This window comes from Silene latifolia, chromosome X (genome assembly GCF_048544455.1).
Source record: "Silene latifolia isolate original U9 population chromosome X, ASM4854445v1, whole genome shotgun sequence".
Lineage (NCBI taxonomy): Eukaryota > Viridiplantae > Streptophyta > Magnoliopsida > Caryophyllales > Caryophyllaceae > Silene > Silene latifolia.
In genome coordinates, this window is record NC_133537.1 from 79,548,091 (window position 1) to 79,692,269 (window position 144,179).

Below are 144,179 nucleotides of genomic sequence, written 5' to 3' on the forward strand. Positions count from 1 at the left end.
GAGGAACAATTGATGTATCTCAAAGGGGATGACATTTATAGGGAGAGCAATCGCAAATATCAGGCTGTGAGTTCCAAGTTGCCAACCAACTTCAACATGACGGATATCCCGAAATTTAAGGGGCACGAAAACCCTTTGAACCATATCCGTGCCTTTAAGGATTACATGTCTATCAAAGGCATTAAACCCGAGATGTTCTTAAGGATATTTCCTTCATCTCTTGACACCATCCCAAAACAATGGTTCTATTCACTAGAGCACAAGAAAATCGCTACTTGGGACGATGCCGCAATCGAGTTTGCTAAACAATATGCGGATAATGCTGAAATCCAAGTCAACATGCGCACTTTAGAGGTTCTTACCCAAAATGACAAAGAAGGTTTCACCGATTTCCTAAGTCGGTGGAGGAAGACTAGTACTCAACTTGTTGAACGCCCGGATGAAGCCACCCTCGTGGAGAAATTCGTGGACAACCTAAAGCCCATCTATGCAAATCATTTGAGGTATAAAAACATCAAAACTTTCAAAGACTTGACCGTACTAGGGACAAGGATCGAAGATGACATTCGTAAAGGGCTCTTGTCCAAAACGATAGGTCGTGGATATCAAGGCTCAATAAGTCGTTCTTACGGCTCTACTAGCAAGACTGATGAAGTTAACCTCCTCGAGCCATCTAAGAAGAATACCCCTCCAAGGAAATTCACAAATCTAGGGGACACATATTCCAACGCTCTGAAAAGGTTGATGAAGCTAGGCAAACTTCAACCCATAGGCCCTACACCCGAACTAGAAAATAAATCCAAATTCTGGGACGAGAATTCGTACTGCGAATACCATAGAGGTAAGGGACATGATACAGAAAAATGCTACAAACTGAAAAATGTACTTCAAGATATGATTGAAGACGGTCGCCTACCAATACCACCTGGAGGTAAGCCTAATAACACTCAGAATCCTCTTGGAGTTCTGATGATCACAAGTGAAGAATCTACCATAGATTGTTCACACCTTATTTCTCCAGTCAAAGATGAAATTCATACAATAGAAAGTGAAGGGAACTACTCTACCATTTCTCCAACCATCGCTGATTTCATTACATGGGCAAAGAGTGTGGATAGGCAAGTCGTGGAGCTAGAGAGTGCAGTGACAACCTTATGTGGCCCCAACGTCACACCTAAAGAACGTGCACCACTAGTCTTCTCTCAAAACACTACAATGCAAGAAGTAATAGCTATGGTTGATGAACTAGTCAACCAAATCATCCATTTAGAGGCTGAAATCAAGAGAATGAGAGAGCTTGCTACTGTCAATGGAATATGGGCCGATTATGATGAAGACGAGTATCTTACTGAACACTACTTAGTCGAAGTCAGTGAGGAGATAGTCCAAAATTGTGAAGATCAAGATGTAGATCACCTCACTCGTTCAGGGCGCCCATACCAAAACACCTCTCAAAATGGTCCCATAGAAAACGGTCCAACCAATGTAGTCGTACCAAATGATAACGAAGAAAGTTCTACCGACCATTTGCTAAAGCAATTGCAGAAGACAAAGGCTGATCTTTCAGTCTTGCAACTAGTGTCAAGCTCATTCCCACATCGCCAAGCTTTACTGTAAGCTTTGGCCAAACTAATTGTGGCACATAACTCCACACCCGACGACGTGGTCAACTTGGTCTTCCAAGAATCACCAAAGCTAAGTAATCCTATTACTTTCTCGGTTGAGGATTTGCCACCTTTCGGTGCTAGTCATAACTTGGCTCTTTATATCACTGTCATTTGCTTAAAGAAGAATGTGCCAATGACTTTGGTAGATGATGGCTACGCAGTCAATGTCATACCCTTGAAAACGGCATACAAGTTGGGCATGAAGGAATAAGATTGGACCCCTACCAACCAAGGTGTTCGCGCATATGATGGTACACGTCGAAAGGTGGTAGGACTTGTTAACCTAACCATAGCCACAGGGCCGATTGAGCAAAAGGTCAACTTTCAAATAGTGGACATTGAGGCATACTTTAACATACTTCTGGGAAGACCCTGGATTCACGCTTCCAAAGCGGTAACATCCACACTTCACCAGAAAATCAAAATCCCACTAAATGGTAAGGTGGTGACGATCACTTCGTCTCCCATCAAGGCAATAATCGAAAAGAAGTCAAGCAATCAAGTCTTTACAGATCCAGTACATGAACTTGGGGGCTTCCATATCATAAATGTCATAGAGAATGAGTTGGCACCATTATACTTCAATCGCTACTCCAACCTAGTGGTCAACCACATACTCAAAACCCAGAGATATTTCCCGGGAGTGCCATTGAATCCTATCCGAAGGAACACCATTGCACCCTACAAAGAGGGCAATTCACAAAGAATAACCCTTGGACTAGGATACAAACCCACTAAAGAGGAAGTCTTCGAAATGCTCACTCAATTTCAAAACCGTAAGAATGTGGGAATCCAAATACGACCTTATCTCCCTACCTTAAATGGATATTTCGTTAGGGAAGGAAGTCAAGAACTCTTTCACGGATTTCCCGAGCCTTGACACTATCTCGAAAGGAAGCTAGCCGGAATCGAGATCTTTCACGATTGCTACTTCATTCCTCCAGAAACGGTTCCTACCGTCAAGACTCGTCAAACACCTTGCCTAGACGAACAAGCCGTGAGTCTACTCTTTGGAGAAGATCGATTTGTTAAAGTCGCGCAGGATGAGATCATTACCATGATACTTCAAGATGATCACTTCAACCCTACCGCGTTAATCACAGAAACCAACACCAATCAGCAGAAAGGATGGAGAAAATCAATCAAGTGGACAAACAATCAAGGAAGACTCTTCAAGCTCACTACTGGAGAAGGAGAGATGTTCAAAGGAGAACCAGAAGACGATGAATTCGAGTCAGAGTCAGAGTCAGAGTCAGAGTCGGAGTCAGAGTCGGAGTCCAGAGAAGTTCCGAGAGAGACTCCTCCTATCGTCATTCCCACTCCCCTCGTTTCTCCTAGCCTAGTGTCTAATAGCAACAGTAGTTCGGGAAATGTCCCAACCGCTGTCCCTTTACCGCCACTGACCACAGATCAGATGGCTTCTTTATTTCAACTTTTCTCAAATCTTAATATGAATAAATCAGGTTGCTTACTCTTCGTGTTATCTTGAATGCACTCACATTTACGATGATAATGAGAATGACCTGCACTCGACTCAATCGAAATACCTCCCTACATAGCCAAAGAAATACTACAAGAGGGGGAAGGGGGACCGGTGATAGAAAATACTAAACCCATCAACGTAGGAACTGAACTAGAACCCCAAGAACTTAGGATAAGGAAAACCTTGAGCCCCACCGAAAGGGCCAATTTCATAGATCTCCTACACGAGTTCAAAGACGTTTTTGCTTGGTACTACAAAGATATGCCCGGGATCGACAGGGACATTGCAGAGCATAGAATCCCAATCAAACCAGGTTTCAAACCGTGAAACAGAAGTTTCGTCGAATGAGGACAGAATGGGCTCTCAAGATCAAAGAAGAGGTCGATAAACAATTCAAAGCCGGGTTCATCAAAGTTTTTGAGTACTCAGACTGGGTAGCTAACATAGTACCCGTACCCAAAAAGTATGAGAGAATCCGTGTTTGTGTTGATTTTAGAGACTTAAACAAAGCAAGTCCTAAAGACGACTTTCCTCTACCACATATCGACATATTAGTAGATAATACGGCAGATCACGCGTTGCTATCCTTCATGGACGGATACGCAGGATATAACCAGATCAAGATGGCCTTAGAAGACATGCATAAGACCGCCTTCGTCACCAATGGGGAACCTATTGCTACACGGTCATGCCGTTTGGGTTAATCAACGCTGAAGCTACATACCAACGCACCACGACTACACTCTTACATGACATGATGCATAAAGAAGTTGAGGTATACGTAGACGATATGATTGTCAAGTCTAAGGAAAGAGAGGGACATATTGCGAACCTTCGCAAATTCTTCTCAAGGCTACAGAATTACAACATGAGGCTCAATCCTCAGAAATGCGCATTCAGAGTAACATCTGGCAAACTCCTGGGATACGTCGTTAGCCAACGAGGTATAGAAATAGACCCTTCAAAGATCAAAGATTTAATTGAAATGCCGCAACCTCATACGGAGAAAGAAGTTAGGGGATTCCTAGGCAAGGTACAATACATAAGTCGATTCATAGCGAAACTCACCATGATCTGCGAACCTATATTCAAGAAGTTTAAGAAAACAGATCACACCGTGTGAGATGATGATTGTCAGAAGGCTTTCAACCGAATCAAGGAAATACTAGCCAAACCGCCAGTGCTCATGCCACCCCAACGAGATAAACCTCTTGGTTTATATGTCACGGTAACTGAAACGGCCATGGGCGCCATGCTAGCTCAAAATGTAGGAAAAGAAGAAAGAGCCATCTACTACCTTAGTAAGAAGTTCTTGGAGTACGAGTGCAAATACACGCCACTCGAGAAGACATGCCTCGCTCTTGTGTGGGCAACAAAGAAGCTACGCCATTACATGCTTAGCTACTCCGTCAAGATATTCCCCAAAATGGATCTTGTCAAATACCTCTTCGAGAAACCCGTTCTCAATGGACGTCTAGCGAGATGGACCTTGATGCTCTCAGAGTTCGATCTCAAGTATGTACCTTTGAAAGTCATAAAAGGGCGCGCCGTTGCCGAATTCTTCGCAAAAAATCCCATCAATGATACACAAACGATAGACACCTGCTCGTTTCCGGATGAGGATATACTCCAAATGGATGTAGACTCCTGGGACCTCTATTTTGATGGAGCATCAAACTTAAGAGGATTTGGAATAGGAGTGTTACTCATTTCTCCTGAAGGCGAGCATACACCGATCTCTGTCAAACTTGACTTCGAGGTGACAAATAACGCTGCAGAATACGAAGCCTGTCTCATTGGATTGCAAGCGGCAGTAAGTTTAGGCATAAAGAATCTTTGAGTACATGGGGATTCCTCTTTGATCATCAATCAAATTACGGGATCTTGGAAAATCCGAAGTGAAAGCTTGGCACCTTATCAAGCCAGAATAGACCAAGTCACCTAATTCTTCAATCAAGTAACCTACAAAAATCTACCTCGAGAAGAAAATCAATTTGCGGATGCTCTTGCAAAACTCGCATCTTTGATTAATATGCCGGATATCATGGTAGAAATGTCTTTATGCATCGAACGACGGTTAGAGCCAGCTTACGTGCACCTAATCACCGATGAAGAGGAAATTACAGAGGAGCCTTGGTTCCAGGCAATCCTAAACTTCAAACTCCATGGCACCTATCCACCAGAAATGGACAAAAAGGGACAACGCGCCATCCGTTTGCTAGCTTCCCAATACGTCCTCATGCAAGGAGAGTTATACAAAAGAACACCTCTTGGTGTAATTCTACGTTGTCTTGATCATTCACAGGCACGAAAAGTGATGGAAGAAGTCCATGATGGAGAATGTGGCCCTCACATGAGTGGACCCATGATGGCAAAGATAATCACACGTTTAGGATATTATTGGACCACGATGGAATCTGATTGCATCAAATATGTGAGACATCAACATGTTCCTCCTTCATTGCTTTACACCATGACATCTCCCTGGCCATTTTCTGCTTGGGGAATTGACATCATCGGTAAAATCACTCCAGTCGGAACAGGAGGTCATTGTTTCATCCTAGTAGCAATCGATTATTTCACCAAATGGGTAGAAGCGGCTTCCTACACCAGTCTTACAGCCAAGAACGTGGCAAAGTTCATACAAACTAATATCATCTGTCAATATGGTTGCCCACATGAGATCATCAGTGACAATAGATCGCATTTCCAAGCTGAGACTGAACAATTGCTAGCCAAGTACAAAATTAAGCATCACAACTCCTCGCCATATAGACCACAAACCAATGGCGCGGTAGAAGCAGCAAAGAAAAATGTTGTCACAATTCTCAAGAAAATGATTGACAACTATAGAGATTGGCCAAACAAGATACCCTTTGCTTTATGGGGATACAGTACATCCGTTAGGATGCCCACTGGGACTACTCCTTTCTATTTGACCTACGGCATGGAAGCCGTACAACCAGTCGAGCTAGAAATACCATCCTTGCGTATTCTACTCGAAAGTCAAATCCCAGAAGCCGAGTGGAAGAGGGATAGATATGAAGAACTCATCCTCCTGGATGAACGAAGGTTACTTGCATTACATAATGTGCAAACATACCAGGCGCGTATCAAACGAGCCTTCAACAAAAGGGTTAAGCCAAGGAACATCAAGGAAGGAGACTTGGTCCTCAAATCCATTAGGGCTCTTTTACCTATCGATCCACGAGGAAAATTCAAACCTAATTGGGCCGGACCATTCCTAGTCAAGTCCATACTTCCAGGGGGTACGGTTAGGATCACAGACCTAGACGGGAATGAATTTGCCAACCCAACAAACCTTGACCAACTGAAACGTTACTACGCCTAGAATAGGAGCAAAAACGTGCCTCGCGTGACCTCACGTGTCGCTCTTGTGGCACGAAATAAACGACCCCTGGCCAAGCTGAACCAAGCTAATGTCATCTTGCTCTTGCACTTTGACAATTTGTCATTCTCATATCATCAAATAAACTAAATTGCATTTTAGGAGTAAGTAAAGCTCATGCTTATTTTCTAAAGTTCATTACAAGCTCTTGCTTAGAACAGTTATTCTTTTACATTTACTCGAACTACGCGCAAGGGTTTGATTTCATTTTTTTAAATAAATACGTAGGCAATCCTTCACGGGATACAACCCATTTCATTATTTTAAATGTAAATAGAAGGACATTTGCGAATGCACTTGAAATTCGACAAGAATAATGAAAAGAACATCACAACGGTTTCATAACCATTTAACCTTTTTTATTTCATTAATAATAATAGTACGTTACATAATAAAATTATAATAAAGATAAATAGGCTAGGATTCTAAAAACCCCACCTTCTTACTGCAATAAATAATAATAATAAAGACTTAGGCTACTCTTCCATTTTCCCTTTGCCTTTGTCATTTTTATCATACTTCTTGTCGCGACCTCGAGCCGGACGCTCTTGCGTCACTTCTGACCTAATCACCAATGGTCTCTCTCCTGGTCTCGCTTTGTCATTCTTGTCGACCACCATCTCGATGGCAGGAGAAGTCTTCGGTTTCTTCGAAGGATGAACAACTCGAAACCCGGCTTCTTCCTCTCCTTCAGTCAGATGCTTCTCCTTCTCCTTTTCCACCTCGTGAACCTTGTAGTCGATAGGTTCACGCTTTCTCAATCTCTCACGCTCCTCCGGAGTAGCAGCTTTCCTCCACCGCAGATAGGAATCTGACACCCATAGAGCACTGACAGAAGAATTCAGAACCAAATGTTCCTTTGAGCCCATTTGATGGCCCATTCTCTTCGACTCTCAATAGTAAGCGCCACGACAGTCTACGGGACAGTGTCTAGCTTCGGAATCACCTGCTTCAATCCAACCTGCCTCATCAGCCTCTCCGGGAAAATGCATACCACAAACTCCAAGCCGGGAATGCGAACGGATCGGGTAGGATCCAGAGAAGATACTCCAGTGACAGATTTAAGATGCCACCATGGTACGATCCATCTGATTAAGGGGCCATCTTCGCTCTTCAGTTTATTCTCCCAGTAATTGCAAACTCGAGTGAAGTCCACCATGTAAAGCCTGGTCCTCATTGTAATTGAGCGAGCATGATAAGCAGGAATATAAACTGGGGGATCGATCAATCGAAGACGTTCCATAAGCCAGACCTACCAAAAGCAGGTATTACGAAAAGAAAAAAAACGAAGAAAAAAAAAAGAATGAAAAAAAACGAAAAAGAAAAAAAACGAACGAAAAAGGAAAAAAAAAAGAAGAGAGTTCTTTTTACCTGCAAAATAATGGGATTTCGCAGATAAGGTAGGTCGCGATTAGCTTTCCTGTTATCCAAGCCCGATAGGATCTCTCCTAAACACAGACAAGCTGGGCTCCTGCGCAGCTCCATTTGCTCAATCAAGCTCAAGAGACGAGGGTCGCCTCTCATATCCTCATCAACATGCCCTTGAAGGACATACACATGTAATAGGCAAAACCCGAATGCCCTTCGCCTCGCAACATAAGAGACAGTGGGATCAACCCTATTGATAAAGCGATCGATGAAATCCAACATTCGCACTCCTTTAGAAGTCACAAGACGGTCAACATCAACTATGGCCAATCCAAGCAAGTCTCTAAACTTATTCTTATACCCTTGAGAAGTGGAGGGAATAGCAGGCAAATGTTCCGGATCCCATCCACCAATCGTAACAATCTCCTCGGGAAATGGGCAAATGTCGCCTCCAGGGAAGGCAAATACATGATAATTCAGGTCCCAATAGTCAAGGCAAGCATCTAGGAACGGTTTGACTACCTTGATCAATTTCAAGCTCAAAAGTGCTCCAAAATTATAAGCACCCATGTCGTGTTTCATCACATTGGAGAACTCATTTGTCCATTCTTTTAGACGAATCTCAAGAGTATTCATGATGTATGCTTATTTTGGGAAATTTGTGTAATAAGACGAAGAAAGACGGAAAAATTATGTGAATAAAACCTCCCTCGACGTCTCTATTTATACTAAAAGTTGTTTCCTAAAATCCGTCAGAACGGACGACCGGGAACAAAGCGCGGTGGTGTCTGCGCCTCTTCGAAGGGACGCAGCTCTTGCTGCTCCTCTTCCTCAGCACCCTTTCTGTGATATTCCGCGTTGGATCTTTCCTAAATTCCTGAACGAATAATTTCCTATTCATGCGGGTTATTATTTTGGTAAAGGCGTCAGGTTGCCATATTTCGTGTTTCCTAATTTCGCGGATGCGCATCTCGAGACGATATCGACATTTTCGTCATTTTAGCACACTTGTACATTTCTTTTAATTTTCTTTTTGGGGGAATCATTTCACCAATTTAATCAAATTTATACATTTTTCCAACTTATACATTTCTTTTTACTTTTTCTTTTTGGGGAATCATTTCACTCCCCACTTCAAACTTACATGTTTTTCTTTTTTTCTTTTTTAGGGGGTAACCCTCCCTACCGTCCGGTCATTTCCGACCAAATTTTTACAATTCCGGACCAAACTTTTGCATTTTCATTTCTGGTCATTTTTTTTTGCCTTTTCGAGTCATTGTTTGGCGCTAATTTAGGCCATATGTACAAATGTATGTTCTATGTGATTTCTGTGTAAATTTCGGCAGCATGACGGCGTAAACCGCCATCTACCAAACCTGTCCAAAGCTAACCTGCAGGTACAAACAAAGCAACCCAGCAGCAAAGACACTCAGGCCATCATATATACGATCAAAAAGGGATATGTACACTTAACTGGGGGCTCGAGCCCCAAAACAAGATCCAAATGTCAAAAAGTGGGTCCTAAAATGTATAAATGTACAGAAATACAATCAAAAAAACAAGAAGCAACACGAAAAGCTACTGATGGTCGCCGTCTAGCTCAACAACTCTCGCCTCGAGAGCAGCAACCACAGCGTCGCGGACCTCGAGCTCCCTCAGCAGGCGAGCCGTCTCCTCCCGAGACTGGGCAAGCTCTCGCTCTAGCTCACGCTCCCTCTGCAAACAACAAAACTGGCTCATCACTCCAAACATAAGGAAGGTTAGAAAATTCAAAAATAAAGTAAACGGAAGGTTCATACCTGACGTCCTCGACCACCAGCAAGTGCCTCGATGGCAGTAGCCCGTAGCCGGTTGGCTACCCTCCACAAAGCCACGAACCGGGATGACGCAACCTACATTTCAAAAGAAAGATTCTTAGCGATTGGAGAAACTTGAGCAAATGCGTTCTTACGCAAAAATTACACGAGTTAGAAGACTCACCCTCCGAATAAGATGCTGCCACTCGTCCAGGCCAGCATCTCTCACCGCCACGTCAAAGTCACGTAGCTCGGAGATCGTCGTCATCCCCGTTGTGTCGGTGTACTCAAGGGTCTCGGGGTACTCTGGGGGCTCGATGCCCGCCGCCTCGACCTCTTGCAAGGTCAAATGACTTCCGTTAACCGATGATCTTTCATCACATGCTCAAACAATCAAAAAATGAAAGAGGATAAGGCACTTACCACAACCGGCCAGTACGCCAACCTCCCGTAGAGGAACGCCGAATAGTCCTCACCAGGAAGAAGGAGGGCGTCGCCACCGACGCCAGCCAAGTCAGCCTCCCTCTCAGCCTCAGAAGGCTCCCTAAACATCGTCCAAGGAGGATCGATGGGAACCGTCAAGACGTCCCGAGAGCACTGACGAGCCAAGCGCTCACCCAAGTACCACACATGACCCATCGACGTCCTCAGCAGCAGCCGGCTCGAGCTCCTAGGCCGAAGGACCTCAGCCACGAAAGGAGGAGCGCCAGCGTACTCGTCCCAAGGCCTGGGCACCCACTAGAAAAAGCAAACGAAGGGTCATTCTTATGATCAGTTCTAAAAGTAAAGAAAGGGAAACAGATGAATGCAAGGTGAAATACTCACGCCGTCCAGCTGAAGAGCGTTCACCTCCCGTCGACAAACGTCGTGAAAGGAACGCCGACTCCTCGTGCGGCACATCACCCAATCCCTCACAACGGGATAGGCCTTCTCCACCGGCTCCGTCCTCTTGGGCGCGAGGCCCGAAAAGTAGGAGTACACCAACGCCTGTAAACAAGATAGTCAATAACGATCTTTCGTGATTCGATAAGAAAAGGAAATGATCTTTCATGAGAAGAAATGAAGGTTCATACCTCCAACAGCAGTCCAGGGCCAACAGCAGCAAGAGAAGTCCCCTTCTCCTTCAACTCCGGACGAACCATGGCCCTCATGAAGCGGATGAGGACCGCAAAACCAGTAGTGACCCAGTCCCAATGGCCTAGGTCGCTCAAGTCAGAAAGAAAGGGAAGAAGCTTCGTCGAAAGCCTCTCCTCCTTGTCTTCGAGGTAAATCGAAGACAAGAACCACCAGAGCCACAAGTGGACTCTCTGCTCCGCAGTGCAGGGAGGAGGAGTCGTCTCCCTCCCCTCGATCACCACCGACGCCGGGGTCTTCCCCGCGATGTAGTCCCGCACGTAATAACTAGGCACCAAGCCTGGTACCGCAGCCGCCTTCGGCGCCAAGTTCCAGCCGATCAGCCTCATAGCCTCCGTCGAGTCAACCCTCATGGTTGTCTCTGGCCACTCCACCATCTCAGTCCCACACGGCAGACCAGAAATCATGCCGTAGTCCTCCAACGTGACCCCCACCTTACCAAAAGGTATGTGAAACGTGGAGGTCGTGTCCCAAAACCGGTCCAAGAAAGCTCGGACGAGACTGAGGTTAGCCCGAAGCTTCCTCCTCGCAACATCCCTCCAAGCCTGCACCAAGGTGTCGAATGCTCTCCGCTCGATCATGGCTCGCTCCTCAGCCGACAGCCTCTCATAGCACCCCATCGCCGTCGTGTAGCCCGAGAACGACTTGATGTTCCCGACCTCCTATGTTGATTTGAAACAAAAGCTATCTTTAGCTCAATTGAAGAAGAAAAGGAATGACAAACAGAAATGAAAGAAGATGAATGAAGAGTTATGAATCCTATTTACCAAGCTCTTCACCGTCCTGTAGGACAGGTGACCCTCCGCAGCCCAAAGCAGGTGCCTATTGTCCCAGGTCTCAGCCCACCCAGGTACTCCCCTCAGATGGCGGCCGCCCCGTCCAACGTTGGCCCATCTCGGGACCTCCTCCTCCTCAGCAGCCTCCTCCTCCCGGACCTCGTCCTCAGCAGCCATCACCGCAGTGGTGAAAGCCTCCTCCAATGCCTCCTCAAGCACCTGAGAAGGGTCGACAGCAGTGTCCACGTCCATGGGAGCTCTCCCAGATGTAGAAGCCTCATCACCTGCAAAATTAAAGTGAATTTAGGCTGCATCAAGTGACGACAAGCCTTGATTAGGGGATTTTCGAGTTTTCGGAGCCCTGAAATCGCTCTTTTCTTGCCATCTTTGGCAATTTTCCCACAAACCCATCCGCTCCTGTGGTAATTTGGGTCAAGCCAAGCCTAAGTTGAAGCCTAGTCATGGGTTCGAGTCGGAATTTCGGCAGCATTTCGTTATAACGACGATTATGCCCTAGAAAGTGTCCTGAAAAAGCCGTCACAAACCAAAATTCCGAGATGGTAGGAATTTTACCCATCACACAAGGATTCCAAATGTCGAGTTTCGTCGCAAATGGGCAATCCTAAGGCTATTTTCGAAGCAATTTACAGTTTAGCTGTGAAACCATCTCAATTTCACTCAAATGCTCATAACTTAACGAAAATTCGAAACAAATACATGGTTATGATCCTTACACTACCAATTGGCCATTTACAAAGTCAATTTCTCAAGGCAAAGTCGTTTGGGGGAAAAGCCCCAAATTTTCGACTAATTAGGGTCGAAAACCCTAATTTTGTCAATCCCATTTGATCAAATACAGAAGATAAATGCAAGATTGATACACATACCTCGATTAGTCTTGGCAAATGCGAGCTTTTGGATTAAATTTCGATGGAAATGGTTGGAATTTGAGAGAGAAATTGAGGAATTATGTTTCGAATAAATGAGATGAACCCTCTGTTTCATCGGGTTTTACGCAGAATTGCCACATCCAGGAATAGACGCAGCAGGTGCCGCGCCTCTTCCAGGGGACGCAGCTCTTGCTGTACCTCTTCCTCAGCTTCCCCTCATACGAATTTTCAAAATTCGTTATGAGTTCGTTATTTTGTGGGCCCATCTTTGGTGCGCCTCTTCCTTGATGCTACATCGCATATTTGGTCCGTTTGACGTATATTCTTCGCCCGGATCCACCTCTTCCAAGCCAACACCAAATTATCGCTTTATTTTTATCCAAGACCTAGCTTGTCACAATGAGCATTCCTTCTTTGACAGGTGTCTCGACACGCCTTTATTCTGTTCCCCCAGCGAGAGTACACGGATAGACATTCCCTCTCGAGACATGGAGATCAGTTCCCGATTATGTTCCCCCAGCGAGAGTACACGGATAGACATTCCCTCTTGAGACATGGAGATCAGTTCCCGATTATGTTCCCCCAGCGAGAGTTCACGACCGACAGTCATTCTCTCTCGAGACATGGAGATCAACATCGACCCCAAATCCTTCCGAATTTTGTTTGAAGTCGAACACAAGTGATTTCTCCAGCCAGTTCAGGTCGTGTCTTCTTTGTCTTCTCCCAATATCGCATTTTGTTTTCCTCTGGAGTTTCAAGGAATTTCAGGTATGGTCTCTTCTTATAACTCGCGAGCCTTCTCACGTAGTCTAATGGACTTTAAACAACCCTACCCGATAGTCGACAGACTCAAAAATGTTTCCGACGACAGGTCCTTAGCTCAGACCCCTTGAGCCGCCTCGCGTCGCCATAGTCGTCAGGTTGTAATCTTCGATTGACCTGATGGCTATACTTTGACTTTTGCCTTGTCCAAGCCTCAGTCAAAGTGGGGGCTCTGTAGATACCTCATTTCTGCACCTCCCGCAAACCACCCAGTGATGATTGGGCCGCATGTTTGGTACGCGGAACGATTTGTGACAGCTCGTAAGTTTATCGTCAAGTGATCACTCAAACATTTATGTCTACCTCTTAATTGTCATCTACGTGCCGATACGGTCGTTTTGGCAGTAATTAGAGTACATTTGGAGTCCGGGCCTAAAACCGTCTTCATTTTATGATAACCGTTAAAATGCCGAGTCAGAATGTTCTGGAATAATCCGGATATTTCTATTCCATATTTTATAAATCTTTTAATCTTTGACAAACAATTTCCCGTAATATTCACACAAAATATTAAGGAAAACCAAATTATTCCGTTATTCCATAAACTAAACACGGAAATCTTTCTTCCGCAGGGGGAAACCACTTGGGAAAGGACGCAGCAAGTGCTGCTCCTCTTCCAAGAGACGCAGTGTCTGCTGCGCCTCTTCCTAAGTCCCTTTCTGCGTATTTTTCGTATCTTTTCGAGATTCACTTCCAAAGTTTCTCCGAAAACCCTACTTCCTCCACGTGATTAGTATAAATAGAGACCTTTGGTCTCACATATTTCTCTCGCGAGTGTCCGCCCTTCTCTTCTCCCTTTGCATTCTAGACCACGTTCTTACTTTTTGGCGTCTACGTGCTTGAACATTCGACCACGTAAGCTCGGATCTTTCTGAGTATCAGCCTCATTTTGCATGACCGACCAATTTGACCAACTCCACCATTAATCAACTTAATCAATCTTAGTTTTTTTTCCTCTTACGAGGGCACTTTCGTCTACATTGGAGTCGAGCATCACTAATCGTAAACTTAGTTCATCTCGTTTCGTCAAACATGTAAGTCTGAGGGTGTAAATCTCTCTTTTATTTATTGTTCTTTATTGTTGTAATCATATTGTAAGATTTATGTCGAGAATACAATTAAAACCGATTTCTAAAACCCTTTTTACGGATTAACAGGAGACAGATGTCGAGAAGGGACGCAGCAACTGCTGCGCCTCTTGGAAGGGACGCAGCACTTGCTGCGCCTCTTCCTGAGGTTGCCGCCGTTTTTGCTTCTCTTCTTCTTCCTTCGTCTTCTTTTGGTTTCGTCCTTTTGTTTTCTTTCGTCTTTGTTTGTTCTTGTTTCATTCACATGATAATATAACATATTGTTCATCATCATTAACATATAATTTATAATTAGATCCCCACTCAAATCCCAAATAACCAATATTTGCGGGTTTTCATCATTAAAGTCAAACCGGGTTATAGAAATTCGATTCATTCATATTGAGTTTCTGGAATTCGACCTTTGATATATTCTTACCTGTTTATCATCACGTCCATCATTATTCCATCATTAATAACCTAATTAATTAGTTTGTTCATATCATTAATTAACCCTTTTTAATCATGTAATTAATTCGTTCTAATCAGTTTTCATCCATGTTTATTGCTTTCACGACCATTAATCACATGTAAATAACCTGCTAATCACTTTCACCCGAGTCAAATAGCATAATCATGCCTTAAAATCGCCAATTAACATTAACGATTTGCAATTAAAACTCACGGCCGAACCGAAAAGGAATGACGCGAAAGAATCGCCTGCGCCTCTTCCAGAGGCGCAGTTACTGCTGCTTTGCCTTTGTTCTGGTTGATTTGTCTACGAACTCCCGTCTTGCTCTGACCTAGTTTTAGCTTACGTATTAATTAACTACTATTCCTATTATCACCCTTAATTCCTGTTCGTTAATTTGTTTATTTATTTCGTTTTCAAATTATCCGTTTTAGAAGTATTTTCGACGTAAATCATTTAATCCAATGTAATTATTGTAATTTTCTATTGTTGTATTTATTTTTATTGTCTTGTCTTGTATTGTATGTTTTCACATGTAATCGATCCTAAATCTCAACTTTGACCCAATTGTATATTAAATTATGTGTTAACCGACTTAGTCTAATTCTTCACATGCTATGATTAAAACGTTGGATGTTGCATTGCAAGCATATAATCGTCAATATATCGAGTATAGATAACTTCCCTAATCATTAGTAGAGGCCGCTATCGAGGCGGGCGGGATTAGGTGTTCGATCAAAAGAGCTTCCTAATACGTACCCTCACCCCTTACTCCAGATCTCTGTGAACATCCGTATTCATTGGCATCCACGAGAGTCATTCTAGACATAGAATGCTAAGGATAATGAGTTCTTAGTGTTCATGTCACTACTTTGTGTCTTGACATGACACGAGGTATTCGAACGGTTTCCAATTTTCCACAATAAATTGGTGGCGACTCCACAAATGTAAACGCTTGTTCTCCCCTAAGCGCCCCCGTGGGCCCATTGTCCACAGTCCCCGAAAAGTATGATAAGTACCTAAAAAAAAGACTGGGGAAGCCCTCATTTCTTGGAAGTTAAAGATTGCCGAGAAGCACTTGTTCAACAAGGACCATTGGGATAGCTATATTTCTTATAGGCAGTCTGACAAGTTTAAGGTAACTTAATAATAATAAGTAAAGAAGTATACTTAGTTGAGTGTTTGGTCATGCTTACGTTTCTTGATACATTTATTTGATGAAGGCTATGAGTGAGAGGAACAAGGCGAATATTTCAAAGAAAAAGACCGTTTTTTACGGCTCCCAAGGTGGTTATAGATTGATTAAGAAAAACTTGTAAGCACATAATTCTTATAGTATTAGACTATTAGGTGTTTTAGTCGGATGTTATATATGTTCATAATAATCATACATATTTTGAGAGGATATCAATGTGATGAATCAATTGTAGGCAAAGCTTGGAAAATTCAGTCGTCACGACGCTTGGGTAGAAGGTCACACTCCTAATAATGGAAAGACGGAAACTGAATATGATAAGGACATCAAAGAGAAAATTGTAAGTTTGAATAAATATGTCACCCCTACCGCGGGTGGTCGGAGTTATATAATTGTGAGTTGCTTAATGGTTTTATGTGTATGTAGAGGATCTGTGAGAAGGAGATACAGGAAGGAAAATGGAAGCCTGATGGACGTGATGACATTCTTGCTAGGGCAATCGGCAAAGCAGAGCATCCAGGTCGTGTGAGAGGGGTATCGACGAATGTTGGTATCACTAAGTATTTTGGGAAAATTACTCGAAGTGGTGATGATTCCAAGAAGGTAATCTATAAATACTGCATTTAACCAACGTAATTTATAACTATATATGCTGACATTAATTTCTACTACACAACTACAGAAAATAGCCAGGTTGATGGTGAAAATGTTGGAAACTGGGGAAAAGCTGTAACACCCCCTCATACCAAGGTGCCTTACCAGGACCACCCTACCATAAAAGTGTGTTACCATCTCGGTTGCCCGAGGTTAGTATATATCAAAAGCGTCTGAACTGAGCACATTTATTAAAAGTACCATAAAGTATAAATGTTTACATCAAACCAAATTCAAAACCAAACCAATGAAGCAAATCCAAAGTCTGACAACTACAAAATCATAACTAAGACTCAAGACTGTGATGCTAGAACTGGTGAAGACGACTCCCCCATGACCTCCCAAGCTCACCAAAAGCAATACCTGTCAAACCTGCTCACCATCCCCGAATGGATCACAACAGATACCACAAACAACAACAACGGGGTCAGTACCATTCAATCAATACAAGACAAAAAAACAATGTAACCGGATGATCATCCTCCGTAGTAACCGACTACACACCGAAGTGTGTAGCCCTGCCAGATTACCCATCTCAACAGGTAATCCACTCCGCCAGTGGGTGACCGCAGCCCATCCCCACCTAGTCCAGCTCATCAACGAGCGACTAACAATCCCTGTCTCTTAATGTGCACATCCCCTCCCGTGACGGGTTCCACGGACGGTGAACTAGGGTGTGAAGCCACTCCCGCAAGTGACTCCACCACAATCACACACACCACAGCATCACAACTATCACAACACCACAACCGTCACAACACAACCACATCACCACCATCACCACAACACCCATACTCCGATGATCAGCAGATAACAACAATTACAAAACAAACACAGTCTTAATCAATCAATAGTAACTGAGTAAGGAAAACCCTACCTTTTTGCAACTGCAAGAAAGACAAGCAATCGATTTAGAACGGCTCCTCTACGAAGTCTCCGCCTAATCAATAATCACATAACAACAATCACTATATGCAAAACCCCATTATCCCAAATTCATAATTAAAGACAAACCCTAAATATAAACCAATGAATCATAGAAATAAGGACTTACCGACGATGAAACAAAGGATGAATGCACTTGTTATGATCACACACACACACAAAGGGAGATTTGGAGAGGATTTGAGCGATTAGGTTTTATGAAATGTAGTTGGAAACTGTTTTGCGTTTATAAATAACTCTAATCCTTTCTAAATCAACCGCGGAAAATATTACCCGTCAGACCGGATACTCGGTCGAGTATAGAGTATACTCGGCCGAGTACCCTCTACTCGGTCGAGTATTCAGCATACTCGGTTGAGTGTTCCTGGGCAGTAGCCAAATAGGCTACACGACTTACTCTACTCGACCGAGTGGGCCATACTCGGTCGAGTACCAGCCTATAAAATCCGTAGTATTACAGTCTTCCGCCCTTAAAATGAACTTCGTCCCCGAAGTTCCAATCCAACCTGCCTATAAAACCTGGACACCTAACACTAACTCCACCAACCACGCTTACTAGATAACATATCCTCTCGATGTTGACTCCATAGTATTATCGAATAACCACAATATAATGTCGCCAACCTTGTCTCACTTCCATAACACTCACTAGCAACTCAATACCAAGACAATCCACAAAATAAGATCAACCATCAAAACAGAATGTTACATTCTATCATCCTTAAAACGAACTTCGTGCTCGAAGTTTACTCAGACACATAAACATCCTCACACAATCCGTTACTCACACTCAAACAACATACTACTACGAGCACTGCCATTACCTATAACAAAATCGACCATCACCCAAACCCATCCTTATTCTATACCAACACTCAAACTTTCAATTGCAACCTGTATGACCATCAAACTCTCTAGTCGCATCCTACCACTCTTAAGATAAATGTTACGTCCTCGTAACTCACTAATACTAGGTCATTTGCTATACCTCCCATAATCCTCATTACTACCGCATGACAACGATAACCCACTATAACCTCAACACCTACAACCATTCCTATAACCAGGACTCTTTCTTTAATAGTTCTCATGTCTCCAATTATTCTGTACTCTCATAATATATATCATAAAATCCTCAGTATAACCACTACTCCATCTCTTCTTCATTACCACCACAAGACATACTTCTATATACTTATACACTCATCTCCACGATCTTAGCTCATAATCCACAATTGTTACACATACCCACTTAAGCTTCTCAAGTTAATCTCTTTTATTATCACTAAACTCACTCTTAACTTAACATGATACAAAGTCCCAAAACTCCGTACTCACTGTCCTAAGAAAAGGTGTGAAACCACTTGTAGTTTCCAGATCATACCACACATGTTCCACAATTCTCTTGCCACAACTATATCCACCAATGCCTCATCTAAAACAAGATCAAAAGTACTCCAACCACCTCTCACAACTGTGTCTCATTAACAGAATATTACTTTACCATGACAACAACAAAACCATACCCAACTCTCTTTCATATCATCCTCTATACAAACCAATAGGAACATACCCATACCAACACTGGAAAGAAATATCGGGAACCAACACAACGGCCTATATACCCCGACCGACACAGATAAGAAATAGCAGTAAACAAACAACGATCTATGACAACATGAACATACTCGTATCACCACACGAATTATCGTGCATAGTGCACAAAACCACATCGATAGCCATCACAACTTTTACAATTTCATAACACTAACTCAGTACAACTTCCATGACCACAAGACTTTCATAAAACTGCTCTACCAGATCACGACGCAGCATATTAGACGGGATCATAAATAGAAACCTTATGAATATTATCCATACCATGATTCTTGTGGCTGGAACCTCACACCATTACTTACAGACATCATACATACACATATAAGTATAACATATGACGCAGAACACACATATAACGACTCGTAACTATCACGCCACACCATTACTCGTGAGGCCAGCACCTCACACAAAGTTTTACACACCTCATGGACCCATAATCGAATTTAAGTAACCAATCCTGATCACGTAAGTTACCACTTGACAATGAATACCTCTCATCCAGACTTAACTCAGGTGCCCTTCATAACATATCCTCTTATACACACAATTATCACCACCTGGCGAACGTAACATGTCATCAATACCCAACTATGAGCAAACACCTCATATATCCACGTCTTATACTCTGTCACACCTATACATACTAATCAGGTTTCCTCAAAAACAACCTTTTTAGAACGACTAACTTTCCTATTTAACCTCATCCTTAACCACTAGACAATATTATGACACCACCATCTCCCATGCAACTACTCTCTTACTATCACTTCTTTATATAACAATCCGTTTCCTCTCTTTGGTTATAATCCCAAATAACGAACATCCAATCCGTCAACAAAACATACCTCAACATCATTCCCAATTCTATCCTTTATCATATCGTTACATAACTCTCCACCAGAATCTCAAATCGTGCAAACCCTCTACAAGCTTCTTATTCCCTTAATACCTCGAAACTCACGGCTAACATGTCGACCTGCTCTCCTATATAACCATTAACTCATACCCTCTAGTGAAGATGTCGTACATTTCCATAAGTTCCTACCTCCATGCTCATTAGCTTCGGTCAACGTTCTTTCAACTTACTTCCATCCCTCTTTCCCCCTTTTTACTCAATAATACCAGTTAATAAATCATCTCCTTTCTCTTTCTACTATCTCTTTAGTAATTTGTTTATTTTCCCATAGCTCCACAACTCTAATTCCATTAATTCATATCAATATCTTATCATTCTTCTTATCATTTATCATCTCTCATCTTGCTTCTCACTCACCCTTGTCACCATCAAGTCCACGCACTAACAGTTACTCTTCAATTAGTCGTATCTCCCTTTCGTATCTCTAAAAAAAACCAAAACTTTACCTTATACCGTTAATTTCCCAAAGAATTACACACTAGGCTCACCCCTTGATATTCCAAATTCCCAAACTCAGTCACTATCTACAAATCCATGTCGCGACATAACTCCATCTACGTTCACTATATACCCCTCTACTTCATCCCTCTAAAGCAACCTTTTATTACATATATCCTTAAGCAACACAATCCTAACCGTCTCCCTTCATAAATCCTTACACATCCCAAGTTGCCACTATTCGCATCCTTCATCTCGATCTTTCATCCTCACATTTCTTTACACTTATATCACTCTTGCCCATAAACACTGACTTTTATATTACTCAACACACGACTATATCACTCACCATATCTCACCAACATGTTCCTTACCTTGATTAGCTCATCATTCCTCCGTTTCCTTTTTCCACTATCCCTCAGAACCATATTAACACATGTATTCCTTACCCAACACATGTCCTTCACAAGCCGGAATGCTCCTTGTCATAACATCCGGTAACTTACGTATCAAGACCGTCACATATATAAAAGAATGCGTTAAGACTCAAAACATATGTGTACATACCCTACGAATAAAAAAAAATATAAGAACATAACCACCGACTCAAACTGAAGGTAAGAGCATAGCCACTGACTCAAAATTAAGGTAAAAACATAGCCACTGACTCAAAATGGCCACCCACCGAGGTACTCAGTCGAGTACGTGGCATACTAGGCCGAGTACAGAGTACTCGGTCGAGTATGAGACTAGTCGGTCGAGTTCACGACTCCATAAGCTAAACAGGATTATCACAGAGAGATTACTCGGCCGAATATGGAATACTCGGTCGAGTATGAAAGATACTCGGCCGAGTAGGGACTACTCGGTCGAGTATCGACACCGTTCTCAGCACCGTCCAATTTTCGTAAAACAGTCATATCTCACTCATTACTTGGTCATTTTGGGCGTGTGACCTATCGTTAGAATCGTAAAAAGACAAGATATAACCTAAACTTAGAATTACAGAAATATCGATTTATAACTCAACTTATGACAGTTTTAAGACAACCCTTCCGTAATCGTTCTTTATACAAATCAAGTTTCCTAAGCCAAAACAACTTGAACATACATAAGGCAACAATAACAATTCAATACCTCTAAAAACCAGTACATAGTTGAACATTTATCATACTCACATTAAAATTAAACATGACATTCACATATATAGACGCAAGACCTTAATCACATGCTTCTACCAACAATCAAGCACTAAAATCATCATGTTCATATGCACATGTACCACTACCATACTTCATGCTCAACATTGTATTAAACAGGTACCATGATCACAATCTTCATGCTCAATATCAATCAGATACGAATTTACAATTCACCCTTCATATTTTACCATGTTTCAGCACTTAACATGCCAACATATTCCATGCTCAAAGTTTAACATCAACAACTCCTCGATACATCTTTCAACAACTATCACATTCCACTTCTTTCATCATTTCATCCAACCATGCACAAGATTCAAACTATAGGTATCAAACACACATGACTCAAACATACAACAGTTTCCCCCCCATGTGACCGGCTAGAGATCGTAAGGGCCTTAGTGAGACTCCGGGACGTCTCCCAAGTCTTTGCGGTAGCTCCAAACAACTCTCTCCGGGTTCATTTTATTTAGACTCCCTAAGTTCATTGGGTTCATTAGTTTTAGGTGCCAGAATCTTCGGCTCTGATACCACTTTGTAACACCCCCTCATACCAAGGTGCCTTACCAGGACCACCCTACCATGAAAGTGTGTTACCATCTCGGTTGCCCGAGGTTAGTATATATCAAAAGCGTCTGAACTGAGCACATTTATTAAAAGTACCATAAAGTATAAATGTTGACATCAAACCAAATCCAAAATCAAACCAATAAAGTAAATCCAAAGTCTGACAACTACAAAATCATAACTAAGACTCAAGACTGTGATGCTAGAACTGGTGAAGACGACTCCCCCATGACCGCCCAAGCTCACCAAAAGCAATACCTGCCAAACCTGCTCACCATCCCCGAATGGATCACAGCAGACACCACAAACAACAACAACGGGGTCAGTACCATTCAATCAATACAAGACAAAAAAACAATGTAACCGGCTGATCATCCTCCGTAGTAACCGACTACACACCGAAGTGTGTAGCCCTACCAGATTACCCATCGCAACAGGTAATCCACTCTGCCTTTGGGTGACCGCAGCCCATCCCCACCTAGTCCAGCTCATCAACGAGCGACTAACAATCCATGTCCCTTAATGTGCACATCCCCTCCCATGACGGTTCTACGGAGGGCGAACTAGGGTGTGAAGCTACTCCCGCAAGTGACTCCACCACAATCACACACACCACAGCATCACAACTATCACAACACCACAACCATCACAACACAACCACATCAACACCGTCACCACAACACCCATACTCCGATGATCAGCAGATAAGAACAATTACAAAACAAACACAGTCTTAATCAATCAACAGTAACTGAGTAAGGAAAACCCTACCTTTTCGCAACTGCAAGAAAGACAAGCAATCGATCTAGAACGGCTCCTCTACGAAGTCTCCGCCTAATCAATAATCACATAACAACAATCACTATATGCAAAACCCCATTGTCCCAAATTCATAATTAAAGACAAACCCTAAATATAAACCAATGAATCATAGAAATAAGGATTTACCGACGATGAAACAAAGGATGAATGCACTTGTTATGATCACACACACACACAAGGGGAGATTTGGAGAGGATTTGAGCGTCGTTTGAGTGATTAGGTTTTATGAAATGTAATTGGAAACTGTTTTGCATTTATAAATAACTCTAATCCCTTCCTAAATCAACCGCGAAAAATATTACCCGTCAGACCGGATACTCGGTCGAGTATAGAGTATACTCGGCCGAGTACCCTCTACTCGGTCGAGTATTCAGCATACTCGGCCGAGTGTTCCTGGGCAGTAGCCAAACATGCTACACGACACACTCTACTCGACCGAGTGGGCCATACTCGGTCAAGTACCAGCCTATAAAATCCGTACTATTACAAAAGCCATCAGAAAAAGAGCTGGATATGGTTCAAGAAGTCATAAAGGAAGTAGAGGACGAGGAGGAGGAGGAGGAAGAGGAGGAAAAAGAGGCAATAATATTTATGTCTTATATATATAATGTGTTGTATGATTTGGAAAATCAGTACGTGTTATATGGATAAGTGTTAATGTACAGAAGGAAGCCGAGGAGGACATGACAAGGGAGAAGGAAATGGCAAAGGAGACTGAGGTGGGAGCCGAGGATCGATATCGGGCAGTTGAAGAGGAAGAGGAAGCCAGGAAGGCCGTGACACAGGATGAGATTAAGGTAGTTGATGATCAGACGTTCTTCTCTACACCAAAAAAGGTAATAGCTGCTAGTTTATAATTATTCATCTCAGTAAACGTTTTTTATTTATGAAATTTATTAAAAGTAGTGAATGTATGTGTACTAATTGAATAAAGCTGTCGTGAAGGGCGATTACAAGGTGGCTTGTCGTCTGTTCTATTTACAGGGGAAACATAAAGTTGTTGTTGCCAGGGGATACGTTTTCGCTTACGACCGGTTTCAACAAGATAAGGTTCATGGTATACCCCTTCGTCACAATTGCAGGAAAGTAGAAGTGTCCCAATTATATAAAGACGAGTATGGGGAAGTAAAAGTACCATTTCCTAATGAGGAGATCACTTATTTGAAAGAAGCCCTGAGCTCTTATTTGCAATGGCCTAACAAGCTCATCAATGTTGTCATCCCCGAGGTACCTATACGCATACGTTAATTATTATTTGTTCTTTAAATATATTAGGGTACGAATATTAACACATCGTAAGTACTTTAATCTTTACATTTGCAGAAGTTATGCAAAGCCATCGCAGCAGCTAAAGCAATTACTACTACGTCAACGGAAGTTGTTGCAGTCAAGCCTGCTTATGATTCCTATTATGAATCGTGTGAATATAAGAAAAAAAATGAAAACTGCTTCCCGATGGTTTTGCACAACCTGGCTGTAAACAAGTCACTTAGAGAGGATGTAGTCATGATTAACATTGAAGAGGAAATTATGGGCGCAACTGATATAGCCGTACCGAACCCGAAGCAACTGATGGAATTTGTCGACCTTGACAATTTAGATGCTGTTCACATTTTGATTTGGATGAAGTAAATTTTATTAATAAAATTATTTAGTCATTTTCATTTACGAATAATGATGTTTGTTTAAATTATCCATTACAATAACATTTTTTGTTCCATGTGTCGTAATAGGTACCTGAATAATCAGATCGCTGAGTGGAAGTTCCCAATTCACGCCTACAGATTCTTGAGTCCTAAGGCGTTCTTTGTGCACAAAATTTCATATGAAGAACAAATCAATAGTATCGCTCGTCGGTTGATGTCGTCCAAAAAACTATGGCTTGCCCACTCAATGAGAATATGTATGTATAGTACGTGATTATTGTAATGAATCACGGTTCTATAAATTTATTATTAACATGCTTAAATGCGTGTAAATGAACTAACAGTTCAATGTCCCAAATTGAATAGGAAGCATTGGGTGCTACTAGCAATCCAAGTGGAAACAAAAACAGTGTACTGGATTGACTCTCACGAAGGCAAACCCTCTGACAATTGTTTAAGGATGATAACTGAGTAAATTTACAACCTTCAATAATGTCATTTGTTATTGTATGATTTGAGCCAAATATATGCAAATAATAATGGCATGTGTGTATATTTATGAATTAGTGTTTTTGAAGCAAAAAAAGGATTATGTCCACTTGGGAAATATGAAATCAACGTTGTTCCCAATTTTATCACGCCATTAGTAAGTGTATTCTTAATAATTACTTATATCATTTAATTAATGTTTCTGCGGGCGGTTGATTATCTAATTCAGCTGATTTATGTGTGATTTATATAATAGTCTCCTAAAGCACCAGACGACAAACAATGCGCCTTTTACGTTTGTAAGTCCATGTGGGAGGTTATCAACAGAAAACTATCTACCATTCTGATACGGGTAATTGTGACTTAAAAACTATTTCAGACGTAAATTGAGTTCAATTCTGTATACTTCCATGTATTATATCTATTTTGATTATGTATATTTTGAATTCTAGTTTCCACTAATACTCAACAAAGCCACAGAATATTAGCCAGAGAACATCAACCAGATGAAAAAATATGTGGGCCAGTTATGTTGTTTCATTAGCGGAGTCTCAATAGTTTTCTCATGCTTTATGTACGAGTGTGTATATATAGTGCCATTGTGTATTGGCTTCTTTTGTTTTTTTGAGGAAGTTGTGTTTTGGCTGTTGATCATCCTGTTTGTACTGTTTTTAAACTGGGTTTAATTGATTGCGGGGTGTAATATTTTGATACAAGATTGAATTTTTGCTTTGCATAATTTCTTTGGAATGCTATTTTTCAAAGAAATTTGAAAAAATAGCATTTCAGCAGCTGCTACAAACACTGCTGAAAAAATAGCATTTCACCAGCTGCTAGAACAAGCTAAAATAATTTTTTTTAAAAAAAATAAATAAATTAAAAACGATAACGGTTAAAAACAACCTGTTGCAAACAATTATTTGACAACATTTTTATTTAGATAAATAACCGTTGACATATTCCCCCCTACTGAGAAATCAACAATTCTTCCTCTCTTTAACAAAACTTTCTCTCTCTTTAACAAACTTTCTCTCTTTTCACGGAAAAACCAAAAAAACACCATTTTTTTTCATGATTTTCTTCGCTCCTCTGTTCTTCCACGGATAATCCATGGCGCGAACTCGAGGTAGCATAGTGCGGATTCGATCTACTCCTAGTACTAGTACTACTAAAGTTCCGATTCCTTCTGATAAATCTCTTGTTGTCACTAATGAAGATTCTATGGCGGATTTCCAAGCTCCCATGGAATTGGGGACAGTAAATGATTTGATCTCTTCTGCGATTAAAGCAGCTGGTATAAATCATTCTTCTCCTATTTCCTCTAAGCTTTCTTTTGTTAGTTCTATTCCTTTGTCAACTACTGTGATTGCGACAAACCCTAGTTCATCTTCGGGTGATCTTACGACTGTTGTTCCATCTACGGTAGTTGAAAATTCAGAAAATTTAAGTCCTATAGTGGATAATTCTGTGATTCCGTCTGCTTCTTTGAAGTCTGGTTCAGTTGTTTCTGATGTAGGAGGTAAAACTTCTGCAAAAACTTGGTCTCATGTGGTTAAAGCTCCGCAGAATTTGGGTATGAGCTTGCATTTCTGTCAAACTAGTGCTGTTGCTTCAGAAATTGAGATTGATGAAACTGATTTTGTGGAAGAGCTTAAGATTTGGAAATTTACTTTAATGGGTCACATAATTGGGGCAAAACCAACTTTAAAAATTGTCCAGGATTTTGTCTCGAAACATTGGGCAAAAATTGCTAGTCCTGTAGTTCAATATTACAAAAAAGGGTGGTTTTCTTTCAGATTCTCTTCTTTGGAGGATATGAACAAAGTTCTGAGGCTAGGACCTTGGACGATAGGTGGGAATTCTCTGATTCTTAAACAATGGACTCCTAATTTTTCTGGTGATATGGAAAGGGTTGCCAAAGTACCTGTTTGGATCCTTTTCCCGGGTCTAGATCCTTATTTGTGGTCTGAAACTGTTCTTAGTAAGATTGCTACTAAGATAGGAAAGCCTCTTTTTGCGGACCCTACAACCACTAATAAGGAAAAGCTTTCATTTGCTCGTGTTCTGGTGGAAATTGATGTCTCCAGTGAGTTTGTAGACACTGTTGTCATCAATACTCCTTTTTTAGGACAAATTTCCCAGAAAGTGGTGTATGAGTGGGTGCCTTTTTACTGCACTGGTTGTGGCAAATTAGGGCATAAAATTGCTACTTGTAAATGGAATAAACCCTCTGAGACTGCCTCTAAAAGCACAATGCCGTGCTGGCTACTGCTCAATCTGAGTCTGCTCCCATTGTGGCTGAGGAGCAGCTGAATGAGGCTACACAGTCTTACGATGCTGACCCTTTCTTAGATGGTACTTTTACTGAAGTCCCTGGAGAGGATTTGCAGGAAACTGCAGTAATTTCTTCTTTTCTGAATGGTTCTGTTCCTCATGCTAATAAGTATCAGGTTTTGGAACCAGGAGAGATACTAGCGGCTGTTGAGATTACTTCTGAGACTGATTTGGTACTAGGTGCTACTTCTGAAGGGGTCAAAATTGGTATGGTATCTACTCTGGAGAATGTAGACTCAGGATGCTCTTTGCTAGGTCAGAGATCTCCAGTGGTTATGCCTTCCTCTTCTGATCCTTCTTCTGAGGTGCACTCAGGATGTGCTTTGTTGGATGGTAGGATTGTTGTTCCTCCTGATAAATCCTAATGAAGATTGCTTCCTGGAATATAAGAGGGTTCAACTGTCCTTTAAAACATAGTGAAGTTAAAGATTACTTAGTGGTTAATAAGCTTGATATTATGGCTCTCTTGGAAACCAGGGTTAAGGAGCATAAAGCTTCAAAAATCATTAAAAAGAAGTTTAGTAATTGGCATGTGGTTTGCAATTATTCTCATCATTATAATGGGAGAATTTGGGTTTTTTTAACCCTAGTACTGTTACTATGCTCAGTAATACTGTTGCTGATCAGCTTATTCACTTTAAGGTGAACCATCATGAATCTTGCTCTACTTTTCATTTGAGCATTGTCTATGGGTGTAATGATCCTCTGGATAGGCATAGACTATGGTCCAGTCTTGTTGCAGCTTCCACTGCAGAACCTTGGTTGGTGCTTGGTGATTTTAATGTGGTGAGAACTCCTTCTGAGAAATGAAGTAACACTCCTCCTGTGCTTCAGGATATGCTTGATTTCAATGATTGTCTTGGTTCCTGCCATCTTGATGATCTTACTTGCACTGGGGTTGATATGACTTGGACTAATAAGCAGGATTCTGTGACTAGGGTTTGGTCTAAACTGGATAGGGTCCTAGCAAATCCTGGCTTCATTTCTTCCTTCCCAATGCTTTTGGTCATTTTCAGGAGCCTGGTATATCTGACCACTCTCCTATTTTAGTCCAAGTTTCTCATGACCAAAAGGTTGCTAAGAGGTTTAGTTTTCTTACTAGTTGGGCTGGGCATCCTGACTATTTACATACTGTCAAGACAGCTTGGGAAACTCTATTACAGGGAAGTCCTATGTACTGCTTCTTCCAGAAATTAAAAAGTGTCAAGCATGCTCTTACCCACTTTCATAAGCAGCATTTTAGTAATATATCTCAAAGAGTTCAGACTGCTAAAGATGCTTTGGTGGAGTGTCAACACAATCTTGCTTCAAATCCTTTCTCTGATAGTCTTATTCAGGAGGAAAGGCTCTTAATTGCTGAGTATACCAAGCTTAAAGATCATGAGTTCTCAATCCTCTCTCAAAGAGCTAAAATAAGGGATATCCAGGACTCTGATTGTAGTTCTAAGTATTTTTTTGCAAAAATTTCTGAGAGAACTCATCAGCAGGTTATTGGTGGCATCCATGATCACCATGGCAAGCTTCATATGGGTTTTTCTTCTGTTAGTGCTGCTTTTAATCAGTATTATCAGGACCTGCTGGGGCACAGCTCTACTACCACCCCTTTAGATACTGATTTTATCTCTTCTGGAGCTGTGGTTAACTCTTCAGATAGCCATTTCCTGATTAGGGAGATCTCTCCTGCTGAAATCAGAGATGCACTCTTTAGTATGGACTCTAATAGTGGTCCTGGAATTGATGGTTTCTCAGCTGGGTTCTTTAAATCTGCCTGGAACATCATTGCCAAGGATTTTTGCAAAGCTGTGAATCAATTTTTTTCTTCTGGCAGGATGTCTAAGCAGGCTAACTCAACTGTTATTTCTCTGATTCCTAAGAAGGACATACCTAATGCTGTCACTGATTATAGGCCTATCTCTTGCTGCACTGTCTTCTATAAGACAGTTAGTAAGATCCTAGCTAATAGGCTTCAAAGTATTCTTCCTTCCATTGTTGGTCCTGAACAAGCTGCCTTTGTTAAAGGTAGAAGCATTTTTGAGAACATAATGCTATCTCAAACTTTGGTCAAAGGTTACAATAGGGCTACAATTTCCCCTCGCTGCATGATCAAGGTGGACATTAGGAAGGCCTTTGATTCCCTCCAATGGTCTTTTATTGCTAATATGCTTTCAGGCTTGGGTTTCCCTAAGCAATTCATTGACTGGGTGCTTGGCTGCATTCAAACTCCTTGGTATTCGTTAAAAATCAATAGAGAGCTTTCTGGGTTTTTTTAAGAGAAAAGTGGAATTAGGCAGGGTGATCCCCTTTCCCCTTACCTGTTTGTGCTTAGCATGAAAGTTTTGTCAAGATATCTAAGGACTCTTTGTGATAAACCCCTTGTCTCTTATCATCCTAAGTGCTCTAGGCTTAAACTTAATCACTTGATCTTTGCTGATAACTTGATGATCTTTGTTAGGGGAGATGTTCCCTCTGTTGCAGCAGTTAAGAGTACTCTGAGTTTTTTTGCTGAGCTTTCTGGGCTTCATGCTAAAATTGAGAAAACTAACATGTATTTTGGAGGGGTGCCTCCTAAAGTTAAGGAGGCTATGCTTGCAGCAACTGGTTTCTCTGATGGGCAGTTCCCCTTCAGATACTTAGGAGTCCCATTGTCCACTTCTAGAATCTCAGTGTCAATGTTTGATTCCCTCATTCTCAAGATTAAGAATTCTATCCAACATTGGTCCTCTAAATTCCTTACCTATGCTGGTAGGGTACAGTTAATAAATTCAATAATCTTTGGCATGGAAACATTTTGGTGCTCTTGCACTCTTTCACCTCAAGAGGTTCTGCACTCTTTCACCTCAAGAATACTGCCTGAAGGTAGAAGAATGGTGTTTAAAAAGTAGAAGGATATCTGTCTGCCCTGGGATGCAGGAGGCTTCAATATCAAAGACCTCTCCACTTAGAATGATGCTTTGCAGTGTAGATGGCTTTATCTGCTGGCTCATACAACAGTGGGAAGTTGGGTTTCCTGGCATCAGGCTTATATTTTGCAGCATCAATCTATCTGGTTTGTGCAGTCCCAGGACAGTTTCTCCTCTAGTCTTAAGGGAATCCTGGCTGTAAGGGACAGGCTAGTTGCTCTAGCAGGTAACATTACTAATGCTTATTCTCTGATTAATAGCTGGTACTCTCATGGTAAATTCAGAGTTACTGCAGCCTACAGCTATTTGAGAGGTGTTGTCTTAGCTTGTCCCTGGACTGCAGCTCTGACTCATCCTCGTATTATTCCAAGTCACAAGATTATTTGTTCATTGGCAGCTCAACAGAAATTGGCAACTGTGGACAATCTGCAGAGTAGAGGGTTTTATATGGTTAATCGTTGTTCTCTCTGTGAAATTGCCCTTGAGGATCATGCTCATTTGTTCTTTAATTGCTCTTTCTCTAAGGACGTTTGGCACCAGCTTCTGCAGTGGATGGGTATGCACCGTGCTGGTTCATGTTTACTTGCTGAACTTGAACAAGCTAATTTTCGAAGTAAACACAATTGGAGGATGGCCTGGTTCTATACTTCGTTGGCAGCTGCTGTTTATCAACTCTGGAGTGAACGTAATTCTCGTCTTTTTAGAGGAAGAAAGGCTGCAGTTACTGAAATAGTTAGCAGGGTTAAGTTTCTTGTTTCTACAAGACTCTTAATGTGGACTAGTCATAAGCACTATTCAGTTATAGCTGCTAGTTTATGATCTTGTTGTATAGTGGATAGCTTTTGCAAAAATCTCTTGTAATTTCTTTCATTATTTGAATGAAATGATAAATTTTTTGCAAAAAAGACATATTCCCCCCTACCCCCATTCAAACCGCCAAAAATATAAGATAACGAACGATAACCGTTGTCGAGTTCAAAACTTTTACAACGGTTTATTTAAGCAGAACCGTTGTCAAAATTTCATCAATAAAAATAGATAACGGTTACATACCGTTGTCAACAGATGAATATAACAACGGTTTTGTACGCAATAAAGCCGTTGTTAAATTTTGACATTCAATTAAGTGAGATAACGAAATGAACCGTTATCATATATAATGTTTAACAACGGTTTTGGAACGATAAGACGTTGTCAATAGTAAACTACGACAACGGATTTGAAACCGTTCTTAAGATTTAATAACGGTTTCTTAAAAGATTTTATAACGGTTCTTGATGTTATATAACGGTCGCGCATGTTATTTGTACAACCGTGGTATATTTTTAACAACCGTCATTGCAATAACGGTCCCGTGTTTCTATTTAAAAATGGTAATTGCATTATTTGACCGTTATTGAATGTCTTATTTGACGTAGTGTAATTGTATTATTCAAGCATGTACCGTTCTATTAGCTACTCAATCTAGTATTTGTAACACCCCCATATCCAGAGGAGCCTTAACTAGGCCTTCCTTAGCATATAAGGGCGTTACCATCTAGGTTACCCGAGGAAAGTAGTTATCAAACGTCAATAAAAGAACTATTAAGCTATATTACAAGTGATTCAAACAAAAATACAATACAAGGTACAACTCAAAGACTACTCGCTATGACCATCATATCTCGTGAAGACTCATCCTGCCGGACTCGGCCTATCCACAACATCAACACTGCTAAGACCGACTGCTCACCATAAGGGATCACGGCAGACACATAACAAACAACAACCAAACAAGGTCAGTACTGAGATAAGACAAGACAATGGCAACTACAAACAACAATACAACCAATGATATCAGACCCAACCGCAATCACAATAATCCAACCAAAACTCATCGATCGTCCTTTGGACCGACCACACCCGTTGGGGGACCGCACTGCCGTTCCCACCTAAGCCCCGCTCATCATACCGAGCGATAACCCTGTCCATTAATGTGCACATCCCCTTCCGTGGCGGGTTCCACGAAGGGCGAAACTAGGGCGTGAAGTCACTCCCGCAAGTGACCCCACTCAGCCGAGAACGCATCTCGAGAACCATCAACAGCCATCACAACCACAATCACAAGACACACAATTCTTGTATCAAACAACCACAATACTACCACAACGACCGACACACTAGACCATCTCTGTAAAACCGAGTAGGCGAACCTACCTTTACGCAGCCGCAACCAATCCATGCCGACAGATAACACATCCAGCGACCAAGCAAAGCCTATAACCATCATACAAATATCTATTACTAACAAGCAATCCTAACTATAGGGAACCAAGGCACGGATGATGATTATGACATACCTATTAGGGAGAAACTCAGCAAAAGACCGCTACCCGACACCAGTGACGCCCTCCCAAGGTTCAAAGATCTTCAAAAAGGCTTCCATGGAGGTTTTGAGGTGAAGGGAAGGGAAAGAGGAGACTGAAGGATAGGAGGAAAGTGGCGGAAGTGATTTGCGGATTTAACAAAACGCGATATAAAACCCTCATTTGAAAACCCGGTACTCGATCGAGTACCCAACCTACTCGATCGAGTGGCCCCTACTCGATCGAGTACCTAAGCTACTCGATCGAGTAGCCTCTACTCTATCGAGTACCACTCTTAACACGCAGCTCAAACGGGTTTTGGCACACTTCCCTAAGACTACTTCCGCTCCCAAGGTCGGTCAACGGTGGTCAAAGGGTCCCTAAAAGGGCGGGTATTACAGTCTTCCCCCCTTAAAAAGAACTTCGTCCCCGAAGTTCACCTCACCCATCTCCCGCTCGAGACACGAGAACAACACGTCCTCACTCATCCTCCCGCTCAACCCATTACTCCCTGGAAACACCATTCCCCCCCCCCCCCCCCCATGTCATCATTATCATCGTCTATACTTATATCTAATGACTTTTACTACTATCATGCAAGCACTATTACCGTTAACCGTTACCCTATATACCTATGAAACATCAAACTCGCCATGCGAATCACCACCTACGATCACCCGACATACGGTATCGACATACAAAGATCGACTATCAAACTATCGATCGGGACATGTCTCATACCAATTATCATATGGTACAACCAACGCCACCATATTACTTGGCAACGTGATTCGAGTACGATTTATCACACTATAACTATTTTTCATGACCGTCTCTTGAAACATACAACCCCTTCACTTTAAATAATTAAAGCAAAACATAATACCAACAACATTATAAACAAGCAAAGCATTATTCAAAAAAACAGACCTTTTTATTTCGCGACATTACTCTTCCCCTCTAAAAAGGAACTTCGTCCCCGAAGTTCACCACCCTAACTATAACGCATTTTATTTATTATTTGTATCTTAACATTAAAGAAAACCATACTATTTGTTGTGGACATTACTCGCTAACTACATACTCGTTAAATTAGAAATCGTGCTCAAGTCACCGAAACAACTAGTTACTGTTGACAACATACGTTAAAATGATATGCACAAATATAGGCAGAGTTACAACTCCGACAAATAAATCGTAATGGGGCGTATGCAATATTAAAGTAACAAGAAATTATGACCTCTTCACTAATCGTAACAAGAAATTATTACCGCTTCACTAATTGTAACAAATATGCTTATAAAACTTCAATCATGACTTGTAACATATGAAATTAACGGTTCAAAGGTGTTACTACGTACTCACAACTACTTTAAACATTAAACTCGCAAATATAAAACAATTGAACATTTTTAATTTCCAAAAACCTCCTGTAACAGTGCTACTCGATCGAGTATGCAGCGATACTCGATCGAGTGCCATGCTACTCGATCGAGTGTCTTGGCTACTCGATCGAGTAGCCCGAGATCAGAATGTTTCCTTTCTTCCTTTCCTGCAGCTACTCGATAGAGTGTGGGGTACTCTGTCGAGTACCTGCAGGTCAAGTACCTTACATAACCCATCGTAAACCAACATATAACAACATGACTGTCACATAAATTGAGTCGGGATGATGCCCCGACTCTCAATCATCCTGAAAAAGGTTAGAGTAGCAATTCCGGCCTTATGGCCAATCATACAAATCCAACTAAGTCTCAATAATAAAAGGAAATAACTACCAAAGTCTAACAATAATATCACCATCTAACATCAACTACTATCAACAAAGATAAGAACGAGGAGTATCACTCCTCCTGCTGCTGCTGCTGCTGCTCGAACATCACCTCATCATTACCACCACCACCTCCAGCCCATACCCGCACTTTGATGAACCCACTCCCGCATCACCTCCTGCTCCCGCTCCCGGGCCCACGTACCATGGGGTCAAGCCACCGTAAGGGAAGGACTGAGGTGCCCCCCACGTCGACTGATCCACCCCGTAGGAATGGAAAACCCCTGTGTAGTCCCCGACTCCACTCCACCACACCGGGTGAGGTCCCTCGGTCCCTATCCCCTGAGTGTACGCCATCTCGTGCATGTTCCTGAGTGTCAGAGTAGATGACACTCTCTCCGCCAAGTAGCTGGATCGCGTCTCCGGGGTGTCGAGGTAAGGGTAGCATGGAAAAGACTGCTGCTGCTGCGGTGCTACCGGCTGTGGCCTAGTCTCCGAGGCCCTCTCTCTCACTCGACGGGGTCCCCTCACCACTCTAGGCCTCTCTGCCGCCTGAACTCTCGCGTTCTCGCCCTTCGTCGGCTCCGGCATCTCCTCAAGGATGGTACCGTCGATGAGATAGGTCTGTAGCTGGCGGGGTCCGTCATCACCCTCCTCCTCCTCATCATCGGAGTCCACCGTCACTATTGTCGGCTCCAAGGGCTCCGTGGGTGGGAGGTGCTCAGGAGCTGGAATCTTCATCCAACTCATCCCATGCACCCTCCATGCTAGGCTGCCGTCAGCCAAGGTCCTCAACCATTTCAGGTTGAGATAGTATTCACGATCCATGGTAGGCACTGGGGTAGCTAGAGGCACGTACGCCGAAGAAGCCTCAAAGGAGGTTAGCTTTTCAGCTAACCGAGTGGCAATAGCACCACAACTCAGGTACCGGGAAGAGGAAGAAGCCATCAAGGCAAGGGCAGCACAAACTATAGAAGGAGCATTAAAGACCATTTTCCTTGCCCGCTCCGGGTTGAGGTACGACATCAAAAGTAAAACCTCATGGTTATTCAATTTACTGATATCCTTTCGGTCATAGAGGAGGTTCGAAAGAGAGCGGAGAAAGACCCTCAAGGTAATATTTGAACATCATTAATCAAAGCATGTTGCTCGAGGTGGGAGCTTGCTTCCCGGTCAAGCAAGGCATTAGGCGGCGGGACGCCGCACTCACCTGGAATGTCGTAAAGGAGTCCTTGGGAGGCTTGGCCAACCCAAGGTGAGAGGCAAACAGTCCATAGTCACAAAAACGGTATTCATCAATCTAAACTCGATGATCGACCCACCGGGTCGTAGTTAAAAGAGCTCATGAACTCCAAGGTAAGAAAAGGGTAAGTATGCTTCCTCAGCCTATACAAACCCGTAAAACCCAAGGTCTCGAATATGTGACGGACATCCGTCTCTATCTCCAACTCCTCTAATACACTGGTGTCTATACACTTTGTAGGTCTCAATTTGTGTTTTTGTAAGGCTACAAAACGCTCCCTTTGCTTGAAGTCAACAAAAACAACTGTAGGGTATTCGGGGACTGCGGGTACCACAGGTCCACTTCCTTCCCCTAACTCAGGTGGGTTACCCCTCCCCCGTTTGCTTTGGCGGGTTCCAAGGTTCAGCCTCGGCATCTGCTTTAGGTATAAGGTCAAACAATTTGTATAAAACATGTAGGCATATACTTCATACAATTTGAGTTCTATATACTTAGCAAGTTCACTAACTCATCAACCAGTTCAATATTTGAAGCACATAAATCATGCCATTAAACTTAGATACTCAGCTAGGTACACGCATTTCATTAATGGTTTCCTCAATTTTAACGTATAGTCTCAGTTTGTAGCCACTTATAAACCGCAATTATGAAAATTTGGCATGTGAACACATATTCTCAGCAATTCGAATATCCTAGCATGCTTCTAACGGTCGTTCCATTTATATTGCTAGTTACATGTTACTAGTTCAAGAGAAAGAATAGTTTATGGCATATCATCATCACTTTCATATTATGTTCAACAACTCAACTAAAATTTTCAGACGGTCTTTACAGCTGTGAAAATTTTGGCACATATTCATCACTCATCGATTCTATTAGCATAATGAAGTTCAACTCATGCTTATACTGTCAATTACCACATCAATTTTTCAATTATAAATCACGAATTTCCCTTTAAGGCACTTTTAAGACGGAGTTTTAAGGCAACTTTCTAAGGGTAAAACCATCAAAATCTATCCTCCAACATGATATAAACAATACTTAAGGCTCAATTCTACCATCTAACCATTGTAAAACAACCAAAAATCGATTTCAATTTTGGAAACCCTAGAAATTTCGGGTTCAATTTTGCAATTTCTAATCTAATTTACAGCAATTAACCACCAACAAACATGGAAAGAAGGCATGTGAATCATGTTTCAACAATTAAAAGCACCAAATTGGTCATTATAATCGAAAATTTCAGATTGTTTTACTTTCTTAGCACATGCAAAGCAATAAACCATGTACATTAGGAAGAATAGCATACCTTGATTGATGAACAAAGTAGAGAAACAAAATTAAACTAAGAAATCAACCCCAAGAATCACTACTAACCCAAGAGAATGAAAGGATTTGAGAGGGAATAAGGAATTTGAGAGTGATTTAGGTGTAGGTGTGTCGAAATATAGAGGAATAAGAGGAAGAAATAGAAAGATGAAGGGTTTTAAGAAAACCCGTAGGAATTCTGCCACGACAAGAACATACTCGATCGAGTGCAGGGTACTCGATCGAGTACCACCCTACTCGATCGAGTAGGAGCTAAATCATCGAGTAACTGCAGGAATTTTCCCACATTCCGACATCATAGCTTCCTAATTAGATCGAGTGAGGTCTACTCGGTCAAGTAAGCACTCGCAATCGGTCAAGTATAGTTAAGTACTCGGTCATAAGTACGAAGTAACGTGAAGATTCCTGCAAAAACAACACCGCGTGTCGATTCCAACTGAGTTCGGAATTCGGCTCTCGTTATCAAGTTCATTCACGCATTACTATTATTAACAAAGCCTACCATATTGCCAAACAAATGAAGTTTATTCCACGTACACTACACCCATTACCCTACTCGGTTTACCTGCTACCGAATCTTCCATAAATATAGTCACGGCATCATATTACCTTTAAGCTTACTTTATATATTACCACCAAATTGAAACATTTAAATTAACATTAGTTCATTCTTTCATTTGTCATGTAATTGCATAATTTTCATAATAAATGAATCTATCACTTCTCGCATAAATGCATACTTTTAAACAACTTATTCGATCATGTCTTACATTCTATCATAAGCAATTCACCTTGCACGAATCAAATATTACGCAGCGGAAAAATTTTGACCATCCTATAAGGCAATAACGCATTACCATATGCTATGTCTCGAATTATAACTCACTATACTATAATTATCATCATAGCAGTTACATAAACTTTCGTCACATATCTCATAACCATCATATAAGCTCATTAATCACCCAACGAGCTTCAATAATCTCATCAATAATTACCATACTCTGCCCAAACATTACTATCACACCTCTATTAATTCTAACAAAAACTTAACCGGAGGTAGCTCTAAGCACAATTAACATACATAGCACACATAGACACACGGACTCCACATTCCCATCCCATGTGATTGGCTTAAGCGTCATGGGGCCAAGATTTTGAAATGAGGGCGCCTAATCACCCAAAATCTAGCATCGGCTAGGGCTCCCATTACACATACACCAGGTTCATTTTATTAGACTCCCTACGTTCATTATGTTCGTTTGTTACAGGTTCCAAAATCTTCGCTACGATACCACTTTGTAACACCCCATATCCGGAGGAGCCTTAACTAGGCCTTCCTTAGCATATAAGGGCGTTACCATCTCGGTTACCCGAGGAAAGTAGTTATCAAACGTCAATAAAAGAACTATTAAGCTATATTACAAGTGATTCAAACCAAAATACAATACAAGGTACAACTCAAAGACTACTCGCTATGACCATCATATCTCGTGAAGACTCATCCCTGCCCGGACTCCAGCTATCCACAACATCAACACCTGCTAAGACCGACTGCTCACCATAAGGGATCACGGCAGACACATAACAAACAAACAACCAAACAAGGTCAGTACTGAGATAAGACAAGACAATGGCAACTACAAACAACAATACAACCAATGATATCAGACCCAACCGCAATCACAATAATCCAACCAAACCTGTCACTGACTGTCCACTGGACCAGCCCTGCCAGTGGGGGACCGCAGCCGTTCCCACCTAAGCCCCGCTCATCATACCGAGCGATAACCCTGTCCATTAATGTGCACATCCCCTTCCGTGGCGGGTTCCACGAAGGGCGAAACTAGGGCGTGAAGTCACTCCCGCAAGTGACCCCACTCAGCCGAGAATGCATCTCGAGAACCATCAACAACCATCACAACCACAATCACAAGACACACAATTACCGTATCAAACAACCACAATACTACCACAACGACCGACACACTAGACCATCTACATAAACTGAGTAGGCGAACCTACCTTTACGCAGACGCAACCAATCCATGCCGACAGATAACACATCCAGCAACCAAGCAAAGCCTATAACCATCATACAAATATCTATTACTAACAAGCAATCCTAACTATAGGGAACCAAGGCACGGATGATGATTATGACATACCTATTAGGGAGAAACTCAGCAAAAGACCGCTACCCGACACCAGTGACACCCTCCCAAGGTTCAAAGATCTTCAAAAAGGCTTCCATGGAGGTTTTGAGGTGAAGGGAAGGGAAAGAGGCGACTGAAGGATAGGAGGAAAGTGGCGGAAGTGATTTGCGGATTTAACAAAACGCGATATAAAACCCTCGCTGAAAACCCGGTACTCGATCGAGTACCCAACCTACTCGATCGAGTGGCCCCCTACTCGATCGAGTACCCTAGCTACTCGATCGAGTAGCCCCTACTCTATCGAGTACCACTCTTAACACGCAGCTCAAACAGGTTTTGGCACACTTCCCTAAGACTACTTCCGCTCCCAAGGTCGGTCAACGGTGGTCAAAGGGTCCCTAAAAGGGCGGGTATTACAGTATTTTTATGTTATTGTATATATGGATGTTCGCTTAGGTCATACTTTAACTCCACCCATTATTTCACTTAAAATTTATGGACAATGCGTTTAATGTTTTAGGAAAATGAATCAATTATCGATAAATAGCTAGAAATTTGAAGAGTTAGGGACTTGGGATATAAAAGTAGTATTGATTAGGCCGCCATAATTAATTAATTGTACGATTACACAAATGCTACAAAACACATCATTTCAAGAGATTCTAAGCCAACCAGCCACGTGTCACAATATGATGCTCAAGCTAGGCTTTTTATGTTATTATTATATAGATTTATATAAAAATAGATATTAAAATGTTGTTATGCTTCTCATCAAACTACATGAATTATAATTAAGATGAAAATTTGTTTGTGTTGGTGTTAGCAATAAAAATATCATAATATTTCATACTAATGACTAATGAGGTTACACTTATGCATAACCTCAAACAATTAATCCTAAACGCACCCGTGATTTTCACTGGTAGAAAAACTAGTTTAATGTTTACTATACTCTATCTTGTATTTAATGCTCCAAATATACTTAAATTTTTCTTTTTAAATAATAAATGGCAATGATGTGAGTTACTAAGCTAGATATGTTGATATGTTGATGTGGCAATTAGACAAGTGTATAGTTTGTGTTTTAATTATTATGCTCCAAATATATTTAACTTTTTGTTTTTTCTTTTTAATTAATAAATGACAATGATGTGGCTTACTAAGCTAGATATGTTGATATGTTGATGTGGCAATTAGACAAGTGTATAGTTTGTGTTTTAATTATTATATATAGATAGTATGTTGATAGTGCCAACAAATATAAAATAATACTCTCTCCATTCTCCTTCGGTGTTCCCATTTCCCTTTTTTTGGCCATTTTACTATAATGTTCTCATTTGGTTTCTTTATAATTTTGGACATAAAAAATGACCAAATGGTCCTTGTTGCCATTACATATTTACACTATATACCATATATTAGCCCACTTTATTCTACTTATATGTATACCCCACTAGCTTAGGCTTTTGTTATTGATAAAGTCGGCCCACTTGCTAGCTTAGTCTGTTTTTTATTGCTAGAAATGGGTCAACTTGCTCTTAATCCTTTTTGCCTTGGTTGTTCCACCAAAAGCAAATGGGAACATTAAACAAAAATGGAGGGAGTAGTGAATAACAAAAAAGTTGACACAAAATTATACGTTATTTACAAGCAAAATAATCACTAGCTGAATCCATTCACGAAAGAGAGCGAATTTCACCATTATGAAGATAATAGAACAACAGTAAAATAGTATCATGCGCTCAATAAAAGCCAAAAATAATATCCAAATCTACCGATAATAGTTTCTGAAATCATTATAAATTAAACAGCTTATATATTAACGTTGGAATTATACAATTATGTTTTCTTTAACTAAGCAATAATCCACCTTGCATTTGATTTCAGAATACCTTGAAGTTTAAGCCTAGAAGTGAAATAACTCGTGAGTGATCATATCTCACTACATTAATGAAAGATAATCAATAAATAAAATAAAAAGAAATCAAAAATAAAAAAATAAAAATGATAACTACTATTATGAGATATGTCTTTTAACATTAATGAGAGACCAGATGTTTTAAGAATTTGTGAATAAAATGACGCACTAAAGTCATACGTCAACATAATGTTTTAGACAGAGGGGGTCTATCCACCTTCTTCTTTCAACCTTCCCTCCAACCTTCTCCTTTACCCACCTTACAATCGATTAAACTAGTATATATCTTATGGGGTCGGAAGGAACGTGGATAAAGTAAAATATATGGTATTTTAATTGTTTATGAGAGCAAGTCCAATGATAGGCTATTTGCTACTAGCTTGAAGCCACAACAATTTTAAGCTACCATATTATTCCAATGGATTAGCTAGTTTTCATAAATTTTATTTAATTAATTAAAACATGTAACTAATTTTTCTATTGGTTGATTTTAAGTTGTGGGCCACTTTAAGCTACTAGCTTCATGAGGCTAGTTGCTTAAGCCAAGCCATTCTACGTGGCCATCTCCAATGGTTTAGGCGCTAGCTTGCAATTTTATGAAATTGCAAGCAAGTCCTTGTGTTATACCATTGGACTTGCTCTGAGAGGAAAAGGTAGAAGAGAAGGTAAAAAAGAGAAGGTAGATAGTTATTATTCTCTTTAAACGATGATTAGTTTTAGGAAATAGTTTAGATTAAATGGTTATTTTGGAAAAAGAATGATGACCTTCGTTAAAGACAACTCCTAAAAATCACTAATTAAACAATTACAATAATATCTAATTAAGCTAAACCAGGACTACTTTGAATTTCAAAATATTATAGAAACACCAATTTAACTTAGATAATGTTCTTTTGGACTTAATTTCTATTTATTTCAATTCAATTCAGCTTTATTTACTTTAATTCAGTTTAGTTAAACTCATCTCTTCACAAATTAATTTCTATATCAGTTTAGTTCAGATACATTAAATTCATGTTAGTTTATTTTACCCTTTTTTCAGCTGATAAAAACAGTACCTTAATCAAGTTATATATTTCATGTCAAAACTAACTGATATACAAATTACTTTTTCGGAAATTTTCCATGGTACCTTCGAATCTTGACAGATTACACATGGTGTAACTTCATTTCAAGTTTCTATATATATGGTACCCCTTTGTTTACCTTTTTCTTTTCCAGAATACTCTTTTACAAACTTCCGTTGTAACACCCAGGTCCAAACCGGGTCAGGAGCGGTTACTTATGATATCTCACCAGGCTGTGTACATGGCCCACAGATCAACACGGGTCCTTTATAGCGTATTTTGTCCTCATTCATTCGCATCCCGAAAACCTTCCCAGGAGGTCACCCATCCTAAGACTACTCCCAGTCAAGCATGCTTAACTTTGGAGTTCTTTCGCATGGATGACCATAAAAGAAAGTGCACTTTGTTGATATGAGTAGTACTTCTAATCCCTTTAAGCACTAGTCATTTAAGCCTATCACTGGACCTCTTCAATTACCGTGGGGTGTTACAGTCACCCCCACTTGAAGAACGCAACGTCTTGTTGCGCCTGGGAGCATAACCGCTAACCCAGAATCCTCCCCGCTAGGTGTGTGATCACAATGGAGCGTATAACCACTGCCTCCAGGAGCGTATAACATCTGCCTCCGATCACCACACGGTCGCAGGGTTGCTCTGATACCACTTGTAACACCCCGGCCCAAACCGGGTCGGGAGCGGTTACTTATGATAGCTCACCAGGCTGTGTACATGGCCCACAGATCAACACGGGTCCTTTATAGCGCATTTTGTCATCACTCATGCGCATCCTGGAAACCTTCCCAGGAGGTCACCCATCCTAAGACTACTCCCAGTCAAGCAGTCAAGCACGCTTAACTTTGGAGTTCTATCGCATGGATGACCATAAAAAAAAGTGTACTTTGTTGATATGAGTAGTACTCCTAATCCCTTTAAGCACTAGTCATTTAAGCCTATCACTGGACCTCTTCAATTACCGTGGGGTGTTACATCCGTCACAACGCCAGGTCGGTTACGGGTCTGGTCGAAGCGGGTCGGGTCATATCGGATTCGGGTTATGTCGGATCAGTGACGGGTACGGGTCGGTTCGTTTCATGCCGGGTCATCTTCGGGTCGGATCATCAACGGGTGACAAGTCGGGTCGGGTCATTAGCGGGTTGGTGTCGGGTCAGGTTATCAGCATATATTTTATCTTATATATTTAGTTTTAGATGTTAATTTTATATTTAAACAATGAGTAGGTGTATTAATTATAGTTTTAAGTAAAAATAATTAAGATGAATGTCAATTTGGTGTTATTTAAACCATTATTAAGCTAATTCATTATCGGGTTGAGAAAATATCGGGTCACGGGTCGGGTCGGGTCGGTTCGTTTCGGGTTGTATAAAATAAGGCTGCTATTGGTTATCAGGTCGGTTCGGGCTGATTCAGGTCGGTTTTGGTTCACCAAATTTTCGGATTGTATCGTGTCGGATTTCGGACGGGTCGGGACGAGTTCCTCGGGTTGGGTCAGCTTTTGCCAACTCTAGTACTAACGACGTTATGACGGAAATTTGTTAAAGGGTATTTTGGGAAAGAAAAAGGTAAACACAAGGGTACTATATGTAGAAACTTTAAATGAGGGGTACCATATGTAATCTTTCAAAGTTCGAGGGTACGATGGAGATTTTCCGTCATTTTTTTGACAAATATATTAAATGATCTACGTAAAAGTTAAATAATGGCATAACTAAAACATAAAAATAGAAATACAAATAACTAGTTTGCAAGCCCGTGCGTTGCACAGTGTTTTTTGTGGATCAATTACCTTTGCCCGATCTTGGTGACGTAGTATAAATATTTGAAGTTTTATTCTTAATATCCAAATTCGTATTCGATTTTATCCTCTTTTATAATTTGCATGATTGTGCCTTTCAGTTTCTTTTCAATTTCTTGGTATTGTTGTTCCCCGCTACTTGCTCTATTTATTTTCGGGTATTAATCCCTCTTACATATCTGTTTTCTTAAATAACTTATTTATAATTTCATCTTGGGTTTTCTAACGTGTGCCCTTAATCTTTTGAATCAATTCCTTATTAGTATGCACCTCTATAAAAAAATGCTTGAAAACTGTATATTAGTTGACGTATTTGGTCTGGTTTTTTAACTTATTGTTCATAAACAGATTATTTAAGTGTTTTAGGTTGGAGTTTGAAGCAATTTTGTCAATAATGTATTAGAGGAATTTTATCTTTTTTAAAAAATATAAAAGATAACTAACTTAAAAAATGTGTAATGTAAAAGCGAGTAATTTTTAATTCTCTTTTGACATCTATTAATGATTCATAAAATTTCATTGGAAACAATTACCAGTATTTTAACCCATCTTTATACACTGATATTTGCGGGATTAACAAATGAATCCTTATCTCACTTACATATCCCACGATCTACTCTAATTCTAAGCATCCTCATCTAATCAAATCAGCATGTAACTTAAGCATAATCTGACATTGCATCTAGCACTTGTGTTGTTCTGGATACTCATTCCAACATCATCGCAGCTCAAATTATTACCGTAATCGTTGTATGTATGTTCTTTTTATTTTGTTAAAAATTTTTACCATCTTGTTGTCTTCATTTAATGTTACTTCTTTGGTTGGTCAATGTTGTGGGATCTTTGGTTATTTTGTTGATACAAATCAGGGCCGATATTAGTACATAAACTCCCTCCGTCCGGTCAATTATTATCCTTTGATGTTGGCATAAATAACAATGAAATAGGGGGATTAAAATATGAGAAATGGACCAAATTGAGTGAGATACCTGAAATGAAATAGGACAACAAATGACCGGGATAGGGAAGTACATCATATTTTTATAAATAAATTATTTTACCATATATGAACTAAATTCCGAAATCAATGATAACAAATCTTATTCCTCTCTTTTAACTTGCGGTGATATCTTCGAAATCATATAATTATTAAAAATTAATCTGCCTCTGTCTAGGGGCTTGAGGTGTGGTTCGTATCAATTGAAAACTTCAGCTGCTTAACTTAAATCTAAAATCGGCAAGTTTTCGAAAACTTCATTGTAGACGATGTTTTTTGTATGACCCTTATAAGTTTGTTTAGTATCATCGATAAAGAACTTTAGTCCCTCTGGAGATGTTGTTCTTGAAGCTGCCACGTATAACTGTCCGTGACTGAAAACGGGCTTAGGCAGAAACACACCTACATGTGTAAGTGACTGGCCTTGACTCTTATTAATAATCATTGCGTAACAGGGCTTTAACGGATACTGCCTTCTCTTGAGGACAAAAGGAATCTTGGTATCATTTGACGTCATTACTATTCTTGGTATCAACACCTGCTTCCCAATTTTGGACCCTGTTATTATGCTTGCTTGTACTATAAACTTGCCAAGCCTTGTAATAATTAGGCGAGTACCGTTACATAGTCCTTGTGACAGGCTAATATTCCGTAGAAGCATTACAGGCATTCCTTATTTTAGTTTCAACTCATGATTTGGCAAACCTTGTAATGCCAGGCTATTCAAGTATTCAGTTAGGTATGCCGTTAATTGTTCCTCACATTCTGTTGAGGAGGAACATATCTCATCGGAGCTTTTACGCCTTGTGTAATCTCCTGGTAGTTGCTCAACCATGTAACCATTTATGAGGTCAGCAGTTTCATTCAAAGGGGTTAGAATTGCTCTTTCCTTCAGGTACGTGCTGTCAAGGCGTTTTTGCTGGAAATCGGGGTAAATCTCATCCACTATCTTTTGAATGCTAAAAGTCTCCCCCGGTACAATAAATTCATCCGGAATCTCTACCCATGTTGCTTCTCCCTCGTGTTCTTCTGCCTTTGTCTCTAGTCTCCCGTCACCCATAGCTAACAACCAATTGTTAAATTTTTTGTTCCGTGTAACCTTGTCAACGTCAACATTAGTTTCACTAACTCTCATGCTTTTCCTAAGAACGAAGACGTGGCACGACTTTCATATATATGACCTATTTATCGATGCTTGTACAACGTCCTGCCTACCACCTTTGTTCACTATTGGCAAAACCTGTCGGAAGTCCCCTCCTAGTAAAATTACCTTCCCTCCAAATAACTTCGTCCCTGCTTCCGGGTCGCGGGACCCAACTACATCTTTCAGCGTGCGATCAAGTGCCTCAAACGCGAACCTGTGGTCCATTGGTGCCTCATCCCATATTATCAAAGATGTTTGTCAGAGAAGTTCAGCCAATTGTGAATTTTGGGAGACATTACATGTTGAATTATCGAACAATTCTATAGGTATCTCAAACCTGCTATGTGCAGTCCGCCCTCCTAACAGTAAGAGCGCAGCAATTCCTGAGACATATAATATAATTTTTATATTTGAATATGTTTATTTAAAATGGCTCTATCACCAATGAATTAATATAGCATATCTGTCATTTGAATATATACTTGATGAAGCCACGATGAGGACAATCTTGTTCTCTGATCGCAGCTTAGCTGAGATGGTGCTGTACAAAAATGTCTTCCCTGTTCCACCATGCCCGTAAAGAAAATATACATTTTCTCTCTCTTGCTGGTTATTTGCTACTGCTTGCAGCACTGTCTCATAAACCGCCAGTTGCTCTTCATTAAGTTGTGGCACTTTTTTCTGCCACTCCTCAGAGAGTTGCTTCGGATTGTACATTTTCTCCTCTCTAATAAGCTTGTTGTCCATCCCTTCAATCTCTGTGAAATCAGGCTCTGGCATACCTTTTATGTCGGTCAGTCTTTTGCCGTATTTCATCAAAACCTTATCTATCTCGATTAATGTGTATGATCTTTTTGCTCCATCACTTAGTTGAAGTCCCGAGTGGCCAAAAAGTTTCTATTTATTCCTTTCAATGTCATCGGACAACATTTCATAGTTATTCTCCCAAAAACTCCTTATGTCCGTGACCTCACAAAACAAAAGCATCATCACGAACAAACCTTATAACTGGGACGGCATTGCCCATCGATTTGCCTCGCTCAATGCATCATTCCACTCTTTACCATCGCTGAGCAGCCCATATGCGTAACACGCTTCTTTGTAAGTAAGGTATACATGTTTCTCCACTGTTCGTATATCTTCAAAACTTGTAGCCCCCTTCACTAAGTTAAGGAGTAGTCGGAGGTAGTACCTTTCACCTGCCGTTGGGTGTACATATGTAATGCGCCCGATACACCTTCCCTGCTTTCTGTACTCCCATCCCTTCTTCCAAATGTACATTGTAGGGAACTGAGCGTATGTTAATGATCTCGCTTCCGGATGCATTGCATTGGTTGCCATCCATGCCGTGAGCATAGTTTCTATGTATTTTGCTTCATCTATCACTTCTCTCACGCTGTCAAAGTCCCTGAGGACGACCGTCTGTTCCCCTTCCAAGTGCACTGGTAAACGCATAACTGACGGATTCCTTTCATGGATTTCAAACTCAAATATCCTCCAGGACGCTTCACTTGCAGATAGGTATCTACAATCTAAGTAAGATTTTATTTCATCCTCGGAATCACCTTTAACCACCATAGTCGCTTTATCGGCTCCTTTTGCAATATACTTAAATAAATATTTGATTGCTCGAGCAGTATTGCACCATTCGACATTAATATGAGCGTCAAACATCATAAGCAATCCCGGATTATATGGTATAATTGATCTATTGTCTAAGAGAGTCGTTCCCTTTTTAATGTACCTGGAACCGAGGTTAAAGTTCTTTAGTATAGAAAACCTCATATTCGAATCAACTTGCAAAACTTATTCTAATTAATCTAAAATTGCAAATATGTTTTAATCATTACCTTTTATCTTTTCTTCTTCTATAAATAGGATAGCCATTACTATCAAGTGTTGTCTCTTGTTGGAATGGTTTAGGGAACATCTTTGTACAAGTGTTGTCAACCATACACGGGCAATTTGGATTATCTTCTTTACAAGGACCATGGACCATGTATCTAGATACTGTCTCATACAGTTCCGGATCCTTTTCTTTGTCCGGTATTTCAGCGTGTATTATACCATCAATATATTGGCTAGTACCTTCCACTTCATCTTGCTTGAGCCACAAAAGAATGTGTGCATGAGGTAAACCTCTTTTCTGAAATTCTATTGTGCTTACATCTGCAAATCCACAAATAAATCTGTTCAGTTTGACATCTTATTTTTAATCAACGAAATATATTGCTATTTAACATCAGATATATCGTTTATTAGAAAATCAAGTTTACCAGCAACAACGGTTCCAAAGAATTTGTCCTTTTTAAGACACCCCATAAGTTGTTTAAGCTTTAGTTTGAAAACTCTGGCAATAATGTCAGGCCTGTCTTCAGCTCTCTGTCCCTCTATGTACTTTAACATCGCCTCGACCTCTGGCCACTTTGGGTTTGCAGTGAAGGTAATGAATAGATGTGGGTTGTCGTACCATCTGCATATAGCTATTGCGTCATGATAATATTGTTGCATATACCTTTGACACCCTGTAAAAGAAGCGGGTAAGAATATCCTTTTTCCCACAGCTGCACCTAGATAGTCCCCTCTGTCAAGGGAATCATATAAATTGTTAAATATCTCACTTCTAAATATTGATTGGTTCCTTCTAATGTACCACAGCCTCTCTTATTCTATTGCGCAACAACAATCAACTATGAATTGCTGGAACAGACGTCCACCAGATATTAAGGTGTGGGAAATAATCTGTATACTTCCCTAAATTTAGAAGGATTATAACGATTTAACAAAGATGATCTAAGGTCATAAAATAAAATACATAAACATAAGTAAAAGATTCAGAAATAACCTTCGGTCCTAGCAAATATGGCCTAAGAACAATATCAAAATTGTGAACCGAAATAAGGAGTATTTTTCTCCTTATTTTGGTCTTTCCAAAAATATATAAAGTGTGTTAAATTGTCATCTAGTGAGGATCGAACCCATGACCTCTTGGCTTGTGTACCCTCACTATTACCACTATGACACATTCAACTTGTTGATATTAAATACAACTGATTATATTTAACTACGAATTAACAGATTAATTCGTCCAAACTAACCTTATAAATATTTAATTTAAATATAACTTATTATATTTAATTTACGAATTGACAGTTAATTCGTCTCAACTTAATATTATTTAATTTTCATTAAATAATTATCTCATCAACACATTGACTAACTTTTTAGTCATTTTGGGCATCAATGTAATTATATTTCTATAACCACATTTCTCAAACACGTCCTATAGGTGTGACCTTTACGGACCAGTTGATCACCGCCATCTGTATGATAATAACGTCAAACTTTCTAGCAAGCCAACCGTTATTAGGTAAACGTTAATCAACTGATTAAATATACGAAGTATACCCTTGTGAACCTGTAAGAGATTTACAAATGTTATCACACTAATTTGTGGAGGACACCAGCTCCAACAAACTCCCACATGTCCTCACAAGTGTATGTGCGATAACCGATTCTCATATCCTTTAAAATTTCTCCCACTCAATGTAAAACAATTTGCAAATCTGAATTCACAAAGGTCGTATTTTACAAGCGATCAGTATCAAGAGTGGTTTTCCCGACTAGAGAGTAACTTAACTGATAAACGAATCATCATTCGAGCATGGCCATGCATTTCATTTACAACTCCTCGAGTGGCCCTGAGAAATAACTATACCTGATAAGGGTTGGATATTTTCCTCAACTCGAATCCTGCAGACGTAAGCACAGTATGAAATGACCCAGAAAAAATCTACTTAGCCCCGATTTACGGTAGACCGTGAGAAAGAAACCAAAGTCACCCAAAAACTGCCTTAATCTCACGAGACTGTTGATAGTCAAAAGAATCGACTCTAGGAACACAATGGATGTCCTATCCACGACCTGGCACCGAATGTTTTTAAACATTTAGGACTCCATTACGTTGTCACAAAAAGTTGTCCTACGAGGTATCGTCATAATCTCATATCTGTGATCGATTAGTCAACCGTTTAACTTATGGCTCGTTGAACCCACCATCAATCGATCGCGCACAATATAATAGCCGGAGTTATCGGCTCACATTGGCGATTACGGACCAAAACAAATATAATGTAATTGATTCACTTTGTGGCATTGAATGTTGTCGATACAATCCACATGAAAAACAAAATATTATATATATAAAACGATGAAGTTATAAATAATATATGAAAAAGATAATGTATCAAATCCATAATCAAGTACTACAACTCTGGAACATGTTTAATTCCCATGGAATTAACATGCCCTACATGCTTATCATAATTCAACGGTTTGGTGAGATGATCCGCGATGTTATCATCCGTCGCAATCTTGTCAATCACTATCTCTTCTTGCTCCACGTAATCACGGATCGGGTGAGCCTTCCGAAGTACATGTCTAGATTTGTTGCTAGACTTTGGCTCCTTAGCTGGAAGATGGCACCTCTATTGTCACAATAGATGGTGATCGGGTCATTCGAACTAGGAACTACCGAAAGCCCTTGTAAGAATTGACGCATCCATATCGCTTCCTTTCTTTGCCCCGAAGCGGCATAGTACTCGGATTGATAGTAGAATCTGCTACAACACTCTGTTTGGAACTCTTCCGGTGACCGCAAAGACACCATTAAGAGTGAAGACGAACCCGGCGAGATTTTGAATCATCTCGATCCGTTTGGAAGCTAGCATCTGCGAACCGGTTCTTGCGCATAGCTTAGTATCGCCTCCATAAGTCAATACCCAATCCTTAGTCCTCCGTAGGTACTTGAGGATATTTTTGACTGCTATCCAGTGTGTTTCACCTGGAGTCTTTTGGTACCGACTCGTCATACTCAATGCATATGCCACATCTGGACGTGTGCATATCATGGCATACATGATCAATCATATTGCAGATGCATAAGGAACACGACTCATGCGCTCAATCCCTTCAGGCGTCGTGGGTGACTGAGACTTGCTCAACTGCATCCCAGTCGTCATAGGAAGGTTCCCCTTCTTGGAGTTGGTCATGTTGAACCTCTCAAGAACCTTATCCAAATAAGACTCCTGACTAAGTGATAACGTCCGTCGTGATCTATCTCGGTAGATACGGATTCCCAAAATACGCTGTGCCTCACCCAGATCTTTCATCTGGAAATGGTTCTTCAACCATTCTTTAACCGAAGATAGGAGAGGAATGTCATTCCCAATCAAGAGTATGTCATCGACATACAATATCAAGAATACAATCTTGCTCCCACTCGACTTGATTTATAAGCATGGTTCCTCGACCGATCGAGTGAAGCCATACTCTTTTATCACTTGGTCGAAACGATGATTCCAACTCCGAGAAGCTAACCTTCGGGTTGCACCATGTACAACTCTTCCTCCAAATAACCGTTTAAGAATGCGGTTTTTACATCCATTTGCCAAATCTCATAATCATGAAATGCGGCAATCGCTAAGATTATCCGAATGGAACGTAGCATGACTACAGGTGCAAAAATCTCATCATAATGCAATCCTTGCACTTGAGTGAAACCTTTTGCCACAAGTCGTGCCTTATAGATATCTGGTTGCGCGTCTAAGAACGCTTTATTTTGTAAAGCCATTTGCACTATAGAGGTTTTACCTTATTAGGTAAATCAACTAGATCCCATACGTTATTCTCATACATGGAGTCCATCTCGGATTGCATGGCTTCGAGCCATAGCTTTTAGTCGGAACAAGCCATAACACCTTTATAGGTTGCGGGTTCATTACTTTCTAGAAGTAAAACATCATTCTCCTCGACTATACCAATGTATCTGTCCGGAGGATGAGAGTCTCTACCCGACCTCCTAGGTTCCTCAAGAATATTAACCGTATCATTAGTTGGAGGTACAGCTTCCTCCATCTGTTCCTCGGTTGTTGGTTCTGGAATCTCCGACAGCTCGAAGGTTCTATTATTCGACTTGTTCTCGAGAAATTCTTTCTCTAAGAACGTCGCACTAGCCGCAACAAAAACTCGATGTTCGGTTGGCGAATAAAAGTAATGACCAAATGTTCCTTTTGATTAACCTATAAAGTATGTCTTGACCGATCGCGGGCCGAGCTTATCCTCATGTCTCCACTTGACATAAGCCTCGCAGCCCCAAACCCGAATAAAGGACAAGTTAGGTACTGTTCCCTTCCACATTTCATATGGAGTCTTGTCGACAGCTTTAGACGGACTTCGGTTAAGTATAAGAGCAGCTGACAAAAGAGCATAACTCCATAATGAATCAGGCACTATGGTGTGACTCATCATGGATCGAACCATATCAAGTAAGGTTCGATTTCTCCGTTCGGACACACCATTCAATTGAGGTGTTCCGGTGGAGTTAGCGCAAAACGATTCTGACGTCTTTTAGGTGTTGATCAAACTCATTTGAAAGATATTCGCCACCACGATCTGAACGGAGTGCTTTAATCTTTCTACCCAGTTGGTTCTGTACCCTATTCTGGTATTCCTTGAATTTCTCAAAGGACTCACTTTTATGCTTCATTAAGTAGACATATCCGTATCTACTCAAATCGTCCGTGAAAGTGATGAAATATCTATAGCCATCTCTAGCGGTAATTGACATAGGTACACATACGTCCGTATGTATGAGTCCTAATAGGTCACTAGCGCGCATTCCAACACCTTTGAAGGAAATTCGAGTCATCTTACCAATGAGACATGATTCACACGTGCCATATGCAGAAAATCCGAATGAGGGAATAGTCCCATTATCGATGAGTTTCTTTACGCGTTTCTCATTTATGTGTCCCATTCGACAATGCCATAGATAGGTTTGATCTTTGTCACCAATCTTTAATTTCTTATTATTCATGTGTAATATTTCCGTGGTTTGATCTAAGATATAAATTTCATTCATGGAAACTGCTTTGCCATAAATCATTTCATTAAAAGAGAAAATACAACTATTATCCTTTATTGAAAATGCAAAACCGTCTTTAGCTAGTACGGAAAAAGAAATAATGTTCTTAGATAAACTGGGTACATAGTGTGATTATTTAAAGATAACTCAAAACCACTAGGGAGTTGGATTACATATGTTCCCTTCGAGGCAACAACTACTCGTGCTCCATTCCGACTCGCAGTCCACATCACCTTTTTCGAGAGGTATGATGTTCTTTAGGCCCTGCAAATGATTACACAGATGAGAACCACAACCAGTATCTAGTACCCAAGTTCCGAAACTTGCATGGTTAATCTCAATCATATGAATATAAGATGACATACCAACAGGAACGACGCGGCCTTCCTTGATGTCCTGACGGTAGACGGGACAGTTCCTCCTCCAATGTCCAGTCTTGTGACAATGGTGGCACTCTATGTCGCCGCCCTTGCTCTTTGTCTTGCCCTGTGAGCCATTAGTCTCACTAGGCGCACTCTTACCGTTTCCTGGTTTCTTAAACTTTGGCTTACCTACAGCTAGGTCGCCATGAGCCTTGCCCTTACCTTTACTCTTGTTGTGAATCGTGAGAACATCCTGCTTCATGCTCCCACTCAATTTCATATCCTTCTCGGTCTGTATGAGAAGGGAGTGTAGCTCATGAGGACTCTTTTTCAAGTCATTCATGTAGTAGTTCGCCCTGAAAAGGGCAAAACCATCGTGAAGAGAATGAAGCATTCGGTCAATGACAATGCTCTCACTGATTCTACAATTCAGTGACTCCAGTTTCTCGACATTCTCAATCATGTGAAGAATGTGTGGGCTAACCGGTTGGCCCTTCTGGAGTTTCGCATCAAAGAAGCGACAGGTATGCTCATATGTAACGATTCTCGGTGCCTTTGAGAACTCGTTAGTGAGCGTGGTGAAAATCTTGTTTGCACCTTGGGCAATGAAGCGTCTCTGCAAATTGGTTTCCATTGCAAAGATGAGTACGTTCTTTATCGCACCCGCTTTTATAACGAAATCACTATAAGCGAGTGACTCGTTGATTCCTGCATTTGGGCCTGGGTTGACCGGTATTGGCTCAGTTAAATACCTGAGCTTACCGTCGCGATGGCGGCATTCCGTAGTGCCGCCTCCCGGTCCGCAAAATTGGACCCATCATTCTTGATCGAGTGGTGATTCATTTGGTCCATGAACATTTTAAGCCGGACGAACGATCTAGTGTGGCACTAGGCATTGGGATTGCGTTATTTCCAGCCATTTGTTGTAACAGTATTATTGATAATAAGCGTGTTCTACACTGCGAAAGAAGAATAAAATAATAAGCATGCATCGTTTTTATTATAAGTCTAATGAACTAATGTCATAACGCGAAGACTCAAAAACATTTATACAATTGACCTCCCTCAAGAATTATATAAATGACCCCAAGACTCAATTCTCTGTAATTTGATAAGCTAACATGTTAGCTAATTCTACCGTTAGAATTCTTGGTCGATAAATTTCTGTAAATACTATCTTTAGTCCATCATAATCACGAGAAACTCTTCGGACTACAATGTTGAGGTAAACTAAGTCAACATAACTACTTACCCAACGTAGAAGGGGTCATATTAGGCCTACCGACGAAGAAGGGATTCATAGATGTTTGCCCTTATAAAGACTAATCTCAATTTCCGTTTTAGAGGAAGATCCCATCAACTTTTTAATTCATTTTAAGTGAACTATAATCTAGCATGCGAGAATGATTTAAACTAAGGTGATGACTTAAAGACTGTGACATCTGCATGTCCATGAAAACTAACATACAACCTATATGAGTCAATTTTCATGCATTTTAGTAGTAGGTGGTTTGGTTTTAGGCGGAATATGATGCAATTACTAGCATGTGAATGAAAAGTAATAAAATGAAAAACGTTAAAAAAAACAGTAAAAGTCCTAGTGTGGCCTATCCTATCAAAATGAACAATAAATACAAGTTTGGAATCCATCCTTGGACCCGAGAAGCTTGTCTTGATGTTCCATCTTGATCCATGTAGCGGGAGTGAGCTTGAATCTTCATCTTTAGTCTTCTTTGAAATTACAATAAATAAAATTATATAATTGACCTATTAATTACATTCTAATTTCAAAACCCAAAACTAAAATAAAGGAGATTCGAGATCTCATAATTACATAAAAATCATGTTTCCTTCATTACGAAAACATAATTGACTAAGGCCACACTAAGTATTACAAAATACAACCGATTGCAAAAATGAATACGTAAAAAAAATTCATTCATTCGATTCATTCAACAAAATAAAAGCATCAACTAAAATAAATTACACATACATAATACAATACATTAATTATGTTGATTAATTTATCCAAACCACCTATTTAAATTAAATTAAGTGACAATTCCGCAATTTAATCACATTAATTTCATCCTCAATCCATATTAAACTTGTAATATGAATTCTATCCGTCAAAATTTTAAACCGCTTTAAAATAACTCGGTATCTTTAAATCGTGAACCGATTCACAATAACTAATTGGCCAAAATAAAAAACAAAATTCCTTTTTTTTTATTTTGTCTCGGCAAAAATAAAACAAATTTTTTTTTTTTTTTTATATCACGGCCGAAATAAAAAACAGCCAATTACCTTTTGTTTTCTTTCTTTTCGGCAATTAGGAAACCCAAAAAAAAACTTTCCATAAATTTACTTTCGGCAATATGGCAAAAAAAACAAGAAAACAAAACTTTCCTTTTATTTTTTTCTTTCTCATTCTCGGTTTACCAAAAACAAAACCAAAATTTTTTTTTTTTTTTCTTCCGGCAAACCCTAAAAACGTCCCCTTTTTTTTTATCTTCTTTTGCGGCAATATGCCTTAAAACAAGATTTGATGACTAAATTGTTTACCTTTGCTATTAGAACATGATTAGCATATGAAACAATAAACATGATTAATTCATATGCCAAAAACTATATAGCAAAAACAATCTTTTTATCATAAACATGACGATTCCATTTAATTTTAACTTAATCTGCATTAAATCAAAAACTACCAATTCTTAATATGATAATTTTAACTGATTATAAACTATAATATGAAAAATAAAATGGAAAAATATCATCAAACTAAAAAGAAAAAAAAACGGCAAGAAAAAACAGCACACAAAAAAATTTTTCGAACCAATAAAAAAAATCCGAAACCCTAATTTATTCGAGAATTAGGTTATTGTTTACATAGAAATTTTATGAAAATCATCAAAATTAAAACCGTAGCCTAAAGCTCTGATACCACTTGTGGGAAATAATCTGTATACTTCCCTAAATTTAGAAGGATTATAACAATTTAACAAAGATGATCTAAGGTCATAAAATAAAATACATAAACATAAGTAAAAGATTCAGAAATAACCTTCGGTCCTAGCAAATATGGCCTAAGAACAATATCAAAATTGATATTCGTCTATTAGTTGCACCCAAGACCTGTAAAATTTAATTGTCTTTGTGTTCTTGTGATGAGAAAGAGGAGGCTAGGTCAAGAAAAAGCATTAGGATTGTCATCTAGTGAGGATCGAACCCATGACCTCTTGGCTTGTGTACCCTCACTATTACCACTATGACACATTCAACTTGTTGATATTAAATACAACTGATTATATTTAACTACGAATTAACAGATTAATTAGTCCAAACTAACCTTATAAATATTTAATTTAAATATAACTTATTATATTTATTTTACTTAATTAATGATTAATTGTCTCAACTTAATATTATTTAATTTTCATTAAATAATTATCTCATCAACACATTGACTAACTTTTTAGTCATTTTGGGCATCAATGTAATTATATTTCTATAACCACATTTCTCAAACACGTCCTATAGGTGTGACCTTTAGGGACCAGTTGATCACCGCCATCTGTATGATAATAACGTCAAACTTTCTAGCAAGCCAACCGTTATTAGGTAAACGTTAATCAACTGATTAAATATACGAAGTATACCCTTGTGAACTTGTAAGAGATTTACAAATGTTATCACACTAATTTGTGGAGGACACCAGCTCCAACATAAGGTCCGTCCTTCATTGAGTCTTTGTTGTATCCTGTAAGCATAGTATTCTCGCATAGTAACGTACTCCGTCTTAATCTTTTTTTTATCTTCCCGAACGTTCAGTATCCTGGTACAATATACCTGTGTGATAACTGTCCTCCCCGTACGGGAATAAGAGTGGGTACTGTAATGCCATGAATGATGGGTGCAACTCACTAATTGATTTTAACCCCCTCCACTATACTGAACAATTATATCTCTTCCGCGAGTGTCACTGCCAGCATCGCCAACTATAAGAGCAGCAACCTCTGAAGCTGTAGGAGTGTTATATGTGCGATCTTTTTTCTCTCGGGTGCCGATGAGCCTAATTGTTAATTTCAAATCTCTGTCCTCCCTTATTCTTTGTTGTGCCATTCGAAATGTCTGAGTTAGAGGATTCACATCATCTAGCATTTGTTTTATTCCAAGAAGAATACTGTCATCAAGTGTGTCAGTCTTCTCTTGGCTGTTTATAGCGTCAGCTCTCATCTGTATCTCCGAATCAGTATCATAAACATATAGTTGTAGAAACGACGGTTTCTGTGTGTCCATAGGGATAAGAGATCCTATGCGGTGGCAAACTTGACCACTGATCCGAAAAACGTATGGACCAGGCAACATGTTCATAGATCTATCGACTTTTGCGCCCATTGAAGTGAATCTGTAGCATGAATTATACATCCTTATAAGCTTTCGGAATTCGACGCTTGCTTTGTCCTTATTATAATATATCAATTTTTCTAGGAATTCTGGTGGCTCTTTTAATTTCTGTAGTTTTATCATGCCATCTTTGCAACACATATTGAAATTAATATTACCTCTAGTGCTTGAGCTCTTCACCCTTTCGTCATACCACATGATCGCACTGCACCTTCTACACACATATTCTGGTAACTCAAGATCCAGGTACCTTCGTTTTTCCGTCGTCGTGACTGCATGCAAATGGGGTAACGATTAGAACGTGCATTGTTACCTAATTCTATTGGTATAAACGTTTGTAATTCTACATGTATATACACTTGTGATCCCACATGTTTTATATTCCAGTTGGTGTAAAACAAATTCATTAATCAAGTATTTAATTCAGAGAATAGTAATCGAAAAACAAAAGTTGGTGAAAATTACCATTCCTAGAGCTTTGAGAGGTAATGTTTGTTGTATGCTCTCCAATCCGCCTCCTTTGTCGCCTATCACTCAGTATGCATATACTTCTTTGTCTTTTCCTTGTATTAAAAACTTGTCCGGCTGAGCTTGTTGACATTGTTGTGTGAAGTCAATTAGTATGATGAAGGAATTAGTTTACACGATGAGTTTTGTTAGCGAGTGCTCGACCTTTGTTATTATATATAGTTAGTGTTAAGAATTATAGAATAGATATAATTGATTTGCATATAGTATTTTATTGATAATTGGTAATTGATTACAACTTGTTGCCTTGCAATAATGATATTTGCCAACTATATATAATACAAAGGATAAGCTAAATAAGGTAAATATAAAACTTCTAACAGCTAGAAAACTAATCAAGGCAATGAAGATAATTGCCTTTTATTGAAAGAGCCGTTGGTGTTGATGATGTCAATGTGCTCAGCTAACATCCCCCCTCAAGTTGGCGCGTGAAGACTCGAAACGCCCAACTTGGAGAGTAACTCAGTAAATGGAAGTCGACCAAGAGCTTTAGTAAAAATATCGGCTAGTTGTTCCTTTGTATGAACGTAGCTTGGTTTGATAGTACCTTTAAGTATTTCGTCCCGAATGAAATGACAATCAATTTCAATGTGCTTCGTCCGTTCATGAAAGACCGGGTTTTGGGCAATATATATAAGCGGGATCGATTGTCACATAATAAGTCGATTGGTTGATCATGGGCAATCTTGAAGAACACGAGAAGACCCTTGAGCCATTTCAATTCCGAAACAGAGTATGAAATAGCACGATATTCTGACTCAGCCGATGATTTTGCGACGGTTGGTTGTTTCTTTGTTTTCCAAGAGATGGGGGCATTTCCAAGAAACATAACATATGCCGAGAGGGATCTTCGACTTAGGGGACAACTTGCGTAGTCGGCATCGCAATATCCGTTGAGGGTGAGAATGTTATCGGCTGAATATAACAATCCTTGGCCGGGTTTATTTTTTAAATATCGAACCACTTGTAGAGCGGCATTCCAATGATCAATACGAGGACTTTGCATAAATTGTGCCAAGATGTGGACTGCATAAGTCAGTTCTGGGCGGGTTGTAAGGAGATAAACGAGCCGACCCACTAGCCTTTGATATGGTTGCGGGTCCGTAAGAAGGGGGGAAGTGGATAGGCTAAGTCGGTGGTTGGGTTCCATGGGGATAGGCGCGGGTTTGGAACCTAGGAGGCCGGTTTCATCAAGGATGTCTAATGTGTACTTTCGTTGAGATACAAAAATACCTTCTTTGCTTCTTGCAATTTCCAAGCCCAAGAAATATTTTAAAATACCCAAGTCTTTCATGTGGAAACACTTACTTAGATAAGCCTTGAATTTTTCGATGGTGTTTTGGTTGTTCCCACAAATGACTAAATCATCGACATATATGAGGACATGTAATTCATCCTTGGTTTTGTTGATAGAAAAAAGAGAATGATCATAGGGGCATTGAATGAACCCGTATTGTTTAAGAGCGGAAGCAAGTTTGGCATACCAGCATCGAGGTGCTTGTTTAAGGCCGTAGAGGGACTTTTGAAGGCGACAAACTTTGCCTTTGGTGTCATCGGAAAAACCAGGAGGGGGTTTCATGTAAACTTCTTCGTTGAGATCGCCATGAAGAAAAGCATTATGGACATCCATTTGATGAAGTGCCCATCCTTTTGCTTTGGAGAAAATATTTATTAACTATGTTTTCCTTTTTTTAGTTGGATGGTAGATCCCTCCTTACCAAAAGTACGTGTTGCCATAAATATTGGTATTGGAATATTTGAAGTAGCACAGAAATGGAAAGTTCCAGCTCGTTAATGAATTATGGAAAGTGTGCGTTCTCTTAAATTAAAAATACAACTCGTTCACATTGTAGTATAAACTTTCTTATTTCCTTCTTCGTGAATTCACAATAATTTCCCTATTTTATTTTTTAGCAAGCATTTGTGTGGTTCAAATTTAATTATATGTTGGGGTAATGCGTTTCTTTATATTTTGTACATAAGGGGAAATTGGAAGTTTATTGAAAATTGAAGGGGACAGTTATTATTGGTAGGAGATAATAATCAGCCTTTTTTTTCTTTTTTTTGGTAAATTCATTTTCTTTGGAGAAAATATTACGAGAGAGATGATAAAAGGTGTTCCTAAAGGTCAATAACGTTAGGATGTATGATGACTGGTCTATATTTTTGGTTTAGAAGCATGATGAAACAAAGTTAAATTCACTAAAGTACGCTCTTCTTATATTATGAAGTGATGGTTATTTTATCCTATTCTTGCTACAGTCATTTGGAAACCGCTTCATATAGGATTTTACGATCTTACGATATCAATTCTTCTGATTCGATTATTATAATATGAAGTGATGGTTATTTGATCCTATTCTTGCTACAGTCATTTGGAAACCACTTCATATACGATCTTACGATATCAATTCTTCTAAATCGATCCTATTCACTCTCTTCATCCAAATTATAATCCCGATCCTAACAACATTTATTCTTCTCATACTTTACATCCTATTAATTGGATCTGTTTTATTTTTTCAATTATAAAAAAGACCCTACTGATGATGGAGTAGATCTATACAACGCTATGCATGTTATCTTTGAATCACAGTAGAATGGTTCGCTAATTAGTGTATGCGGAACGCGTGTCGAGGTTAATTGAATAGGATATAAGAATTAAAGAGAGGAACCACTCTTCGCCATAGGAGCATTTGTCATTCTTGATCAGGTGCCTATAATACAATCCTACATGTATTACATTGGTGTTTTGCGTCGTTTTATACATTACTATACTATATAATGTTACTTAATATACGTCACTACTTTCTTGTTTATATTTAAACGTATATGTCGTTAACACTATTTTATAACGTTTCTTCTTTGTTTTTAAAGGTGTTCGAAACAAAACGATTTAAGATATCAGCAAAACATAATTCTTAAAAGAGCATTTAGGAATACATCACAAGCTAATATAGTATCTGAATATAGGTTGGAGCTAGATAGAATTAGTAGATTAATTAAATCCGCAAAACGCAAAGTTGACATTGTAAGAGTAACTCAATAACTACTATATATATTATATATATATATATATATATGAAGTGATGTATGTTGCTTCTTGTGGGATCTTGTTGTCTACGGTTGCATCACTCCTTATAATCTTCTTCATTAGGAGTCTGCAAGTATAAGTATATATCATAAAGTCTGTTAAGTAATATGATTCAACTCCACTTGGTACAAAAAAAGAATAAAGAGATTGGAAAAGAAGTACCTTCAAATTCTTATTTTTGTTGTTTGTCGTAATTATGGAAGATTGCTCTAAGTTTCCCAAGGCAGTTCCGGGACGGTCTCGTTTGTGGTGTAAAGTTGATTCCTCACTTGCAGAAACATTGTCTATCTGTTTTAACATATATAAATATTTTTTAATTATTTTGTTTATTGAAGTCATAGGTGTTTGGAATTGGTTAAGTTAGTTGATTACCTCGATTATGTTGTTGTCCAAGATTTTCGTGAGGCTGAAAGTTTGCCTGTTTTTAGGATCATGATTATAGTTAGTGATTTTCAACTTGAAAAGAAACTTTTTCCCAATAAAGAGGCTGCGCAACAATTCAGGACTTCTCTCGGCATCTTCATCTTCTTTGTCAACCTACATTTGACGATGTGGTTAGTTTGTGTAAATAGATTTTTTTTTTACGTAAAATAATTTTACTTACGTATTTGTTGTTACCTCACTTGCGTGGGTATCATATAAGTTAATTGCATCTTGTCCTACTATATTCCTAGCTTCTTTGTCAAGGAGGGTGAAGATTGTTGACCCGCTACCATCATCAACGCATAATTCAATACGGTACCTGGAATTTACAGCGAATTATTTGTTAGAATTTGTTTTGTACTACTATAATTATTTCAAGCTATAATTTGTTGTGTAACACCATTAATATATAAATATACCTTATTGTTTGGCTCTCTATCGCTTTGTCGCATCTGAAACACCAAAAATCAGAATCCCTTCTGCGTGGTTTGGTGTTGCACTTAAGACATGATGAGTAGTACCAAGGTTGTTTAGTGTTGATTCGGGTCACAGTAGCTATACAGCTAATCAGAGTATCCTACAATATTGAATAGATCAATAATAAAATTTTAATATCCGAATTACTTTTACTTATATTGTTGTTTATCTTTTGCGCATCATCTTTTTTATGAAAAAATAAAAGTTGAATGAGGTGAGGGAAAAGAAGAACAAAAGTGCAAGACACTCACCTATTTATATTCTGTTTTGCAATAATCTATAATGCTCTGGATATCCATCTTTTGACAAACCATATCCTGGGAGTGAATCTTAGGGATATCAATTGTGTCATCCTCGTTATTTCCCCTATTAATATTTTCAAAAGAATAAAAATCTATTAGTAAAGAATGTATTGGATAAGTTGTGGGTTAAATATACAATAATGTACAATATAAATATAAAAATATACCTTATATGGAGAATGGATCATCTCCATTTATTTCTCTCCATTTCCTCTCCATTTCCTCTCTTAAACTCATTTAATTATATTTATTCCATCAAACCTCATTATTCCTTTATTTTTACCCAGAAATTTTGAGTGTTCGATGATACCCGAATACGATCTGCACCATCAAAAGGAAATGGCCTCTCCATTTCTTTTGAGGAAATGGAGAGAAACTCTCCTCCCTTATATGTGTCTTCAACTCAGTAACCTCATTAATGTCAAGGTTAATGTACACCTTGCTTGCCGAAGATGCGGCTAAGCTGAGAAAACCTAATGAATAAATAAAGTTGGAATGAGAAACAAAGTACTAACAATTTTTCATGTCAAAGTTAAGTTACGTGTAACATAAACTATTAATATGAGAGACATGAAAGTCAAGTTAATGGTAAGTTACCATTATAATCTCTTGCCATAATTGATGTTATTGTTACTATCTTGAGTTTATTTTCAACGGCAAGCTTCTTTTTTTGCTCCGTATAATCAATGGAACATCGACTCCACAACTTCACTCTTACACGTTTTCCTCTGTTTACACAACAAATCTGTTACTGTTGATCAAATAGTGTCTATTGTATTTACAAATATTATGAGAAAAAATGATCACTTTTAATTTTTTTTTAAAAGTTAGGAAAATACCCTTGATCCTCTATTTCAATTTCTTTGTCGCTATCTGTACCAAATTCATCAACAATTCTTCCAAATATATCTGAAGATAATACACGAAGAAGTTAGATTCTAAAATTAATGGCTCTTAAATAAGGGAGGTTACGTACGGAAAAATATAACAAAGTACAAATTAACATACCACTTAAAACAGTGAAATTGTTTCGACGTTGATCAAAAAGGTCAAACGGCATGAAATCAAACCTATGTTTAGGTATGATATTTTCTCCTTCATTAACCATTTTGACAAACGTGTCGAATTGAAAATTTAACATTATTTTGCTATCGCTTACAACACGATATTCGTCTTTGTTAGGTACGACCTCAAAGTTCTTCATTATGTAGATTTTCCCTTCAACTAATTTTTGACGCAATTTTGGAGCGGCCTCACCTCGTAGGGAAGCGTGAACATATGCACCCTATCATAAGACACAATAATAATGATATCAATTAAAGTGTAATCACATTAAATTTTTAAAAATAAAGAGTGGAGAAAACAGTACCTCTTCATCAATTAGAACCATATCAGTAAAAATAATAAATCCCCGTTTCTTAGGACTTTCAACATCCCATAGTCGGGAAATACGAACTTTTAATTTCCAATCACTTTTCTTCGAGTTTAACTCCTGAATTAATGAGTAAGACCTGCAAATATTACTGATGATGTGAGTATATGTCGCCATGTAAGCATTGACTACATTAAATTTATTTCAACGTGTTGTTTAACAGACTATACCTTGGTGAGAACCACTAGTATAATGAGAACTGTGAGAACCATTCACAGCCCTTAGATCTCTAATAATGTGACACCTCCATACTCCAAATGCCTTACCAGGACCACTCAAGTATAGGAACGTCACCATCTCGGTTACCCGAGGCAATGAATATCATAAGATAATAAAGAAACGTAGTTTAAAAGTAAATATAGTTTAGGTGATTACATGTCTCAAACCAAACTGTAAAGTGAAATACAACCAAACCAAAACTGTCTACTGATAAAACTGAATAACTAAAGGACATCGTCTGACACAGCGGAAGACTCTTCTAACTGCAAGTGATGAATCGTCCTAGCTAGCCCATATGCATCATATCAAACCTGCTCAATAATTGCTCACCATCCCCGAAAGAATCACCACAGTTTTACAAAACAAACAATGGGGTCAGTACTAATTACACAATACAAATCACGATAAAACAATGCCAAATAACTCAATCGTCACATCAAACCCCAAACTCCATAATCAATCTCCACACAACTGACTACACACTAAAGTGTGTAGTCCTTCCAGAGTACCTATCGCAACAGATACTCCACACCGCTAGTGGGCGACCGCAGCCGTTCCCACCTAAGCCCGGCTCATCTCCATCAAGCAATAAACCCATGTTCTTTAATGTGCACATCCCTTCTGTGGCGGGCTCCACAGAAGGCAAATCAAGGGCGTGAAGCCACTCCCGCAAGTGACTCGACTCAGCCAGGGACTGTAACACTACGGATTTTATAGGTTGGTACTCGACCGAGTATGGCCTACTCGGTCGAGCAAAGTGTGTTGGGTATTCTGTTTGGCTACTGCCCAGGAATACTCGGCCGAGTATGGGTAATACTCGACCGAGTAGAGGATACTCGGCCGAGTATACTCTATACTCGACCGAGTATCCGGTTTGAAGGGTAATATTTTCCGCGGTTGATTTAGAAAGGACTAGAGTTATATTGAGACGCATTTTTGATTTCTAAACATTTTACAAAACTTAAACTACACAACGTAACTCTAATCCTCTCCAAATCTCCCTCTCATTTGCGTGGATTGTTCGTGAGTCTAACGAATCTTGCCTTGCGTCGATTATGTCGGTAAGTCTCTGATTTCATGAGTCTCATTAAGTTGTCTTTTAGGGTTTTGCCCTAATGATTGTTTTGGGTTAATTTGGGGGTTTAGGGTTTGGTCATTATATGTGTGTTGATTGTTGATTATAATTGTTGTAGGTGATGATGTGGTAATTGCTATGCATATTGTATGATATTAGAGCATATCGGATTGCGAAAAGGTAGGGTTTCCTACTCGATTCTTGTTAATTGATTTAAGACGTGCTTGTGTTGTAATTGTTGTTATCTGTTGATCATCGGAGTATGGGTGTTGTGATGACGGTGGTGATGTGGTTGTGTTGTGACGATTGTGGTGTTGTGACAAGTCTGTGATCTTTGTGGTGTTGTGTGATTGTGGTGGAGTCACTTGCGGGAGTGGCTTCACACCCTAGTTCGCCCTCCGTGGAACCCGTCACGGGAGGGGATGTGCACATTAAGGGACAGGGATTGTTAGTCGCTCGTTGATGAGCTGGACTTGGTGAGGATGGGTGCGGTCACCCATGGCGGAGTGGATTACATTGCGATGGGTAATCTGGCGGGGCTACACACTTCGGTGTGTAGTCGGTTACTATGGAGGATGATCAGTCGGTTACATTGTTTGTTTGTCTTACATTGATTAAATGGTACTGACCCCGTTGTTTTTGTTTTGTAAAACCTGCGGTGATCCATTCGGGGATGGTGAGCAGACTTGTGAGGTATTGCATTTGGTGAGCTTGGGCGGTCATGGGGAAGTCGTCATCACCAGTTGTAGTATCACAGTCACGAGTCTTAGCTATGATTTTGTAGTTGTCCTCAGTTGTATTCACTTTATTGGTTTTGGTTTGGAATTGGATTGTTGTAAACATTAATACTTTACAGTACTTCTAATAAATGTGTTTAGGACGGACGCTTTTGATATATACTAACCTCGGGCAACCGAGATGGTAACAGCCTTTCATGCTTGGGTAGTCCTGGTAAGGTACCTTGGTATGAGGGGGTGTTACAAAGTGGTATCAGAGCCGAAGATTCTGGCACCTAAAACTAATGAACCCAATGAACTTAGAGAGTCTAAATAAAATGAACCCGGGGAGAGTTGTTTGGAGCTACCGCAAAGACTTGGGAGACGTCCCGAAGTCGCATTAAGGCCCTTACGATCTCAAGCCGGTCACATGGGGGGAAACTGTTGTATGTTTGAGTCATGTGTGTTTGATATTTATAGTTTGAATCTTGTGCATGGTTGGGTGAAATGATGAAAGAAGTGGAATGTGATAGTTGTTGAAAGATGCATCGAGGATTGTTGATGTTAAACTTTGAGCATGAATATGTTGGTATGTTAAGTGTTGGAACATGGTAAAATATGAAAGGTGAATTGTGAATTTGTATCTGATTGATATTGAGCATGAAGAATGTGATCATGTTACCTGTTTAATTCAATATTTAGCATGAAGTATGGTAGTGGTACATGTGCATATGAACATGATGATGTTAATGCTTGATTGTTGATAGTAGCATATGGTTACGGGCAAGTGTCTATATACATGAACGTCGTGTCTAATTTTCATGTGGGTATGATAAGAGTTCTCTTGTGTACTGGTTTCTTGAAGTATTGAGTTGTTGTTGTTGCCTTATACATGTTCAAATTGTTTTGGTTTAGGAAATTTGATTTGTATGATGATCGATTATGTAAGGGTTGTCTTAAAACTGTCATAAGTTGAGTTATAGAAATGATATTGCTGTAATTACAATTGGAGGTGATATCTTGTCTTCTTACGATTCTAACGATAGGTCACACGCCCAAAACGACCAAGTAACGAGTGAGATACGACTGTTTTTACGAAAAACGGGACGGTCTTGAGAATGGCCGATACTCGACCGAGTAGTCCCTACTCGGCCGAGTATCTTTTATACTCGACCGAGTATTCCATATTCGGCCGAGTAATTCCTCCGTGATAATCTTGTTTAGCGTCGGAGTCGTGAACTCGGCCGAGTAGTCTCATACTCGACCGAGTAAGGTCTACTCGGCCGAGTATTCCCAATACTCGACCGAGTAATCCTTCTGCGACAATTGAGTTTGCTTCTGGAGTCGAAAACTCGACCGAGTAATATAGTTACTCGACCGAGTACCTGGTACTCGACCTAGTATGTTATGTACTCGGCCGAGTACCTCATTGGGCGGCCACTTTGAGTCGGTGGCTATGTTCTTACTTTTGTTTTGAGTTGGTGGTTATGTTCTTACTTTTGTTTTGAGCCGGTGGCTATGTTTTTACATTGTTTTGAGTCGTAGGGTATATACACATACATGTTTTGAGTCTTAACGCATTCTTTTATATGTGAGACGGTTTTGATACGTAAGTTACCGGAAGTTATGACATGGAGAATGATGGCTTATGAGGGACATGTGTTGGGTAAGGAAGACATGTGTTAATGTGGTTGTGAAGGATAGTGGAAAAAGAAAAGGGAAGAATGATGAGCTAATCGAGGTAAAGAGCATGTTTTGTGAGATATGATGAGTGATATAGTCGTGTGTTGAGTAGTATAAAAGTAAGTGTATATGGGCAAGGGTGATGTAAGTGTAAAGAAGCATGAGAATGAAAGATTGAGATAAGGGATACGAATAGTGGCATATTTGGATGTGTAAGGATTTATGGAGGAAGACAGTTAGTATAGAGTTGCTTAAGGATATATGTAATGGAAGGTTGTTGTAAGAAGATAGGAAAGAGAGGTATATAGTGAACTTAAAGGAAGTTATGTCACGATGTGGATTTGTAGATAGTGGCTAAGTTTGGGAAGTTGGAATATCAAGGGGTGAGCCTAGTGTGTAATTCTTTGGACAAACGGTATGAAGTGAATTTTGGTTTCTAGAGATGCGAAAGGGAGATACGACTAATTGAAGAGTAACTGTTAGTGCGTGGACTTGATGGTGACAAGGGTGAGTGTGAAGCAAGATGAGAGATGATAAATGATAAGAAGGATGATAAGATATTGATATGAATTAATGGAATTAGAGTTGTGGAGCTATGGAAAATAAACAAATGACTAAAGAGTTAGGTAGAAAGAGAAAGGAGATGACTTATTAATTGGCATTATTGAGTAAAAGGAGGGAAAGAGGGATGGATGTAAGTTGAGAGAACGTTGACCGGAGTTAAGGAGCATGAAGATAGGAAATTATGAAATGTACGATATCCCCACTAGAGGGTGTGAGTTAATGGTTATATAGGAGAGCAGGATGACGTGTTTGCCGTGAGTTTCGAGGTATTAAGGGAATAAGGAGCTTGTAGAGTGTTTGCACGATCTGAGATTTTGGTGGAGAGTTAGGTAACGATATGATAAAGGATAGAATTGGGAATAATGTTGAGGTAAATCTTGTTGATGGATTGGATGTTCGTTATTTAGGATGATAACCAAAGAGAGAAAACGGATTGTGATATTAAGAAGTGATAGTAAGAGAGTAGTCACATGAAGGATGTTGGTGCCATAGTATTGTCACTAGTGGTTGAGGATGATGTTGCTTTAGGGAAACTAGTTGTTCTAATGAGGTTGATTTTGTAGAGACCAGATAGATATGTAAGGTTGTGAGAGAGTATAAGATGTGGTTATATGAGGCGGTTGTTAGTAGTTGAGTATTAATGGTATGGTTACATTTGGCGGGGGGTAATGGTTATGCGAATGGGAGAATATGTTATGAGGGGTGTACGAGTTAAGCTCGGGTGAGAGGTAACTTTTAACAGGTGGTAACTTACGTGATCAGGATTAACTAGTTGGATGTGATTGTGGGTCTATGATATGTGTAAATGTTTGTGTGAGGTTCTGACCTCACAAGAAGTGGTATGGTGTGATAATTATAAAGTTGTTATATGAATGTGTTGTAATTTATGTTGGGTATGGTCTACTAATGGAATGAGGTTCAAAAGGTAATAATTTGATTGATCTGGCATGGATAGTTAAAATTTTATGTGTATTGATGATACATGTTTACTCCGTGAAATGGTAAGGATAATGTTCATGAGATTCTTGTCAGTTTATTCCGTATAATATGTTGTGTTATAATCTAGTAAAACGGTTTTGAATGAGTTTTCTTGTTCGAAATGTCATACTGAGTCAGTGTTTATGGGAATTATATGTGATTGTGATGATTATCGATGTGGTTGTTGTGCCTCGAGTGGTGGTCCGGGCATGGTACTTTATGTTGTGATGCAGGCATTTTCGCACTGCGGTGCGGCTGTTGGTGGCGGTGTTGCGATGCCGTGACCGGTTATGGTGGAGTAGGTGAGATGATTATGATACGAGTTTTCGAAAGTGCATACCAGTTAAACATAGATTGTTGTTTTGTTTGCTGCTGTTCCTTGTGAGTTTTGGTTGAACCTGTAGACTGTGGTTTTGTTTGTTGATGTTTCTTACCAGTTTCAATTTGGGGAATGAGGGTAGGGTATGATATGAAAAAGAGTTGTATATGTTTTCGTTGTTGTCATGGTATAGTGATATTCTGTTGATGGGACACAGTTGTGAGAAGTTGTTACAGTAATTTTGATCTTGTTTTAAGATGAGGCATCGGTAGTCATAGTCATGGCAAGTGACTCGTAAAACATGTGTGGTAATGACCTAAAAGATGCAGGTGGTTCATAATTCTTTGTTGAGACAGTGAGCGTAGGGTGTCGGGGAATTAGTGTCATGTTAAGTTATGTATGAGTTTTACGGTAATGAAGGAAAGAACTTGAGGATCTAGTGTGAGTGTATGTAACGAGTGTGGATCGTGAGTTATGCTTTTGGGAGATAGGTGCTTTACATAGAGAGGTATGTTGTTTTGCAGTAATAATGGAAAGTTAGTATGGTGATTTTGCTACGAGTTTTATGGTGTAGGTCAGGTGGTGTGCCGAATGAGTTGAGGTATGAAAAATGTTTAAGTAAGAGAGCCTTGGATATATACATGACGAGTGTTAGATTATAGGTGGTTATCTTTGACATGCGGTGGTGATGAGGATAATGAGACGATATAGCTAGGATTTAGTATTAGTGAGTTACGAGGACGTAACATTTATCTTAAGAGGAGTAGGATGCGATAAAAGAGATTTTGATGGTTGTGCATATGGTAGTATAATTGGAATTAGACTGTTGGTGTAGCATAAAGGACGGATATTTGTTTTGATTGATTTTATTAAAGGTCATGACCGTGCTTGTAGTAGTTCGATGTTTAGGAATGGGAGAATATTTCAATAGTGTTGACAGTTGGATGATGATGTTATGAGTGTGAGTAAACTTCGAGGACGAAGTTCCTTTTTAAGGGTGGTAGAATGTAACATTCCGTTTCGATGGTTGATCTTGTTTTGTGGATTGTCTTGGTATTGAGTTGCTAGTGAGTGTTATGGAAGTGAGACAAGGTTGGCAACGTTATATTGTGGTTATTCGATAATATTATGGAGTCAATATCGAGAGGATATGTTAACTAGTAAGCGTGGTTGGTGGAGTTAATGTTAGGTGTTCATGTTTTATAGGTTGGGTTGGAACTTCGGGGACGAAGTTCTTTTTAAGGGGGGAAGATTGTAACACTACGGATTTTATAGGTTGGTACTCGACCGAGTATGGCCTACTCGGTCGAGCAAAGTGTGTTGGGTATTCTGTTTGGCTATCGCCGGGAATACTCGGCCGAGTATGGGTAATACTCGACCGAGTAGAGGATACTCGGCCGAGTATACTCTATACTCGACCGAGTATCCGGTTTGAAGGGTAATATTTTCCGCGGTTGATTTAGAAAGGACTAGAGTTATATTGAGACGCATTTTACAGTTTCTAAACATTTTACAAAACCTAAACTACACAACGTAACTCTAATCCTCTCCAAATCTCCCTCTCATTTGCGTGGATTGTTCGTGAGTCTAACGAATCTTGCCTTGCGTCGATTATGTCGGTAAGTCTCTGATTTCATGAGTCTCATTAAGTTGTCTTTTAGGGTTTTGCCCTAATGATTGTTTTGGGTTAATTTGGGGGTTTAGGGTTTGGTCATTATATGTGTGTTGATTGTTGATTATAATTGTTGTAGGTGATGATGTGGTAATTGCTATGCATATTGTATGATATTAGAGCATATCGGATTGCGAAAAGGTAGGGTTTCCCTACTCAGTTACTGTTAATTGATTTAAGACTGTGCTTGTGTTGTAATTGTTGTTATCTGTTGATCATCGGAGTATGGGTGTTGTGATGACGGTGGTGATGTGGTTGTGTTGTGACGATTGTGGTGTTGTGACAAGCTGTGATGCTGTGGTGTTGTGTGATTGTGGTGGAGTCACTTGCGGGAGTGGCTTCACACCCTAGTTCGCCCTCCGTGGAACCCGTCACGGGAGGGGATGTGCACATTAAGGGACAGGGATTGTTAGTCGCTCGTTGATGAGCTGGACTTGGTGGGGATGGGCTGCGGTCACCCACTGGCGGAGTGGATTACCTGTTGCGATGGGTAATCTGGCAGGGCTACACACTTCGGTGTGTAGTCGGTTACTATGGAGGATGATCAGTCGGTTACATTGTTTGTTTGTCTTACATTGATTGAATGGTACTGACCCCGTTGTTGTTGTTTTGTAAAACTGCGGTGATCCATTCGGGGATGGTGAGCAGACTTGTCGGTATTGCATTTGGTGAGCTTGGGCGGTCATGGGGAAGTCGTCATCACCGGTTGTAGTATCACGATCCACGAGTCTTAGCTATGATTTTGTAGTTGTCCTCAGTTGTATTCACTTTATTGGTTTTGGTTTGGAATTGGATTGTTGTAAACATTAATACTTTACAGTACTTCTAATAAATGTGTTTAGGACGGACGCTTTTGATATATACTAACCTCGGGCAACCGAGATGGTAACAGCCTTTCATGCTTGGGTAGTCCTGGTAAGGTACCTTGGTATGAGGGGGTGTTACAGGGACACACCCCAAAGATCACAGACAAATACAACAACAACAATCAACAATATTAATCAACAACCATCACAATCAGCAGCAGTACGATAAATCAACAATAATAATACAACCACCACACACATCATGTAATTAATACCGAGTAGGGAAACCCTACCTGGAATGCAATCACTGACTCAGACGATTTAGCAGCTGCTGTCTCAAAACCTCCCTTCTACGAACCCTCCTCCTATACACATATTCGTACAATTACTACCACAACAATAAAATCATAAAACCCCCAATTCCAAATTAGGGTTTAATCAACATTAACCAATTGCTATTAAAATGATATGTAGAACTTACCCTTGACGCAAGGATCACAAAGGTATAAAGAACAAAGGAAACCGACACCTCTAGCTCTGGGATTTTCCAATAAAGTGGAAGAACAAAGCAACGTAACTTGAAATCTCTCTTAATCAGTGAATTAGGTTTTGTAAAAGTGTTTAAAGAAGATGACGAAAGGTATTATATATGAATCCGCCTTATTAACAAAACCCGTCAAACAACACCCGATAACCAATCTACTCAATCGAATAAGTCACGTACTCGATCGAGTGCCACTTACTCGATCGAGTGCCAAGGCTACTCGATCAAGTACCCTACAGCCCCACTCGATAGAGTACCCAGAGACTCATAAAACCGTAGTAACAATCTTCCCTCCTTAAAAAGAACTTCGTCCCCGAAGTTCAAACCACAACAAAAAAAAAACACACTAACACTCTCCCGGCACAACAACAAAAACAAAACTCCACATAAAACTCCAAAACATACTTACCAACCAAACTCAGCCCGATTCAAACAACAACTAACTATATCAAAGTCAACATAAAAACATGTAAAAACACTTCGCGACCATCTCCTACCCCCCTAAAAGAAACAATCTTACGTCCCCGTAACTATACATACCTGATTAAAAAGAGACGGGTAGCGCTCTCTCATGGCTTCTTCCGCCTCCCATGTAGCCTCCTCAACCTCATGATTAGATCAAAGAACCTTAAGCAACACTGTCTCACCATGTCTAGTTTTCCTAACCTTCCGGTCAAGAATCTGTTTAGGCACCTCTAGATAAGACAAGGACTCATCCAGCTCTATGTTCTCTACCTCTAACACATGTGACGGATAACTAACATACTTCCGCAGCTGAGACACATGAAACCCATTATGTACCATATCCAAAGCAGACGGTAAAGCCAACCGATAAGCAACCTCTCCAACACGGTCTAAGATCTCATATGGTCCTATGAACTTCTGACTCAACTTCCCTTTCTTACCAAATCTCATGACCCCATGCATAGGAGACACTTTCAAAAGAACCTTGTCCCCAACCTGAAACTCTATATCCCGCCGATGTAGATCCGCATAACTCTTTTGGCGATCCTGGACCGCTCTCATCCTCTGTCTGATCAGCTTAATCTCCTCGACCATCTCATGTACCATCTCTGGTCCTAAAACCACTGCTTCAGCACTATCGTCCCAACAAATCGGACTCCTACATCTCCTCCCATATAAAGCCTCAAATGGCGCCATGCCAATACTGGTGTGATAGCTGTTGTTGTAAGAAAACTCGATCAAATCTAACCTCTGTTCCCAGCTACCACCAAAATCCATAACATAAGCTCGCAATATATCCTCTAGAGTCTTGATGGTCCTCTCCGTCTGACCATCTGTCGCAGGATGAAATGTTGTACTCATCTTCAAGGTAGTTCCCAAAGACTCCTGCAACTCTTTCTAAAACCGTGAGATAAACCTCGAATCTCTGTCAGACACTATATCTTTCGGCACCCCATGCAATCTCACCACATTCTTCCTATATGCCATAACAAACTGTGCCTTAGTCCATGTATCTTTCATTGGCACAAAATGAGCTGACTTGGTCAGTCGATCCACTATAACCCATATCATGTTGTTACCCTGTTGACTCTTCGGTAAACCCACGATAAAATTGTTGGAGCTGTGTCCTCCAGTTAGTGCGGATAACGTTATTGCACATACACTTGTACGGACAAGTGGGAGCTTGTTGGGGCTGGTGTCCTCTACAGTTAGTGTAATAACATTTAAATCTCTAAAAGGATCAAAGGGTATACTTTTGTATTATTATCAGTTGGTCCACGTTTATCAATAACGGTTGGCTTGCTAGATAAGTTTGACGTTATTGTCATACTGATGGCGGTGACCAACTGGTCCCTAAAAGTCACACCTATAGGATATGTTTGAGAGATATGACGGTATGAAAATACAGTCATGTTGATGTCTAATTTGACTAAGCAGTTAGTCGGAGTTATTGACTAATAATTAGTCAAATGCGATGTTGAGATATTTTATTTAATACGGATTAAATAATAATGGCTAAAGCGAATTAAACAGTTAATTCGTAAATTAAATATAAACGATTATATTTGATTAATGTATATTGAATAAATTAATTATACAATATTGTCATTATCGGACATGTATTATTATATTGACTAATTCATGTTACTAGACGATGTTTTAATAACCGATAACCGATGACGATTTATAATAAAACCCGTCATATACATTTTAGCGGAATTAATCGGACCACGAGTTAAAAAATGAGGAGGAAGTGGAAAGCCCACTCCCTCCCCTTGTACACGGTTTGGACCGAGAGGAACAAAAGGGGAGTTTCTCTCCTTTTGTAACCTAATCATTCATTTGCAAAAAATATTAGGGTTTCGGGGCATTTTCCTCTGAAATTTCTAGATCTCACATCGTAAAAACTCACAACAACTCTCTCAATATTGCAAGTCAATTAGAGAGTATTTCTAGCACAAGGGGCATAGTCTCAGACGGTCTTGGGTGCAACGATTAGGAGGAAATCTACGTTGATTTCTATCTTAGGCCGAATTCTCAAGGACCCGAGGTTAATTCTTGTGCTTTATCGTTTTCTCTTGTATTTATGTTTTATGACAATAATCACATGTTAAATTTTGCGTTATAGTCCTAAAATTTAAGGGTTTTATACGGATATTACCCTACAAGTGGTATCAGAGAGAGGCCACGTAAATTTTAATTGTAATTTTGAGAAGACCAAAGATGGAGACCGGATGCTCACTCCCGCTGCATGGATCAAGATGGAACATCAAGACAAGCTTCTCGGGTCCAACGGTGGATTCCAAAGTTGTATTATGTTCTTTTTACTAGGATAGGCCACACTAGGAATTTTTATTTACGTTTTGCATTCTTTTATTTATTTTATCGTAACGATAGATTGCATCATTTTCCGCCTAAAACCAAACCACCTAATAATTGCATGAAAACTGACTCATATAGAGGTCACGCGTTAGTTTTCTTTGATATACAGATATCACATGTTTTTTTTAAGCCATCACCTAAGTTAATTCATTCACGTAATGCTAGATTTCGTTCACTTAAAATGAATTAAAACTAAGTTGATGGGATCTCCCTCGTATAAACAAAAATTGAGAACAGTCTTTATAGGTCAAACTCCAATGAATCCCTTCTTCGTCGGTAGGCATAATATGACCCCTTCTACGTCGGGTAAGTTGGAACTGATTGACCTATTTTATCTCAACACTATGGTCACTCGTACGATCCTGTGATTATGGTTGACTATAGATAGGATTTACGGAAATCTATCGACCAAGAGTTCTAACGATAGAACTAGCTAAACAGTTGGCTTATCAATTTACGGAAATTGAGTCTTGGGATCACTTGTATTATTCTTGAGGGAGATCAATTATGCAAGTGCATTGAGTCTACATGATTAAAATGAATTTTAAATAGACTTAAATCACCTCGATGAGTTGCTTATTTCGTTTTGTTTTTCTTTTCTTTTTCAGTGTAGATCACGATCACTTAAACTGCTAATAACAAAATGGCTGGCCGTCTTGACGACCCAATGCCAAGTGCCACATTGGACCGTGAGTCCACGGCCGGATCTTCATGAATCGGATGAATCAGTCCACTCGATCGAAGAATGATGGATCAAACTTCGCGGATGGGAGGCGGCATTACGGAATGTTGCCGCGACGGGTAGCTCAAATATCCGATAGAGCCCATCCCGTCAAACCCCTGGCCCCACGGTGAGCTAACGAAATCGCCAAGTATAACGATTTCGTCATGGAAGTGGGTGCGATTAAAAACGTACTCATTTTTGCAATGGAATCCAATTTGCAGAAACGCTTCATAGCCCAAGGTGCAAACAAGATTTTCACCACGCTCACTAAGGAATTCTCGAAAGCACCGAGAATCGTGACCTATGAGCATACCACTCGCTTCTTTGATGCGAGACTCCAGAAGGGCCAACCGGTTAGCCCACACATTCTCAGCATGATTGAGAATGTCGAGAGACTGGAGGCGCTTGATTGTAAAATCAGCGAGAACATCGTGATTGACCGCATGCTTCATTCACTCCACGATGGTTTTGCGCTCTTTAGAGCGAATTACTATATGAATGATTTGAAGAAAAGTCCTCATGAACTACACTCCCTTCTCGCATGCACGGACCGAGAAGGATATGAAGTTCAGTGGGAGCTTGAAACAAGATGTTCTCGTTGTGTCAAACAAGGGCAAGGGTGAGGGCAAAGCTCGGGCGAGACCTAGCGGTAGGTAAACCGAAGTTTAAGAAGTCGGGATCGGGTAAGAGTGGGCCTGGTGAGGCAAGCAACTCATCAGCGCGACAAAGAGCAAGACCGAAAACATGGAATGCCATCACTGCCACAAGACTGGGCATTGGAGGCGTACATGTCCTGTTTACCATGAGGACATAAAAGCAGGTCGCGTTAAACCTGTTGGTATGTCTTCTTCCTCTTCTACTTTTATTCATATGATTGAGATTAACCACGCAAGTTACGGAACTTGGGTACTAGATACTTGTTGTGGTTCTCATCTGTGTAATCATGTGCGGGGGCTCGAAACATCGAACCCCTCGTAAAGGGTGAGGTGGACTGCGTGTCGGGAATAGAGCACGAGTGGTCATTGTCTCGAGGGGAACATACGTGATCCAGCTTCCTAGCGGATTTGAGTTATTTTTATATAACTGCTATTATGTACCCAGTCTTTCTAAAAACATTATTTCAGTTTCTGCACTTGACAAACTTGGTTTTTCATTTGTAATAGAGAATAATACTTGCATTTTCTCATTACACGATATGATTTATGGCAAGGCAGTCTCCATGAACGGAATTTATGTTTTAGATCAGACCACCGAAATATTACACGTAATGAATAAGAAGTTAAAGGTTGGTGACAAAGATCAAACGTATCTATGGCACTGCCGTATGGGACACATTAATGAGAAACGCGTAAAACAGCTCATAAAGAATGGAGCTATCTCGGCCTTTGATTTTCAATCATTTGGCACGTGTGAATCATGTCTTATTGGTAAGATGACTCGAATTTCCTTCAAAGGTGTTGGAATGCGCACTGCTGACCTATTAGGACTCATACATACGGATGTGTGTGGACCTATGTCAATCACCGCACGAGAAGGCTTTAGGTATTTCATCACTTTCACGGACGATTTAAGTAGATATGGCTATGTCTACTTAATGAAGCACAAAAGTGAATCCTTTGAGAAATTCAAGGAATACCGAGAATCGGGTACAGAACCTCTTTGGGTAGAATGATTAAAACACTGCGATCGACCGTGGTGGCGAGTATCTTTCTCACGAGTTTGATCAACACCTCAAAGACCGTGGGATTGCCTTTACGTTAACTCCACCTGGAACACCTCGGTTGAATGGTGTGTCCGAACGGAGAAATCGAACACTACTTGATATGGTTCAATCCATGATGAGTCACACCGTGTTGCCTGACTCATTGTGGGGTTATGCTCTTCGTCATTTGCTCTAATACTTAATCAAGTCCGTCTAAAGCCGTTGACAAGACTCCATATGAACTATGGAAGGGAACGGTCCCTAACTTGTCCTTTATACGGGTTTTGGGCTGCGAGGCTTATGTCAAGTGGAGACACGAGGATAAGCTCGGCCCGCGATCGGTCAAGACATACTTTATAGGTTATCCTAAAGGAACACTTGGTCATTACTTTTATTCGCCAACCGAACAACGTGTATTTGTTGCGGCTAGTGCGACATTCTTAGAGAAGGAATTTCTCGAGAATGCAAAGAGTGATAGAACCTTCGAGCTGTCGGAGGTTCCAGAACCAAATACCGAGGAACCATTGGAGGAACCAATTCCTTCAATCCCGGCTGCGGTGAATATTCCTGAGGAACCTAGGAGGTCGGGAAGAGTCTCTATTCCTCCGGACAGATACATTGGTATGGTCGAGGAACATGACATAGATGACATTCTACTCTTAATGAGTAATGAACCCGCAACCTATAAAGGTGCCATGACCAGCCCGATCGAAAGCTATGGCTTGAGGCCATGCAATCCGAGATGGACTCCATGTATGAGAACAACGTATGGGATCTTGTTGACTTACCTGCTAAGGTTCGTCCCCTTCAATGCAAATGGCTTTACAAGATAAAGCATTCTGTGGAAGGTCAACAAGACATCTATAAAGCACGACTAGTTGCTAAAGGTTTCACCCAAGTGCCAGGTTTGCACTATGATGAAATTTTTGCACCCGTAGTCATGCTGCGTTCCATTCAGATTATCTTAGCGATTGCCGCTTTTCATGACTATGAAATTTGGCAGATGGATGTGAAAACCGCCTTCTTAAACGGTTTTTTGGAGGAAGAGTTGTACATGGTACAACCCGAAGGTTTCATCGATCCTGAACATCCTAAGAAAGTATGCAACCTTAAGCGTTCCATTTATGGACTTAAGCAAGCTTCTAGGAGTTGGAATCATCGTTTCGACCAAGTGATAAAAGAAAATGGATTTACTCGATCGGTCGAGGAACCATGTCTATATATCAAGTCGAGTGGGAGCAAGATTGTCTTCCTAATATTGTATGTCGATGACATACTCCTGATTGGGAATGACATACCTCTCTTAACTTCGGTGAAAGTATGGTTGAAAAACCATTTCCGGATGAAAGATCTGGGTGAGGCACAAAGAATTTTGGGCATCCGTATCTATCGAGATAGATCACGTCGGATGTTATCTCTCGATCAGAGTCTTACATAGACTAGATCCTAGAGAGATTCAAAGATGACTAACTCCAAAAGGGGGTTTCTTCCTATTGCTCCAGGGGTGCATTTGAGCAAGTCTCAGGCACCAGAGACACCGGAAGAGAAAGAGCGCATGACACGGATTCCTTATGCCTCGGCTATAGGATCAATCATGTATGCCATGATATGCACACGTCCGGACGTGGCATATGCATTGAGTATGACAAGTCAATTCCAACAGCATCCAGGTGAATCACATTGGATGGCTGTCAAGAACATTCTTAAGTACCTACGGAGGACTAAAGATTGGGCATTGACTTATGGAGGCGATCAAAAGCTATGCGCAACCAGTTACGCAGATGCTAGCTTCCAAACGGATCGAGATGACTCAAAATCTCAGTCTGGATTCGTTTTTACTCTTAATGGCGCTGCGATCACTGGAAGAGTTCCAAACAAAGTGTTACAGCAGATTCTACGACTGAGTCCGAGTAATATGCCGCGTCTGAAGCTGCAAAGGAAGCGATATGGATGCATCAATTCTTACAAGGATTATCCGTAATGCCTAGTTCGAATGACCCGATCACCATCTATTGCGACAATAGAGGTGCCATCTTCCAAGCTAAGGATCCTAAGTCTAGCAACAAATCTAGACATGTACAACGGAAAGCTCATCTAATCCGAGATTATATGGAGCAAAAGGAAGTAGTGATAGAAAAGATTGCTACAGATGATAACATAGCAGATCCTCTCACTAAACCATTACGACAAGATAAGCATGAAGGACATGTTAATTCCATGGGAATTAAACGTGTTCCTGAGTTGTAGTACTCTTTTATGGATTAGATTCATTCTCTTTTGTACTCTATACGACATCATCGTTTTGATATTTATATATTCTGTTTTTCATGTGGATTTGTACGACAATTTTGAACACCACAAAGTGAACTGAACAAACATTATATTTTTGGTCCTTAATTGACCACGTGGTGATAACTCGGCAATTATTTTGTGACGTTGGTTGATGGTGGGTTCAACGAGCCATAAGTCAAAAGGTTGACTGACCAATCACAGAGGCGATTTATACGGATATCTCGTAGGACACAATTGTGACATCGACGTGGAGTCCTAAATGTTTTATAACATTCGGTGCCAGGTCGTGGATAGGACCTCCATGGTGATCCTAAGAGTCGATTCTTTTGACTATCGACTGTCTCTTGAGACTAAGGCAGATTTTGGGTGACTTTGGTTTCTTTCTCACGGTCATCCGTAACAGGGGGCCAAGTAGATTTTTTCGGGTCATTTCATCTTTGTGCTTAGATCGGAAGGAGTCGAGTTGAAGGAAATATTCAGCCTTTATCGGTACTCGATATTTTCTCGGGCGACGAGGAGTCAGAATCGAAATGCATGGCCATGCTCGAATACGAATTCGTTTTATCAGTTAAGTTACTCTCTAGTCGGGAAACCACTCTTGATACTGATCGCTTGTAAAATACGACCTTTGCGGGTCCGGATCTGCAAATTGTTTTACATTGAGTGGGAGAAATTTTAAATGAATATGAGAATCGGTTATCGCACATACACTTGTACGGACAAGTGGGAGTTTGTTGGAGCTGTGTCCTCCAGTTAGTGCGGATAACGTTATTGCACATACACTTGTACGGACAAGTGGGAGCTTGTTGGGGCTGGTGTCCTCTACAGTTAGTGCAATAATATTTAAATCTCTAAAAGGATCAAAGGGTATACTTTTGTATTATTATAAGTTGGTCCACGTTTATCAATAACGGTTGGCTTGCTAGATAAGTTTGACGTTATTGTCATACTGATGGCGGTGACCAACTGGTCCCTAAAAGTCACACCTATAGGATACGTTTGAGAGATATGACGGTATGAAAATACAGTCATGTTGATGTCTAATTTGACTAAGCAGTTAGTCGGAGTTATTGACTAATAATTAGTCAAAGCGATGTTGAGATATTTTATTTAATACGGATTAAATAATAATGGCTAAAGCGAATTAAACAGTTAATTCGTAAATTAAATATAAACGATTATATTTGATTAATGTATATTGAATAAATTAATTATACAATATTGTCATTATCGGACATGTATTATTATATCGACTAATTCATGTTACTAGACGATGTTTTAATAACCGATAACCGATGACGATTTATAATAAAACCCGTCATATACATTTTAGCGGAATTAATCGGACCACGAGTTAAAAAATTAGGAGGAAGTGGAAAGCCCACTCCCTCCCCATGTACACGGTTTGGACCGAGAGGAACAAAAGGGGAGTTTCTCTCCTTTTGTAACCTAATCATTCATTTGCAAAAAATATTAGGGTTTCGGGGCATTTTCCTCTGAAATTTCTAGATCTCACATCGTAAAAACTCACAACAACTCTCTCAATATTGCAAGTCAATTAGAGAGTATTTCTAGCACAAGGGGCATAGTCTCAGACGGTCTTGGCTGCAACGATTAGGAGGAAATCTACGTTGATTTCTATCTTAGGCCGAATTCTCAAGGACCCGAGGTTAATTCTTTTGCTTTATCGTTTTCTCTTGTATTTATGTTTTATGACAATAATCACATGTTAAATTTTGCGTTATAGTCCTAAAATTTAAGGGTTTTATACGGATATTACCCTACAAAAATCCATAGAAATGGACTCCCACTTCCACTTAGGTACCTCAAGAGACTGAATCTTGCCTTGTGGTCGTCGCTGCTCCCCTTTCACTCTCTGACATGTCAAACAACAAGCCACAAACTCAGCTGTTTCTTTCTTCATCCTAGACCACTAGAAAGTCTTCTTCAAATCCTTGTATAGCTCGTCACCACCTGGATATACCGAGTATGGTGTGCATTGAGCCTCTGTCATGATCATCTTTTTCAGCTCCTCGTCATTGGGGACACATCACCTCCCATCGAACCTCAAACTACCATCTGTATGAATAGAGAATCTAGACACTGTCCCTTTCTCTACTCCAGCTCTCCACTCCATAATCTTGGGATCCAACACCTGTTTACCGCGAATATCATCATAAAGATCAGGCTGCACTGTCAAATCTCCCATGGCATCCCCTTTCTGGATCATATGTATCCCGAACATCCCCACCTCATCTCTCAATCTCATCAAAGATATAGCTGTGCACAAAGAATGCACACTCTTCCTGCTCAAAGCATCTGCAACTACATTGGCTTTCCCTTCATGGTAGATAATGTCCATGTCATAATCGCCAATCAACTCCATCCACCTCCTCTGTCTCATGTTCAACTCCTTTTGAGTGAAGATGTACTTAAAACTCTTGTGATCTGAAAATACCTTAAAGGTCGCCCCATATAGGTAATGTCTCCAAATCTTAAGAGCAAACACAACTGCACCCAATTCAAGATCATGTATAGGATAATTCTCCTCATAAGGCTTTAATTGCCTAGAAGCATAGACAATCACTTTCCCATTCTGCATCAACACACAACCCAACCCATTCTTTGAAGCATATGTATACACTTTAAAGTTCTCAATCCCTTCAGGCAGTGCTAAGATTGGAGCTGTGGTCAAATGCTCCTTTAATGTTTGGAACGCCGTCTCACAACTTTCATCCCAACGAAACCTGTTCTCTTTCCTCATCAAAGCCGTCATAGGTTTAGCAATATTGGAGAAATATTTCACGAACCGTCGATAATATCCTGCTAAACCCAAGAAACTCCTGATCTCAGCTACATTCTTTGGTGCTTCCCGCTTGGTAACTGCCTTAATCTTTGCAGGATCCACAGCTACCCCCTTCTTTGAAATCACATGCCCCAGAAAAGCAACTTCCTCCAACTAGAACTCACACTTGGACAACTTTGCATACAACTCATGTTCCCTCAAGGTCTGCAACACAATCCTCAAATGCTCCTCATGCTCCTCCTTAGTCTTAGAAAAGACTAAGATGTCATCTATGAAAACCACCACAAACTTGTCCAAGAAATGACTGAAGACCCGGTTCATCAAATCCATAAACACAGTTGGTGCATTAGATAACCCAAACGGCATCACCACATACTCATAATGGCCATACCTCGACGTGAAAGCTGTCTTTGGTATGGCCTCCTCTCTAATATTCACCTGATGGTACGCCGACCTCAAATCAATCTTAGAACAGACTGCTGCACCACTCAACTGATCAAACAAATCATCTATCCTTGGCAAAGGATAGTTGTTCTTCACCGTCACTCTGTTCAGCTCCCAGTAATCTATGCACAACCTCACGCTGCCATCTTTCTTTTTCACAAACAGAACTGGTGCTCCCCACGGTGATACACTAGGTCTAATGTATCCCCTCTCAATCAGATCATCTAACTGCTTCCTTAGCTCCTCCAACTCCTTAGGACCCATCCGGTACGGTGCCTTAGAGATTGGCCCCGTCCTCGGTTTCAGCTCAACACTGAAATCTATCTCCCTCTTTGGTGGCAGCCCCGGAATCTCCTCTGGAAAGACATCTAGAAACTCTCCCACAACTGGTATCTGCTCAACTGTCGGACTCTCTACTCTGTGATACCTCACATGGCACAAGATCAATGGGCACCCCTTCCTCAGATAGGACTTCAAGGTCACAGCTGCAAGCAACTTAACTTTGGGTTTGACAACAAACCCACGATAAGACACACTAATCCCCTTAGGACCTCTCAGAGAAACTTTCTTTTGATGACAATCTATCTTAGCTTTATACTTTCCCAACCAATCCATCCCGACTATCATCTCAAACCTATCTAAAAGAAACTCCAACAAATCTACAGGTAGATCAACTTGCCCGACTATCATGGACACACCCCTATACAACCTCCCACAAGATACAGACTCACCTGAAGGTATAAAAACTTTCTCTCTTACAGACTCAAACTCACACAAACCCAACCTTTTAACATAACTCGAAGATACAAACGACTGTGACGCCCCCGAATCAAACAAAACAAAGGTATAAACACCATTAACAAGAAATGTACCAGTGATAACATGAGCGTCGTCCTCAGCTACTTTCTTCTCCATCATAAACAGCTTGCCATTGGTCTTCTGCCCACCTCCCTGGACAGTGCTAGCTGAGGTAGTCGGCTTAGCACCCGACCCCTGGTTGTTGTTGGTGTTCGTAGCTAGTTTCTGATAAGAATTACTGCTATTGCGGTTACCCCCACCGTTGTTGTTCTGACCTCCCCTGTTGTTCCAAGACCTAGCCGGTCTGTTAGTCGCATAATTCTGTGCAGGACCCTGTGAAAAGCTCCCCTGTAACGGCCTCTGGAAACCCCTACTCACCGCACTGGTGGACTCATGTCTCCCGTGGCCCACACCGCCACAGTTAAAATAGGTCATTCCCCAGCTAGTGCTACCACTCCCACGGCCACGCCCATATGAAGCCCCAAAACTAAGCCCCGAGCCAGATGAATATGCTCTCGCTTGAGTGTGGTTACCCTTCTTGTAGTTGGATTGACCACCACCCTCTCTCTCAGCCCTTGTCTTCTCAGCACCCCTCTCCCTGGTCATCTCCACCAACCTCTCAGCCCTCCCAGCTCTCTCATAGACTTCCTTAACATCTGTAAGGACTCCCACCAGTAGCTTCTCCATAATCTTGGGGGTCAACCCCTTCTCAAACCTCAAAGCAAGGTTCTCCTCACTCATCCCCATATCCTCAGCGTATCTGGACTTCTCATTAAACTTACGGTAGTACTCAGCCACTGTCATATCAGATGTCATCATCTTAAACTCATCGAACTCCTCCCTGAGCTTACTCCTCACATGGTCCGGCACAAACTCGCGTCTCATGGCTCTCCTGAACTCTTCCCAAGGTATTGCAGGGAGTCCCTGCTTCATATACATCTCCCTAGCACTCACCTTAACCTTATCCCACCACTCACCTGCCGCTTCCCTCAAGTAGAACGCAGCTTGTTCCACTTTCAACTCATACGGGCAGTGAACTAACTCCAGGATATTCTCCATCTCCCTGTGCCAATTATCTAGAAGAATTGGCGCCCCGGTTCCCTTATACTCTTTCGGACTGAACCTAGATATGTGGATACTGATCTTGGAGTGATCAACCTCTTTATCCTTTCCCACTCTCTTCAAAGTTTCCGAAAGAGCATCTTGGTGCTCCAACATCTTTGCTATGTCATCAATGTTCATGCTCTCAGCCCTAGCATACAAGGCGGTTTTCTTTGGCGGCATCTTGTAACTATATAAGAAAAGGTAGACATAAACACTCATACTATAACCCAAAACACGCATACAACCTGTACAGAACCCACTCGATCGATCACCAAAACCCACTCGATCGATTTGAGGCCACTCGATCGAGTGCCTCGACTCTAGAATCTGACCAGAAACTTTTCTAACACATACTCGATCGAGCCTCTAACCCACTCGATCGAGCTGACCCCACTCGATCGAGTGCCCCTACTTACTCGATCGAGTGCCCAAAAGCTCGCTTCTGCCCAGAAAACATAAACTACCCACTCGATCGAGTCAGACCCACTCGATCGAGCCATGCTGACCCGTAAACACTACCCGCATGTTCATCTTACTTTCCCAACATTATATACAACTTATATACTTTCAACATAACAGCAACAACTATGCATGCAGATATACGCAACTCTTTATATACTCAACAAAACAATTTACTTCATATCACTAATATGCCACATTATAAAACAAACAACATGCCTTCATCCAATCTAGCATATAAATCACATATCTTTCAACTTCTATTCCACACCTCAAATCTTCCACATTCCTACATCCATCAATTCACACCACGTGCTACTATATAGATACACAAACCAGAAGAAAACACATATGATCCTGACACGTACCCCATGTGACCGGTTCAAAATTGCAGGGCGAGTTCGCGGCTTTAGGACGTCTCCCAAGCCTTTGAATTAGCTCCAACAACTTCTACCCCGGGTTCATTTTAATTTGACTCCCTATATTCATTAGATTCATTGGTTACAGGTTTCAGGATCGTCGCTCTGATACCACTTTGTGACACCCCCATACTCCAAGTGCCTTACCAGGACCACTCAGGTAAAGGAACGTTACCGTCTCGGTTACCCGAGGCAATGAATATCATAAGACAATAAAGAAACGTACTTTAAAAGTAAATATAGTTTAGGTGATTACATGTCTCAAACCAAACTGTAAAGTGAAATACAACCAAACTAAAACTGTCTACTGATAAAACTGAATAACTAAAGGACATCGTCTGACATAGCGGAAGACTCTTCTAAATGCAAGTGATGACTCGTCCCAGCTAGCCCATATGCATCATATCAAACCTGCTCAATAACTGCTCACCATCCCCGAATGGATCACCACAGTTTTACAAAACAAACAACGGGGTCAGTACTAATTACACAATATAAATCACGATAAAACAATGTCAAACAGCTCAATCGTCACATCAAACCCCAAACTCCATAATCAATCTCCACACAACTGACTACACACTAAAGTGTGTAGTCCTGCCAGAGTACCCATCACAACAGATACTCCATACCGCCAGTGGGGGACCGCAGCCGTTCCCACCTAAGCCCGGCTCATCTCCATTGAGCGACTAACCCATGTTCCTTAATGTGCACATCCCTTCTGTGGCGGGTTCCACAGAAGATGAATCAAGGGCGTGAAGCCACTCCCGCAAGTGACTCCACTCAGCCAGGGACGCACCCCAAAGATCACAGACAGATACAACAACAACAATCAACGATATTAATCAACAACCGTCACAATCACCAGCAGTACGATAAATCAACAATAATAATACAACCACCACACACATCATGTAATTAATACCGAGTAGGGAAACCCTACTTGGAATGAAATCACAGACTCAGACGATTTAGCAGCTGTTGTCTCAAAACCTCTCTTCTACGAACCCTCCTCCTATACACATATTCATACAATTACTACCACAACAATACAATCATAAAACCCCCAATTCCCAAATTAGGGTTTAACCAACATTAACCAATTGCTATAAAAATGATATGTAGAACTTACCCTTGACGCAAGGATCACAAATGTATAAAGAACAAAGGAAACAGACACCTCTAGCTCCGGGATTTGCCAATAAAGCGGAAGAACAAAGCAACCTAACTTGAAATCTCTCATAATCAGTGAATTAGGTTTTGTAAAAGTGTTTAAAGAAGATGACGAAAGGTATTATATATTAATCCGCCTTATTAACAAAACCCGTCAAACAACACCCGATAACCGACCAACTCGATCGAGTAAGTCACGTACTCGATCACGTGCCACTTACTCGATCGAGTGCCAAGGCTACTCGATCGAGTACCCAACAGGTAGACTACTGTTTCGAATACCAAACACACTTACTCGAGAGAGTAAGCCCCACTCGATAGAGTACCCAAAGACTCATAAAACCGTAGTACTACAATTAGTGGGTATGGGTACGGGGTACCTATGCCCTCTACCTCGCCGCAATAACATTCCTAGTTTGTTTTTTTTATTACACGAAGCGGGGTAAAACCCAGAAAACAAAAGGGTACTAACACTGCCAGAAACTAAACAAACTAAAATATATATCAAGCAGCATAAAATTGTTGGGAAATGTGTCCTCAACAATAGTGCGATCACATGATTTAAATATCATTATTAAATCTCATTTTAAGAATACATTTGGGATGTAATATTTTTACAGTCAACTGGTCCACACATATCGGTAATGATTGGCTGACTAGAGTTTGACATTACTGTCGTGCGACGGTGGTGATCAGTTGATCCCCTTAGGTCATACCTATAGGGAAATACTCTTAATTGATTATTTAATTAATCGTATACCGATACGAGTTAATTAAATTGCTTAAAATTGACGGATGATTTTGTGAGTATAATTTAGGTATCTTATTGTAAATATGATTAAATGAGACACGGTCTAAGTAATCGAATTATTTTATTACTTAGATGAAATTATTGTTTACAGAAACAATTGAATCAGAATGAATAAATTATTATAAATAACAGAATGTTGTAATTTATAATTCGGAAAACACTTTTGGTACAAGTAATTATGAATTACAATGATAATTTTTATAAGTGACATATTTTATTAATATGTTGATTTTTAATGGTTAAAAATACATTTTATAAAAAAGATGCCATGAAATGTGTCACATGTGACATATTGACAAAATCACAAATAAAATGGACTCATCCATTTTATGTGAGTGTACCGAAATAATTGGAGGGAGTTAGTGGAAATTGTGTTAATTATTTAAGTATAAAACACAATGATAAAAGCTAACTAGTAGGCATGCAAAACCTAAGCTTTTGAGAAGAGCAAAAAGAAAAGGTATTGGGCATCCTACCCAAGCCTAATTTTCGGCCACTCCACAAGAAAAGAGAGAAGAGCTTTTCTCTTAGATGATGATTCATTCTTCCCATCCAATTTTCTAGTGTAAGAAAATTCATCAAAAACTCTCTACAATTTAAGATAATTCTAGAGAAATAAAACTCACAAAATTACTCCATCTCTTGACCGAAATTTTCAAGAGCAAAATTACAATTTATTTTGTATCAATTTTATAGCAAAAACTAATATTATTACTAGATCTAAATAATATTGGTTATTAAGATGTATTCCTTGGGTATATGCTTTTGGGAGGGATTCTACACTTGAATCCTTGTTCTTCCAATTGGAGAGCTCAAGAACAAGTGACTAGGTGAACTCACTTGTGCCCATAAATCCGAAAATCACATGGTGAGATATAGATTTTTCCATCTCTTTAATTAATGTTTGCATGCATAAGTTTCACCTTTAATTTTATGACAAATTAATTTATACATATATGAGTATGTTAGTATGTATATAGATCTACATTTCCTTCAAAAATGGGACAAGCCTAGGCCATGAGACACCTCCAACATCTTGCTACATCAACCGAAATAAATGGTCCGGTATATCATCAGGTTCCCAAACGACCACCTGCTGAGTTTGGTTCACTCCAACATTAGCTAGCTAGTCTGCACACGCATTTGCTTCTCTATAGATATGGTGGATATCGACTTTCTCTGGATGATCATTGAGGAAACATTTGCATATTTGGGAAAGGTGAGCATGAGCGGAAGGTAACATATCCACCGCTTTCAACAAATTAATGATAAGTTGAGAATCCGTTTGAATAACAAGCCGGTGAAAAGAGCTCTCCTTTAATTGAGACTTTTTAAATAAGAATAGTTATGAGTTTGAGTCACTTTTAGTTGTGACATTGTAAATAACAAATCAGTTGTAATGGGCTGAGTTAAAAAAGTTTAATTCATGCCAGTTTTACCAAATCTTTTTATGTACATAATATGGAGTGTTATTACCCTTTTGTTTTAATGAATTGGTATCCACTTCTTCCGTTCCAATTATTTGTTTATTTTTTTACTAGTGTAAGTCCCGTGCATGCATGCACGGTTTTTTAGATCGGGATGTTAGAGAAGTTAGCAAATAAAGATGGTAAATTTAAAGCGAATTTAAATATTTTCATACTATGGATAAGAGATATTAAGTTAAAGTGGAATAATATATATTTATTCGTAAGTTTGTATGTAGTATTAGAAGCTAAAACTCTCTGTGAATATCTTCATATACAATGGCACAATGCCAATTAAAATTACGTAAAACATTTAGCAGAGAATATATGAATTTTCATTTTTATAAAATTTAGATTAAATATATTATTACAAAATGACCTACACGAAATGTTATTAATTACGGAGTAGCAATTTATTGTACTGCAATCATGTTTCATATGTAGACTAATATATGATATAATATTAACATCATATAAATCAGATGTAAGATTCAACTTTTAGAATAATGACAAATTGACAATTTATAGCCCTTGACTCCTTACTAAAATAGTTGAGCGGGAAAACTTAGATTAAGACTTATTCTTTTAGTCCCGGGAGATGAAAAAAATGAACTTGAAAATTAATCAAGAGAATTAAGTGAAGTCAAGAAATGTGTATTATATTTTTTTAACACAAAAATAAATGATTTCAATTTATACATTTTATCAAATAATTATCTTGATTTTTTTTTATGAAACTAATAATATTTTTATAGTTTTTGTTTATACATGGTAATTATGTGTTAAATTATTCTCTAATACTTCGTATATAATAATAACACTAATAAAAGATTTAGGAATTTATAATTTTTTGATTTATATCAGTTTTGTTTTATTTTAGATAAATGATTACAATTCAGAGTTTAGAAAAGATTATATAGTGATTAAATATTATATAAAAGAAAAAAATAATGAAGGAAAGACTTGTTTCCATATTAAGTGAGATTACTTTTGGGGGAAAACATTTGAGAATTTTTATTCTCTTAGTATATAGGAGGATTCTTTATATGAAGGAAAGGCCTGTAAATTTTCATAATTTTTGGACTTGTTATGCTCGAAAAATGAATTTTTCATTATTAAATTCGGATTTAGGTGAAAAATAGGTTAATATGAGTTAAATTTCGAATCTGGTCATAGAAATTTAATATGTGGTCACATGAAATTTTACAAGATGTGTGTAAAATAATTGGCTATAAAGAAGTCTTTTTGCATGATTTATGGATTTTTGAAGAAAAATAGCATAAATAGTGACATTATTAGTGTAAAATTAATAAAACATAATCTATGACTTGGGAAAAACGTCTAATGTTGCATTTTATTATCTTTTTCAGATCTAAAATTGAAAAGTTAATGAATATAATTTTTCCATGATTTTATGATTATTTTAGTTAAAACCGATAAACCGCAACATTGTTTTTCCGAAAAAAAATTTCGAAATTTTTAACCTAAGATTTTGAACATTATGAGTGTCATGGTATTTTTCCAGAATGTTCATGAGTTTAAATTTCAAATTTTGAATTTATTTGAAATTTTGTGATTTATTTGAAGTTTATAGCTTATTTTTGTAATTTTTGGTCCATTTATGAACAATTTTATAAAATATGGGTTAATTATGGTCAAATTATTAGTGAAGACTAAATTTTGAGTCCTAAGAGGTTAGGGTAATTAACTTATGCATAAATATGAATTTATGTAATTTTTGTGATTATAAAATGTTGAAATCACGCAAATCCGTAAAAACCGAGTAATATACGATATTGGCTAATTAAAGGCGATTTAGCATAAAATTGAGCATGTTCATACATATTATAATGCTGCATTTTCTTTATGATTGTCATAATTTTAATTTATGTAATTTTGAATTATGTAATTTTACTTAGTATGGCCTTAGATTTTAATTGTTATTTCCCGAAATGTATGGGAATATCGATTCGGTTGTAATTTTTATTGTGATCTCGTATCACCGTTTTGTAATTTAATAGATTTATTTTATTTTAAGTTACAAATGTATAATAGGAAATTATGTAATTTATTATGTAATTTTATTCATTCCGGAGTTCCCAAAGACGGATTTCTTCAAGAATGGCGATACATAAAGACGGTGTTACCTCGAGATGCGTGCCACAACCGAAGTTCAAGGGACCAATGGAGTTGGTTTCCGAATTTGTAATAGTTAAATAGTTTTTCTATTTTAGGAAAGGCCATACTAGGATTTATTTATTTTTATGCTTGCATTTTATTTTATGTCACATGCATCGCTAAATCGCCATAACTAAACATGCATTGTCATTTTATCGAGTTTATCGACCGTGTCAATTATAATTATCGTAGTTCACCGCTTTAGTTCACTTAAAACGTGATAGATAATAAATTGACATGACCTCTCGCTAAAATAAACAATTGAGACATAGCCTTACAAAATAGTAGAAACCATGAAAACCTATTTCGCGAGGGAGTGCACTCGGCTACCCCGGGGTACAAACCTTGTTACGTAGGGGAAGTGGGTGATAAATGTCTATCCACCGAATTCATGTTGATGAGGGTTGAATCGGCTACCCCGTGCCTAAGTTGATGTGGGTTTGGATAATGGACACATTTATTCGAAATTTGGATTGAACTCAACAAAAGTTATTGATAAGGGTTGCATCGGCTACCCCGTGCCCTTGTTGATGTGTTTTGGGCTATAGATAAACATTAGAGTAATTTTATCGACCAAGAGTTCTAAAAGTAGAATCGATTAAAAGGTTAATCCACCGAGTTATATTGATAAAGGTTGCATCGGCTACCCCGTGCCTAAGTTGATATGAATTTGGATCTTGGAATCATTTATCATAGTTGGGTAGAGGTCACTATGTAAATGCTTTACTTGTTATTTACAAGTATTTATAAAACGATAAATGTTAAGTTTTCCACTATTCCGTTGTTATATTGTTCTATTTCTTTACCACAATTCATATACGATATCATTTCGATTCAAAACTCCATTAAAACATCGTAACTAAAGACAAATATGAATTTGCTTCTAAAACCTCAAATGAACCATTGCTAAGGATCTCTGTAAAGAGTATAGATTAAAGTTATTCATTATCAAACAGGTTTTTGATTTTTGACTAACACATCTACTTACAATGGATTATTTTTCATGTACTTAAATGAATTAAGTACCTTGAAGCGATAAATTGTTTTGGTAATTAGTTTTGTCAAGAATTCGTAATTGACCAAAATAACGCAACCACTTCAATGAAAGTTTTAAGACTAAAACGAACAAATGAAGAGTGAATCTTCATGAATTCAATTTTGCTTCTCAGAGCAAAGACTCATTGAATTAAGTGGGAGCATTCTCTTAAACCGTTAAGATGAGGACGAGGTTCAAGAAGTAAGGATTATAATGGAATTGATACAAGGTAATGTTAAAGGTAAAGTTGTTGAGAATGACGATACTAAACCTATCAATCCCAACCGATAGAGTTTCCATTGTCTTAAATGTTGGACACGAGAAAGGAAACTACCCCAAATTATTGAAGAATCAACAAGTTAGTTGTGGGACATCTAATGGGACCTTCTTCTTTAAATGTTTATTTGATTAAACATAAATTTTGCTAGTACCACTTCGTCAATATTAGAAACCAGTGGAGGTTTTCATCATTGTATTCGACACATAAGATGATTAGAATATGACGACTAGCAACAATAATGTCGAGAGATAGAGTAATTGTGTACTCAATCTAGTTTTTGGATTTAAAGTTGTACTTAATTGTGACTATTAAGTGCATAAACTCTAAATAAGAATATAAATTTGTTGAAGATACAAAGAGGTTTCACTTTTGTGACCCTATACACCACGATTTGATGTATGGCTAGCCCATCATCAAGGTGATTATATTCTAAACCAAACTAGAATGATATATATATCATGAAGATGATGCAAGACTCAAATTGGTAACCCAAGATTAAACCTTAAAATTTTGGAATAATGAACGCAAAGAGTTATCGAGTACTCTTGAAACCATTAGATTGTTAATGGTATATGCGTATCTTGTATTCAAAGCAAGATGTCTCGTGCCTTTTGGTTGAAAAGGAGATCGAGGTTATAAATCATTGATCCATAATAGGTTGATCATTCTCTTTTACCAACGATTTAAGTTGACGCTAGTGTGTTCACTTAATAAGGTAAATAGAGAAATCTTTGAAGAAGTTCAAGAGTTCAAGGAATCACGATTTAGTCGTGATGGGATTATCAAAGTGAAGACTTTGATATAAGCCAAAGGAAATGTGATATAGTATCACAAGTTAATCTCTCTTAGCACGCATAATGAAATAATATGTGGATGGATAAGAAATCAAACGCTATTTGATATGGTTTGGACTTCAATCAAGTTACTTTGAGTTACTTGATCCTTTTGGGGATTTTATCATTTTTGTCTAAATTATTTTTCCACTAAATCGAATCATATGAGATATGAAATGGTAAGAGCACCATGGTTGTAAGTTTTCACAAGAAACAAATGCTCATTTTTCCCTTTTTCAATTATCACGAGTACACCGGGTTTGTGGCTCGTGAAGCTGTCTTTCTAAAATACAAGTTTATTTCTAGAAGACAGAATGGGAGAAAATTATTCAAGAGCCACAAAGAATGTTATGTCGCAAGAAACTGGTCTTTCTTGGCTACATGAGACGTTTTGTGTAAAATATTGTTTCTTTAAAACCTAGAAGGTTAAATTCGTCACTTGTCAAAAATGATGAATTCATGCTACTTTTAAGAAAGTAAAGAGCTTATAACTTACAAAAGAAATTGTTTGATTCAAGTTGATTACTTCTAGAAAGTAATGAACATATGACTTACATAAGAGTGTTTAAGTCACAACTCAATACAAGGCTTAGAGTCATGAAAATCCGAATCAAAAGGGCTTGATTAGTGACAAAGGGTTTTGCACTAATAAAGAGATATTTCAAAGCAAGATTGGTTGCAAAGGGTTTTTGCACTAATTGAAATGATTAAGTCTATTTGGATCTTCTTAGGGATTGTGTTTCATTATGAGGATATGCATACAGCAAGTGAATCTAAAACCCACTTCTTCAATAGAAGGAATGTATTCAATACATGTCATGAGTTTTATGGATTCTTGCAATCCTAAGATAATGTGAAACTTAAGAGAGGATCTTAAGTAGGACATCAATGAGTTGGAATCAACATTTTGATCATGTGATAAAACATTTCTCGATAAGTCGAGAAGTTGTGTTTATACATGGAGTTTAGTGGGAGTTACGGAATTTTTAATTAGTCCGATATGTGGATGACATATTGATCGTTGAGAATGATTTAAGACTTTTGGAGTATTATAATACATCTTGAATATCCGGATTTATGAAGATAAATCCACATGATATTAGCGTCAGTAAGAAGTCTTATGTTGATAAGATTCATGACTAGTTCAATTAAATTGAACATATTTGATTGATTTCATTTGCTTCCGCTGCCGAATCAATTAAAAAGAAATGATGTGTAACACTTCATATGCTTTGAGTATGATGAATTGTTTTCAAAATCGAATTTAAGTAATCTTTACCAAGTAAGCTATAAAGATTACCCTTAAGTGCATGCATAAGCATTAAGGAAGTAAAGCAAAGTGTTTATGATGCAATTTTGTGTAAGGGTGTTACACAAGTGACAATTGACAATTGAGGTTGCGCATGGTTTAAACAAAACCATAATCAAAACACATTAGGATGGTTAAAATACCATTATGGCTATGTTAATTAAGAAGTAGATTTTCTAGAATCGTTCTAGGTAATAAAGAACAATGAGAGATATTTATAACGGAAATTGAGTACACTTGCAATCATGAGATGTGCAAGAAGGATGAGTCCCGCACACTGTGAAAACAGTGGGAGCTATTCTAAGGCTAGAGGGCCTATGTCTTGATTGGATCTCGACACATACTCAGAAAGTTTTGTAATGCAAATGTATACATTACAAAGGAAAACGAGTATGTAGTAAGGTTGAGTAAGGTACAAGAAGTTGATAAAACCTACTAACCAAAGCCTTCTCAAAGGCTAAACATGATGAGTCATGCCATTTCAACTGAATTGAAATAAACAACTACATACAAGATCAAATTAGATTGTAGAACATGAAATAGTAATCAAGCATTGACTATTCGTATGTGATAATCGCATTTGTCGTTCGAGTTTCACTTTAAAACTCTTTTATTATACCTTGTTACATCCAAACGGGTTGTAGATACAATTGAACCCCGTTAAAGTGAACACGGATTAGCATGGTATTCGCCCATAGTCACTTGTATGAGGTGACGTCTCGAAGTGACTAGAGTGTGATGCGATTGATGGCAAGTTCAAATGCCATAGAGTCATGTGAGATGACTAGTCGATCACATAGGCAGACTGTTAGGAACTTTTTGTCGGGCCTAATGACCGCTTATAGAGTTCTGGCAAATTTATATAGCCTGGTCGTGGCGAGAGCTGCTATAGTATTCTAATGAGTCGATTCTTTTGACTAAAGACTATTCACCTAAGATGGCTTAGTTTCAGATTAACTTTGATTTGTGTTACTACGACCTTCGTAAATGGGGTCAAATGGGCATATTTTAAGTTATGATGGCTGTGGCTAGTCGAAGGGAATAAGTGCGATAGGAATTGTCCACCCCCTTGTCAGGGTTATAACAATATCTCAGGGCCACTCGAGGAGTAATGAACTGGAAATGCGTGGCCACGCTCGGAAGGTATCTATGTAATACTCCGTATTTATAAGTCTTGGGGTACTCTATCGAGTAGGCCTTACTCTGTCGAGTAAGGGTAAGTTGCGTTTTAGAAAAGTTTCTGACCTGTAGGGTACTCTATCAAGTAGCCTTAGGTACTCGATAGAGTAAGGGGGTACTCTATCAAGTAGCCTTAGGTACTCGATAGAGTAAGGGGGTACTCTATCAAGTAGCCTTAGGCACTCGATAGAGTAAGGGGGTACTCTATCAAGTAGCCTTAGGCACTCGATCGAGTAAGGGGGTACTCGATCGAGTACCTTGGGTACTCGATCGAGTGTCCGGTTTTACGGGGTGTTTTCTCGGGTTTTGTTAATTATGCGATTAAGGTATTTAAACATAGTCGTCATTGTTTTAAATCACTTTTACAAAACCTAAAACCCTGTTTAAGAGAGAAAGCAACCAGTTCATCTTCCTAATCGCATTCTTAGCAATTCCCGGAGTTCGGACGGTCAGTTCTTGTCGTTGATTATACCGTTGAGTTCCTTGCGTCGAGGGTAAGATCTATGTACCCTTTTTATTGTCTTTCCTTTAATTTGATTAAACCCTAATTTTGGGATTTGGGGGTTTTTGTGTAGATTGTGATTCGGTAGTGTTTGTATGTTTGTATGATAGGAGGAGGTTTTGTAGAAGAGCCTTTTTGATACAGCTGTAGAGACCGTCTGATAATTATGCTTTCCAGGTAGGATTTCCTACTCAGTATTAGTCCCATAATGGGATATTGGTGATGTGCTGTAATTAGTTGTTTGATATGATGATTGTGATTGTGATTGTGATTGTGATTGTGATTGGTTTCTATGGTTCTCGAGATGCGTTCTCGGCTGAGTGGGGTCACTTGCGGGAGTGACTTCACGCCCTAGTTTCGCCCTTCGTGGAACCCGCCACGGAAGGGGATGTGCACATTAATGGGACAGGGTTATCGCTCGGTATGATGAGCGGGGCTTAGGTGGGAACGGCTGCGGTCCCCCAGCGGGTGGTAGTCCGGTGGACGATCGGTGATTGAGATTATTGGAATTGGTGTGGTTGTGTGTGTGACATGATTAAGTCGTCTGTTTATCTTATTGTTGATGTATATTGAGTTGTGTGATTAGTACTGACCCCGTTTAAATGTTTTAAAAGCGTGGTTATCCATTCGGGGTGGTGAGCGATTGCTTAGCAGGTATATCTTGGATACGCGTGGGATCTAGCTGGGGATGGAGTCATCACATATCGGAGTCTTTAGTCTTCCCATTTGTGTTTGTTAGGACAGTTCCTTTCGGTTGGTTTATAGTTTGAGAACAGTTGTATTTTGCTTACAGTTGGTTTTGTTATGTAATCGCTAAAACTTATTTAGTAAAGTATGTTTCTTCATTGTCTTATGATTATCATGCCTCGGGTAACCGAGATGGTAGCATCCTCATACCTGAGTGGTCCTGGTAAGGCACTTGGAGTATGGGGGTGTTACAAATGGTATCAGAGCGACGATCCTGAAACCTGTAACCAATGAATCTAATGAATCTAGGGAGTCAATTAAAATGAACCCGGAGTAAAGGTTGTAGGAGCTAATGCAAAGACTTAGGAGACGTCCTAAAGTCGCGAACTCGCCCTACAATTTTGAACCGGTCACCATGGGATATGTGTCGGGATCGTTATGTGCATATTGTGTGCTGTGTGTATCTATGTAGTAGTATGTTGCATGAATTGATGATGATGACGTGAATTATATGTTGGTTGATTGTAAAGCATGAAAGTCTAATGATTGATACGTGTAATTTGGCATGTTATAATTATGTAAGGAAAAGTGTTTTGTCTATATATATATATATATATATATATATATATATATATATATATATATATATATATATATATATATATATATATATATATATATATATAAAGCGATGTGTAAGTATACATGTTGTTGCTGTCGTGTTGAGTAAAAGTATAGAAGGTTGGGAGTGTGAATTGAACATGTGCTGGGTGAATATGTTGAACGAATATGGTGGGTAAATATGTGGTATGATGGATGAATTAGTGGGAAAAGATGAATCATCGTGGTGTGATAACATGGTTCCGATTAAGCATGTTATATAATGAAAATTATTTTATAATGTTGTTATGCTAGTAACATGTGAATAGGGGACTTGATGTCATGTATTTGTGATTTTGTTTACGAAAAGTGATAGAATAAAAACATGTGGGTAAGTCATAATTGGCAAGTTAGATAAATTATGTGCATGATGAATGTTGTTGCTTGGCTTTTGAAGATAGTAACATATGATTATGAATACTGGTTTTATGAGTTTTGGACTGGTTTTGTTTGCTTGGTTGTTGTTTAAGCTATTTGGAAGTAAAAATCAAATAGTTATGTCGTCGATTACTGACAAAGTTGTCTTTAAACTGTTATAACTTGAGATGCATAAATGATTTTGATGTGATTCCAATTGGAGGTGATAGATTGTCCTTTTACGATTCTAACGATAGGTCACACGCCCAAAACGACCAAGAAATGAGTGAGTTATGGCTGTTTTACGAAAACTGGACAGTGCTGAGAATTAGGGTACTCGATCGAGTATCCTCGGTACTCGATCGAGTAAGGGGGCACTCGATCGAGTACGTTAGTTACTCGATCGAGTAGCCCTGGTGATTTGTTTTACGTGCTTCTAATCTTGACCTACTCGATCGAGTAAGTCCCTTACTCGATCGAGTGGCCTGTACTCGATCTAGTGACCCCTATTTTGGGTCATATGTTTATCTTTTGACTTCGTTGCATATTATGTTTAATTCAAAGTGGTCATTTTGCTTCTTTATGCATTGTTTTACATGTATGTTGGTCTTGACGCGTAAGTTACCCAATTTTGTGGTGTAAAGAGTGGCACCTATGATGAGTATGAGTTCGGTGGGGAGGACATGATTTATATGTGTTGGGATTAGTAAGACTTAATTGAGGCATAGAGCATGTTGTGTGAGACGAGATGAGTGACAAGATTGTATGTTGAGTAATGAAAATGTAAGTGAATGTGGGCAAGGCATGATGTAAGTTTAAGGAACGTGAGAATGAAAAGATTGAAAGAAAGGATGTGGATAGTAGCAACCTGAGATGTATAATAAATTATGGAGGGAGATGGCTAGAAATAGTGTTGAGTAAGAACATATGTAATGAAAGGTCGTTTGGAAATAGTGGTATATAGCGAACTTAATGGGACATGTCGCGACGTGGATTTGCAGGTAGTGACTGAGTTTGGAAATTTGTGTTATCGAGAGACGAAACCTTTGTGTGATTTCCTTGGGTAATTAACGGTATTAAAGGAATTATGATTTCTAGAGATGTAAAAAGGGAGATGCAATTGTTTGAACATTAAACGTTGATTCTATGGATAGATTAGTGGCAAGTGTGAGTGATAGCATAATAAGAGAAGATCCATGGTAAGAAAGAGTGGGATGATGTCGGTAGAAAATAATGGAATTTGAGTTTTGGAGCAACGAAAGGGTAATTGGATTTCTAAAGAGTTAGCTAGAAGGAATAAGGAGTTGAACTATTAATTGGTATTATTGAGTGTAAAGAGAAAAGAAGGATAAAAAGTAAGGTGAGGAAAATATTCAGGAGTTATGTGATATAAAGGTAAGGAATCATCGAAATGTGTGATATTATCATGAGGATGTTAGTTAATGGTTATATGGGAGCTTCAGGACAACATGTTTAATAATGAGTTTCGAGAAATTAAGGAAAGTAAGAAGTTAGTAGAATATCCGCATGATATGAGATTTTGGTGGAAAAATGGATGATGATTCAATTAAGGAAAATATTGGGAAGAATGTTGAGGTAATTTTGTTCATGGATTCGATGTTCGTTGTTTGGGATGTTAACCAAAGATAGAAAAGAAATCATGATGTTTAGAGAAGAGTGAAGAGGTTTGATGTCCTGGGACAAAGTGGTAGTGTTATGGTCTTTGACTAGTGGTTAAGGTTAAGGGTATATTAGAAAAGTGGCAATTCTAAAGAGGCTGATTTTGAAAAGATTTGAATTGATAAAAGTATGGTTGTCGGGAAGTATAAGACATAGTCTTAGGAGGTGGTTTCTCATAATGAGTGTTATTTTGTATGGTTATGTATGGCGAAGGTCTTTGGTGATGCGAATGGAAGAATGTGATGAGGGGCATGCGAGTTAAGCTCGGACAACAGGTAACCTTTGTTGAGTGGTAACTTACGTGGTCAGGATTGACTAGTTGGTTGTGATTACGGGTCTATGATATGTGTAAATGTTTGTGCGAGGTTCTGACCTCACAAGAAGTGGTATGGTGTGATAATTATAAAGTTGTTTTATGAATGTTCTGTAATATATATGTTGGACACGGTAATTTAATTGAATGATATCCAAAAAGGTAATAATTTGATTAATTTGACATGGCTAGTTATAATTTTATGTGTATTAATAACACATGTGTATTCCGTGAAATGGTAGAGATGATGTTCATGAGATGCTTATCTGTTTAATTCATATAATATGTTGCGTTGTGATTGAGTAAAGTGGATTTGAGTAAGTTTTCTTGTCCGAAAGGTTATTTCCGAGTCAGTATTTATGGAATTGTATGTAGCTGTGATGTCTATCGATGTGGTTGTGGTGCCTCCGGTGGTGATCCGGACACGGTATTTAGTATTGTGATGCGGGTATTTTCGCATTGTGGTGTGGCTGTTGGTGGCGGTGTTGTGATGCCGTCACCGGTTGTGGTGGAGTAGGCGGGATGATTATGATACGAGTTTTGAAAGTGCATACCGAGTTATACATAGATTGTTGTTTTGTTTCTTTGTTATTCTTTGTGAGTTTTGGTTGAACATGTAGACAGTTGTCTTGCTTATTGATGTTTTCTTTACCAAGTTAAGTTAAGAATGAGGTAGAGTATGATATGAAATAGAGTTGAATATGTTTTCGTTGTTGTCATGGTATAGTGATGTTCTATTGATGGGACACGGTTGTGAGAGGTTGTTCTGATAATTTTGATCTTGTTCTAGATAAGGCTTTAGTAGACATGGTAATGGAAAATGATTCGTGGAACATGTGTTGTAATGATCTGAAAGCGGCAGGTAGTTCATAATCTTTTGTTGGGACGGTGAGTGTAGGGTGTTGGGGGAATTAGTGTCATATTAAGTTATGTATGAGTTTTGCGGTAATGAAGGAAAGAACTTGAGGATCTAGTGTGAGTATAAGTAACGAGTGCGGATCGGGAGTTATGCTTCTGGAAGATAAATGCTTTACATAGCGAGGTATGTTGGTTTGCAGTGATAATGGAGAGTTAGTATGGTGATTTTGCTACGAGCCTTATGGTATAGGTTAGGGGTGTGCAGATTGATTTGAAGTATGAGAACTGTTGAAGTAAGAGAGCCTTGAGAAATAGGAGTGATTATGGAAATGAGGTTATAGGCAGTTATCTTTGACATATGGTGGTGATGAGGATAGTGAGATAATATAGCTAAGGGTTTAGTATTAGTGAGTTACGAGGACGTAACATTTGTCTTAAGAGGAGTAGGATGCAATAAAAGAGAGTTTCATGGTGGTGCATGCGGTAATATAATTGGAAGTAGAGTGTTAGCGTAGCGTAAAGGAGGGATTTGTTTTGTGGACAATACTTATAAAAGGCCATGGCCGTGCTTGTAGTACTGTGATGCTTCGGAGTATGAGAATATTTTATATAATGTTGACAGTTGGAGGATGGTGTTATGAGTCTGAGTAAACTTCGAGGACGAAGTCCCTTTTAAGGGTGGTAGAATGTAACATTCCGTTTGATGTCTATGAGTGTCTTGATTTTGGATTTGATAGTGGATGATATTATGGAGCTAGCAGTGTTAGTGGATGGTGGTTGGTTATGTATGAAGTTGGTGTCGTGAGAGATATATATGTGGTGAATACGATATCGTGAGTCATGTTAAGGAAGTAAACATAGTTGGTGGAGTGGGTGTTAAGAGTTCATGTTTTATGTTTGGTCGAGTTTTTGAGTTCTTAGTTATGTTGTTGTGTCTTGGTCGAGTTAGTATGGTTGTTTTTAGAGTATGGGTTGAACTTCGGGGACGAAGTTCTTTTTAAGGAGGGAAGACTGTAATACTCCGTATTTATAAGTCTTGGGGTACTCTATCGAGTAGGCCTTACTCTGTCGAGTAAGGGTAAGTTGCGTTTTAGAAAAGTTTCGACTGAGGGTACTCTATCAAGTAGCCTTAGGTACTCGATAGAGTAAGGGGGTACTCTATCAAGTAGCCTTAGGTACTCGATAGAGTAAGGGGGTACTCTATCAAGTAGCCTTAGGCACTCGATAGAGTAAGGGGGTACTCTATCAAGTAGCCTTAGGCACTCGATCGAGTAAGGGGGTACTCGATCGAGTACCTTGGGTACTCGATCGAGTGTCCGGTTTTACGGGGTGTTTTCTCGGGTTTTGTTAATTATGCGATTAAGGTATTTAAACATAGTCGTCATTGTTTTAAATCACTTTTACAAAACCTAAAACCCTGTTTAAGAGAGAAAGCAACCAGCTCATCTTCCTAATCGCATTCTTAGCAATTCCCGGAGTTCGGACGGTCAGTTCTTGTCGTTGATTATACCGTTGAGTTCCTTGCGTCGAGGGTAAGATCTATGTACCCTTTTTATTGTCTTTCCTTTAATTTGATTAAACCCTAATTTAGGGATTTGGGGGTTTTTGTGTAGATTGTGATTCGGTAGTGTTTGTATGTTTGTATGATAGGAGGAGGTTTTGTAGAAGAGCCTTTTTGATACAGCTGTAGAGACCGTCTGATAATTATGCTTTCCAGGTAGGATTTCCTACTCAGTATTAGTCCCATAATGGGATATTGGTGATGTGCTGTAATTAGTTGTTTGATATGATGATTGTGATTGTGATTGTGATTGTGATTGTGATTGGTTTCTATGGTTCTCGAGATGCATTCTCGGCTGAGTGGGGTCACTTGCGGGAGTGACTTCACGCCCTAGTTTCGCCCTTCGTGGAACCCGCCACGGAAGGGGATGTGCACATTAATGGGACAGGGTTATCGCTCGGTATGATGAGCGGGGCTTAGGTGGGAACGGCTGCGGTCCCCCACTGGCAGGGCTGGTCCAGTGGACAGTCGGTGATTGAGATTATTGGAATTGGTGTGGTTGTGTGTGTGACAGTTAAGCTGTCTGTTTATCTTATTGTTGATGTATATTGAGTTGTGTGATTAGTACTGACCCCGTTTAAATGTTTTAAAAACTGTGGTGATCCATTCGGGGTGGTGAGCGATTTGCTTAGCGGGTATATCTTGGATACGCGTGGGATCTAGCTGGGGATGGAGTCATCACATATCAGAGTCTTTAGTCTTCCGCTGTGTTTGTTAGGACAGTTCCTTTCAGTTGGTTTATAGTTTGAGAACAGTTGTATTTTGCTTACAGTTGGTTTTGTTATGTAATCGCTAAAACTTATTTAGTAAAGTATGTTTCTTCATTGTCTTATGATTATCATGCCTCGGGTAACCGAGATGGTAGCATCCTCATACCTGAGTGGTCCTGGTAAGGCACTTGGAGTATGGGGGTGTTACAATCTATGATAGATAAATCCGGTCAATCAGTTAATCTCCAGATCGAGGAAACCACTCTCGATATGATCACTTGCAAGTACGACCTGAAAGACACCTTGCATTGAGTGGGAGATAGTAATAGGACAAGATAATTGGTGACGCACACTTGTCGAGGACAAGTGGGAGATTGTTGGGAAATGTGTCCTCAACAATAGTGCGATCACATGATTTAAATATCATTATTAAATCTCATTTTAAGAATACATTTGGGATGTAATATTTTTACAGTCAACTGGTCCACACATATCGGTAATGATTGGCTGACTAGAGTTTGACATTACTGTCGTGCGACGGTGGTGATCAGTTGATCCCCTTAGGTCATACCTATAGGGAAATACTCTTAATTGATTATTTAATTAATCGTATACCGATACGAGTTAATTAAATTGCTTAAAATTGACGGATGATTTTGTGAGTATAATTTACGTATCTTATTGTAAATATGATTAAATGAGACACGGTCTAAGTAATCGAATTATTTTATTACTTAGATGAAATTATTGTTTTGCAGAAACAATTGAATCAGAATGAATAAATTATTATAAATAACAGAATGTTGTAATTTATAATTCGGAAAACACTTTTGGTACAAGTAATTATGAATTACAATGATAATTTTTATAAGTGACATATTTTATTAATATGTTGATTTTTAATGGTTAAAAATACATTTTATAAAAAAGATGCCATGAAATGTGTCACATGTGACATATTGACAAAATCACAAATAAAATGGACTCATCCATTTTATGTGAGTGTACCGAAATAATTGGAGGGAGTTAGTGGAAATTGTGTTAATTATTTAAGTATAAAACACAATGATAAAAGCTAACTAGTAGGCATGCAAAACCTAAGCTTTTGAGAAGAGCAAAAAGAAAAGATATTGGGCATCCTACCCAAGCCTAATTTTCGGCCACTCCACAAGAAAAGAGAGAAGAGCTTTTCTCTTAGATGATGATTCATTCTTCTCATCCAATTTTCTAGTGTAAGAAAATTCATCAAAAACTCTCTACAATTTAAGATAATTCTAGAGAAATAAAACTCACAAAATTACTCCATCTCTTGACCGAAATTTTCAAGAGCAAAATTACAATTTATTTTGTATCAATTTTATAGCAAAAACTAATATTATTACTAGATCTAAATAATATTGGTTATTAAGATGTATTCCTTGGGTATATGCTTTTGGGAGGGATTCTACACTTGAATCCTTGTTCTTCCAATTGGAGAGCTCAAGAACATCACATGGTGAGATATAGATTTTTCCATCTCTTTAATTAATGTTTGCATGCATAAGTTCCACCTTTAATTTTATGACAAATTAATTTATACATATATGAGTATGTTAGTATGTATATAGATCTACATTTCCTTCAAAAATGGGACAAGCCTAGGCCATGAGACACCTCCAACATCTTGCTACATCAACCGAAATAAATGGTTCGGTATATCATCAGGTTCCCAAACGACCACCTGCTGAGTTTGGTTCACTCCAACATTAGCTAGCTAGTCTGCACACGCATTTGCTTCTCTATAGATATGGTGGATATCGACTTTCTCTGGATGATCATTGAGGAAACATTTGCATATTTGGGAAAGGTGAGCATGAGCGGAAGGTAACATATCCACCGCTTTCAACAAATTAATGATAAGTTGAGAATCCGTTTGAATAACAAGCCGGTGAAAAGACCTCTCCTTTAATTGAGACTTTTTAAATAAGAATAGTTATGAGTTTGAGTCACTTTTAGTTGAGACATTGTAAATAACAAATCAGTTGTAATGGGCTGAGTTAAAAAAGTTTAATTCATGCCAGTTTTACCAAATCTTTTTATGTACATAATATGGAGTGTTATTACCCTTTTGTTTTAATGAATTGGTATCCACTTCTTCCGTTCCAATTATTTGTTTATTTTTTTACTAGTGTAAGTCCCGTGCATGCATGCACGGTTTTTTAGATCGGGATGTTAGAGAAGTTAGCAAATAAAGATGGTAAATTTAAAGCGAATTTAAATATTTTCATACTATGGATAAGAGATATTAAGTTAAAGTGGAATAATATATATTTATTCGTAAGTTTGTATGTAGTATTAGAAGCTAAAACTCTCTGTGAATATCTTCATATACAATGGCACAATGCCAATTAAAATTACGTAAAACATTTAGCAGAGAATATATGAATTTTCATATTTATAAAATTTAGATTAAATATATTATTACAAAATGACCTACACGAAATGTTATTAAATACGGAGTAGCAATTTATTGTACTGCAATCATGTTTCATATGTAGACTAATATATGATATAATATTAACATCATATAAATCAGATGTAAGATTCAACTTTTAGAATAATGACAAATTGACAATTTATAGAGCCCAGCTCCTTACTAAAATAGTTGAGCGGGAAAACTTAGATTAAGACTTATTCTTTTAGTCCAGGGAGATGAGAAAAAAAATGAACTTGAAAATTAATCAAGAGAATTAAGTGAAGTCAAGAAATGTGTATTATATTTTTTTAACACAAAAATAAATGATTTCAATTTATACATTTTATCAAATAATTATCTTGATTTTTTTTTTATGAAACTAATAATATTTTTATAGTTTTTGTTTATACATGGTAATTATGTGTTAAATTATTCTCTAATACTTCGTATATAATAATAACACTAATAAAAGATTTAGGAATTTATAATTTTTTGATTTATATCAGTTTTGTTTTATTTTAGATAAATGATTACAATTCAGAGTTTAGAAAAGATTATATAGTGATTAAATATTATATAAAAGAAAAAAATAATGAAGGAAAGACTTGTTTCCATATTAAGTGAGATTACTTTTGGGGGAAAACATTTGAGAATTTTTATTCTCTTAGTATATAGGAGGATTCTTTATATGAGGTATTTTAATCAATTGCAAACAAAAAATTGAACGGAGGAAGTATTTTTTTTCCACAAAGTTTTAGATAAGGTTAACAATTGTTAACAATTTATGCGGCTAACTTTCAAACCACAAAAAATGGACTAGAAAAAATATATAATTATAAACTAATACTTGGCCTGGTAAACGGAACAATTAGTTTGATTTCAGATTGAGTTAAATCAGTTCGATTTAAATCAAGTAGCCTTATTTTTGGTTTCGGTTCGACTTTGATTGGGTTCATTTCGGTTAGCCACGTTAATTGGTTTGTTCTATTTCGAGTCAAGTACGATTTGGGTCAGATCAACATTAGTTCAACTGAGTTTCGGGTCGTAATTTTCTTGAGTCAAAGGTCAACAAATTAGCCTTGATGTACCATAAATTTTTCAATTTGAATATAATAATCCATAATACCATTAATAAATAAAGAAATAATAAAAAAATACCAAAAAAAAGTGTTTTTATGAGAAAATAAATACTTGTAACTTAGGCCTATCGGTTTATTTTTATTACGGTTCAGGTGTCATTCAATTATTATTGAATTCAGTTTAATTTTAGAGAAAATCTAAGTAAATAGACAAAATTCTCTAGTCACTTCTTGCTTAATTCGCTAACAATGTCGATAACTTTTATATAAACTCATCATAGAAGCAATTAGTCTATCTATATCTATATCTATCTATATCTATATAAACTAGTGTAGATTCCGTGCAAATGCGCGGTATATTATAGAGCTTTTAGTTTTTACTATAATACTTATAGATTTTAGATTTATATCTCATGAATTTTAAAAAACAAAAATTAATCTTAAAATTAATCAAGAGAATTGAGTAATTTCATGAAGTGTGTTTTTTTTATATTATTTTAGTAATTTTTTTTCGTCACGAAGTTAATAATAGGGGTAACAATTTATGTATAGAGATTATAGTTTTATACCAATTTTGTTTTATTTTTATTAAAAGATTATATTTTTAAGTTTAATGATGAAAAGGTTATTTTTAAATGAAAAATTATTTTAATAAATGAAATCTAATTTGTTTTCATATATAAGTTAAAGCACTTTGGAGGTAAAACTTTAGATAAGTTTTATTCTTTTACTCGTAGTATATAGGAAGATTTGTAGAATCTAACACACATAAAAACCCAAAATATATATGGTAGTCCAAAATATTTTACTGAATATATTTTTCTCTACAAAGACCCAATATTTATATAGAATAACCAAAGTGTTAGACCCAATTTATAGGTGAAATGATTTGAGCGGGAAAATCTCAAGTTTCACCTATTCATTTAGTAAATAGAGGATGTATAATAGAAGAATCACTATACAATTTTCTAGACATGTGTCGCTCTATCATGCATTATTTTCCCGCCTAACGCAAAATCCTAAAATAATGCTTGCTCTGAATCATTTTATGCGTCTTCTTATTTACTTGCCTTACAAAAAGGTTGCCATACTAGTGTAGATCCCGCGCAAATGCGCGGCTTTTTAGATAATAATGTAGGAAGACATTAAATACATTAGGGAGTATATTATTATACGATTACATTTACCAAAAAAATAACTTTAAGTAATGACTTAATTATACAATAAAATTGTGCAATATATTTTGTCTCATACGTATTATTAATGCAATGACACATGTATAAGAAAATCAAAATATCTCATTAATGTGTGTTTACAAATTAAAAATTAGTAGTAGTATCTCCTATTCATGACAAATAATTAATATGATATAATTAAGATATATTGTGAGGAGTGATATATTGTGATGAGTGATGACCAATCATAGAGCATTTCATTTGAGCGGGAAAATTTTAGAGAACTTTTATTCTCTTAGTAGTAGGGGGATTTGAGCGGGAAAATTTTAGAGAACTTTTATTCTCTTAGTAGTAGGGGGATTGTGAGAATATAATATTGTAGGCATAAAATATCTAGCATAATATATTGTATGATATGTAGCAAATATCTTATTTAATTGATGTATATAATTATAGGATAAAATATCTAGCATAATATATTGTATGATAAAATATCTTATTTAATTGATGTATTTTTGGATTTCCCAAAAGCTTCCTCTAATAAAAATGAAAACATATACAGAGTATTTTGAAACGGTGGTAAACGCAGAGTAATATGGAGTATTATACTTCGTACACAAATTCTAAATGAGACGTTCTTTTTCTCTAAAAATTATTCATTTATTAGTCTAAATAAAAGAGTGATTTTCATAAAAAAGAAAAAGAAAAAAAAAAGATCGTTCTACAGTGTGACACCGTCTCACACAATAATTATTTACTCTGAAATAATGATTTACCTACAAATGCATAGTCTTACAAATTACAATGTGAGATCGTCTCACGCAATAATTACTATACTTCGTAATATAGAGTAATTGTTTTCAACCGTGCAAAGTTGCAAAATTTACGATTGGTAAACTTCAATTGAAATGATTTTTTGAGCCTTTTTTTTTTTGGGTGACGAGGGAACCCGCAGACGCTACCTTTGGTGCGCACAGGGTAAACCCTCGGGTGTACGTGATAGCCTGCAAACCACGTTTACCAGGTAAACCACCCGAGGGTGACATGCTCGAAGTCTATTAGGCATGGACTCAGGCCAAGAATGCTCCACAAGATTTTTGCTCTTGAGGAGGCTTGAACCTGGGTCTCCTGGGAATTTCACCCAAGTTTTAACCACTAGACTCCACCCTTGCGGGCTTTGGGCCTTTTCTTGGATGTCATTTTTTTTTCTCTTATTGTTGGTGCAGGTTCTTACGGGTTAAAGCAAACGAATATTTTCATATGACTATAAGACGGGAAGAAAAGGCAAATAGCAAGTCTTGATGATCCGTGAAAGTTAAAAAATTGTACCAAACTCAGTATTTCACTTTACTTTTAACGAAAATTATGCCCGTGTCAAGTATATTGAATGGAAGAACTATGATTAATAAGCATAATAATTTTTGTCATGCCTTAGTAATTAAGAGATACGGTAAAAAATTAGATCTTAAATAATGTTATACTCCATTAAGAAATAAATTAGTCATTGACTACTTTGATCCTCTGCTTAAATAGTTATATACTTATATCTATTCCCAATCATTTATTAGTTAATCTTCTTTTATTTTTAGGGATGAGTTTTTAATAAATGGTGAACAGTTTACTAGAATGTAGGAGTGTATGTTTTACCGAAATTCATAAAACGCTTTATCGTACTCCATATTTACTAATATCAAATTATAAATCATTAGTCAAATTTTGGCCATTATATGAGTTCAAGTAATATATTTTGTAATACAACATAGTAAATTTAAAAAATCATTTAATTTTATCAAATTCTTAAATATATTATAAATTACTTCATCCAACTATCACACTCTGAAGAGTATTTAAATTACATGTAAACAAATGAATGTAACGGAAGAAATAAATATGCAACAAAGTGGATATTGGATAATATGAGGAAAATTATCATTACATATAATCGTAATTATTGTTCTGCATTTGTCCATTAAAAATATATTACAACTATAAAATTTATAAGGTTATTTATATACTCCGTATATTAGTCTATCGTTTACCTATATATGCCCGTGCCATTTTACACGGGTCATAAGCTAGTTTTAAGATAAATATAAGTTAAAACAACTCAAATAAAATGTTATTTTCATAGATAAGACCAATTTTTGTTAATACCTAAACAATTTATTTTGTCTTCTCTACAAAACAATATTCTATTTTTAAGTTTAAGACAAATACTTTTATCTTAAATAAAAATTTGTGCATGGGAAGATTGTCTAGTTTGAAGTGGCTCAAATGGGAGAATTATTCTGTATTATATTTTTATTTTTTGAATTGAACAGACCAATACCTAGATCTGGCAAACGAGTTAATCGGATCGAGTTCAGGTTGGGCCAATTCAGGATGGATCAGTTTGGTTCTTTCATATTATCGGGTTAGTTCGTGTAACAACCCGGATTATAAAACAAAGGAAAAACATAATATAAAGTAAATATCAGAGTACGATACTGATAAAAGAGTCAAGGTGGCAGAAACACCTGACCAATCCGGTTTGCTACTAAATCCAAAAACCACTAATACATTATTCAAAGGTTCTTAAAACATCAAAATAAACCCCTAATTTATTATTAAGCTCGCTTCGCACATTCCCCAAGCAAGCATCAACCAAACAGCAACAAACTGAACAACCTGAAATGGGGGTCGACAATCAGTCGGGAGTAACTAGATGCTCTCCCAGTCATGTTTATAACAATTGAATATAACCAACAATCATTAACAATTGAAATGCAGAACTAGTAAACATGTGAGACCATCTATACTCATGAAAACCCACTGTAAACTTATCATTAAACGAAAACATATTTAGACAATCCTTTCAAGATGATATCTCCAATGAAAACATATATTACGAGACACAAACGTTACCAATCAATAATAGCAACATAAGGCATAAAGCTAGCAACAAAGCATAGCGAATAGGGTGAACACCACACATCATACCAATTAGAGTATATAACCAATACTTCCACAAAATACACATAGGGTATAAAACGAACACCGGCTCGAGCGTATAACTGACACTCTAACCTATCAAAGCATATAACTGATACTCTGACTGACGGATCGTATAACTGACTCCCCGTCGGTGTGAAGTATATAACTGATACTCCACGGTAATATGTATAGCGTATCACCACTGCCTATATGCCTAAGACCTAGTCGACCTCTCGATGCGAAGAATCGTACACCGAACGACACTCGGGATCCGAACGTATAACCGATTTAATCTGGCCACCCCGAACATAGACCAAATAAATCCCATAATGGGTGGCGTTAGTTCATTCCGTTTGGTATATAATTGATACCGCACATCATCTATACCACTAGCCAACAAACGGATGCACAAGATAATCGATCGTACTAACATGCGTGAACAACATCACGACTCAACTCATAGGATAGTATAACTGACCATCCTACTTATCATATGAACAAGAGTAACCAAAGATATATGCAAACACATGCAAGGACATAACACGTTGAACACAATACAACATATGAAACAAGTATAAGCAACCAATGTTATAGTAACTCCAGCTATAACTTTAACATTAACCATGCAATGTCATAGTAACCCTAACCATAACATGAACTCTGGATGCGAGGTTATAGTAACCTCGACTATAACTTCAACATATATAACTTGAAGTTATACTTACCTCAACTATAACCTTGACACGAAACTCAAAGTTATACTAGTTCCAACCATAACCTTGAGCCATAATTCTCAGGGTATGTTAGTTCTAGCTATAACCTTAACTCGTACTTCAATGTTATAGTAGCTTCAGCCATAACTAGAGTAACTACCCAAAGTTGTACTAACTTTAGCCATAACACATGAATCATCATCAAGGTTATACTAGCTTTAGCTATAACTTTAGAGAGCACTCTTGGCCGCCTATCATGCCGCCACTAGGGTTTATTCGTAAACCCTAATTGCGCTCATGACACCCATAATAAACATATAAACAACATACGATATATAATTAATGCATTAAAACATATACAAACATGCGAAACATATTTAATCATGATAACAAATAATCAAACATGTACCAATCATGCAAAACAATCATTAAATTATATTAATTACATCAATTGACATAAACACAATTAAAGGAAAACACCTAGTTACCTTATTAGCGATTATTAATGATGCAAATTAATGAAAACCTCCAAGAAAGACAGGACCATCAAATCCTTGTCTCCAACACGCGTCAACATCCCGAAAAGCGACAAAAAATAAAAGTACAGACCGAAACCCTTGAAAACGTCATGAAAGGCTACTCTTCTTCTTTATCCATTAAAATAAGAGAACTTAAAGGTAGGTCTAAAGGTCCATACAAATAATTCTCATAAAAATATATGGAGAATAATATGTTGTAGAGGTAAAAGCAAGGATTATGAAAATATAATTTGTGTATGAGTTTGAGAGAAGGAAAGATATTCAACAATGGAGTCAAAGGGAGAAAAGAAGAACAAAAGAGAAAGAGAGGAGGAGGCTGCCGTGGGGTTTCACGCACAAAAGAGAAAAAGAGAGCAACCTAGTTGCTAGCTTAGGGTTTTATATTTATAAGAGGATTAACTAATGGGCTTTGGGTCCATTAGCTCATACAGTGGATTATCTGATTTCAAATTGGGTTGAATATTTATAAAACGCTAGGAGAAGCTATAATAGATAAGTAGTTATTAAATTAAAATAGTAAAATCGTACACGAATATTTTAACCCAATCAAAAGTAGATTAAAACGATAAATAATAAAATAGAGGACGGAAGCTTATAAATATATATTTCCAAAATACATTAATAAACTTCCAAATAATTAATTTAATAAAATAGTTTTATAATAAAATATTATTATAAAATACGGGGTGTTACAATCCCACCCCCTAAAAAGAAGTTTCGTCCTCGAAACTTGAAATTCAAAGACACAATCAAAAGAAGGTAAGAATTACAAGTGATCATCAATAAAGGCCATCTCGGAATCCTAACCGCTGCGCACTCTGATCCATATCCAAACTCAAACCAAAGAAAAGATCCTATATCATCAATGTCGTTATCAACTTCACACATTCTACAACCTCAAAAGTCACTTCAAACTCATACCATCAAAGTCCATAAAGATCATTAAGCTAACTTCTAATCCTCATATTTCAAACACTCATCCAACTACCATTAACCATTATTCCAAACATATACGATCTCTCATAATCCACATAACTTTTAACAATTTCTCCAATTCTAGTTTACTATTCACCATAAAATCTAACATTAGTCAAAGTCCCAACAGATAATCTCTAAACAAAGAACTCTCGAATGAGAAAACTCTTTCACTCACGAGTGCCATTAAAATCACTCCGACCTAGTCTAATATCCTCAGGGCGAGTAGTGCTTATTACCAACCACAACTTTTAAGCTCAAAAGACTTTAATATAAAATCTCGGTGATTCCCTACATATATCTAGTATCCAAAGTCATCAATCTCAAACCTCAAACTCTGACTAGACTGTCAAAATCTTATCCAACCTCAAACTCATGACAAATCCTTTGTCGCACTCACAAGACCAAACCATTTCCTTTGAACACCTATAGTCACAACGTTCCTAAGCACCCAAGGAACCATACACCTTTAGTTAAACAAAAACCTATTGTACCACAACACACTTGTCATCGACAACGCAATACCATCAATGTATACTAATAACACCATATAACTCTCATCACCTGTGCTCATATAATCACCCAACTTATAACCTCAATTTGTAATTACAGTTTACTATCCATGAATATCATCTCAACATCACAATTCCACCATAAGAATACAAGTAGCTCTAAAGAGATTTGAAACGTTTTTAAGTTACCATGAAAGAATAAATAATTTGCAAACCAAATCAAAATATTTCCGTGTATACCACAGAGCAATAGAACACATTCCTTTCGGAAGTAAAAGCGTAGAGAGAAATCAATGTGAAAAAGGGTAATTACAAAAGTTCAAAGAAGAAGGAAACTGGAGTTGAAATAAAGAATAAATCAAGAGCAACGATAGATGAAACGGATAGAGGACCAAGATGAAAGAAACTTTTGATCTGAAGGCTCAAATAGAAGAGGTATGGTTAACACGTGCAAGGATGACAAAAATAGACGACTCCAAAAACTAGTTTTATTTACCTGAAGACGACACCTTAAGACATGATAAACAAAGTACGATAACCAAGGTCTTACAAATATCGTACAATCATCACTCAAGGTGACAACGTCTCGTAACATCCATTAATTATATCTCCATAATACCTCAAGACCAACAAATCTTCATGTAGTTGCTCCTTTACAATCACTACATCCTCAAGTTATCAACTCTCAAGATCATAAACTCTCACGACCATCAACTCTCAAATCCTTCCACTCTCAAGAACTCCATCTAATCACACTAATAAATCAATCCATAGAACTCTCTATATCCACAAAACATGCACACCACGATACATTATAATCATCGTCAACATGTTTGTTCACTAAGTTAATGCTAGAACACTATAACATTAACACCTCACAAGTCCATAAATTATAATCCACCTCTCTCAAACAATCCTTTAAAACGTAGGACTAGTAAATAACTCGTCAACGGATAAGTCATGAATTCCTCTATAACTCACTCATTGCCGTTAACGATCCTTACTCCTCAAATATGATATTCCAATTAAAGACGAGCAAAGTCTCTTAAATTCCCAACGTGCTCAATCTAAACTCCAAGATAACAATAAATTCATTTTCAGCATTCTACTCTCGATCCATAAATAACTCACGTAACTTTTCCAATAACACAAGGCAAAGACCCAATAATTCTAATCATTAAGAGCATAAACCACGATATTTCCAAATAAAACCATAAGATAAATATACTCATTGTGTCTCTCACTTCTCGCGAAACCATAAAACCACAATCATACATCTTATTCCATAATCATCACCCTCTATTATCAATAAGGATTTTCTCGAGGACATAAAAGAACATAACGCCTATAATCCCAAAGAAAACATCGTCATAACAACTTCTATTCCCAAAGTAAACTTCATCTCAGCAACCTCTGATCCCAAAGTAAGCTTCATCTCCAAACCTCTAATCCCAAAGGAAACTTCATCTCAAAACCTCTAATCCCAAAGTAAACGTTTCCATTACCAAACTCGTAATAACAAACTCTCTTTTCTTTCATACTTGAACATCTCAACCTGCCACTCAATCCTAACTTGATGCCTCAAGAAACCACAAGGCAAACAACCTCGAAATCACCTCAAACAAGGACAACACCACCAAAATGATCCAAAAGGATGAAAGTACGATAAGAGTAAAGCTTGGGTTATCAAGGAATAAAAGTTTTGACTGACATATAACCAAAATACACGACACGTAACATGCAAAGAAAATTTTCATAATTGACCGTTTTTAAAATCAACAATGCATGCTTGAAAATGTCATGCAAGAACAACACATTTTATACAATTAATGACGAAACAAATCATCAAGTCAGAAACAACACAATACATAAACTATACATTTAAAATAATTAATAATGATAAACATTAAGACATAAACAAACAAATACATGAATAAAACATGTAATACAATAAATAACAATATGAAATATTAAGGCACAAACAAGCATGTGCTTAAACAAACAAATACATGAATAAACATGTAATACAAGTAAATAACGATGTGAAACATTAAGACATAAATAAGCAAGTTCATAAAGAACACATGTAACATAATTATTAACGATACAAAACATTAAGGTATAAATAAACATGTGCGTAAACAACACATGTAACACAATTAATAATTATACGAAACATTAACGCATAAACAAACAAGTCCTTAATTGTTTCTACCCCATTTACTCTCACTCATTTACTAAGTCAATTTATTTTAGTCATTAACTACAAGAGAGTTGGGAGCGTGTTCGCTCTGATACCAACTGTAACAACCCGGATTATAAAACAAAGGAAAAACATAATATAAAGTAAATATCAGAGTACGATACTGATAAAAGGGTCAAGGTGGCAGAAACACCTGACCAATCCGGTTTGCTACTAAATCTAAAACCACTAATACATTATTCAAAGGTTCTTAAAACATCAAAACAAACTCCTAATTTATTATTAAGCTCGCTTCGCGCATTCCCCAAGCAAGCATCAACCAAACAACAACAAACTGAACAACCTGAAATGGGGGTCGACAATCAGTCGGGGGTAACTAGATGCTCTCCCAGTCATGTTTACAACAATTGAATATAACCAACAGTCATTAACAATTGAAATGTAGAACTAGTAAACATGTGAGACCATCTATACTCATGAAAACCCACTGTAAACTTATCATTAAACGAAAACATATTTAGACAGTCCTTTCAAGATGATATCTCCAATGAAAACATATATTACGAGACACAAACGTTACCAATCAATAATAGCAACATAAGGCATAAAGCTAGCAACAAAGCATAGCGAATAGGGTGAACACCACACATCATACCAATTAGAGTATATAACCAATACTTCCACAAAATACGCATAGGGTATAAAACGAACACCATCTCGAGCGTATAACTGACACTCTAACCTGTCAAAGCATATAACTGATACTCTGACTGACGGATCAGATAAATGACTCCCCGTCGGTGTGAAGTATATAACTGCTACTCCACGGTACTATGTATAGCGTATCACCACTGCCTATATGCCTAAGACCTGGCCAGACCTCTCGATGCAATAACTGTACACCGAACGACACTCGGGACCCTTAACGTATAATCGATTTAATCGGCCACCCCGAACATAGACCAAATAAATCCCATAATGGGTGGCGTTAGTTCATTCCGTTTGCTATATAAGCGATACCGCACGTCATCTATACCACTAGCCAACAAAAGATGCACAGATAATCGATCGTACTAACATGCATGAACAACATCACGACTCAACTCATAGGATAGTATAACTGACCATCCTACTTATCATATGAACAAGAGTAACCAAAGATATATGCAAACACATGCAAGGACATAACACGTTGAACACAATACAACATATGAAACAAGTATAAGCAACCAATGTTATAGTAACTCCAGCTATAACTTTAACAGTAACCATGCAATGTCATAGTAACCCTAACCATAACATGAACTCTTGATGCGAGGTTATAGTAACCTCGACTATAACTTCAACATATATAACTTGAAGTTATACTTACCTCAACTATAACCTTGACACGAAACTCAAAGTTATACTAGTTCCAACCATAACCTTGAGCCATAATTCTCAGGGTATGTTAGTTCCAGCTATAACCTTAACTCGTACTTCAATGTTATAGTAGCTTCAGCCATAACTAGAGTAACTACCCAAAGTTGTACTAACTTTAGCCATAACACATGAATCATCATCAAAGTTATACTAGCTTTAGCTATAACTTTAGAGAGCACTCTTGGCCGCCTATCATGCCGCCACTAGGGTTTATTCGTAAACCCTAATTGCGCTCATGACACCCATAATAAACATATAAACAACATACGATATATAATTAATGCATTAAAACATATACAAACATGCGAAACATATTTAATCATGATAACAAATAATCAAACATGTACCAATTATGCAAAACAATCATTAAATCATATTAATTACATCAATTGGCATAAACACAATTAAAGAAAAACACCTAGTTACCTTATTAGCGATTATTAATGATGCAAATTAATGAAAACCTCCAAGAAAGACACGACCATCAAATCCTTGTCTCCAACACGCGTCAACATCCCGAAAAGCGACAAAAAATAAAAGTACAGACCGAAACCCTTGAAAACGTCATGAAAGGCTACTCTTCTTCTTTATCCATTAAAATAAGAGACCTTAAAGGTAGGTCTAAAGGTCCATACAAATAATTCTCATAAAAATATATGGAGAATAATATGTTGTAGAGGTAAAAGCAAGGATTATGAAAATATAATTTGTGTATGAGTTTGAGAGAAGGAAAGATATTCAACAATGGAGTCAAAGGGAGAAAAGAAGAACAAAAGAGAGAAAGAGAGGAGGAGGCTGCCGTGGGGTTTCACGCACAAAAGAGAAAAAGAGAGCAACCTAGTTGCTAGCTTAGGGTTTTATATTTATAAGAGGATTAACTAACGGGCTTTGGGTCCATTAGCTCATACAATGGATTATCTGATTTCAAATTGGGTTGAATATTTATAAAACGCTAGGAGAAGCTATAATAGATAAGTAATTATTAAATTAAAATAGTAAAATCGTACACGAATATTTAACCCAATCAAAAGTAGATTAAAACGATAAATAATAAAACAGAGGACGGAAGCTGATAAATATATATTTCCAAAATACATTAATAAACTTCCAAATAATTAATTTAATAAAATAGTTTTATAATAAAATTTTATTATAAAATACGGGGTGTTACAGTTCGGGTAGGGTTGAGTTATTTCGGGTTTCGGGTGTTTTTTTGGAATGCTGATCGGGTTAGATTCGGGTCAAGCGGGTTCGGTTATTTTTTCAGGTCCGGGATATTTTCGGGTCAATGGTTAAGAGGAAAAAACGTGCATTTAATTAGTATTATTACCTATTTTTAGTTTGATTTTGATAATTGCTTATTTATTTTAGCGTAAATAATATTAAATGTTCTTTTAAGTTAGTCATTTCAGTTTTTTTTGTTCAATTATAGTTAAAATTTGTCCGGTCATTTTCAGATCGCCTGATTTCAGGTCGGGTCGGTTCCGAGTAAACAAAGTTCGGGCCATGTTTGCGTCGAATCGGGTCAAGTCAATTCGAATTTCGAGTCACATTGGGGTTTGTAATTTGGGTCAATTTCGGGTGTTAAGTCAGCCTGTTTGGATCTGATCCGTCGAGAAAATCCCATAATGCAAGAATTGGGCTTTGAATATTAATCCGCACTTTCACTGATATTGCTTCTTTCCACGGGCTCTTGGTTAATAGTTCTCTTCATCACAAATTTTCATGGAAGACGGACACTATCTGTCATAAGCTGAAGACGTATAGTGTCTCTCTCACAAAATGCAAATGTATAGTGCAAGTGGGGGTATCCATTTTCCCCCACTTGCACTATTCATTTGCATTTTGTGAGAGGGCCACTATCCGTCTTCAGCTTGTGACGGATAGTGGCCGTCTTCAATGAAACGGACTGCTCTTCATCACAAATATGCTTCTTACCTTCTAAAATCCAGTCCATGTCCATCGGAGTTAAAGTTAGCTATTTCGGGCCATTTCGGATCATTAAGATCGAGTCATTCTCAGCAAGGGCTTCGAGCCGCGTTGTTCAGGTCACATTAGGGATGTAAGCGGGAAGGGTAAAAGCGAGTATCATTTCGTACCTACCCTAATTAGGGCGGATATGGATAGAGCTTTTGTGGGTGCTGGGGCAAGTACGGATACAAAAATTCCACCTGCCATGGGTGGTGGGGCGGGGGTGGATTTTTTGTCATACCCACCTAATACCCGCCTACACCAATTATATGACATTTTATAATGTTCTTTATTAACTTTTATAGAAAGTCTTATTAGATATAAAAATAAAAATTTAAGTAAATTCATAGAGATTAAACTACAGTTTATTCAAAAAAAATTATGATATAGGTGATTGGTGGGTAGATGAGGCGGGTACGGGTCTAGATTTTCACCCGGCGGGGCGAGTACGGCTATGGAAACTTGTACCCACATGAGTGATGGAGCGGGTACGGGTATGCGAATTGCTTGGCGGGTACGGGTACAAGTACGAGTATGGGGGAGCCTATATCCACCGCCGCCCCGCCCCAATGACATCCCTAGGTCGCGTCAGTTATGAGGCTAGCGACTAGACCTGTCTAACTGATCGATCAGGTCGGGTCCTAGGTAGAGTTATACAGGTCACGGGCTGGGTTGTTAAGGTCAGAATAAAGGTTAAAAAATAGTTTATATTGCCTATTTAACGACCTTTTAAATCAATTTTTTTCTTAAAAATAAAACATACGGAGTATTTAAAAGTAATATATGCTAATTAAATTTAATGATTATATAAATTATGTTGACATAATTATAAAAAGTTTTTTTAATAATTATTTTATTATTAAATATTATAAAGTTATATTAAATCTTTTTTTAATTGTGTTTTTTAATTTGAAGTACTAAAAATTATATTTTTTTCACTATTATCTATACTAATATATAAAACAGAACCACTACCACTTTTTTCCGGCCTATTTGCCTCATGGCCCAGAATCTAAATTTCCTAATGGTGTGTTTGAGAACCTAGAATTGGATTTGAATTCCGAAATTGAGACAATTCAAGCGTTTGGGAGCCCCTAAAATTTGGAATTGGACTCAATTCCCTATCAATTCCATCTTAGTTAAAATTTGGCACTCTCAAATTCCTACCATATTTGGTCTATTGTCCCATGCCTTTAAAAAAGTCAGGTATTTGGTCTATTGTCCCGTTTAAGAATAAGCCCCCTTAAAGCTTTCAATCTTTCCACAAAAGTAAAAGACCCAATCTCTGCTTTAGTCAACAATTTAGATTACTTTATTCCTAAACCCCCTCCCAGTACCTGCAACCTATTCTTGAGTAAGAATAATTGTTTAAACATCCTCCTGTACAATAATTTGTCTCTCCTTCCACTTAAAATATCACCTTGTGTGGACCTCCTCAACCCACCTCACAAAAGCACTTCACCAAAAAAATCCTTCCTTCAGAAACATACCCCCTCCCCTATCTCTCCATCTCCCACAAATGGACCCCCCCACCCAAACAATCTCGACTGTTCATTCCATCTTGCAGACCCCGCACCCCGCTCCTCTTCCGATATGCACCCCTGACCAGACCACCACCAGTCATCTTAATCCCTCTAGAAGAAAAAATAGCAGTCGTGGACTATTTCCTACTCCTCTCTCTAACCCTTCCCGAAATACCACTCAACTCCACCACCTTCCTATTAGATCCTCACCCAGGCTCGCCTCTAATCCCCGCCCCATCCATAAAGCTCCTGCTGGCTCATCCTCGCTCCCCTCCACCAGAGTTTCTAGATCTAAAAATGGTGGACCACTTCTCTCTCGATCAGAAAATAATACCGGCTCACCTCCCAGACTTCAGCGACCTAGACGGACTCCCTTTGGTGCTCCGCTGCCTCATACAATGGCTTGTTTGCCAGGAAGTTGTGGCGAATCCTCATATTATCTTCCCGGAGGAGTTGAGCTTCCTCCTAGATCCTTCTCCCATCTTGCCTCGATTGAGAAAGATTTATCCCTTGAATTTAACATCCAAGGAAATCAGAATGCCAATTTTTTCCAATGGGGTGATTCTGACTCGGACAGCTCTTCCGATGAGACAACTAGACATTTGGATGAGCTGGGAGGTCTTTCGTTCCGTGGGGCCGAGAATGATTTCAGCGACACAGGAAGGGAAGTTCAGGTCAGTTTTCAGCGTCAATTTAGAAAGGGAAATCGACGTACTTGTGGAAAACCTAAGTCCACGAGCACAAGCAGAACTCATTGACTCCTTTCTTATCCCCATGAACATGAAGAATCTATATTGGAATTGTCGTGGTATTGCCCGACCCTCCTTCACTACTAATTTGTCCTACCTCCTCAATACCCACAAGCTTGAGATGGTCGTCCTTTCTGAGAGCAGGGTTGCTGGAACAAACTCGACCTCTATTGTGCAGAAGCTTCTCTTTGATTCCCATGAAATTATGGACCCCATTGGTTTCACTGGTGGCATCATTATTCTTTGGAATGCTAGGGATACTTCGGTTTCGGTTGTGAACAAAGGAGGACAGCTCATCAATGTGGTGGTCCAGGTAACTTCTACAAACTTTACTTTCTTCCTCTCTTCTATTTATGCGAGTCCAAAATTTCGCCTTCGTACACTGCTTTGGGATAACCTTTTGAACATCTCTGGCAATCTGTCTCTCCCTTGGGTTTGTATGGGTGACTTCAACGAGGTTTCGTGTCCTAGTGAAAAAATTGGTGGTAGGGGGATTAAACATAACAGGGTCAACCTATTTAATGAGTCCATGCATGAATCTATGTAACCTGCTTGACCTGGGGTTCACGGGACCAAAATTTACTTGGTCTAATCGTAGACGGGCCAACCCTATCCTAGAACGCCTTGACCGGGTTTGGGTTAACCATGCTTGGTTTGACCATTTCCCCAAGTCCCAAAATGACCACCTCATTCGCCTTTATTCTAACTACTGCCCCATTTTTTTAGACACTACTCTTTACTCCCCCCCAACCTAAGAGCTTTAAGTTCGAGTCTATGTGGCTTCTTGAGCCTACCTTCCGCCCTTTGTTTACACCACCTGGACTGACATCGCTGGCCCCCTCCCCTCCGAACTCTAGTGCCTTAGTACCCATCTCCTGTCTTTGGCCTCTTCCACTATTGGGAACTTATCCAAAGAGAAATGATCTATTATTGCCCGTCTTAAAGGAACCCAGGCCCATCTTTGTCTCCAACCCCAATCCTCCTTCCTTAACACCTTAAATGACTCCCTCACCTCCGATCTCAGCCATATCCTTGACCTTGAGTGCGCCTTCTAGAAAGACAGGTCCCGCATTTGCTGGCTCAATGACGGAGACCGTAATACCGCCTTCTTCCATAAATCTGTCTCCCTACGCCGTGTTCACAACCGCATCCTTTCCCTTTCGAATGACGTTGGCAATACTCTTACCTCTCCCTAAGACCTTACCAATCACATCACCAACTTCTTCCTCAACCTTTACAGATCTAAAAAGGTGTTGTGCGCGCATCCCATTTTGGTTTAGAATCCCTCTTGCTTCTGTTCCCACCCCTTCTTCATTGATGAAATCCACCTTGCCGTCTTTTCCCTTGGGTCTGGTAAGGCCCCTAGACCCGATGGTTACCATGCCGAGTTCTTCAAAGTTTGCTGGGACACCATTGGCCCTGACCTCATCCCCTTTATCACCGTGTCTTTGAATCTGGTTGTGTGCCCCCCGACATAAATGGAACCTCCATTTCCCTCATCCCAAAAATTCCCTCTCCTTCCTTCATTAGACACTTCCGCCCCATTAGCCTTTGCAACACTCTCTACAAGATCATTACCAAGGTCATTATCAACCGCCTCAAACCTATTATGCCCCTCATCATCTCGCCCAACCAAGGGAGCTCTATTCCGGGTCGCGACATCGACACTCATTTTATCATCGCCTCCGAGATCATCCATTCTATGAAAACTTCCAGATGCAAGAAAGGGTGGTTCGCCCTCAAACTTGATATGGAATAAGCCTTTGACTGCATTGAGTGGGACTTTGTCCGTGATTGCCTCACTAATGCTAAATTTGACAACAACACTATCTCTCTTATCATGAATTGTGTAACAAGTGTTACCTCTTCGGTCTCCCTTAATAGGACCCCTACCTCTCCCTTCCGGCCTTCTAGAGGACTTCGCCAAGGCGACCCTCTTTCCCCTTACCTTTTCATCCTGTGCATGGAAGCCCTGTCTAAGTCTATTCATCTTGCTTGCACCGAATCCCATTGGACCCCTTTTACCCTTGGTCGTGGGGGAGCCTCCTTCTCCAACCTCCTTTTTACCAATGACGTTCTCCTTTTTGGTAGAGCCACTGAGAAGAACCTTTGTGCCCTCCAGGATGTCCTCCACTACTTCTGTCTTGCGTCGGGGCGAAAAATCAACACCCTTAAAAGCCAACTCTTTTTTTCTAAGAGAACCTCCCCCAACCACATCTCCCTCTTCGAAACTTCCCTTGGCATTAAGAAGACCTCCAAGCTCGGAACCTACCTTGGGTTTCACTTGTTCCCTAGGAAGCCCAACAAAGCTGACCTCCAACCAATCATAAACAAATTTCACTCTAAACTCGCCAATTGGAAAACCAAGTTCCTCTCTCGCCCAGCAAGACTATGCTTAATTATCAAGTTCACTCTTAACGCCATCCCCTATCACCTTATGCAATGCTTCCAGCTCCCCTCATCCATCACCTCTACTATTGACAAAATTAGTCGAACCTTTCTCTGGTCAAGCTCCTGCTCCCACAAACTCCACCTCACCAGCTGGGATTTGGTTACTAGATCTCAACCCCATGGTGGCCTAGGAATTAGAAAAGCCTCCCATCTCAACAATGCTTATTCCACCAAACTGGCCTGGAAAGTTTTTTGTCTCAAAAACAGCCTTGCGTCCAAGGCTATCCATAGCAAGTATCTCCATTCTAACCCTTCCTTCGGCCGAGGGAGTCACATTTGGAAGGCCATTGGCATTGGGTGGTCTGCCCTCCAACCCACCCTCACCTGGGCTATTGGAGATGGATCCAATATTAGCCTTTGGAATGACCCTTGGTCCTCCCTCGACCCTTAAGAGCTTGTATTCATGGCCCCCTCTCTCAATATTCCGAGTGTGACAGACTCAGCAAGTTAATCAACAATGGCTCGTGGCACCTCGAGTGCCTTGAGTTTGACCTGCCCCCCTTCCTCTCCGCCCCCATCCTCTCCATCCCCCTTCCGTCTGCCCCTCTCTCTGGCATTCTCTCCTCGTCCCTTTCCTCTAAAAATAAATTCTCTATTGGCTCATCATACGACGCCCTCATCGTGAACCAGGGCCCCCTTTCTCTGCCCCTTGACGACTTGTGTTGGCTTTGGGATATCCCCTCTCAACCCCGTATCAAAGTCTTCATCTGGCTCTCTTGTTGGGATAGACTCCCCCACAATCTCACCCTTCACAAGAGATCTATTCTCCTCTACGCCCGCTGCACTGCTTGCTCCATCCCCTCCACTATTGAATCTTCACTACACATCCTTCGTGACTGCCCCATGCCTCCCATGTGTGGGACAGTTTTAATCTCCCCTCCTCCTTTTATTCCTTACCCCCGCAACCTTGGTTACACCAAAACTATACCTCCCACAATAAGACATGGACTACTCTCTTCTCTTTCCTTGCATGGCGACTTTGGCTCCCCCGCAATGACTTTGTTCTCTCTGGCACTAACACCCCTACCGACCACCATTGGATCTCTACCTCCTCATCCTTAGCTCGCCAGTGGAGCTCTACCAAGAGCCGCTGCAACCCCCTTTCTCTCTGCACCTCTCAGTCTCACCAGCCCACCTCTTCCGCTGACACTACCCTTTACCCAAATCGTTGGACCCCTCCCCCATGTAATTGGTCTAAGATCAATGTCGACGTGGCCTTTCACCCCTCCTCCTCCCTTGCTAGTCTTGCTTATGTCTCCCGCTCCCATTTAGGTGTATGGATTCGTGGTTGGTCCTCTAGAGTCCTTGCCCCTAACCCCTTTATTTTGGAACTCCTTGCTATTAGGGAAGGTCTCCTTTTTGCGGTTAGTACCCCTGGCAGTGTCATCATAAGCTCTGATTGTGCTCTTGCTGTGAACACCATTGTGGGAAGCTCTCCTGCTTGTGGCCCTTTTGCTAACATTGTTTTGAAGTGTAGGGTACGATTACAACCCTATCCTTCCGTGAAGATTATTTTTGAGAAGCAGTCTACCAACCGTGTCGCCGATGCCATCTCTTAATACTCCATCCAGGACTCCACCAATGATGGCCGCTTTATTTGGGACCATGTTCCGTCTTTTGTCCTTGCTTTGTATTCGTCGGATTTAGTTTATGCTTGTAATACTTTGTCACCCGATCCTCCCCCTTAGACTTGTGTAAACTTTGTTAACTTTGTGGTTGCCTTTAATTTATTGCTCTCTCTTTCCAAAAAAAAAAAAAATTCCTACCTTATATTAGTCATTTCAATTCCATCACTACTTGATTACGGTTTTTTGTGATGCAAGTTTCATCGCAAATTTTTTTATTTATGATTTTTTTTAATCGCAAATATTTTCCGTCACAAGATTTATTTTTTCCTAATAAAAAACTCAAAAAAAAAAAACTTTGGTGACTTCGACCCATACGTGACCCCCAATTCCAATTCCAATTCCAATTCCATGAGTTCCCAAACGCCAATGAGAAATTGAAATCCGGAATCGAATTCCATGTGATCTCCAAACGAATTTTTGGAATTGGATTTGGAATTGAATTCAAACATTTTGATTTCTACATTTGAAATCATGAAAATGAAATCAATTCCGGGTATCCAAACACTACCTAATATTATTTATCTATCTATTCTAATTTATAAAACAACAATTATCATATATTTTTTCTTGCTCATCTACTTCATGCATCTTTTTACCATTCTAAAGCAAAGTTTTCTGAGAATACTTCTAAATTGTAGCATATGAAGTCACATTCTAAACAAACCATTTCCTTCAGTGTCCATTTATTATATTAGATGAAATATGGTTATGAGTAAGTTGACATTATTTTCACTTCTTAATTTTTATATTTTCATCTTTTATTTTGTTAGGAAAATTACAACGTTGACAAAACTTCATATATTTTTACTGGATATTTATTTTGAGTATGAATGAGGCACCAAATATGATTAGCACCAAATATGACAAAGCTTCGTTCTGTTCTGTCTTCACTATCTCTTTTCTCTCTATCGGTATTTCGTATACCGGTAAGTGTAACATCAAAACTCCAGTCCTTGATGTTGCATTTTTGGTGGAGTGGAACAAGAAATAATAAGTCTATTCATTGGTGTAGTAAATATTTCCTTAGTAGGCCAGTGGGTGAAGGGGGCCTTGGACTTCGTAATATTGGTTGCTTTAACCAAGCTCTTCTTGCCAAATCTGCTTGGAGAATCTTATGTGTTCCGGGAAGCCTTATTAGTAAAGTTATTGGTCCCAAGCTTGGGGTTCAAGATGATATTTTATTCCAGACCCGTTGGAAGGCTCCCCAAGCTTCGTCTTGGGCTCTTAAAAGCCTTGTTTGGGGATCCGATCTTATCTACAATAATATTGCTTGGACTATTGGATCTTCTTCTCGTCTTAATGCTTGGAAAAGCAAATGGATAGAGGGTGATAGTCTTCAAGATCTTTGTGGGGAGTTTTGTGATGCTCCTATTGATCTCGCGTTACTGGTTGGTGACCTTCATGATAGTTATAGGAGATGGGATCTCTCTTCTCTTGGTTTCGATCCGGGTGAGGGAGTTACAAAGAAAATCCTCGCAACTTATATCCCGTATCAACCCTCGGATGACTCCTTCTATTGGAAATTCTCTAAACATGGTGCATTCACTGTCAAGTCGGGATACTATGTCGCTGCTATGGTCTTAACCAATAAACCTACCTCGACTGCTGATCTTTCTAGAATGTCTGCAACAATTGTGGCTTTTTGCAGATCTAAACTCTGGAAGTTGCCTATCTCTAACAAACTAAAGGTGTTCTTATGGAAATTTATGGCTAACGCCCTTCCAGTGGGCTCTGAATTCCTTAGACGAAAAATGAATTGGCGCTCCTCCTGTACTCTTTGTGATGGCTCATCTCCTTGTGTGGAATCTATTTCTCACCTTTTTAGAGATTGTAGCTTTGCAAAGGCTCTATGGTTTGGCTGCCCTTTAGGTCTTAAAATCACGGGAGGAGTGGACATTGATATTAGGTTTTGGGTTATTAACTGAGTTACTTATTTCCTAAGTGGCCCAGATCCTAACCCCCTCATTTTTCCCCTTATCGCTACCCTTTGGAGGATTTGGTGTTGCAGGAATGATATGGTCTTCAGGAATCGTCGCCCTTGGCCTATGGGTGCTCTTCTTTCTATTCTTGGTGACATTCAGTGTATGAAGGAGGTTGTGTGCAGTAAGGATGCTAGCCTCCTTCGAGCGTCCTTGCTGGACTCCTCCACTGTTTCTGGGTTAGCGATGAGGATTAGGAACTCCTTCCCCTTTTGGTTTGTTGGTGAACCTAGGTGCGGAAGTGTTTGTACAGTCAAGTGTGATGTTGCTTGGAGGGATGATTGAAGTGCTGGCATGGGGTGGTGTTTACTGGATGGTAATGGGACCTTAAGGAATACTGCTCACGCTCGCTCGTTTGCCTCTTCTGCCCTGAATGCTGAAGGATATGCAGCTTTCATGGCACTTAAATGGACCTTGGACGAGGGGTACCTTCATGTTAGACTTGTTACGGATTGTCTTAACTTGGTTTTGCAGGCTGCGGAAGCAGAGAAGCTGATTGCATCTATCAACGGCATTATCCATGATATTAAGTCTATTGCGTCTCATTTTCATTGTTGCTCTCTTAGTTTATGTCCTAGGGGAGTGAATAGGGTAGCTCATAATCTTGCTCAGGGAGCTCTTGTGTAAGCTATGCTATTTGTTGTTGTAAAAAAAAAATGATTAGAGCCACGAGCAACAACTTTTCAAAGTAGTGATTTAATTTCAAACAAAGTTGTCACACTTTTTATACTCTCTTTATCAAATAATCTCTTCTTTTCAATAAACAACAGTCCATGCACTACAAGAAATAGATGATTTTCCTGCTAAATCCATTTTATGACTAAGTAGCGACTAAATTTTCTAATTACGTTCAGTAGTTATATTTATAATTGCTTCGAGCCAAGTTGAATTGGATACAATATTTATCTTTATTAAAAATATGATTAAATATAGATATTCTATATGGTTATTTGGTTAGTTTTAGAAAACAGCATGGATTGTGAAGTAGTTGTTTTATTTTGCCATTGTCGTAATAGCAGGCGCTATCATTAGATACAAGACCTAATTACTTTAGAATTTAAAAAAATGTTCTCACCATGCTAAATATTTTATTTATGATACATAATTTTTATGAACCCGCGGCGGTGAAAGTAATTGGCGTGGATTCACATATAATAAAAAAAATATCCATTCATCAAGATTACACATATATGGGTGACCACTTATATTTAAATTCCATTATAATATGTTTATTAGTGTGTGAATTGAGTCGGTCCACATTTTATTTTATAACTATTAATTATCAATCTAGGTTTGATGATGTTTATTGAAATTATTCGATCAATATTATTATAAACCCTATTCAATATAATTACTGACTAAATAAATACGAATTTTAGTTAAATAATTTCTAATTTGATGATATTACCACCTTTCCCTTTCGTTGGTTTTTGGGTTAAAAAAACAGTAAATAATTGACCGAAACAGAGGGGGTTTGAAATAAATTAATTAGGATTATTATTGAACTGCTAATGAGGATAAAATTGTATTACAATTAAATATGTATGAAGAACATGAGGGCCCTATTTAAATAAAGCTTTTTTCAAGCCTAAAACCAGGAGCCAATGGGAAGCCAAGAAAAGACTCCCCTTTTATACTATGTAGATGTTTAATAAACGGTTACATATATGCTCGTGCAACTTTGCACGAGTTTTAAGCTAGTTCAAAATATAATATACTTCCTCCGTTCTTTTTTTTCCCTTCCAATTTCTCTAATATATGTGAAGAATTAGACCTGGCAAAACGGGTCAATGGGTCGAGTTCGGGTCATGCCAATTCGGGTCCGGTCAATTTAGGTTTGTCACATTATCGGGTTAGTTCGGGTCGGGTCAAATACTTCGGGTTTTCGGGTTGTTTCGGGTATGTTTGTCGGGTAATTTTCTGGTCAAGGAGGTCAGGTTGTTTCGGATCGGGTCATTTTCGGGTCAATGATTAAGAGAAAAAAAGGCATTTCAAGTCTTTTGGAGCCAATTAAAGTTATGTTTTATAGGGTCATTTTCGGGTTGGGTAGTTCAGATTGGCTCATTTCGGGTTGGGTCTGTTACAGGGGTAATACCCGCCCCGTTTAAGGACTATTTGACCGACCTATTGACCAAGGGATACCCTTAGCAAGGGATACGGGAGAGATTGGGTGATCAATGTAGCGTGTTACTCGATCTATTCAGGGTTACTCGGCCGAGTAACTTTGAAGGAAATTCGAGTTATTTTGCCGATAAGACTTGATTCACACGTGCCAAATGATGAGAAATCAAATGTGGAGATAGTCCCACTCTCAATGAGTTTCTTTACACGTTTTTCATTTATATGTCCCATTCGACAATGCCATAGATAAGTTTGATCTTTGTCACCAACCTTTAATTTCTTATTATTCACATGTAATATAGCTGTGGTTTGATCTAAGATATAAATTCCATTCATGGAAACTGCTTTGCTATAAACCATTTCATTAAAAGAGAAAATACAGCTATTGTCCTTTATTGAAAATGAAAAACCGTCTTTATCAAGTACGGAAATAGAAATAATATTCTTAGATAAACTGGGTACATAGTAACAGTTATATAAATATAACTCAAAACCACTCGAGAGCTGGATTACGTATGTTCCCATTGAGACTGAAGCAACTCTTGCTCCATTCCTGACTCGTAGGTCCACATCACCCTTTGCGAGGAGTGTGATGTTTTTTAGGCCCTGCAAATGATTACACAGATGAGAACCACAACCAGTATCAAGTACCTAAGTTCCGAAACTTGCATGGTTAATCTCAATCATATGAATATAATATGGCATACCAACAGGAGTGACGCGGCCTGCTTTTATGTCCTCACGGTACACGGGACAGTTCCTCCTCCAATGCCCAGTCTTGTGACAATGGTGGCACTCAAGGTTACCGCCCTTGCTCTTTTCCTTGCCTTGTGAGCCACTAGTCTCACCAAGCCCACTCTTACCCTTTCCTGACTTCTTAAACTTTGGCTTTCCTACAGTTAGGTCGCTGTGAGCTTTGCCCTTATCCTTATTCTTGTTGGAAATCATGAGAATATCTTGCTTCATGCTCCCACTCAATTCCATATCCTTCTCGGTCTGTACGAGAAGTGAGTGTAGCTCATGAGGACTTTTATTTATGTCATTCATGTAGTAATTTGCCCTGAAAAGGGCAAAACCATCATGAAGTGAATGAAGCATACGGTCAATGACTATGCTGTCACTGATTTTGCAATCAAGTGCCTCCAGTTTCTCGACATTATCAATCATGTCAAGAATGTGTGGGCTAACCGGTTGGCCCTTATGGAGTTTCGCCTCAAAGAAGCGACAGGCATGCTCATAAGTAATGATTCTCGGTGCTTTTGAGAACTCATTAGTGAGCGTAGTGAAAATCTTGTTTGCACCTTGGGCAATGAAGCGTCTTTGCAAATTGGTTTCCATTGCCAAAATGTGTACGTTCTTTATCGCACCTGCTTCCATGACGAAGTCACTATAAGCAAGTGACTCGTTAGCTCTTGCATTGGGGCCTGGGTTTGGGGGTATTGGCTCAGTCAAGTACTTGAGCTTACCGTCAGCAATGGCAACATTCCGTAATGACCATTCCGCAAAGTTGGACCCGTCATTCTTCAGTCGTGTGGACTGATTCATGTGGTTCATGAAAGTTTTGAGCCAGGACTCGCGTGCAAGTGTGGCACTTGGCATATGGATATCATTATTTCCAGCCATTTGTTGTAAGCAGTATTATCAATATAAAACGAATTCTACACTGCGAAAAGAAGAAGAAAAACATAATAAGCATACTCATCGTTATGATTTAAGTCTAATGCAAAACTTTTATAATGCGACGACTCAAGCATTTATACAATTGACCTCCCTCAAGAATTATATAAATGATCCCAAGACTCAATTATCTGTAAATTGATAAGCCAACCTCTTGGCTAATTCGACTTTTAGAATTCTTGGTTGATAAATTTCTGTAAATTCTATCTATAGTCCATCATAATCTCGAGAAACTCTTCGGATTATAATGTTGAGGTAAAATAAGTCAACACAAACTACTTACCCAACGTAGAAGGGGTAATATGGAGAGTAGGGTCCTATATGCCTACCGATGAAGAAGGGATTCATAATTGTTTGGACTATAAAGACTAGTCTCAATTTTAGTTTTAGAGGAAGATCCCATCAACTTTATTTTAATACATTTTAAGTGAACTAATATCTAGCATGCGAGAATGAATAAACTAAGATGATGGCTTAAAAAGTGTGACATCTTTATGTCCATGATAACAACATTCAAACTATATGAGTCAATTTTCATGCATATAAGTAGGTGGTTTGGTTTAGGCGGAATTTGATGCACTAACTATCATGCGAAGAAAAGCAACAAGAATGGAAAAACGTAAAACAAAAATAAAGTCCTAGTGTGGCCTATCTACCAAAATGAACATAAATACAACTTTGGAATCCTTCCTAGGACCCGAGAAGCTTGTCTTGATGTTCCATCTTGGTCCATGTAGCGGGAGTGAGCAATCCAATCTCTATCTTTAGTCTTCTCAAAATTACAATTAAAAATACAAAATAAACCTATTTACATTCTAATTTCAAAAACATAATACTAAAGAAAACCAAAGGAGATTCGAGATCTCAAAATTACATCAAGATTATGTTTCCATCATTACGAAAACATAATCAACTAAGGCCACACTAGGTAATACAAAATTACAACCGATTGCAAAAATACGTAAATAAACCATTCAACAATTCATACAACTAAATAAAATGCATCAACAATAAATTAATCATTCAAGACATAATTCCTTAATTATGTAGAGTAATTTATCCAAACCACCTATTTTAAAATGATCAAAATTATGTGACAATTCCTCAATTACTCACAATAATGTCAATCTTAATACATATTAACTTGTAATATGAATTAATCTAACATCATTTTAAACCACTTTAAAATAATTAGGTATCTAAAATTTGTGAACTTTTTCACAACAAACAATCATACATTATAGATGCAATATGGTGGTGCACAACGAAGATGCAATCGACAAAGTAAGATGGTTGACGGCAGTTCTTTACCGTCGACGAAAGACAGTGGGAGTAGTAGTGGGTGGGGGCGTGGAAGCTTAGTTGTGGTGTGGCGGGTTGGGTGTGGGAGCTTAGTGATTGATTCATAGTGCACCACCATCTTTGATTGAAGGGGTAAATTGAATGTTTTTACAGTAAAAGAAAGATAAAAGGGGTGAGTAAGTTAGTCATTATACATTTATACTATAGGAAACCGGTTATACAGGTTGCCTTTCCAAAAGTTCAATAAAAGTTAAATGATGTCAAAGTTCGGATTTTTCTCAGTTAAACATTAGGTTAGATTAATATGAGAAGAGGAGGCTTAGGTTACATTATTCTCGTGAAATAACCAAAAAAAAAAAAAAAAAAATTTTATGGCTCTCGGCATTCAGCCCTAAAATAGAAAAACAGTTTTTTTTTTTTTGTTTTTTTTTTATTTTTTTTATTGCTCTCGGCAATTTCGAAAACAACCCCTTTTGATGTGAACAAATTTGTTTAATGTTGCTACTATAACAAGATTGGCATAATCATCAATGTTTAATTTAAACATAGATCCAAACTAGATGATTCAATTGAACCTCTTAAAATGAATATCTAAATTATGATTAAATCGATTATCTGAATATTTGGTTCATCACAATTGATTTGAACATTATTAAATTAATGAATCATGATTCTTAAACAACAATTTAACACCATGTATGCCAAAACTATATAGCAAAAACAAATGAACATCATCAATCAAAAACAATTTCCATTTACATTTCAATTTAATTCATATTAAATCAAAACATCTACAAATTTATCATATTATCTTTTTTTTTTTTTTGGTAAAATGTGAGATATATATATTATGATATAAAATAAGGTTACAAGTGGTGGGCAAGCATCAATTAATCATCTAACACATACAAATCTTTCTGCCTTAACCAGTCTAAGTCCGTTTTGGTTAAAACCTTGTAATCCCTTCCACGTACTCTAGCTTTAACTTCTTCAATGACCTGTTCTGCTAACCTCTCAGGCCTTAGCAGCACCCCTTCCATGTTGCTTATCATCTTAACATATTAAAACAACAATATCAATAAATCAAAATGGAAACAATGCACCAAAAAAACAAAAACCTCTCGGCAAAAAAAAAATAAAAAATTGACACGGCCGAATTTTTTTTTGTTTAAATCCATTTATGAAAATCATATAAAATAATTTTGTGGCCTATGCTCTGATACCACTTGTGGGAAATATCGGTATATTTCATCAGGAAAATTCGGATTATAACGAAATTATGAAATATGAAATATGAAATTACGAGTCATAAACGAAATTGCATAAACAAAAGAATAGACATTAGAATTAACCCCCGGTCCTAGCAATTTGGCCTAAGAACAAATATCGATATCGATATTCTCCTAATCGTTGCACCCAAGATGCTCCGAGAAATGTCATTTTCTTGCTAGAAAGAGAACCCTAATTACTAATAATTTTTAGGGTTTTTAGTGATGAGAGTATTGGGTCAAAAATCAAGTAAGAAAATGATCCTCCCCTTCTCCTATTTAACCGTCCAAAAGGGAGAAAAAGAGGGGAAGATTTTTCTTCTTCTTTTTTTTTCCTTAAACCGTGTAACAACCAAAATAAGGAGAAAATCTTCTTATTTTAGGTTGTTATCATATTGTATAAAATGTGTATAATTATCAATTGTCATTTATGTCGTCACGTATTAATAAGTCCACACACAATAGTTTGTAGTCGATTTATTAATACCGGTCTGTCATCATTTATTATGACAATTTCGTATAATATATACATTAACTATAAATATCGCATATTTATAATTTGCTAATTAAATATAACCGTTTACGTTTAATTACGAATTAACATCTTAATTCGTTTAAGCTAACATTATATACATTAATTAAATATAACAGTTTATATTCAATTTACGAATTAACAATTAATTCGTCTCAGCTGATATTATTTAATTGTATTAAATAATCGACTCATCATCACATTAACTAACCTTTTAGTCAAATACATGTACTAACCTTTTAGTCATATATGGCATCAATGTGATTATATTTTCATATAATCACATCTCTCGAACACATCCTTTAGGTGTGACTTTTAGGGACCATTTGATCACGGCCTTCAGTATGATAATAACGTCAAACTTCTAGCAAGCCAACCGTTATTAGTAAATGTTAATCAACTGATAAAATACTAAGTATACCCTGTGAATCTATAAGAGATTTATACACGTTATCACACTAACTGTGGAGGACACCAGCTCCAACAATAACAAGTGTCCAATATGTGGCATTTTGCCACTCATATTTGTCTCCCATTTTCCCTATAAATACCCATGTTATTCCACTATCTCATGGGTTGAAAAATTTGAAGGAAAAATTTGGTCTTTGTTGTTTCATTTGGCTGAATTCTTCATACTATCATAGACCAATTTTTCCTTCTTATTTTTCTTCATCATTTTATATAAAACACATATAGATACCAACTAATAATATTATCAAAGTAATAATATTAATTAGTACATCAAATATACTAATTACAAGTTTACTACTACTATTAACTAGTTATTAATTTTAGTAGTTATTTGGGATAATTTTGGGTGCCACCAAAGGAGATTACCTATATTGGTAATTGGTGTTCTTGGAGGATCATCCATAGTTTCATAGCTCAAGAACTACAAAGGTAGGAGACCTTTGTAGTGCCCATATTTTGCCTTATACCAATGTAAGGAACTTATGTCTTAAGATGGTTTAAAACCATTCTCTTGTATTTTCTTTTGCATGCATGTAGATTTAGACTAAACAAAGTTAATTTGTAATTTTAATATCATAAGATGAGTATTAACATGGGCTAAATAACTAATAAGTGGTATCAGAGCATTGTTAAATACATGCATGTTGTCTTAAGACGATTTTAGTAATTTATGAGATAAATTGATAAAATTGATATTATGTTACTAAAATTAGTTTATCACATAATATGATCTTGCATGTAAATAATCTGGTCTTAGGATGATATGGGATGAAATTTTGATTTTTGTTAAATTTTTCCACTTTTTATAACTTAAAATGGCATAAAATTGAGTAAAAATGCATTAAAATTAATTAAGAGTTAATTAAATTTGGTTGCATGTTAATTTTATGCATATTTATTTAGAAATAACCACATGCATGTTCTATTTATGAGAAAAATAGAAACTTTAAATTAATGTGATTAAGTTAGGTAGTTTATTGAATTTTTATTTGATAAAAATTGGTAAATAATGGTTATTTTGCAAATAAATATTGATTTTATTTTAGGGCTCTAAATTTTTGAATTTTTAGCTCCTGGAAATTGTTCCAAAATGTAAATTGAGTCATTTCAATTTTTTTTGGTTTGATTTAGAATTAAATCGTAAAAATTGTCGCATTACCGATTAAATTGTGAAATCGTTTTAAATAAATTTTAAAAATAAAAAATTTTCACTTTCATGGCATTTTTGGTGTAAGACCAGAATGTTCATGGCTTTTAAATTTATTTTTCCATAAATTTTTAAATTAAATGGAATTTTTGTATGATAATTGTGAATTATTATATCATTTTTTGTCATAATTGTGTTTTAATTCCCATATAAATTCAAGATAATTGTTGAGAATAATTATTTTGATATTAGGCCAGATTGGTATGATAAGTAAGTCTTAAAATTGTTTTAAGAATTGTTTATGAATTTTTATTGGTAAAAATTCCGTCAAAGCAAGCTCAAATGATCGTTGTTGGTAAGTTAGACGATTTGGCATGTCATTTTCCATAATGCATTTTATTATTCATTTAGATGAATGGTTTTTAGAATTAAAATTATGTAATTTTTTCCTAATATGGCCGTAATGTAAGGGAATATCGACTTGTTTTGTAATTAATTGCGATTTCGTATCGCCTAATTTGTAATTAATTAATAGTTTTATTTTAATTTTATTACAAATTGTATAATAGGGTATTGTTATTTAATTTAATTTTTAGTAATTAGACGAAGCATCTAAAGACGGAGTTTTCATGAAGACGGTGTTTTCGGAAAGGCGTTCCGAAATCCTAAAGAAGGAGGCCAATTTATGAAGACTCAAGGGACCAAGGAGTTGGTTTCCGAAGTGTAATAATTTTAGTTAATTAGATTAACTAGGTGGCCATATTAGGACTTGTTTGTTTTAATTCTTATAAGCATTCATGCCAAATCGTCACTACATGTTTTATTTTTGGTTGTTATCGATTTAATCATGTAGCATTCACTAATTTTGTTCACTTAAAGGTGATAGACAATTAAATTGATAAGATCTCTCACATTTGTTTAAAATTGAGATTATGCCTTACCAAATAATAGCACCTATGAATCCCTTCTTCATTAGAGGTAGGTTCGGATCACCGAGGTACACTCTTTTTATGTTGAGTAAGTAGGGTAATAAAGGTTATTACACGTGAAAATTGGTTGGACTCAACGGGATAAATATGGGTTAAATCGGTCCACCGTGCCCATATTTATTTATGTTGCTAAAAGATAGATTTTAAGAAAATCCGTCAACCAAGAGTTCTAGTAGTAGAATCAATCAAAATGTTGACTCACCAAATTTATATAAATATGGGTTGAATCGGTCCACCGTGCCCGTGTTTATATAAAATTGGATCTTGGAATCATTTATATAATTCAGTGGGAGATCATTATATAAATGGGAACTTGTTAAATAGTTTCACAAGTTAAATATTTCTAGACGATAAATGTTAATCTTTCCTTTATTTCCTTTGTTGTAACCACAATGACTTCTACTAGTGAAACCGTCACCATAGCTAGAGATTCATGGCTACGTTCTTTTATGGACAAATATGTATTAAAAGCCGACGGTAGTAATTTTAAAGATTGGGAGGAACAACTTCGATTAGCTGCCGCAGGTGATGGCAAATTACGCTACCTTGTTGATCCATCTCCCCCTTCGCCTAGTACTAGGGCCACTGCCGATGTAAGGGAGGCTTTTTCAAATTATCAAAAGGAATCCGCTGCAATTAAAAATGTTTTAATTTTTTCAATGGATCCTGCTTTACAAAGGCAATGTGTGAAGTTTCGCGATGCACATGAATTATTCTCGAGGCTTTCTACTATGTTTTCTCAAGCCCCGAGGATAATCCAGTATGACACCGCAGTTCGTTTCTTTGAGGCTAACCTCAAAGATGGTCAACCTGTAAGTTCACACGTACTTAAAATGATTAAGTACGTGGAAACTTTAGAGGGGTTGGGATGTAAAATCCCCGACGAACTTGTGGTGGACCGAGTGCTCCACTCTCTCTCGCACGTCAAGGGATTTACCCCATTTAGGGTTAATTACAATATGACCAACATGAAAAAGAGTTTACATGAGCTCCATTCTCTGCTTGTGCAAGCAGAGAAGGACATGGGATTGTGTGAGAGTGCGAGGAAAGATGTTCTTGCGATTAACGTGAAGGGGAAGAAGCAGTTTAAGAGGAACGCAGGTAAGAAGCCCGTTCAGGTGGAGGGCAAAGGTAAAGCAAATATGAATTTCTCTACGAAGCCTAAACCTATAAAGGGTAATCCTCTTTAAGACACTTGTAGTTATTGTAATAACAAGGGACATTGGAGACGTAATTGTACAAAGTACCTGGATGACATAAAAGCTGGCATTGTGAAGCCGACATGTAATTTTTCAACCGAATCTTTTATGATAGACATAAATTATGCTTCAAATACAACTTGGGTATTAGATACTGGTTGTGGTTCTCACTTGTGTAATCATTTGCAGGGCCTAAAAAGCATAAGAAAGCTAAACAAGGGTGATGTCGATCTCCGAATGGGAAACGGGTCTAAAGTAGCTGCCGTCTTAGTAGGAACTTATGTACTTAGTTTAGCTTCAGGAATGCAGTTGCATCTTAATAATTGTTATTTTGTACCAACGCTATCTAGAAATATAATATCCGTATCCGTGTTAGACACTGAAGGGTTTTCTTTTGTAATTAAAGAAAAGTGTTGTACTTTTTCCCTTAATGGGATTGTATATAGCCAAGCTATTTCGATCAATGGAATTTATATTCTAGATACGTGCAACAATTTTTATCATTTAGATAATAAAAGACTAAAAACAGGTGATCCCGATCAATCTTATTTATGGCATTGTCGATTAGGACATATCAACGAGAAGCGCATTAAAAGACTAGTGTCGATTGGTGTAATTAAACCTTTTGATTTCGAATCATTTGGTACATGCGAATCTTGTATTCTTGGCAAGATGACTCGTTCACCTTTTCTAGGAAAAGGATCTCGAGCTAGTGAGTTATTGGGTTTAATACATACCGATGTATGTTGTCCAATGACAGTCACTGCAAGAGGTAATTATGACTATTTCATTACTTTTACCGATGACATGAGTATATATGGGTATATCTACTTAATGAGGTATAAAAGTGAAGCTTTTGATAAGTTGAAAGAGTTTCAGAATGAAGTAGAAAAGTAATTAAATAAGAAGATTAAAGCATTACGATCAGATCGTGTTGGGGAATATTTAAGCAATGACTTTAAAGATCACCTTAAAAACTGCGGTATTGTATCTCAGTTAACTCCTCCTGGCACACCACAATTAAATGGTGTGGCTAAAAGGAGGAATCGGACTTTATTAGATATGGTTCGATCGATGATGAGTCAAACAGAGTTACCTAAGTCATTCTGGGGTTTTGCCATTTTATCTGCTGTACAATCACTTAATAAAAGTCCCACTAAAGCAACTGAAAAAACTCCATATGAGATATGGAAAGGGAAAGTCCCGAATCTGCGATACATAAAAGTGTGGGGTTGTGATGCTTATGTCAAGAACAAGTCTGACGATAAGCTTCCACCTCGTTCTGAAAAATGTATTTTTGTAGGCTACCCTAAGGAAACTTGTGGATATTACTTCTACAATAGTAACGAGAATAAAGTGTTTGTTGCTCGTGAAGCTGTCTTTCTAGAAAAGGAGTTTATTTCTAGAAGACAGAGTGGGAGAAAATTTGAACTTTATGAAGTTCAAAAGCCACAAACTGATGTGACAGTGCAGGAAGATGTTCCTTCTACGTCTGAATCGGTTATTGTTCCTGTTGATCCTAGGAGGTCAGAAAGGGTTAGTCGCCAGCCTGATAGATACCTTGGTATTATCGAGGAAGATGGTGACTATGAGGTTTTACTTTTAGAAAGTGATGAACCCAAGACCTATAAAGCAGCTATTACGAGTTCTGACTCTAAGCTATGGCTCGAGGCCATGCAATCTGAAATGGATTCCATGTACGATAATCAGGTATGGGACCTGGTTGACTTACCTAAAGATGTTCGACCTCTTCGGTGTAAGTGGATATTCAAGATTAAAATCGGCATGGATGGACATAAAGATGTCTATAAAGCTAGATTGGTTGCAAAAGGTTTCACCCAGGTTCATGGTTTACACTATGATGAAACTTTTGCACCAGTTGCTATGCTTAGATATGTTCGGATAATGTTAGCGATTGCTAGATTTCATGATTATGAGATATGGCAAATGGATATCAAAACCGCTTTCCTGAACGGGTTTCTGGAATAGGAAGTGTTCATGACACAACCTGAGGGTTTTGTGGATTCTGAAAATCCTAACAAAGTATGCAAACTTAAGAGATCCATTTATGGTCTTAAGCAAGCGTCAAGGAGTTGGAATCATCGTATTAAACAGAATGGTTTTTCTCGAAGTGTAGAGGAACCATGTTTATACATGAAGTTTAGTGGGAGTAAAGGTTTTTTCTTACTTCTTTATGTGGACGATATATTACTCATTGGGAATGATGTTGATATGCCTTCTTCTGTTAAGAAGTGGTTGGGAAATCACTTCTAAATGAAAGATTTGGGAGAAGCTCAGCGCATCTTGGGTATCCGGATCTATAGGGATAGATCTAAAAGGATATTAGCTTTGAGTCAAGAAGCCTATATCGATAAGATTCTTGACCCATTCAATATGAAAAACTCCAAGAGAGGTTTTCTACCTATGGGCAGTGGGATCACTTTGAGTAAGTCACAATGTCCTACTAAGCCTAAGGATATTGAACACATGAAATCGATTCCCTATGCTTCCGCTGTTGGATCGATCATGTATGCTATGATGTGTTCTCGTCCTGACATCTCGTATGCTTTGAGTATGACGAGTCGTTTTCAGAAAACTCCAGGTGAGAATTACTGGATAGCCGTCAAGAATATTCTAAAGTACTTGAGAAGGACTAAAGATTCATTCTTAGTGTTTGGAGGAGAATCTGAATTACGTATAAGAGGTTATACAGATGCCAGTTTCCAAACCGATAAGGATGATTTGAAATCCCAGGCTGGTTTTGTCTTCTTGTTGAACGGAGGGGAGGTTTGCTGGAGAAGTTTCAAGGAGTCTGTGACTGCTGATTCTATAATGGAAGCTGAGTACATTGCAGCCTCTGAAGCTGCAAAGGAAGCTGTTTGGATTAGACAATTTTTAGAGGGACTGAAGGTAGTTCCAACTGCCGAGGATCCTATCACTTTGTATTGTGATAACAGTGGGGCAATTTTTCAAGCAAAAGAGCCCAAGTCTAGTAACAAGTCTAGACATGTACTTAGGAAATTTCATGTAATTAGAGATTTAATCGAAAGGAAAGAAATTACAGTTTGTAAGGTTGGGACAGCTGACAACATCGCTGATCCTTTAACCAAGACTTTGTCTCAAACTAAACATGATAGTCATGTAGTTTCGATGGGGTTGAGACGAATGCCAGAACTGTTGTAAATTATATGATATGTAATAATCAAAATATTGTATTTATTATTTCATATATTATAAGTTGCATTTATCGTTATATTCAGTTTTTTGTCTGAATTTATATACTTTGTTTTCTCCAAATAGGTTGTAAAGACAATGTCGGACCCTATTAAGTGAACTGGATTAACATTGTATTTTGTCCCTAGTTACTTAATGAGGTGACGTCTCGGAGTGACTAGATTGTAAGGCGATAGATGACAGGTTCGACTGTCATATGGTCATAGTGATGACTGGTCGATTACATAGGCATATTGTGAGACAATTTGTCGGACAGTGACCGTTTCTAGAGTCCTTTTGTTGCTAGGTTGTGGCAAGGATTTCTATTTATTCCTTCGAGTCAATTCTTTAGACTGGTGACTATTTGTCTGAGTTGGTACGGTTTTCCGGTGGCTTTGTTTTTTGTTCTAGGTCGCACCGTAAAAAGAGGCCGATGAGCATTTACTGGGTCATTTTGATCTGTATCGAAATAAGAAAATAGGTCAACGAGATTGTCCTTTAAAGTCATATCTTATCTCAAGACCACTCGAGGAGAGATGACTGTGAATGCGTGGCCACGCTCGGATGCGATCTATAGTAGATTATCCGGTCAGACAGTCATTCTCCTGATCGAGGAAACCACTTTATGATATGATCAAGTGCAAGAACGACCTGAAAGACATCTTGCAATGAGTGGAATATATTATTGGACAAGAGAATTGGTAACGCACACTTGTGTCGGACAAGTGGGAGATTGTTGGAGTAGTGTCCTCCACAATAAGTGTGTTTACATAATAAATCTCGTAAAAGGAATATCAAGGATTTATTTAGTTATTTTTCAGCTGGTCATTGTTAATCGGCAATGATTGACTGACTAGAGTTTGACATTACTGTCGTGTGACGGCGGTGACCAGCTGATCCCCTTAGGTCACACCTATAGGATGACGCCCAAATAGAATGAATTAATTGTTTGTATGAGATACGAGATAATTAATTCCTTGTATTATTTGACTTTTAATTAGTCACGTAAATGTATTATTTGATGACGGGTTACGAACTCGGGACAAGGAGTTTTATTATTTAATTATGTGATATTAAATAATAAATTAATAAATTAAAATTTATTAATTAATTGTTAATTAATTAATTTTATGCGATATATGTATATGTTTTGAGGTGGAATTAATTAGCTATTTATATTTTACAAGAGGTTGTAAAATTAGCTAAATGGGGTAATATTGACACATTGTATGTTGATAAAATAGTCTTATGACCACTTAATAGTTAAATGGTCATTGGTAGTTAATTTGTATTATTTAAGTGTTAAATAAATAAATTAATATTTAATTATGTAAGATAATTAAATATAAGACTTATAAGCATTTGTGGGGCAAATGTCGAAAACCGAAATGGAACCATATTTGGTCCACTTGGACCGGTTTTATGAGGACATAACAAGTGTCCATTATATGGCATTTTGCGACTCATATTTGTCTCCCATTTTTCCTATAAATACCCATGTTATTCCACTATCTCATGGGTTGAAAAATTTGAAGGAAAAATTTGGTCTTTGTTGTTTCATTTGGCCAAATTCTTCATACTACCATAGACCAATTTTTCCTTCTTATTTTTCTTCATCATTTTATATAAAACACATATAAATACCAACTAATAATATTATCAAAGTAATAATATTAATTAGTACACCAAATATACTAATTACATGTTTACTACTACTATTAACTAGTTATTAATTTTAGTAGTTATTTGGGATAATTTTGGGTGCCACCAAAGGAGATTACCTATATTGGTAATTGGTGTTCTT

General features: G+C 38.3%; 2 protein-coding genes and 2 long non-coding RNA genes across 5 annotated transcripts; 1 reads left to right on the top strand and 3 right to left on the bottom strand.

Annotated features, from left to right (window-relative positions):
* Positions 1–28,073: 28,073 nt before the first annotated feature.
* Positions 28,074–31,428, top strand: LOC141617692 (uncharacterized). Its single transcript, XM_074434860.1, has 7 exons — positions 28,074–28,244; positions 28,337–28,495; positions 28,544–28,639; positions 28,726–29,936; positions 30,162–30,456; positions 30,566–30,667; positions 30,766–31,428. Exons 1-7 carry the CDS (start codon positions 28,074–28,076, stop codon positions 31,426–31,428), a joined length of 2,697 nt encoding a protein of 898 aa, XP_074290961.1.
* Positions 31,429–45,331: 13,903 nt separating this feature from the next.
* LOC141621460 (uncharacterized) lies at positions 45,332–48,967 on the bottom strand. The gene is made up of 2 exons (XR_012532349.1): positions 48,669–48,967; positions 45,332–48,561 (listed from the first exon to the last, which is right to left on the bottom strand). It is a non-coding gene; the product is annotated as an uncharacterized LOC141621460 (long non-coding RNA).
* Positions 48,968–61,629: 12,662 nt separating this feature from the next.
* LOC141621461 (uncharacterized) lies at positions 61,630–62,858 on the bottom strand. 2 transcript variants are annotated; one of them, XR_012532351.1, is made up of 5 exons: positions 62,554–62,855; positions 62,330–62,453; positions 62,084–62,248; positions 61,874–61,999; positions 61,630–61,778 (listed from the first exon to the last, which is right to left on the bottom strand). It is a non-coding gene; the product is annotated as an uncharacterized LOC141621461 (long non-coding RNA). The 2 variants fall into 2 exon arrangements; XR_012532350.1 differs by having other exon boundaries at positions 62,084–62,453; positions 62,554–62,858.
* Positions 62,859–62,862: 4 nt separating this feature from the next.
* LOC141617693 (replication protein A 70 kDa DNA-binding subunit D-like) lies at positions 62,863–64,557 on the bottom strand. The gene is made up of 7 exons (XM_074434861.1): positions 64,516–64,557; positions 64,283–64,405; positions 63,922–64,198; positions 63,753–63,822; positions 63,511–63,641; positions 63,197–63,386; positions 62,863–62,977 (listed from the first exon to the last, which is right to left on the bottom strand). Exons 1-7 carry the CDS (start codon positions 64,555–64,557, stop codon positions 62,863–62,865), a joined length of 948 nt encoding a protein of 315 aa, XP_074290962.1.
* Between the last annotated feature and the right edge of the window lie 79,622 nt (positions 64,558–144,179).

Excerpts from the sequence above, each read along its gene's own strand:
- LOC141617692 (XM_074434860.1), top strand. The coding sequence starts at position 28,074 with ATGAAGATTGCTTCCTGGAATATAAGAGGGTTCAACTGTCCTTTAAAA. Across the intron at positions 29,937-30,161 it reads GGCTGCATTCAAACTCCTTG|GGGAGATGTTCCCTCTGTTG; the intron begins GTATTCGTTAAA and ends GATCTTTGTTAG. Across the intron at positions 30,668-30,765 it reads TTAGAATGATGCTTTGCAGT|TCCCAGGACAGTTTCTCCTC; the intron begins GTAGATGGCTTT and ends TGGTTTGTGCAG.
- LOC141617693 (XM_074434861.1), bottom strand. The coding sequence starts at position 64,557 with ATGGTTCTCACAGTTCTCATTATACTAGTGGTTCTCACCAAG. Across the intron at positions 63,642-63,752 it reads ATTGAAATAGAGGATCAAGG|AGGAAAACGTGTAAGAGTGA; the intron begins GTATTTTCCTAA and ends TTGTGTAAACAG. Across the intron at positions 63,387-63,510 it reads TATGGCAAGAGATTATAATG|GTTTTCTCAGCTTAGCCGCA; the intron begins GTAACTTACCAT and ends TTTATTCATTAG.